General features: G+C 42.6%; 1 protein-coding gene across 2 annotated transcripts; it reads right to left on the reverse strand.

Annotated features, from left to right (window-relative positions):
- Nucleotides 1-28,410: 28,410 nt before the first annotated feature.
- On the reverse strand, nt 28,411-94,824 carry Mapk1 (mitogen-activated protein kinase 1). 2 transcript variants are annotated; one of them, XM_075970467.1, is made up of 9 exons: nt 94,484-94,824; nt 57,764-57,946; nt 56,146-56,335; nt 50,277-50,393; nt 47,401-47,515; nt 47,023-47,154; nt 37,556-37,665; nt 34,565-34,690; nt 28,411-29,973 (listed from the first exon to the last, which is right to left on the reverse strand). In XM_075970467.1, the coding sequence occupies exons 1-8, from the start codon at nt 94,591-94,593 to the stop codon at nt 34,574-34,576; spliced, it is 1,074 nt and encodes a 357-aa protein (XP_075826582.1). In that variant the 5' UTR covers nt 94,594-94,824; the 3' UTR covers nt 28,411-29,973; nt 34,565-34,573. The 2 variants fall into 2 exon arrangements, with proteins under 2 accessions (XP_075826582.1, XP_075826591.1); XM_075970476.1 differs by having other exon boundaries at nt 34,570-34,690; nt 94,484-94,737.
- Nucleotides 94,825-122,102: the final 27,278 nt, after the last annotated feature.

A 122,102-nucleotide genomic window follows, 5' to 3' on the forward strand; every position in this document is an offset into this window, starting at 1 on the left:
CATGTTCAGAAAGTGTGTTCCACAGATACTCCCCCTCCTCGGGCTGCCACATTCTCGTTGGCCTGTCTTCGCAGTGTTCCCAGGCTTTGGAGGTGCCAACACAGATGTCCTGTTTAGGGCTGAGCATTCAACTGTCTTGTTTCAAAACTTAAACCAGGGCTGGAGAGATGGCTCAGAGGTTAAGAGCTTCACCTGCTCTACCAAAGATCCTGAGTTCAATTCCCAGCAACCACATGGTGGCTCACAACTATCTGTAATCGGGTCTGGTGCCCTCTTGTGGCCTGCAGGCATAGACACAGACAGAATATTGTATACATAAATATTAAAAAAAAACTTAAACCAGTTATGACTGTTAGCCATTGGCCACTGTAAACGGAAGCGAGCAGCACCAACCCAGGGTGTAACATGAAATGTTGTAAACGTGAACATTTAGATGGCAGTCTGAGCACACAGCCATGGCAGGGCAGCAGGCTTCAGCACTGATGACCTCCTTAGAATGGGATTTCTTATTGGTTCTTTGTTTTTGTTCTGTTTTGGAGACAGCGATTCACTGTGTAGCCCTGGCTGTCCTAGAACTCACTTTGTAGACCAGGCTGGCATTGAACTCAGAGATCCGCCTGCCTCTGCCTCCTGAGGGCTGGGATCAAAGGAGGTACCATGCCTGCATCACCATGACTGGCTCTAGAATGTTGTAATTGGAGCGGCAGGGCTGCATCCCCAGCACCGCGGCCGCCTGGCTAGCTTATGCCCCGAAATAACAACACACAAACTGTATTCTTTTAAACGCTGCTTGGCCCATTAACTCTAGCCCTTACAGGCTAATTCTCATATCCTGATCAACCCATCTCTAATAATCTGTGTAGCCCACGAGGTAGCTTACCAGGGAAGATCTTAACCTACGTCCATCCTGGGTTGGAGCTTCATCGATAGCGTCGCCTCAGAGAGCAGAGCTATCGTGTCTGCCAGGGAGAGGGGAGCATGGCATCTCTCTGAGGCGTCTTACCTCACTTCCTCTTCCTCCCAGCATTCCGTTCTGTTTACTCCTCCTACCTATGTTTTAACCTATCAGGGCCAAGCAGTTTCTTTATTGCTTAACCAATGAAATCAACAGATTGATATATGACACTCCCACATCACTTCCCCTTTTTCTGTTTAAACAAAAAAAAAGAAGGCTTTAACTTTAACATAGCAAAATTACATATAACAAAACAGTTATCAAGTAAAAGTTACAATATTTACATTTATTTTATCTTTTTCATAACTAAGGAAAAGTATAGCTATCTATATATTCTTTAACTCCATCAAAGACTCCAGAAGGATATAATATTACCCAAGCCAACAAGAAATCCAAAACTCTAGAAATGACAGAGACATCTCGCTGCCTGGACAGTCACCCAAAGTTTCTCTGTACCATTGGGGCATCCATCTTCGGCCTACAGGGCCATAGTTTCCAGCAGATATTTCCATGAAGCAGGAAATTTTAAAGGCAGTTCAGTTACTATCTGTTGTGTCCTGCAGAATGTCTCGCAGACTCATGAATCAGGAACCCCGAAAGACCATCTCACCTTTAGGCAAGTTCAGCAGTCCTCTGCGGGTTCTTTGTGTCCAGTTTATGCATCAGTCCAGGCAAGAGCAGTTTCTTGCCCAAATGGCTATCAGATTCCATAAGGATCCTCTTTGATGCCCATCCTCCTCTTGAAGTAGATTGGTGCTGCCAGGAGCAGAGTGTCTCATTGTCATGAAAAGCCCTAAGTTATTAAAATATTTAAAATGCCATACTCTATAATCTTGAAAGATATAAAGAATGCCTATCTAAAATATATCTATGTACATCTAGAAATTCTTAACTAACATGACTACAAGCTTGACTATTGATTATCCATTAACAAACTATATACATTACATTTTAAGTGAACTACACAATCACAATACCTTAATCAAGATCAGAAATACATATACATATAACAAAATTGACCTTAAATCTCTATCAATAAAGCAAAATCTATACTAATGCAAATTATTCATACCTATATCATATCCTCCTTTAAATGTAAAAGAACGTTTATAAACCATATTTGGGAACATGGGCACAGTTTTTTCTCTCCAAACTGCTTCCTGCTGAATGGGGGCGCTGTTAATTAGGTCTTTCATGGTATAACCTGCATGCTAGTTTCATCTCAGTTGGCAGTTGAGAGAAGCAATTTTCTGAAGGTGTTCACAGCAACCCTTCAGGAGGGCATGGTCCATCATACCATATTGGAATAGAAGCAATCCACAGACTCTCACCCTCTGTGAAAACAAAATAAGAAACTCCTTTCCAAAGTATCATGTCCTTAGATCCACATTTCAAAGTCAAGGCATTTTCAAAATATCTATGTTGGATTAGTTCAGCAGCATTTATAAACAAATATCTTTTAGCAGCTGTTGCTCTTTCCTCAGCATTCAAACAATTCAAAGAGAGCATAATAGCATACAGTATCAAGATTCTCTGTGTACTTTCCATCTTTGTGCACTTTATTTTAAACTCTATTTTGTTTATTTTTATTTTTTGCTTTTTGAGACAGGTTTTCTGTATCTTTGACCTGGAATAACTCTGTAGACCAGGCTTTCCTTGAACTCTCAGAGAGCCACCTGTCTCTGCCTCCCAGGCATTGGGATTAAAGGTGTGTGCTACCACACCTAGAAGTCACAGAGGTCAATCTCCCTCTGCCTCCCAAGTGTTGGGATTCAAGGTGTGTACTACCACACCCAACAACTCTCTTCCTTTTTTAAAAAAATATTTATTTATTTATTTATTATGCATACAATATTCTGTCTGTGTGCAGGCCTGAAGAGGGCACCAGACCTCATTACAGATGGTTGTCAGCCACCATGTGGTTGCTGGGAATTGAACTCAGGACCTTTGGAAGAGCAGGCAATGCTCTTAACCGCTGAGCCATCTCTCCAGCCCTCTTCCTTTTTTTTTTTACTTTAAGAACGTCAACTTTTAGCCTGCATATATTTTTAACACACAGTAAACCATTTAGAAATTTTCTTTGTCTTTGAATCTCTCTTTACTGTATATCTCTCTTTTTCTGACCACACGAGCCTTTAAATTACTGAGCAATATGGGTGGGATTAAAGCCATGGCTTTGGCAGCTAGATCCAGCCCATTTCTTAGCTTTCCAGCCTCATGGCTGAGGTACTGGCTGTAGCCATGTTTACTGCCACAACTCTATGGCATTGCAAGCGAGCTTCAGCAGCCTGTGCTTGCAAACCGCACGAACCGCCTGCATAAAAGAGTCAGAGTTTATAAAAAATAAAAAAGAAAAAAAAAGAGTCAGAGTTTGCCCTGGCAGGACAGCCCAGAAAGCCGGCATTTTTAAACGGCACAGCTTTTTTCCTGCTATGGCTGAAAACCAAAAAGCATGCTTTCAGCTTTTCGTCAACACCATTTAAGTGTTTTGTGGCAGGACCTCTTAAGAGCAGCAGGGTTGCCAGGCGGTGGTGGCGCATGCCTTTAATCCCAGCACTCGGGAGGCAGAGGCAGGCGGATCTCTGTGAGTTCGAGACCAGCCTGGTCTACAAGAGCTAGTTCCAGGACAGGCTCCAAAACCACAGAGAAACCCTGTCTCGAAAAACCAAAAAAAAAAAAAAAAAAAAAAAGAGCAGCAGGGTTTTGCAGCTGAAGCTGAATCAGGAAACCTCTCTTAGATGAGAGCGCTTGCTTGCCTCTAGCAAGCAGAGCAGACCCGAGAAATTGTTGCTACCAAGAAAACATGCTTTACTCTTTCCCAAGCTTTCTCAGGCTTTCAGTGGATTCAGTTGCCCCACGTTGGGCACCATTCTGTTGTAATATGAGCAGCGGGGCTGTGTCCCCAGTACCCCAGCCGCCTGGCTAGCTCATGCCCCGAAATAACAACACACAAACTGTATTCTTTTAAACACTGCTTGGCCCATTAACTCTAGCCCTTACAGGCTAATTCTCATATCCTGATCAACCCATCTCTAATAATCTGTGTAGCCCACGAGGTGGCTTACCAGGGAAGATCTTAACCTACGTCCATCCTGGGTTGGAGCTTCATCGATAGCGTCTGCCTCAGAGAGCAGAGCTATCGTGTCTGCTAGGGAGAGGGGAGCATGGCATCTCTCTGAGGCGTCTTACCTCACTTCCTCTTCCTCCCAGCATTCCGTTCTGTTTACTCCTCCTACCTATGTTTTAACCTATCAGGGCCAAGCAGTTTCTTTATTGCTTAACCAATGAAATCAACAGATTGATATATGACACTCCCACATCACTAGAATTGACTTTTGACCATCCATGCAGGGTACCACTGATCAACTTTGAAAAAAAAGTTTTTAAATTAGCTTACAAAATAGTAGGTTTACAGATGGCATTTTCATATTTCCTTAACATTGGATAATCTTCCTCCAGCCCCCACCCCATGCCAGCTTAACTTTCCACCTCCAGCACCTACCAATTCACATAACAGAAATCCTACTGTGCTCCCTGCTGGAAGGTCTCTCCCCAACAGAGTGCCCTTTGTAGCTTCCTGGTTTCTAGAAGCACTCTGGATCAAAGACACAAATCTAAACATTTTAAGCAACTAGAATCCACATTGAGATAGAACTTGTCATTTGATGCTTCAGGAATTTTTGTGAGGCCCAGCAGTGGTGGCACACGACTCTAATCCCAGCACTCAGGAGGCAGAAGCAGGTGGATCTCTTTGAGTTCAAGGCTAGCCTGATGTATAGAGTGAGTGCCAGGACAGGCTCCAAAGCCACACAGAGAAACCCAATCTTGAAAAAAACAAAAAAACAAGCAACCCAATCAACTGAAGAAAAACAACAACAACAACAAAACAGCAAACATTTTTTGTATCTATCTAGTATAGTGGTGCATGCCTTTAATTGCAGTAATGGGGGTGGGTGGGAGAGCAGAGGAAAGTGGACCTGTGAGTTCAAGACCACCTGGTCTATAGGCTTGCTGTTAAAACAAACAAACATACAAAAACAATAAGGACCATCCTTTCAGAGTTTATGCAACTCTCCATATCCCTCCAGCTTTATTATATGTGCTGCTGACAGGAGCATATATAACCTTGAACTTCTAATTCTCCTGCCTGCTGGGAACACAGGTGTGTACCACCATGCTCAGCTGGTTTATCTGGTGCTGAGAGTGAACCTAGAGCCTCAAGCCTGCTGTGCCAGCGAGCGCTGTACCAGCCAGCGAGCGCTGTACCAGCCAGCGAGCGCTGTACCAGTGAGCTCCAGCCGGCTGTGATTACTCTGACTATTCAGCCAGGTTTTGCACTTCCTTATCAACTCTTCCAGACTTCAGGCTTGCTCTTTTCTTTATTATGATTTCCTTTTTTCTTCTGAATTTTCAAGTTTCTATTTTAAGTATCTGTTTTTGCTAAATTAAAAACACTGGAAAAAAAAACCCCAAACCCTAATTTTGATAAGATTCAGACATAAACTAAAATTCTGACTGCTACACAATAGTTCCCCAGTCCCCGGCAATCCTCGCTCTTTATGTATACATCAGGCTACTTTATGTACCTTGTATAGATGAGATCACAAAGTGTCTGTCCTTTTGTGACTTGTTTCACTTGGGTGTTGATATCCAAGGCTCATCCATGCACAATTTAGAATCTTCCTCCTCTCCAGGGAGGTTTAACATTCTGTTGCCAGTAGATCCACTTCCTGCTCTGGGGTATCTGCCGCTGCTTTCTCTGTCTGGCTGCTAGTAAATACAATGTATTTAAATCATACCCACCCCTAACCAGTGCTGGACCTCCCCAAAAATCCTCGCCTTCTTCAGCGCCACCCACTGGCACAGGGTCCACCTACTAATGGCCAAACTGCAGAATTTTGACTCTTCCTTTCTTCTGTGGGCAAAGGCTCCTTGGTTACGGGTGGGCCTGGAGCTCCTGTGCAATCCATGCAGGAATGCTGCCTGACTTGGTTATGTGCAGATGCCGCAGCTGTGAGTTCCTGAGTGCAATGCCGCTGCCAGGTTCAGCCATGTCCAGAAGACACTGAAGACACGGACATGGTTCTAGAGCGACCGAAGAATAAGGGTACTTTTTGTTTGTTTTTTAAATTATTTATTTATTTATTTCAAGACTGTAAACTGCCCTGGCTGTTCTGGAACTCACTCTGTAGACCAGGCTGGCCTCGAACTCACAGAGATCCGCCTGCATCTGCCTCCAGAGTGCTGGGACTAAAGGCGTGTATTTCCACCGCCCGGTCATTTGAAGGGCTTTTTTTTAAAACCGGGTTTCTCTGTGTAGCTTTGGTTGTTCTGGAACTCCTTCTGTAGACCAGTCTGGCCTGAAACTCACAGAAATCTGCCTGCCCGCCTGCCTCTACCTCCCAAGTGCTCCCAAGGTGTGGTACACCACTGCTTGGCATTTGAAGGGATCTTGATCATCATTTTCTTCCACAAAATATCACATTGGTTCCCTATATTGCTAGCATTATGCTGACTGGACCGAGTGAGCAAGAAGTAGCAAATATTACTTGGTAAGATATTTGCGCATAAGAGGTTGGGAAAGAAATCCAACCATAATTCAAGGACCTTCTTACCTTAGTGCGATTCTTAGGAGTCCAGCAGTGTGGGACATGCAGAGATATTCCTTCCAAGGTGAAGGGTAAGTTATTGTACCTGGTCCCATCACCAAGACAGAAGCACAAGTTTAGTGGGCGCATTAGGATTCTGGAGACAGCCCATTCCCCCACTTGGGTGTGTTAATCCGCCCCAAAATACCAAGTGACTTGGGAAGCTGCTGGCTTTGTGAGGGACCTGGAACAGGAGAAGGCTCTTCAACAGGTCCAGGCTGCTGGGTAGGCTGCTCTACAGCGTGGACCACATAATCCAGCAGACCCCATGGTGCTTGAGGTGTCAGTGGCTGACAGGGATGCTGTTTGGGGTCTTTGGTCAACCCTGGAGGTGAACCACAGAGGAGACGTTTGGGATTTGGGAGCAAGGCTCTATCATCTACAGACAGCTACTCTCCCTTTGAGTGACAGTTCTTGGCTGCGATTGGGCTTTATAGAAACTGAACATTTGACAATGGGCCACCAAGTTCCCATGAGACCTGACCTGCCCATCATGAGCTGGGTGTTACTGGACCCATCAGGTCATAAAGTAGGCTGTGCACAGCAGTGATCTGTTATCCAGTAGAAGTGGTATATATATATACCAGATCCAGCCTGAGCAGGTTCTGAAGGCACAAACAAGCTACACGAAGAATTGCCCAGATGCCTCTGGTTTCTATTCCCACTTACAATGCCATCTTCCAAGCATGCACCTGTAGCCTCATGGGGTGTGCCCTATGAGTAGCTGGCTGAGGAAGAGATGGCGAGGGTCTGGTCTACTGATGGTTCTGCACGCTCCGCAGCACTGGACAGCTGGAAGTGGACAGCTGCAGCATCACAACCCCTTTCTGGAACAACCTGAAAGACACTATCAAAGGGAACTCTTCACTGTGGGCAGAACTTCGGCTCTGCATTGTTTGGAAGGAGAAAGGATCAGATGTGTGATTGTTCACTGATTCATGGGCTATAGCCAATGCACTGACTTGGAAAGAGCGTGATTGGAAAGTTGGTGAGAAAGACATCTGGGGAAGAAGTATTTGGATAGTTCTTTACAAAGGAAGATGTGAAGAACCTGTGTTCCATGTAAATGCTCACCAAAGGTGACTGAAATGGCATTTCAATTGTATTTTAATAAATAAAGTTTGCCTGAAGATCTGAGAGTAAAACAGCCCCACTGGTCAGCCTTACAGACCAGGTAATGGACGCGCACACCTTTAATCCCGGTAGCCACACTAGTTTGTCATAGGAATCGGGTGGTGCATGCCCTTTATCCCAGTGATGCACACCTTTAATCCCAGCCCTAGAGAGGATTATAAAATGGGAAGAGAGAGATCTCAAATAGTCTCATTCTGAGATTCCTGGAGGCAGGATCGCCATTTTTAGGCTGAGGCTGAGATAAGAACCAGTGGCTGGCTATTTTGCCATTTGGGTCTTCAGGTTGAACCCCAATTTCTTTCCCTAAGCTTTTATTAATCATGCTTCAGGTGACTTCAGCCGAGGAGGAGTTCAATAATCAAGTAGGTAGGATGACCCATTCTGTGGACAGTCAGCCTCTCTCCCAGCCATCCCTGTCGCTGCCCAATGGGCCCATGAACAAAAAGCCATGGTGGCAGGGATGGGGGTCTACATGGGTTCAACAACATGGACTTCCACTCACCAAGGCTGACCTGGCTACATCTGATGCTGAGTGCCAGATCTGCCAACAGTGGAGACCAACACTGAGCCCTAGATACGGCCCCATTCCCTGGGGAGAGCAGCTAGCAACCTGGAGGCTGGTTCACTGCACTGGACGACTTCCTCTGTGGGAAGGACAATGCTTTGTCCTTCCTGGAGTAGATATTTATTCCGGTCATGGATTTACCTTTCCTACACTACTGCTTCTGCCAAAACCACCATGCATGGACTTCTCCACCATCATGGTATTCCACACAGTACTGATTCTGACAAAGGAACTCACTTTACAGCCAGAGACATGCAACAGTGGCCGACAATCATGGAATCCACAGGTCTTACCATGCTCCCCACCTTCCTGAAGCAGCTGGCTTGATAGAAAGATGGAATAACCTTTTAAAGGCACTGTTACAGCACCAACTAGCTGGCAGCGGCCAGGGGGCTGGGCAGGGCTCTCCAGAAGGTGGTATATACTTCTTAGCTAGGGTTACTATTGCTATGGTGAAACACACGACCAAAGCAACTTGGTGAGGAAAGTTTATCCGGCTTACACTTTGATATCACCATTCATCATCAAAGGAAGACAGGACAGGAACTTAAGCCGGGCAGGACCCTGGAGGCAGGAGCTGGTGCAGAGGCCATGGAGGGTGCTGCTTACTGGCTTGCTCCTCAGGGCTTGCTCGGTCTGCTTTCTTACAGAATCCAGAACCCAGGAATGGTACCACCCACAATGGGCTAGGCCCTCATCCATCGATCACTAATTAAGAAAATGCCCTATAGGGTTCAACGGGATCTTATGGAGGCATTTTCGGATGACTTTAGCATGTGTCAACTTGACATGAAACCATCCAGCACAGCTTTGAATCAGCATCCAACATATGGTGCGGTTTCTCCCATAGCCAAGATCCATAGCCCGGGAGTCAAGGAGAGAAAGAGGAAACGGTTCCACTCACTATCCCCAGGAACGTTTCTGCTTCCGTTCCTGCAACCTCAAGTTCTGCCGGCCTAGAAGTTTTGGTTCCAGATGGGGAAGAGCTCCTGCCAGGAGATACAACAAACATTCCCATTCGATTGGAAGCACAGACTTCCCCTGGCCACTGTGGGCTTCTGATACCCTTGAGCCAACAGGCTAAGAAAGACATAACAATGTTAAGAGGGGCAACTGACCCAGATTACCAAGGGGAAATTGGATTTCTTCTCCCCAGTGGAGGAAGACAGATTATGTCTGAAGTGTAGAAGATCCTCTAGGGTGTTTCTTAGTCCTACCGTGTCCTGTGATTCACACCAATAAGAAACTACAACAACCTGATCCAGGCAGGATGACAAAGGACACGGGCCCTTCAGGAATGAAGGTATGGGTTACTCTTCCAGGAAAAGCCAATACCTGCCGAGATGCTTGCTGAGGGTGGAGGAAACACGGAATGGAGAAAGGTAGTTAGAAATACCAGCTAGGGTCATGTGACCATGGCAGAGATGAGGATTGTAACTGCCGTGAGTGCTTCTGTCATATTTTGTTAAGGAGGTGTTTTTACAGATATCTGTAAAATATCTTCTTTCCTTGATTTCCTTATCATGTAACATAACATCAATTAAGAGAGCATCAATGGTAATCATGTTTGAGATAATAAAGAATGTCCCTCAGGGGACAGTGACACCTATTCTGAAATTTATATTGCATTTGCAGTTGTGTGTTATAAGATAGTAGGCATAGTTATGAACTGGTTATTGTTTTCATCTGTAAATTAATCATGATAGAGGAGATATGATTGTGTATCAAGTAGAGTGGACTTGTGATGACCGTTCTTGGTTATCAACTTTCTGGAATTAACTAAAGCCCAAATGATGGGTACACCTGCGAGGGATCTTTTTTTTATAACTAAATCTTTTTTTTCTTTTTCATTTTTTAATATTTATTTATTTATCTATTATGTGTACAGCATTCCTTCCATGTGTGCCCACAAGCCAGAAGGGGGCGCCAGGTCTCATTATAGATGGCTGTAAGCCACCATGTGGTTGCTGGGAATTGAACTCAGGACCTCTGGAAGAGCAGTCAGCGCTCTCAACCACTGAGCCATCTCTCCAGCTCCCTAAATATTTTTTAAAAATTATTTATTCTTAGTTTATGTGCATTGGTGTTATGGCTGCATGTATGTCTGTGTGAGGGTCTCAGATCCCTGTAACTGGAGATACAGACAGTTGTGAGCTGCTGTGTAGGTGCTGGGAATTGAACCGGGGTCCTCTGGAAGAGCAGCCAGTGCTCTTAACCTCTGAGCCATCTCTCCAGCCACATAATTAACTCTTTTGAGGTGGGAAACCCCACTTTTAATCGAGACATCCCTTTTGCTGGCAGCCTATATATAGGACACAGAAGAAAGAAGCATACTCTCATTCCTTCACCGGCATTAGAACCCAAGTCTTTAGGACTGCAACGTATACGGAAGACCAGCTGAGACAGCCAGGCTCATGAACAGAAAAACAGGATTCTTGGACCTTCCACTGGTAGACAGTCATCGTTGGACTAGCTGAACCATAGCCTGTATCATTCTAATAAGTCCCCTGTATATATCTTGTCAGTTCTCTCACTAGAGAACCCTGACGAAGAGACCTTGCTTTTGATTCTTTGAGCTATATCCCGAAGCAAAGCTGTTTATTCTAAAGTGGCGACAGCACCATTCTACAGGCCCGTCAGCACTGAACAAGGGGCGCTATCTTTGATGACAGTTTTTTCAAAGTGGGTCTCATAGATCTTCAACTTACTCCACATCTGGAAATGACCTTGCTATTCTGATCTTGCCTGAACCTATCAAGTGCTAGGATTGCAGACATGTGCCACCACACGTCACTTACGTCATGATGAGGATTGAACCCAGGGTTTCATGCATGCTGGGTAAACACTCAACCACTTGAGTTGCACCTCCAGCCCCCAACTCCCACTTTGTTTTGTTTGTGGATGTAAAACCACAGATCTGACGTCAAAGGGAGAAGGGATTAATCTGGAGCTAGCTACAGCAGCCAGGGAACAGGTTCAAGTTCAGGTTCCTACCTGAAAATAGCTTCATCAGCTTTTTACAGTAACAAGAGCCATAAGTCAAGCCATTTGGAGAGTGGCCAAGTAGGGAAATCTTGCTATCGGCTTAGAAGTCATCTGATAGCATCCTTAGGCAGTCCTTTGATTGGTGGAAAATACGGTTTTGGTAACATATTCCAAAAGGCTGGCTATCTGGAGATGAACTGCAATCAGTGTCTGGAGCAGCAACACTCCAGCCTCTCCACACCACTGAGGTTCTAATGGGTCAGCAGCTTTTGCAGGCAGAGCTTCTTTTCGGGAATCCCATTCAGTTGACATTTGCCACCCTAATGGGGGTGCGGGGAGACTTCACTGTGACTTTCATTTGGTATCCCAAATACTTAGTAACGTGTGCTTCTTTTGAACATGTCATTGGCCTGAAACGTTTTTAACCATGGCCCACATGACCCACACCCTTTATCTCTACAGAGCTGTTTGGGGATACACAATTGAAAGGAGTGGGCTGGTTGTACGACAGTGGCCCTAACACTACCACTAATTTAAAAACTGCTACAATTGCAGGCTCTACAGCCCTCATCTAAAAACCTACATGCTGGAAATGCTCCAAAATCTGAAAGGCTCGGAGCGTTTAGCATGATATCCTAAGTGGAAATTCATGGGACGGGCCTGGTCAGGCATGAGTACAGGGACTGGAGCTGAACGCAGTGGTGCTCAGCCCCATGTGAAGCCACACAGTAAAGTCGTCTCCAGCGAATGACTCTAGGTAAAGGAACTCTCCTGCCAGGACAGACATTCAGGGCCTTAGAGACCCCACTAGAGGCTGAGGAGAGGCCAGTGCTGTCACCTGTGGCTCCCACCTGTGCTCTGCAGCTGGCTGCTTTCAGGCGCCTTACCTGTCTTCCCTCACCTTCCGGGTTCTGCTCACTGGCGCCTTCCCACTGTCAGCACACAGAAAGCAATGCCTTTGCCCTCTCCCCTTTTCTTCCTCATTCTCCCCATTCCCTTGGGGAGATGTTTACTCCTGAAGGCAGGGACTCAGTGTGCTCCTCTGTTGCTCAGTGCTAAGGACTTGTGCTGAGTGAGGTGTGCTGAGGGCATGGGTAAAGCCCAAGATGGTAGCCAGAGTCACTGCTCAGGACGGTTAGTCCTCCAGATATTTCCTCTCAGGAGCCCCAGCAGGGCTTCCTAGTCAGCGGGAGAGCGCTCACTTAGCACATGCCCAGCTCCGAAGTCAATTCCACCAAAACCAAACAGCAGGGGCAGTCGCTCATGACAAATCCCGAGTGCCTGGCATGGTGGCGAGTGCTTGCAATCCCAATGCTAAGTAAGACAGGAGGCGCTCAGGGGCTAACCAGAGAGACCCTGCCTCAAAGAGTATGGTGGAGAGTGACGAGGGAGACACCTGACATATTCTGGCCTCCACAGGCCCCATGCGCACGTGAGCACACACACACTGGTAGGGGCAGGGGGCTGCAGAGATGGCTCAGTGGGCAAAGTGCTGGCTACACAAGCATGAGGTCTTGAGATGAACCCCCAGGATCCATGTAAGAGTTCTGTGCAGTGTGGCACACCTATAATCCCAGTGGTGTGTGTGTGTGTGTGTGTGTGTGTGTGTGTGTGAGAGAGAGAGAGAGAGAGAGAGAGAGAGAGAGAGAAAGGGGGGAGGGGGAGAGGGAGAGGTGGATCTCAGTGAGTTCAAGGCCAGCCTGGTCTACAGAGTGAGTTCCAGTACAGCCAGGGCTCTTACACAGACCCCATCTTGTAAAACCAAAACAGGGGGCTGCAGAGATGGCTCAGTGGTTAAGAGCATTGCCTGCTCTTCCAGAGGTCCTGAGTTTAATTTCTGGCAACCACATGGTGGCTCACAACCATCTGTAATGAGGTCTGATGCCCTCTTCTGGCCTGCAGACATACACACATAATAATATGCATATTATTGTATGCATAATAAATAAATATTTTAAAAAACCAAATAAACAAACAAAAAACACAAAACCAAAAAACTATCCGGTGGCAGGAGTGGGCTCCCTCTTTCGGAGTTGCCAACATTACAAGCTTAGCCATTGCTATTGGTTCCTCCAGAACTGGACACGAGTCACTGAGCTGATGCTCACCCTACCCGGCTGGCTCACACCGTGCAGGGAGGTGCTGTGTACACTGCAGAAAGTGAAGTGAATGTCTTCCTCCAACCAGGCTGGCCTTGAACTCACAGAGATCCTCCTGCCTCTGCCTCCTAAGTGCTAGGATTAAAGGTGTGTGCCACCACCATCCAGCAAAAGCAAATTATATACTTTTTGTTTGTTTGGTTTTGTTTTTTCAAAATAGGGTTTCTCTGTGTAGCTTTGGAGCCTGTCCTGGAACTCACGCTGTAGACCAGGCTGGCCTAAAACTCACTGGAAGGCCTGCGCCACCACCTCCCAGCTGGAACTGTAATGTTGCCACTGTTCTGAATTGTAATGTTAATAGCTGTGTTTTCTGATGGTCTTAGGCGACCCCTGTGAAAAAGCCATTTGAACTCCCAAAGGGGTCACCACCCACAGGTTGAGAACCAAAGGAAATGCATGCACTTAGAGATAGCTCTTACTGGATGTGCTGGTGCATGTCTTTAATCCTGGCACTCGGGAGGCAGAGGAAGGAGGATCTCAGTGATTCTGAGGCCAGCCTGGGCTACATACCAAGTTCCAGGACATCCAGGGCTACTGAGACCCTGTCTCAACAGAGATAGCACTAGGTGGACTCTGGGATTAAAAACAGTACACATGAAGATGGGAAGGAAAAGTGGGACCAGGAGAGAGGTTAACTGTAGTGAACGGGGAGGGGGGGAGGTAGACTTTGTCAAACATATTAAATACATGCATGAAATTCTCTAACAATAATAAAGGGGAAACACAGTGGCTAGTGATTGAGGCAGACAGCAGACATCTCTGCCCACCACGTACATTCATGCATGTGTGCACTTTTGCACAAATATCTACACATCTCTCTTTACTTTCCCCACTCCTAAGAAGGGCTGAGAGCTGTGAGGGAGCCAGGCCTTCAAACACACACAGCAAAGGCAAGGTGACCCCAGAGGGTCCAGGCTGGAGATGGACTGTTACCCCAAATGTGACTGCAGTTTTTAAGATTTTTATGTATGTGGTGTTTTTTCTGCCTGCATATCTAGGCACCGTATGCCTGGTGCCTGCAGAGGTCAGAAGAGGATGTCAGGTTCCCAGATGGAGTTACAGGTATCTGTGAGCCACCATGTGGGTGCCAGGAATTGTACCCAGTCTTCTGCAAGAGCAGCCAGTGCTCCTAACTGCTGTCATCTCTTCAGCTCGTTTGTGCCCTCTTAATATCAGACTGGCTTCAAACTTACAATCTTCCTCTGTCAGTCTCCCAAATATCAGAGAGAACAGCCACGAACTACCCGTGTGCAGCTTGCTGAAACTCAAGAAAATGGTAATTAGGAGCCTGGTGTGGTGGCGCACACCTTTAATTTCAGCACGCAGGAGGCAGAGGCAGGTGGCTGTCTGTGTGTTCAAGGCCAGCCTGGCCTACAAAGAGAGTTCCAGAACAACCAGGGCTATACAGGGAAACGCTGTCTGAAAAAAAATGAAACAAAACAAAACCAACAGATAATTAGGTTACAATGACGTCATTAGGGTGGACCTAAAATATTCTGGCCAGACACCTACCAGATGTGAAGCCACAGGCCAAAGAGAGGCATCCACAAGTTAAGAGGCCTCAGAGGAAACCAACCCCAGCAACACTTTGGCATCAACCCCCAGTACTACGGTGATTCGCCACTTCAGCCGCCAGTGCAGGGCGCTGTTCTGCGGCCCTAGCAGACAAACGCACTGTCTTGGCAAAGAGACCTACCTAAAGCAATCCCCTGAAGGGTCTGCCAGTCTGCTTCCACCCCACAGCTCTGTTCCAAACCCCAGAATCAGCCAGGTGGAAGCAATCCACACAGGTGTAACTTCCATGAAGACTGGACGGATCGCTGGGTGCCACGTGAAGAGCAGGGATGAGAGCTCATCACAGCTCCCTCGTGTCTAAACTTAGCTGGTTCTCTAATAGTTTTCTGTCTGACCTTTCTAGCCCATTATGGAAGCGTGCAGATGCCACTGACATAGCAACCACACATTATCGTATGTTCTTTCCAAATTAAAACGTTTCCAGCTTTAGGACCAAGAAGAGGAAAATCTGAGAGCAGAGATGAAAGTAAGCTATTGATGGAAGCCGTTGCCATGGCGCTGTGCTGTCCTTGGAGCTGCCAGCTGCCACTTGATTTCCTCATTTTTCCTGCAAATGAAGGAGTGCGCGGAGCTAAGGACTTGCCTCCCACTGTGAGGGAGAAAATAAACTCTGCATTTTAATTAGAAAGTTAACCAGTGATGGGAATAGGTCCCTACAGTTGCGATGCAACCAAGGCACAGTGCTGCTCTCTCACGAGACGATCCTGTTAAAAACGCACACACTGAACTGCTAAGTCCGGAGCCTACTGTAAAGTACAGGGGCTGGGTGGGGGAGTGCGGCAGAGATGAGCAGTTAAGAGCAATGGCTGTTCTTCTGGGGTTAGGATTTGAATCCTAGCACCCTCGGGCAGCTCGCAACCATCTGTAACTCCAGTCCCAGGCAGCCCCATCTGGCCTTAGTGGACAATGCATACATGTAGCATACAGACATACACACAGACAAAACACCTATACAAAAGTAACTAATCAAAATGTAAAACGAATCTTTTAGCCCTTTTATTCTCATTTACCCATCAAATTTGGTATGTAGCTAAGGATGACCTTGAACGTCGATCCTCCTGAATTTAGAGATTATGCCACCATGCTTGGTTTATTCTGTGCGGGGGACTGAACCCAGGGCTTCATGAATACTGGACATGCATTTTGCCTGAGCTTCATCTTCAGCTCCACCACACACACCTCCGTTGTTGTAGAGTCAGGATCTTGCCCAGATTGCATGACCCATTTTTATTTTTCTTTCTTTCTTCCTTTCTTCTCTCTTCCTTCTTTTTCCTCTCCTTCCTTCCCTTTCTCTTTTTAGTTTTTTTTAAAGATTTATTTATTATGCATACAACATTCTGCCTCGATGTATGCCCACACGCCAGAGGAGGGCTCCAGATCTCAATACAGATGGTTGTGAGCCATCATGTGGTTGCTGGGAATTGAACTCAGGACCTCTGGAAGAGCAGCCAGTGCTCTTAACCTCTGAGCCATCTCTCCAGCCCTCTTTTTAGTTTTTTGAGACAGGGTTTCTTTCTGTAATAGCTCTAGCTGTTCTGGAACTAGCTCTGTAGACCAGGTTGGCCTCAAACTCACAGAGATCCTCCTGCCTCTGCCTCTCGAGGGCTGGGGTTAAAGGTGTGCGCCACCACTGCATGGCTGGCTGCATGACCCACTTCTAAGTGCAGAGGAAGGTTGGGTATATTATGCACACACCACTGTTGATGGAACCTTCTCTTTTGTTCCCGGCTACCCAGACCTGAAAAAAATCACACAGAAACTATATTATAACACTGTTTGGCCTATTAGCTCAGGCTTCTTATTAACTAACTTTTACATCTTAAATTGACCAATTTCTATTACTCTATGTATCACCATGAGGCTGTGGCCTACTGGTAAGGTTCTGGTGTCCTCCTTCAGCAACTACATGGAGTCTCTGACTCTGCCTACTCCATATATCTCTTTCAGCCTGGCTATATTCTGCCTTGCCATAGGCCAAGGCAATTTCTTTATTAACCAATGGTAATAAAATGTACTCAGAGCATATAGAGGGAAATCCCACATCATACCACCTCCAAAAACTTCTTTTCCTCTTCAGTGCTAGGAACGTACCTGCTAGGCAAGTGTGCCACTATTGCTGAGCTGTGTTGCCAGCTCAGTTAAAATCCATCCTTCAACAAGGGCACTCTACTTCCATTCAGTCCTCCCACAGTGACTGGGTGTGGCTAGGTCGCAGGTGCTGGTCTCTAGGCCCGATATTTGAATGTGAAGCTTTTATTTAGAACCATTTTTGATACCTGAACCTGAGGAAGCCAGCAGCCAGTGTGACATGCACACACAACAATGTTTTTGTCGTAATTTCCTGGATGAGAGAACAGGCAACGTGACTTTGGGGTAGACAGCAAACCTACCTAGCTCAGAAACACAGCTAGAATCTGTACCATGTGGGGAGACACAGCTGCTAAATCTTGCTCTCGTTTGGAGATGGTCTGAGTGACCTTCCAGAACTTTACAGGCTGAGGTTCAATTCATACCGTCAGGCATGAGAAGAGCAGATGCTTAGTCTGATGTTTAGACGGGGGTGGGGTGGGGGCAGGTTGTTGTGGGAGCTGTGGGCCTCTTCCCACAGCCCGGCTCCTGGCCGCTTGGCTAGCTTATACCCCGAAATAACAACACACAAATTGTATTCTTTTAAACACTGCCTGGCCCATTAGTTTCAGCCTCTTAACCCATTTCTAATAATCTATGTAGTACCATGAGGTGCGCTTACCAGGAAAGATTCAGCATGTCTGACCTGGTGGCTGGCTGTATATCTTCTGCCCTGGAGAGAGCTGCATGGCGTCTGAGCTCACTTCCTCTTCCTCCCAGCATTCTGTTCTGTTTACTCTGCCTATCTAAATTTTAACCTATCAGGGCCAAGGCAGTTTCTTTACTTAACCAATGACCTTCCTCCATCAGCAGGTGACTAAGATCATACAGCCAACAGGCTGCAGCTGGGATGGCGTGCATCCTAAAGAGGAAAGAAGCACCCGGGAGGCAGAGGCAGGAGGATCTCTGTGAGTTTGAGGCCAGCCTGGTCTACAGAGTTCCAGAACAGTCAGGAATATACAGAGAAACCCTGTCTCAAAGCCCCTCCCCCTCAAAGGAAGCAAGATGGCCAAGGCAGTGTGTGTGCCGTTTCTTGCCATATGAAACGCTATGCTAAACAATTCTCACCAATTGCCACACTGCTGTGTTGACTTGCTGAGATTGCCAGCCTGGTGGGAAACTGACGTGACATGCTTTCTTTTTGCCATGCTGAAACACTAGCTGGTATCAACGTCTTTACCCATGCTGCCACTTTCTCTTTCATTATTGTCACGGGATATCCAATGGTGGCATCGCTAAGGTGAAACTCAGTTTCGCTGGGCCCAGGCATGCTGGCAGGCCAGATGCACTGCATTTATTTCTAGTATATCAATAGCGCCAAGGCGCACACTACTTTACAACCGTACAGCAGCTGGCCTTTATCATTCCCATTTGCTGAAAGCAAAACCACCACCAAGACAGGATTCTTCACTAAAAGACACCTAATTAGCTCGGTAATCGTTAGTGGTGACAGGTGAGGGCTCTTGGCTGAACGAGGCAGGGGTTTTCATTGTTGATTCTTAAGCTTTGTCTCCAGTTGCATCAGCTCTTTGCACTATTGTCTGTGGTGGCTTGTGTGACATCAGAAAAAAAAAACCCAAGACAACAACAACAAGATGACTGAGTGGTTGAAAGTGCTTGCTTGCCGTACAAGCATGACGACCCACGTCTCATCCTCAGATTCCATGGTAGATGCACAGTGGTCAGGACAACCTGTAGGAGTTGGTTTTCTCCTTCCATCCATCCCCTCCCCCAAACCCATCAGCAGGATCTTTCCTGTGTAGCCCTGGCTGTCCTGGAACTAACAGAGGTCTGCCTAGCTCGATTTCCTGCATGCTGAGATTAGAGCCTTGTTACTTTTTCCCAGACAGGTTCTCTGTAAGTAGCTCAAGCTGGAGCTTGTGATTCCCAGGCCTTAGCTTTGCGAGTGCTAGGATTACAGGCCAAGAACGTGCTTGACCCAAGGTCTACGTAAACACACTGTATCAATGGAGGGAAGGTGGTAAAATGAAAATTTTGAGATGGGCTCATCATAAAGTCCAGGCTAGCCTAGAACCTGTGTTCCTCCCACCTCAGCCTCCTTTTCTGCTCTTCAACGTGTCCTTAAGTTTCTTTCTAGGTTGAAAACTTCCCTTTCTCTTGTTGCCAGGGTCATACAAAGCACCAAGCCCTGTGGCTGGGCTGGGGTTGTAGCTTGGTGGTAGAGAACATGCTGAGCAAATACAAACCTCAGGCGTCTGTTGGGATGCTGGAGGATGTTGCCTTATACAAATTCCCTGGTTGTAGTAGGAGCAGTGGGCAGTGTTCCCAGGGCCCGGCTGCCCGCATGGTTAGTTTTACCCAAAATAATTACATGGAAACTGTAAACACTGCTTGGCCCATTAGTTTTAGCCTCTTACTGGCTAACTCTCACATCTTGCTTTAACCCGTTTCTAATAATGTGTGTAGCACCACGAGGTGGCTTACCAGGGAAGATCTTAACCTGCATCTGTGTCGGGTGGGAGAATCATGGCGACTGCCTGACTCAGCTTTCTTTCTCCTAGAATTCTGTCTACTCCACCCACCTAAGGGCTGGCCTATCAAAGGCCAAGCAGTTTCTTTATTAATTAACCAATGAAAGCAACAGATAGATGACACTCCCACATCACCTGGTGTATCAGGTAAGCTACTGGTGAAGCGGAGAATGTGGAACAATCATGATGAGACTATCCCAGAAGCAGAGCTCCCATGGGTGCAGGTTGGGGAGCTCTTGGTCTCCACTCTGGAAGACTTGCCTTTCTGTCCTGCCTTGAGGAGTGGTAGTTTGGTTCTTGAGTCAGACCTGGTGAGGATTCACCACTGGGAACGGGCAAGCTGCCCAGCTTAGCCCTGTGGTGAGCGGGCTCGGGTGACCTCAGAGACTTCTTAGGGCATGTGACCTGGTTCTTGCTGTGTGCTTGCTGCTGAGACTGGGATGGAGATGGGGATGTCCTGGGCTGGGCAGGTCGGTGCTCACTTCTGACATCAAACACCTGGCATGACCTGTACAATCAAGGAAAAACAAAACTCAAAGCAAGCAGGATATAGGAGAGGAGGGAAAGAGGATGTGTCGGCAGGCCTTTGGGGTAGGCATGGTGAGACAGAGCAACTTCAGGCTGAGACCAACTTGTTTGACGCTACTCAATCACAGCACAGCTGGGTCTATACAGGATGTATGGGGGGATAACTAAGGCATGCCAGCAATCAGCCGTGGCCTGGCTCTAGCTGCCAAGGTGGCCCAACAGTGGCTCCTGGTGACCAGGGTGGACTTGTTTTCTTCTAAGACATGTTTTTTGCTCTCTAGTGAGCATCATTCTATGACCACAACCCATCCTTAAGCGAAAACAGCAGAAAAGCAGCCATGCAATGCCAAGTAGACTCTGCGCCAGTTCTACATGGCTTCGAGTCAAGCTCTGGCTGCTCCCTACGTGGGCAGAACTGCAGCCTGTGTGCTAGCTGACTGCTTACAGTCTGCAAACCCCAGTGCCTCCAGAGTGCACAAAGGGGAGGGGCAGAAGCATGCTGTTCCTTTCCTGACATCTTCTACTTTTCAAAAACAAAAGATTAAAATGCCCTTTGTGTGGTTTACTCACTCCCAGCTGCAGCAAATACTTCAGGCAGGCCCAGGGTTCCCAGCTTTAAATGCTGTGCCTCAGCCTGTTTCCCGGGATTAATCCCTCTTATCCTTATATTAACTCCTTTAACCTTTCCTTGGGGTGGGGTAGTGCCACCACTAACAGCCTAGTTTCCTTTGTTAAATGTTTTGATATTGCATTTCCGTTACAACTGAACTGAGTTCAGCTAAGGCAGCTGCTTTGACATGTAGGGATTTAAAGTTAAAAAGCAAACAAACAATAACAAAAAAGAATTACTTCATGCGTCTGTGTGAGTGCAAGGGGTTCAAAGAATCAATCTCAGGATTAATGGCAAGTGCCCCTATCCTTGAAGCCATCCCAAGGGCCCAGAGATTTATTCTTAACGTGGCAGTGGCCAGTGCACCGTCTAACAAGGTAGGAGCAGGGTGCTACTCATTCCTGTAGGCAATGGAGCATAAAGCTCCATCTCAAGCCCCTCCTCCCCCCCCCCCCGGGAATTGCCTTGGGCTAGACTCCCACCTCTGGGAAAGCCTGCTAAGTGCTGACCCTCCCCAGGGAGGGTCAGGACCACCCCCACAGGCTATTTAGGCCAGAAAAACAAACACATAGTCTTTGGGTGTTGTATGTGTTCTCCCTGTATCCCCCCCCCCCATGCTCTGGATCACCCGAGAGGGCTGCAGTCATTAAACATGGGCATCTTTGATTTGGTCCAATCTGAGTTATTTTGCATCAGCGGAGAGGCCTATTTTAAGATTTCCTATTGGAGCTTTCCCACAGAAATGGTTTGTATTTTCCCTGAGGGACCAGGGCCACGTGCCAGAAAAAGCCCCTCATTCACTCTCCACCAGGCAAGATCGGGTTCAGGTGACTTCCCCTTTTAAAGTGCATGGCCAGTAGAGTTCCTGGGGTGACCCATTTGCTTTTCGGGCTTTCTGCTCAAGTTGTAGCCTGCACCGGAAGCCTGACCCACACTGACTTCACACTGAGGTGAAGATTGCATGCAGGGATGCCTGCCATTCAATTTTCACAGCCCCATTTTTGGCTCAGGGTCTGTCCCAGTGGATGCACGGTGACAGACTTGAGTCACACAGGCATGTGCTTCTAATGGGTTGCTTGTGATTCCAAGCTGATTGCTAAAACACCTTTTGATGGCCTTTTACAAAAATCCTTTAAAATTGGGTTTAACAATTAAGTAAACAAGACTCCCAAAGCCCGCTGTTTAGGCTACGCTCCCCTGCTCTCCCCTCTCCTGCTGTTTGCCTCATTCTGCTAAACTACACTAGGGGTTTTAAGTTGGTCAGCTGACACAGGTTCCCAAGAGCTTTGTCTGTCCATACGAATGATGTGGTCACAGTATGTCTCTGTGTGTAAATGTGTTTTCATGATGTAGATTTATGTTTCTGTGTGCTCATGTGCTCGTTTTAAGATAACTCCAGACTGTGACAGCTCTGGAAAAATCCAAACAAGTGGGTAGCTGCTATTTTGACCTCAGCACCATCTTTGGGCAAAAGTACATGTGCTATAATTCTTTGGCTCATTAAAATATTCCTTTTAATCTTCTTACATTACTACCATTGGTAAACTAACCTATTGGATAGAATACATGCCTAAATTTAGCTTGTATGTCCAACTTAAAATAACAGGAAATGGTACCTAATTCTCAAGTGCCTTTACAGATCTGAGAATACGGCATTTAACAAAAGAGCTTCTAAGACAGACATGCCAGCCTCTGCAGCACCCTTTAGCTCCTCCAAGACAGAAAACCTTCCACATCCTGGCCTTGCCTTTGGGTTTGGTAAACCCACCCACATAGCAAAAAGTGGCCTTTCACCTCTTCAGCTCCCCACATTGATCTTCTCATTCTGTCAAGACAGGTAGACTAAATCTTCCCCACATAGGAAAAATCTTTGGGCCTCTTGTATTCAGCAGCAAGCACTGCTTCTAAGACTGGTGTTCTCTAAGGACTAAGGGAAGGATTTGGGATTGCCTGCACAGCTAAAAAGCTGTCTCATTTTTGCTAATTTAGGTACTATTATTACTTCATCCGTGACATTTAATGAAGTTTCCTGCTAAAATACAGACAGGTGTGCCTCTTTAACAAGTCAGGATTAACAGGTTTCAGGTGTATCCTAAAAGCAATAGCCTCTTCCAGTTTTCTTACAAGTTCTGGGAAAAGTCTTGCCATGCTAACCCCAGCCAGTCTCAAATATATTTTACAGGTCACTCCTGCTGCCTGGGCCAAGAACAACTTATAAAGCACTCTCCAGACAACGCCAACAATCTACACCAGCTACTGGGACTTCACCATTGGTATCTGCTACTGTGTCCCATCCCAAGGCTAGCCCCATTTCACAGGGCCAATAGTCGCCTGCCTTCTCATCTCCCTCAAAAAGCAGCTGCCCAAGGACTCCAGGATGACAGTATACTGGATGCCATTCTACCCACACCTCTCGCGAGTGTGAGTGCACCAACTCCCAGGTCCCCCTCTCCCACGTTGCCCCATGCCTGCAGGAAGTAGCCAGACTTAAGCCAACACCCCTATATCCAAGGACTCTGGGATGTTTGATTGAAAGCGAGACCCCAGCCCCCTCACATCCCTATATCCAAGGAGATGATTGAAAGTGTCACCCTAGTCTGTGTCATCTATTCTAGGGGCACCAATGGAGCACAATGTTACATCTCAAATACTCTCCCCCGGGAGTTGCCTTTGGCTGGACCCTACCTCCCAGAAAGCCTGCCAAGCGCTGACCCCAAGGAGGGTTAGGACCACTCCCACAGGTTAGGCTGGAAAAAGAAAAACATAATCTTTGGGTTTGGCATGGTCTGTCTTTCCCCTGCCATGCTCCCCAGGAACTCTGCATTCATTAAATGTGGGAATCTTTGATTTGGTCTAATCTGTTCTAATTGATTTTGTGTCGGTGGAGAGGCTCATCTTAAGATTATACTTAACACCTTGTTTTTTAGTTTTTTGAGACAGGATTTATCTGTACTGTAGCCCTGGGTGGCCTCAAACTCAGAGATCCTATCTCTGCCTCCCAAGTAGTGGGATTAAAAGTGTGCCACCTGTCAGGCAATGCCTTTCTTTACAAGGTCTTGCTATGTAGCCGGTGCTGGCCTTGATTTCTACCATTTTTTTCTCAAGTCTTTGTCCCCTGTACATCACTGAGCCCAAACCCTGGGCAACCTTCCCGTCCTTGGCCTGGTCCAGCCTGGCACTATTGTAACAAGTCCTGTCAGTCAAGGAGATCACCTCCAAGCTCTTATGTGCCCGACAAGAACAACCCTCAGGCTGGAGGCAGGCTCAGTGACTGTGTCCTTGCTATTGTTCATGCTGCAAACATCAAAACCCCCAAAATAATCACTTCTCTCCATTCTCTCATAAACCCTCAAGTTTGTGAAGAGGAAATTAGGAAATTGTAAATGAAGGGAAAGCAGGAAACAAAGCAGTTTCTCCAGACACTGATGATTAAACATGTCCTGAATTTCAAAAACCACCCAAGTGCTTATGTGCCCACAACCAAAGTCAGCAAAGGGTACCTAGTGGGCCCTGCTGATGTTCTCAGAATGTTAAGAAAGCTGTTTTAGCAGTGACTACTTTTCACATTCTTGTCACAATTGTTGCTTTTAAGTGAATACTTCGTGAATCCCCACAGGAATACCCCCAAATCTACTACAGGAAAGTTTGTTGTTTTTCTTTTGGGAGAAAGGTCTTGCATGTTACAGTCAAGCGTTCTCTCCCTTCTCTGCAGAGGCATACAACTCTGGTGGTTTCATGAAGACACCGATGGTTCTTGAGGCTGGCTTTGCAGGTTCCCAGCAGGAATTTAGTGTTTTCTGGATTCACTTGAAATTAGTAAACCAAGGGAAAGACACACAGACAAGTTTCTTTCACTGATTTTTATTATATATATTTTTTTGAGACAAGGTCTCCTTAAGTATCTTCAGCTGGTCTGGAACGCCCTCTTTAAATAAAGACCAGGCTCTGTCTCCAGAGTGCTGGGATTCAATGTGTATGCTATCATGCCTAGCCGCAACTGGACGATTACTGAAATGGACAGTCTCTTCTGCTCCTCCGTCCTGGCTATGTAGTGTCACTATGTGCATGGGAGACACACCCAGACCGTGTAAATAGTTCTACTGACTTTTCTGCCCTCCTGTGGAGATAGGGGAATCTGCCTACACCACACTTACCTACACCATAGCCCTTTGCCCCTGGCCCTCTGCTGATTTTCTCACTGAGTCACTGCTCCACTGCCCTCTCTAGAGGATAGCCCTTTAATTTCTACTTCTCACAGAGGATCTTCCTCACCATTAGCCGTGATCTTTACTTCACCAAAACAAACAAATAAATAAATAAATTAATTAAAAAAAAAGACATATTGTGAGGCATGAGCCTGCTGTTTCTTCCCCACCTGAAAAATCACTGGTTTTAGCTATTCTTTATGGCTGAGTCAAAGAAGCTGGCATCTATCTACTGTTCTTTTTCACTGACTGTTTTCTCTTCCCTGTTGTCTCTTTCCTCTTAGACCTGGAGAAACACAAACCGCATGCCACAGAAAACCCATCACATTACTACTCCTATGGACACTCTCAGGCCGTACCCTGTTCACCTGGGTACTGGACCTCAAGGAGGACTTCTACATTTGTATCTACCTGCTGTGACTCCACTCCCAGTCTTAGTTCAGATTAAGTATGGCAATGAAGATGCTGGTCTGTCATGGCTGTTAAGGGCTGGCAAAGTAGGTCAACCATAACCATCAGGCTTCAGCACTGAACAAAGAAAATAGTCATTTCCATCGTTTTCTCCTGAAGATTTGAATGTGATATGCCAAGCAGCTCAAAACACCCTTCTGAACCATTCAGCTTAGGTCACACCATTTCTTGAGGAGTTTTCAAAGCAGAGATTTACTAGCACCATGCAACAACGTGCAGCATCTTAAGAAACATTTGGGAAGACTTGGTACTCACTCAGTATTTGCTGTGTGGTATGGTGATAAGTACTTGAAATATATTTTTATACCTTCTGTACACATGGCATATGATAAAGATTCCCTTTCACAGCTAACAGTCTGCTACAGAGACTGAGCACAAAGAGAGCCAGTTACAGCTAAGAACAGAGGGAAAGGTGGTCAACTGGCGTTTAGTGAATAAAGCCACCACAGCATTAAAAAAAAAAAAAACTTGCCCGTATCTCTAACTTGTAAATAAGTCACTGCCAACAACACTAAGAAGCCAATGCTCAAGACTTGTTAACAGTCATGAATTTCTGGCGTGAAAAGAGACTGCACCTGATGTCTGCCTGTACTGGGGCCACTGAAGGCCAGGGGTTGGGGCGGGGGATGGAGGGGCCTTCTCCTTCCCCATAACCAAGGTCTCAACAGAATACTCAGAGTTACCCAGAGCATCCATCTGTGACTACTACTAACAGCTACAGTAGAGTCCAAGTCAGCAGGCATGCTATGTGGAACAACTACACCGTACTGAACAGCACCGTTACCTGGTAACACAGTGACACAATTTAATGATTCTAAGAATTTTTTTTGTAATTCTTTTTACAAGTCAGGTGCCATAAACATTCAAATAATATCTCTTAAAAAGCACGTTTACAACATCAAAAGAATTAAGATGAAATATAAACTTCTCTTACAATTTTTATACACATTAACCAAATCACATAAATCACAGATAAATGCTCAAGTTTAACAATATAATGAAACAACATTTAGATTCTTAATAAAATCTTCCTTCAACATTTATTTTTTTTAAACTTACCATTATCCTAAATAATCTATGCATTTTGGGATACAATACCAAAAATGTACCAACAGTACAAAGCAGATACAAAGCAGTGTAAGAACTTCTGGAGTGTTCTGCAGGGATAAATGGCACAAAAGGGCAACAAGCTTTAGGTAAACCTGAAGCAACCCTAGAGACTCTGATCCTGCTGTTGTTGATCCACTATGTCAAGCTGGACACTGTATGAGAAGTCACACTGACTCCCCTCTTTCACATTTCTCTTCTGGGTCTTAGGTACCATATTTCACACAGTAGCACAACAATTTTAAAGCTCAAATGCTTTAAAAATGCATAAGCAAAAGAACTGCTCAGATTTTCAAAACCATTATTACATTTACAAAAATATTTCCCTTAAACTTGGGATTGTTCCAAAACACTGATTTACAAATATAAAAGAATTATGATGGACCCAAAGCATATGCATATATGAGTTTGTGTATTAACATACCATTACCATACTATGTAAGTCACCAAAAATTCAAATGTAACTATTAATATTAACATAAGTGTTATAAGCAGATGAAACTCCCCTAAGTGGTCTGAACACTATGTGGCATGCAGTGTGGATGGTCGACCTTTGTGATCCCTCAGAGACATCTGCTGTTAGTGCACAGCTTGTCAAAGCTAACGGTCACCTCCACCCCACTGTGCTATCCCACTCACAGGAGCAGGAATGAGGTGAGCGAGCACACATGCACACACACCATTCTTTACTGAGAGGCCTCAATGTAGGTCAGTGTTGGCTCAACACTGGGCAGAATGCTCATAATCTGTCTTGGATTGTTGGGCAGGTGTCTTCTTCAACTAACTAAAAGGAGCATAATTTTCTCACCAGTGTTCTGCTCAAATTTTCAGACATGGAAAACCCCACCACCTGATAGCTTATCTGTGTATATACATAATGGAGGCACTCAATGTCACCAGTGTATCTTGGAAATGTGAGAAGAACCAAAGTCATGAGTGTGACCATACGTGACAGCTGTCACAGTTACAGAGGCTACATGGCCTCGGGGGTGTCACATGCCATGCACACAATGAAAGCTATCCTAGTTGTGGTACAGCGAGTGGCTGTAAGATGCAGTGAGTGGTTTCAGGCTAATCTCACCCCACAGTACCAGGAATGGGAGTGCAGACAGCTCAGTCTAGAAGGTGAGGTTATGGTTTCCTTATTTAGAAGATTGCAAATTAAAGTAAAACCTCCCTTAGAAATATAAAGAAGAAATAAGTAGGAAAACTGTCAATGCTTTAAAAAAGAAAAAAGAACAATGAAAACTCACTACTAGTGTATTATTAGAGCTGAGTGACTTCATGTGTGGAAGTGAAAGGCAGGTACTTAGGGCAAGAATCGAGATCTGGTTTGTGAGGAGGAGTCAGCCATGCTGCAGGCAGGTGAGGTGTGTGTCACTTTGAACCTTGCAGCAGGTACCGTGGGCTCTGAGCAGCCCTTCTCATAGCTCTAGGGTCACACAGGCAGGAAGGCCCTTTTCAGAAGGAACCAGATTCCAGCCTGCTTTGTTTGGACTATGTCAGAATCATTTGCTGTCCAGACAATGAGGAGAGGACCTTTCTTTTACTTGCTTTTTAAGGCTGGGCCTATGTAGTCCTGAACTTTGCTATGTAAACCAGGCTGGCCTCCAATACAGACAGCCACCTGCCTCTGCCTTCTGAGTGCTGGGACTAAAGGTGTGCACCATCACGCTTGGGTAGAGGACCTAAGCCATCTTACATAAACAACTGTGTGGGGCAGTGCAGGGAGGAGGTGGGTGGAGGAGTGGAATGAGGCCCAGGAACATTTCTGTCTGAAGCACAAATTGATTATGACTATCCACTTAAGACACACCGATCCAGAGGAAATCAACACTGAATCGTATCATCGGTGTAAAGATAAAAAGATGTACATTTATTTCCATGAGTTACAAGTGCATTGCTGTTCATACTAGCAGGCAGTCTATATAGAATCCATTCTCCATTGCTGTCAAAAAACAAGGGAGAAAAACAAAAAAGACGGCTGAGAAATGAAAACCTAACACTAGAATTATCTTTCCTAAGTTATCTTCTGGGTAGCAGTCTCTCTGTGGAAAACAACTCAGAGGTCACAATAGATTTTGCTCAATCATAGGCTGTGACACTTAGACAGTGATCTCTGCACAGAAAGCCTTAACAGTCATGCAAGGGCACAGTAAGTATGGAACAAGGCAAACTTCTCACCAGAGAGCAGTGAGGGGGTCAGGAGGCACTGCACTGGGATAACACCATCAACTCCACAGCACACAGCGCAGGAACAGAATAGAGGCAATCAGTAAAGAGGAGAGAGCTCGAACAGTTACTGCTAGTTTTTTATGACATTAACTCAGCAGTACCAGAAACACCTCAACTTGGCAACAGAACAGAGCCTCATGATGAGAGCTCATGAAGGCTTTATTACAAGTCATTATACTGCTGGAAAGTGGGCTGGAGATGCTGACATGCTGTAAGAGAAGAACTGTACACTTTCTCATTTAAAGACGCAGCGTTCCTCTTAGCTAAATCCCAAGGCAGTGAATGTGGTTACGCAAACAGCCTTCTGTGTGAAACAGCTCAAGGTATATATGGAGCTCCTCCCTGAACATCTAGGTCAGCTTGCTCTCTACTTCACCAGAAACTTCTAGAGCTCAGTGCTTATTCATCTTGCAGCAAATGACAAGCACAGCTGTTACTTTAAATCTCTGGTTAAGGACAGCACCTAACATGTTGGCAAGTGTACCTCCATTACAGTACAAGAAAACCTGTAGAATAACATTGCCAGCGCAAGGCTTCCTTTCTAGAACAATGATCAATTTTTTAGAAGCTGGGTAAATAGCACATACCTTAAATATGGAACTAACATGATACATAGAAAAATGCCCCCAAAGGACTCCCATGACAGAAGCACATGCCCCTGCAGCCTGCAATACCATCCAGGGATGTCCACAAGCTCCTGCTCTGGGTAGACAGTTACTAGTCAACCGATGAAGTGCAAATTTTGAGCTGTCACTGACTTAAAGTGCCTTATGTAATAGCATTCTTTACTGTAAAGCGAGAGCCAGTGACTGGGGCCAGTTTGGAAAGACTCTCGCTCTGGTGAGGCTGCATGGTTCAGCAGGATGACATGTAAAGGATTCAGGAGAGGAGGAACCACTGCATCTTTCAAACCAGAAAGCAGTTAGTGACTAAGCAACAGTATGCAGTAAATGCACTCAACGTGCACACTGCTGCAGGGCACTGGTGCCACCAGGAAGCATCTCTGGACAAAGGGATTCTGTGAAAGTATAAAAGCCACTACTACCAGAAACTGCCCCTCCAAGCGGCTCAAAGGAGTCAGAGTGGGTAAGCTGAGACGGGCTGGAGACAGGACCAGGGGTCAAGAACTGGGAGGAACACCGACATCTGAGCACGTCCAGTCCTCTGAGCCCTTGTCCTGTAAAAAAAAGACAAACTCAGGAGTAAGGATTGAGCCATGTCACAATAACAGTAACAGTACAAAACAGCAAGGTAAAATGTAATGGGAATATAGAGCCTTAAAAAGGTCACATACATGACATCTCTAACATGCGGGTCCTGAAGGCTGGAACGTGGCCTCATTTCACAGCCATCTTTCTCAGACACTCCCCGCCCCCGCCAACCAGACACGGTTTCTAACTTTGGTGCCTATCCTGGAACTAGCTCTTTAGACAAGGCTGGCCTCAAACTCAGAGATCCACCTGCCTCTACCTCCTGAGTGCTGGGATTAAAGGCATGAGCCACCACTGGCCGATTTTTCAGACAATTTTTAAGAGTTGAATTAGTACAGTGTGTTGGTCTGAATGAAAATGCCCCTCCATATGGGGGTGGTGTTACCACAAAGTGTGGCCTTGTGGGAAAAAGTGTGTTACTTGAGGTGGGCTTTGAGGTCTCAGAAGCTCAAGCCAGGCCTAGTGGCTCAGTCTCTCTTCCTGCTGCCTGCCAATGTGGATGTAGAACTCAGCTACCGCTCCAGCACCATGTCTTCCTGTATACTGCCATGCTGATAACCGGCCCCAACTAAATGTTTTCCTTTATAAGCGTTGTCAATCATGGTATCTCTTCACAGCAATAGAAACGCTAAGACAAGAGGGACTAAGGGAAGACACATGCCCACATTTAATCATACTCACAGCATTGTTGGCTTCCCCAAATACCCTTCATTAACAATGTAGCACCCTCCACTCCAACAGCCAAACACCAGAGTTTAAAGGATCTTTTTAAAATATTGCCTCTCTACTGAAAAGACCTTCCTATCTTAGAAAGTTCCCTTTCTGCTAGATGAACAGGCAGGACAGTCACCTATGCTTGCAATGGGACGATGGGGTTGCTAGTGCCCAAGTTTTGTCTTCCTGATGGGCAGTGAGAGCAGTAGGCTGGGATACTGAAAGGTAAGAAGCTGTAGCTGGTCTCCATGCTAGAAGGTGAAATGAAGCACTCAGGTCAATGGCTTGTCATCTATCTTCTGGTCAACAAAACATTCATCTGTCTGTGCTCAGCAAGACACCTCTCCCTCCCCTCCAGCAGCCTGCATACGGCCGGTCATCTGTAATGTCACTATAGAAAAACACAAGTCATATCTCTTTACTTTTCTGAAGTATGTTTTTACTTGGGAGAGACCATACAACAATCTACTCTCACCATAATGCAGTCCAGTGACTGAGTCAGGGCCCCCAAAGCCCTGAGTATTAGGAGTTCTTGGAGGGCTTGTTCAAGTTCACACTACTGGGGTACACATGGCCGACACTCAGGCTGCCAGAGTACTCACTGCACAGAACAGGTCAGCCTCGTTAGTACCCATCATTTTCTACTACCTCTGAGAAGAGAAAGCGCTGCCATGTAAGTCCTATGTTGTATCCGATTCTGAAAAGGAAATCTAGTTGGGCTGGTATAGTGACCAAGTGCTTCTAATATTAGGAAGATATTCTCTTTGGAATTTTACTGACTTGATATACTAGCACAAAGATCTGGCAGTGTTGCTTTGATAGGTCGCAAGCAACTTCAGGGATATGGCTTTCACCTGCCACTCAAGAGACAGGGTGGAGGCCAGATGTGTGGTGGCACATGCCTTTAATCCCAGCACTCAGGAGGCAGGGCCAGTGTTTTTCTGAGTTTGATGCCAGTCTGATCTACAGAGTGATTTCAAGGTTAGCCAGGGACACACAGAGAAATCCTGCCCCCTCGCCCCCCTCACCCCCCAGTCAGGGTGGTAAGGATATGTGCCATAGGTCAACTAGGCTGACAGGTTAATGAGGCCCTAAAATGCTTTTATCTTCTAGGAAACAAAGGGAGCAGAGGGTAATGCTCTTAGTAATCCACCTGCAAAATGCAACTACCCTCCCCACCTTTCAGAACTGCGCAGGCCACAGAAGGACACCTGAAAGCTAGCCCCAGGCAGCAGGTGTTTGAGGGTACAACTTCCAGTTGTATGCCCCTCCCTCTAATGTCCCTTTATCTCTCAGCACTCCCTATCCTCAGCTTGGAGCTTGTCTGAGCTCAAAAACATTTCTTAATACTGTTGTCAAGTTCTTAGATCTATGACTAAGACTGAGGAGTATGATCACATGCAAAATGAACCTGAGAGGACCTGTCTGTCAGCATACACTTCAGTGCTACCTTCTGGATTTTTACTTTTTTTAATTTAAAAAATTATCATTTATTTTATGTGTATGGGTGTTTTATGTGTGTGTACAGTGACCATGGAGCCTGCAAGAGGGGGGAGGAGGATCCCCTGGAACTGGAGTTACAGGTGGTTGTGACCACCATGTGGATGCCATTCCTCTGGCCCCTTATTTTAATGTTAAAGGAATAAACTGTAAGTCACTATAGACGGCAATTTCTCGTTGAAATGTATGAAATAAATGAGATGGGTTCATAGGTAGACGGCGGAAGAGACAGACTGGTAAGAGGAGAAAATGAGCACAGTCAAACGTCCATGGCACCTGGTGGTGGGATATGAGTATTTACTTAATTTTTTTTTTAATTCTCCAGAATAGTTGAAAATTGTCGCTGAAAGCACTGGGAAAATACCAAGCTTTAAGCATATATGGCTCTCCAGCACTAAACTGCTGTAATAGTATTACTGGTTTCTTGTCAACACCACCTTGTCTGCAGTGGCCACGGACAGGACTGTTTGCTGAAGGCTACACCAGCTCCTTTCATGCTGCTTCTCTAGGTCTTTTCCCTTGTTAGTACTTCAGTCGCATCTAGAATGCTTTACCTCACTGTTTTACATTCTAGCACAAATTCTATTTTCTCTTATTTTACCATATTCTCCCTTACGTACCTAAGTTCATGAAGTTCAGTCTAGGAACATACAGATCCTTCTGAGAGATCAGTCTAGACTTTGCCTCAAGAAAGCTTTTCTCAGTTTCTCTAGCCCATACTCCATGTGTAAACCAGTAACAGTGGTATCTGGCACAGTGACATTTATGGATCAGGTCCATCAGGAGACTCTCTAGCTTAAGTACTTGGGCTATTTCTTTTGGATCTGTTTTATCTGGGGAAGACAATTGGAAAACTCAAACATTGTGGATTACTTCTTCTGCAGCTGTACTTTATTCAAGAGGGAATCTGCCCAAGAACACAGAACGAACAAGAACTGCAGGATGAACAGAGCTGCCAACAAGGTCCATTCATCCCCCTGAGTACAGACAAGAGGGACAAGTAATCCCTAATACAACTTGGTACTGTGGTGATGGTGTGATGGAGAGGATGGGAAGGAACATGACTCCTAAAGAGTAAATTAACTTTCAAATAATCTTTAGTTCTAATTTAAAGGATTATGGAAAAGAATACAAAGTGATGGACTACCTTGAGTTATAAGACAGAAGATGGAGGGACAGCCAGAGACCCGACTGCTACTATGGACACACAAAGCTTAACAAGAGACCCCTCCTCTCTAAAAGCAGTGACCACTCATGCTTTCCAGCCAGCACAAGAAGTACCACGTTCCGATCCCCAACTGAATCCTCCAAAACATGAAGCCACAGCATCACAGCATGAAATCCATTTCGTTCCTTTTTTTTTTTCCCAATTGAGACAGGGTTTCTCTGTGAAACATTTCTCGCTATCCTGGAACTCACTTCATAGACCAAAGTCACAGGGATCCACCTGCCTCTGCGTCTCAAGTGCTGGGATTAAAGTGCACCACCACTGCCCAGTTATAGGACTGTTTATTACTTTTTCTCTCTTCCCATGCTGTGCTCCTCTCTCCTTCCTTTCCTCGATGTCTTCTGCACAGTCTCCATGATCCTCCCCTCACACACTCACTGTTTTCCTAGTTTGCTTAATTCCTACATGTAATTCTCTTTATCAGTGTTTGTCATGAATGGCTTCCATTTAGTTACAGTGTTTAGTGAATAAAATTTTATCTTTTCAAATCTTTATTTTTAAATGTATTTTATTATATATTAATTATACATAATGGGTTTTACTGAAATTTTCATACATGATAATGTATTTTGAGCATATTCATCCATTATCCTTTAACCCCCTTTCCCTCTTCTCAAGTCTTAGAAGTGTAGCTCAGTAGTACACTTGCTTAGCATGCATGAGGCCTTGGATCCAATCCTTAACACCACAACCAACCAACCAACCAACCAACCAACCAACCAACCAACCAACCAACCAACCACACAGTCCCAAGGCCATGAAAGTTACACAATAGAATTTCTGAACATTTAAAATGTCATATAAAGTAAAATAAGGTTTTTCAGGAGTAAATGCCTCAAAGCTATTCCTTCCCGAGTAATGTTCTCACATATACCCCACCCCCACAATACACATCACTGTCATAGTGTCTAAGAGCTGCCACTTTATTTCATGTCCTCATATCTGTGAAAGATGAAGTCTAATTTCTTCATTTCACACCATGAAGCAATCAGAAGGAAAGCTCTATCAATCCAAGGGAGAAACAACTGAATTCCTTTTTCCTTCTAAAGATGTTTTTAACTTGTACCATCTCTCCCTTGCTAGGGGGTTAACTGTATAGTTAAAGTTCTAGATACCTGACCAATTTAAGATCTGTATCCTGGCTGGAATCTAGCAGTCTCTTCAAAAATGAGTTCTTTGAGCTTCTCCTTAGGTAAGTCATCCAATTCCATGTCAAACTTGAATGGTGCTTCAGCAATGGGCTTTAAGACAAAAACAATATTTACTAGTCACACATTGTCATGGTCAAGGCAGTGATTTACTGGCTTAAATTCTGAAATTTATACAATAGGATCAATGCCTCACAAAATCTGAAAAGTGTGTAGCTAAGTGGTAGCATGTGCGAAGTTCTGCACACAGAGAGGGGGCATAACCATGGTTATTTTGAGAATTTCTTGAACTTATCACATCCCCTAGAAGGATTTTCAAATGTTTTAAAGGTACTAAATATCTCAGTAACAAAAGTAGAGGTGGTTTTATATAAACAAAAACAAAACTAGCAAGAGGACTGTTGAATGTGAGGTCAGCCTGGAAAACTTAGCAAGAACTTGTCTTACAGCAAAAAGAGTTGGGGATGTAAGCTCAGGGTAGATCACTTGAGACCTGGGTTCAATGCCTAGTATCACAAAACAAAAAATGTTACACTAAGACAAATACATTTGAATTATATGAAGATTAGTATTGTGGAGAAATACCCATGTCTATATAAGTAAATGCATCCTACTTTACTCACCAATGTATATAAAATAAAAATAATTAAAAAATTAGATATAGAAAAATATAAAACTGGGCAGGAAATATTTTCTTTATCCTAACTTAAAGACTTTTTGACACAGTTTTACTTATGTCAAGTTTGGTTTTACATTTATAATTTTCTTGCCCTAGCCTCCTAAATACTTTGATTATAAGTGCTAGCCACCTGAGACAGGAACTCATGTATCCCAAATTGTCCTGAAATCCTCTATGAAGCCTTTCACTGTGATCTTCACATCTCCAGAGCACTGGGATTAGAGCAGACATGACCATCATGCTCTGTTATGCATGGCTGGGGACTGACACCAGAACTACATTCATGACAGGGAGAACAAGATCAAGTGAACAATACCCTCGCACCATATTTGATTTCTTGAAAAAACATTTTTCATTGGAGCTTGGAATAGATATTTAACTGCATTTACCCACTGAACCATCTTGCTGGCCCCAATTTTTTTTTTTTTTGAGACAGAGTTACTCTGTGTAGCCTGGCTGTTTTCAAACGCAGAACTCAAGTCCGTCTCTGACTCCCAAGTGCTGGGATTTTAAGTCATATGCCTCCACCACTTGACCCATATTTTTATTTTAAATGCCTACAACCAAAATCAAAATATTACAGGACTAAAATGACAGACAATGATGTCAGCTATCAATCAGTATTTACCTAGACCTCCAGATCTTCTGTAGTACTTAATCCTCATCCATGGTCATAAATACTATATATTTATGTGAAAAGAATTCCCATCCTCAAGAGAACATCTGTCCCTCAAGGACAGTGAGTGTGCAGGACCACACAAAGCATCCTATGCATGTCATGTACTGCCTCAGTTTGTTTGAGGATAACACTAGCACTTTAGGAAATAAATACCCAGTTCAAGGAAATGAGGAGAGTCTGAGCTCTCTGAGTTCCCACTGACTTCTTTGTCATCACACTGTAGGTATGTTGCAAGCTGCCTCAAGTGCTTGAAGGGTGGTCTTGGATGTGGAAGGGAACATCACTTAAAAAAGACATTTTGTGTTGTGTTGTGAATAGGAATGGCCTCCACAGACTCATGTGTTTGAATGCTCGGCACTATTATTAGAACACATGGCCTTTTTTGGAGGAAGTGTGTCACTGTGGAGGTGGGCTTTGAGGTCTCAGATGCTCAAGTATGGGACACAGTTCACTTCAGCTGCCTGCAGATCAAGAAGCAGACAGAATTCTCATCTCCTAGACACCATGTCTGTATGCCACCAAGTCCCACCATGATGGTAATAAACTGAACCTCTGAAACTGTACATCAGCCCAATTAAATGTTTTCCATTATATGAGTTGCTGACATCATGGTGTCTCTTCACAGCAATAAAACTCTAAGACATCTTTATTTCTACATTCTTCCATCTTATCACTTTTAGCTATGTTTGTCTTTTGCATCTTAATTTGAATGCTCTACTTGCTTTTTCCTACATTAAGAACAGGTTGTGTTTTCTATGCATAGAAGTCCCCAAGTAGAAAAACCTAAAATTTTAATTCACTTTGTATCTTCTTTGGTTATTCTTGAATGAACAAAGCTTAAACTGGAGCTGGCCAGGGGATCCAGAGAAGCAAGGCACTGGGTCTGCTCTGGAGAAAGCATGGTATAAAGTACATGGGTCTGTTCTCAGGAGCTATCACATCTACCTCTGGATTCATGGGAAGAGTCATGAGGTCAGTGTGAGTCACTGGCTACCTAACTCTACTTGCTGTCACAACAGAAGACTGCCTATCTCTTCACCCTCAACCCTCAGGACATAATTCATCTATGTCTTTCTGCCACAAGCCATTCCAATTTTAGCTGTGGGAAGCATAGGCTCATGCTTGAATACTTAGTCCTCAGTTGGTGGAACTATCTGGGAAAGACTAGAAGCTGTGGCCTTGGTGGAGGAGGTGTGTCAAGGGCTTTGAGGTTTCAGAAGGCTTTTGAGTTACCTCCCTCTGCTTTGTGCTTTTGTCTCAAGATGTGAGCACTCACCTACTACTCTAGTGTTGTGTCTGCCTGTTGCTGTGCCCCTGCCAAGATGATCACGGACTCTAACCTTTGGAACTATGAGCCCCAAATGAAACACTTTCATTTGTAAGCTGTCTTGGTCCCACCTTCCTTTTTCCATGTTCCACAGTGGTGCAGCCGCCCTCCTTTACATGCAATGCTTTTACCCGCTGTGCCTGACAGCCTCAGAGAGAAAAGGTGGGCATGGCATTGTGTTCCTCGGAAAATTTTGACAAGGGGACGGCTAAAGCTTCTGCTGACTACTAAACAAACATCTATGATGCATCAGCCAGGAGCATGGGCTCTTACCTCATCACTTGGATCATAATACTGCTCCAGGTATGGGTGAGCCAGAGCCTGTTCAACTTCAATCCTCTTGTGAGGGTTAAATGTCAACATTTTATCCAGTAAGTCCAGAGCTACAAAGAGAAAAAATTTTACAGTGGTGAGAAGCAGAGCTCATTAGCAAATGTTTTCCATCTTCTACTAAGCTGACCCTTAAGACAGTGGAGTATCACTGTTAAATCTCTCTTTAAAAAAACAGGTGTATGGGTGTTTTACATACATGCTGTACACCATCTGAGGGCAATGTACACTGAGGTCAGAAGAGGAAATTGGATTCTCCCTGGGACTGAAGTTACAGATGATTGTGAGCAGCCATGTGGGTACAGGAAGTTGAACCTGAGTTCTCTGGGAAGAGCAGCTGGTATTCTTAACTACTTAGGCATTTCTCCAGCCTTACTGTAAATCTTTTTTTTTTTTTTTTTTTTTGGTTTTTCGAGACAGGGTTTCTCTGTAGCCCTTTGTTCCTGTCCTGGAACTCCCTTTGTAGACCAGGCTGGCCTCGAACTCACAGAGATCCGCCTGCCTCTGCCTCCCGAGTGCTGGGATTAAAGGCGTGTGCCACCACCACCTGGCTCTTACTGTAAATCTTTTGTGACTATGTGAACATAAATGCTGACCACACAACAATCACAGATACTAATACTCAAATAAGAGGAATGGACAGCCAAAGGAGTAAAGTTATGCTTACTAAACTTTGACATTTCCTATGTTACTCAGCTTTGTAGATATCAAAAGTATAGAGCTGGGGATATGGCCTCTATAACCACAGGCCTTGAGTTTGGATCTCTCCAAAAAAAAAAAAAAAAAAAAAAAAAAAAAGCCAGGCTCAAGAGTGGGATTACCAGAGCAAGGAGGCAGAGTCAAAGGGACTCCAGAGGCTTGCTGGTCAGTCACTCACGCTGAATTGGTTAGCTACAGGTCCAGTAAAGTGAAAAGTAGTTCAGTAAGATACCCAACAAAGGCCTCTGGCCTCCACAAACATATAATTAAGCAACATCACCCACACAGCTATGCGTACAGACATCCATATACTATACTCACATATCCAAATAAGGTAGAAAGCAACTGGAGACACCAGATGCTAACCTCCAGGCAAACTCACACAAAAATGTGAGCATATATATTTGTGCACTCATGCACACACGGTTAGGACAAAGTGTTTCTCTTAGATTCACTCCAAAGCCAATTTTTTTTTTGTTACTGATATGCATGTGTGTGGGGCAAGCATGTAAGCATGGCCAACTTACCTGAAGAAAGCTGGCTCTCCCTAGGCAGCTGCCAACTAGGGGCTTTGAGAGCCCTAAACTGTTTTGCAGCATCTTCCCACACCAGAGATCTGTGGTTACTACTCAGCACAAATTATGGCTGCCTATGTTGTGTGTATGTAACAGGAGTGAAGGGGGCTTGCTAGCTTATACCCGAAATAATCACACAGAAACTATATTTATTTACAGTATATGAACACTGAACGATCAGTGAATACTCTCCTTTCCCTACCCTTTAAAACAATAACAATAACAACAACAAAAAAATACTGGTCCAGTATCTCTAGCCTCTTATTGGCTAACTCTTACATATTAACTTAACCCATCTCCATTAATGTGTATCGCCACGTGACTGTGGCTTACCGGCAAGATTTTAACCAGCGTCCATCTCAGACAGGAGAAACATGGTGTCTGCCACTCTGCTCTTCTTCCCAGCATTCAGTTCTGTCTTCTCCGCCTACCTAAGTTCTGCTCTATCAAAAGGCCAAGGCAGTTTCTTTATTCAACCAATGAAAGCAACACATAAACAGAAGGACCTCCTACACCATGTGTATGTTTTCTTCTACAGTTTATTTTCCATTAAAGACTGAATATCCCATTGGAAGCTGAGATTATATCTGACTAGGATCACTGATACCTTCTCACAATCCCACATTTTCCAGTACTTTCAAAGGTTATATATACATAGCCAGCCAATTCCTGTGGGACCAAGTGGGAAAGAAACTTCTGTCTACAACTGCGATTAAAGGTGTGTGCCATTGCTGCCTGACTTGTAAGGTTGGCCAGTGTAGCTGTTTTACTTTTCTCATCTCCATGAAAGCTTTATTTATTAAAATACAAATGCCACTACAGATTTCCATTCTTTTGCCCTGCCCAGCCTTATTCTTGCCACATCCTGGGCAAGCCAACTAGTTCTCCAGGTCTGTTTAAATTCTCATCTTGGATCAATACTGCAACTTCAACTTGAACAGGGCCAGAGAAAACCAACTAATTTTCAAAACTGCCATAGTAACAGTGCTCCTCACACCTTGAACCTCAGAACCCCTTTATAACTTTTAAAACTTATTGAAGACATGCTACTTTGAGAACTGATGCAAAAGAATCATGTTTAAAGACAGAAAGACTGCCTCAAAATCACCACGACAGATCCATTTTTAAAAGTGGCTAATTTAGATCACAGCTCCAATAAGTGCATGAATACTCTTCTTCAAGAAAGCTGATGCATTCCAAATAGGGCAGAAATGTTCTTAAATAGATGTCTTATTTCTTCACACAGAATAGCACAAAGACTTGTACTGAGTTTAGGAGTTAATAAAGGGTGAGGGAGACACTGGGGTCTAAGCAACACACTATTCAGCTACACTACAAAACTTCAGAATTTCTACCCCATCAAATCCTTCAACAGCCTCCTCCTGATTTAAGAGCCTACTCAACTGATGGACTATGGATCTCCTCCTCTGATTGTTCCCAGAAGTGATATCCCTGGACTTCTCCCTACTCAGTCAACCTTCCCCACTGAGCTCATATCACGAGTCATCCCCTCCAGTGGTCCAGTCATTTCTGTCTCCACTTTGTGTTACAGATGTCTGTTTCAATCACTCCCTCCTCCCAGGCTTGGTGTGAGTGCAAGTATACAATCTACTGTTAATGTCTCCACAGGTATACAACCTTGGGTGTCAGCCCTCCCCTTCTACCTGTTCATTTCTGTATGCACCAGGTTAACTGACCTGCCAGTTTCTGAAGATTCTCTTGTCTCTACCTCCAAATTTCATCATAGGAAAGCTAGGCACTTATTTGTTACAGATATGGACCAGTCTCCATTTTTTTTAAAAAAAAGTTTTTCAAAGGCCACGGATTAAGCAACATTCAAAGTAGTCTTTAGTTTGAGGTGATTGAGTTCCAGAATAAATGCAACTCTGTGGCACTAACATCACGCTAGCTTATGATTCCAATTATGACTCACATACACAGTATCAGAGTTTAAAAGATTCCCAAATATTTGATGTGAACCACACTGTATTTTAGTTCATTGACTGAGAGACAGGGTTCTTTCTAAAAGTAACCATTGCGGTGTACTCCCTTCCATATCACAGCTACTGTCGGACTGCTTTAAATGCTATTCAGTTTAGACGTATTCTCTGTATCTCCATAACTAATCAGTCTAATGTTTTAAACCTTAAACATACTTAAAGTTTTTGTTTGAATGTGTGTGCAAGCTCATACGCAAGGATGCCAAGGTATATGTGAGTGTCAAGAGGACAATGTGCATGAGTTATTTCCTACTATGTAGTCCAAGGGATCAAACTCAGGCTGTCAGACTTGACAGAAAAGTCATCTTGTTGGCTTTAAATTATTTTAAATGTTATGTAACCAAACTTATTTTTTTCATATTTGCTTTCTTATTTTTTAAAAAATATTTATCCATTTATGTGTATAGATATTTTGCCTGCAAGTGTATCTGTGTACCAACTGCATACTTGGTGCCCACAGAAGCCAGTAGGTGTCAGATCCCCCGAACTGGAGTTACAATTCTATGAGGGTGCTGAGAATCAAACCTGAGTCCTATGGAAGAATGACATCTGAATCATCTATATCCAGCCCTTCTTGGTTTGTGTTTAAAGCTTAGGAAAAAAGTACATGAAGAATTCAGAAAACCATGGAATACCCCGATATTGTTCTCAACAGTATGATTTAAAAAGCTGAACCGGAGCCAGGCGGTGGTGGCGCACGCCTTTAATCCCAGCACTCGGGAGGCAGAGACAGGCAGATCTCTGTGAGCTCGAGGCCAGCCTGGTCTACAAGAGCTAGTTCCAGGACAGGAACAAAAAGCTACAGAGAAACCCTGTCTCGAAAAATAAAAAAAAATAAAAAAAAAAACCAAACCAAACCAAAAAAACCACTGTTTTAAGATTTGTTATTTTATGTATGAATATTTTTCTTACATGCTTGTATGTGTACCACATGTGTGCCTGGTATTCTCAGAGGTCAAAAGAGGCATTGGATCCCCTTGAACTGGAGTTGTGGGTGGTTGTGAGCAGCAATGTGTGTGCTGGAAACTGAACCTGGGTCTTCTGCAAAAGCAGCTAATGCTCTAACTGTTGAGCCACCTCTCCAAACTCACAGCATCATTTAAAACTGCATTTGATCACTGATTCTTTAGGAATTCATTTTCATGAATGAGCAATAATTTAAACCAAATGTATTCCAAATAAAGTTCCAACTAGCTTGTACCATCTGCTATAATAATTGTTTCCCTCTCACTGAAGTCACCTTGAAGAGAATTCTAAACTACGACTCCTTTGAAGAAACTTGCAGCATTACTGGCTCAAAAGATTCAGCATTAAAAAACTTTCAACAACCATGTAAAACAATTCTCACTTCATCCCCCACCAAAGGGTTTTTCTGTGTAGGCCTGGCTGTCCTAGAACTCGTTCTGTACACCAAGTTGGTGAGAGATCTGCCTGCCTCTGCTTCCTGAGTACTGGGATTAAAGGCATGAGCCACCACCACCCGATGTTCAATTTCATTATTAATTAAAACTAAACAAATTAAATACACATCCACTCTCAATGTTGGCAGAACCAAAAGATGAGTACCTAGAATTGTTAGAACAAAAGATCCAAGCAAAACTGCCCAACTTCCCTCCACAGACTCAACCCACATATGTTCTGCTCTATTTCCCACAGCCTTAACCAGAAAATACGTTCAACTCGCAATATCTGCTATTTTGATACACTGTTTTTTTTTTTTTGTTGTTGTTTTAAAGGGTAGGGAAAGGAGAGTATTCACTGATCGTTCAGTGTTCATATACTGTAAAGATGAGTACTTTCTCTTATATTTAATAACACTTTTCTATGAATTATTATTATACTTAAAACCTCTACTATTTCAGCTTGAAAATTGAAATCTCAGGTTTCTTGATATCATTCATTTATTTTCTTATGTCATTTTTATATAAATCAGAGCTATTAGCTCCCTGCAGGTAGGTTCTTATTGTTGATTTTGTGTTCAGGGCTGCAGCAGCCAGGGTGATACAGAACAAACGAACAACTTCTCTGGGATTAAATATAACACAACCCTTTGCAATTGCTTCTATCAATTCTTGTTATCTTTTTTAAAGATATATTTATTATGTATATAATATTCTCAGTACTGTCTGCATGTATGCCTACAGGCCAGAAGAGGGTACCAGATCTCATTACAGATGGTTGTGAGCCACCATGTGGTTGCTGGGAATTGAACTCAGAACCTTTGGAAGAGCAGGCAGTGCTCTAAGCCTCTGAGCCATCTCTGCAGCCCTCTTCCTATCTTCTGTACTAGCTAACAGTATACTTTGACTTAATTCACTAAGTGTGACAGATCGTGGTTAGACCTAGTTTCTATTTATTTATTATGTATACAATGTTCTGTGTGCATATATGCCTGTATGCCAGAAGAGGGCACCAGATCTCATTCCAGATGGTTGTGAGCCACCATGTGGTTGCTGGGAATTGAACTCAGAACCTTTGGAAGAGCAGGCAGTGCTCTAAGCCTCTGAGCCATCTCTGCAGCCCTCTTCCTATCTTCTGTACTAGCTAACAGTATACTTTGACTTAATTCACTAAGTGTGACAGATCGTGGTTAGACCTAGTTTCTATTTATTTATTATGTATACAATGTTCTGTGTGCATATATGCCTGTATGCCAGAAGAGGGCACCAGATCTCATTCCAGATGGTTGTGAGCCACCATGTGGTTGCTGGGAATTGAACTCAGGACCTTTGGAAGAGCAGGCAATGCTCTTAACCTCTGAGCCATCTCTCCAGCCCTTAGACCTAGTTTCTAAAAAGATCTTGTAGCTTCTGATGTCTTCTTCTGCAGAAGCCTAGTCTAGTCTATCATAGTGAGGAGAAACAACAAGAGTGAGCACCAACAGCAAGGCCACCCTGGACCACTCTACGAGAGGGCACCAGGATCCTCCCTGTGTCGCTGAACCAGCCAAATCAACAAATACCTGGCTGTTATTCCAAGTCCCAAGTTTTGGAGTGGCTTGTTCAACAGTTAAATACAATAAATGTAACTCACGTGAGCTTCAACATCTATTATGAGGCTGAATAAGGCTGCTTAAAGGTATTCCCTACAAGAGAACACTATGCACATTTATAAAGCTACTGATATGTAAAGATCTTCAAAATACATAAACGAGAAAGTTTTACTTGTGGGATCTTAGAATCCACAGTTATAAACAACTAGTATTATTATGAATTTTCACATAATCCTATGACATAAATACTATTACCAATCCTATTTTATAGATAAGTAGTTTCAAGTTAGTGTCTGGGCTGCAGCTGTGCTCCAGCTGCACACTATTCTACTGTCCTCGGTGCTGTCAAGGCCCATTTCTCCACCTCCCACGCTTTAGAGTCACCTAACAGGTAAACTTCTAGGTTAACTTCCTGGGTTTTGCTGTTATTGTTAGACAGGTTTCCAGGCTTCCTTCAGACTTGTTATGTAGCTCAAACTGGCCTCAAAACTTACCCTCCTGCTCGAGCCTTCCATGTTCTGGTATTACAGCTGCATACTACACCACTCGTTTCATTTTCTGTTTTGTTCCTTTTTTAATTGTTGTTGCTGCTTTATTTTTGGAGATAGGGTTTCCCTGTGTAACCCTAGCTGTCCTGGAACTCACTTTGGAGATTAGACTGGTACCAAACTCATATAGATCTGCCTGCCTCTGCCTCATGAGTGCTGAGACTAAAGTGTGAACCACCATCACCTAGGTAATTTCCTGGGTTTTAATGGCATCAATTCTTATATGACTTTAAGTTAAGGAAAATAAGATGAAAAATTCAAGCAATCTGATAGAAACCAAAAGCTTGTAGAGAAAGAGTAAGGGAACAAAGGGTGAGTCTAGGAACAGGTCAACTTATATCTTAATCACCTATCTAAGAGAGTAATTCTGAAAATCCAGTCTAAACGTAATGTGTTAGGGTTAGCAACCGACCAAGCCTGACCACCTAAGTTTAATCCTGGAACCCATATGGTGGAAGAAGAGTACCAATTCTTGCAGGTTATCTGTCCTCAACACATAAAAAAAATAATAAATGTTTTTAAAAAAGGTAATATGTCATATGGGTTAAGTTCTAATTTTCAAAATTAACAAATAACAGTATGATTCTACATATATGATTTTGTTATACCCACAGCAAAACACTAAAAGCTATTTGGAACTAGGTCAGGTGGCCTATGAATGTAACCCCAGAAACTGAGAGTTGAGGAAAGAGGGTAACTTTTGAGTTCAAGGTCAGCCTGGGCTATACAGAAAGATCCTGTCATAAACACGCTCTCCCCACAAAGTTATTTTGAGGTTCTCATTATTCATTATCTACAATAACAAACTGTACTATATCAGAGATGAAAACAGAGAGTTTCTCCTTTAACCAAAGTAAATTATAAGCAATTATTTCTGAACCTTAACTTGGGCCCATCCATGTTGCGAGGGGCAGACAGCACAGAAGGTAGAATGTTTGAGGACCTGATCTCAACCCCAGAATGCACTAATGGCCGGGAGGATAAGCAGATCCTTGGGGCTTCCTAGCCAGCTAGAGACACTGTCAAAAAAAGGTAGACAGTATCTGAGAAACGATATCTAATGTTGTCCTCCTTATAAGACTAGAGTGCACGAATGCGAACTCACTCACCCCCGACCCCGTCCCCAGATCCAGCTGTAAATGGGGAGGGACAGAATAAGAACAAAACTTCAAGAAATCCTAAACTCCCAGCACATAAAATCATTAAAGATAAGTCAGATCTACATACTAACATGAAAAGAACAGACACAATACTATGAACAATGACATTTAAGAAAACAATGTTAGAAATAAAATAGTATCAGCTGATTATAGACTTTTTTATGGTTTGTCTTTTACACTTTAGACACTAAGCAGAACCTCTTAATCCAATTACTTTAAAAATTATGTTTCTTGTTTCCTTTTTTTTTAGCTTTTTAAATAAAGGTTTATTTTTACTTAAAAAAAGAAAACAATGTTAGGAAACAAATTTCACCTTTTAAAAATATTCCTGCAATTTAAAAAAACTATTACAAGAATTTATAAGAGTTTACAATTGTTTAAAAGCAGAAATTTTAGGTAAACTGTGTATGGATATTTTTTGGTCATAAGACAGAAGATGAGCAGTGCTATGCCGGTAAGCTGTGAGCTGCCTTCTCCTTGGCCTGTTCAGATCCTCTCTTCTACATTGTTCACTTACACCAACCAATTGTGTGTGTGTTTATGTGAGGGGGGGGGGGGGGGGGAAAAGGGAAGAAAGAGCACTCTAGTAGTTAGTTCTAACAATGTCAACACCATTTGGCATAGAGACTGATATAAAAAACTATCAGGTTCTTTACAAGAGTGGTCCACAATCTTACCCAAGGAAACATCTTTCCAGTCCATCTCTTTCTTTCTTTCTTTTTTTTTTTTTTTTTTTTTGGTTTTTCGAGACAGGGTTTCTCTGTGGCTTTGGAGCCTGTCCTGGAACTAGCTCTGTAGACCAAACTGGTCTCAAACTGACAGAGATCCGCCTGCCTCTGCCTCCCCGAGTGCTGGGATTAAAGGCGTGTGCCACCACTGCCCGGCAGTCCATCACTTTCTAAATAAAAAATTCTAAATAGTTACAAGTTAATTTGCTGAGATTTCAGGTTGGAACCTAATAAGCAAACCTAAAGCTAAGCTTAAGAAAAAAATTATCACAACAATGAGGACACTAAGAGAGAATTACATACATCTAATGTAAATGGGAAGTAGAAAAAGACAAGATCTCCTAAGTAAATTTGGAGCATGGGGACCTTGGGCGATGGCTAAGGGGGGGGGAGGCAGGGAGGGGAGCAGAGAAAAATGTAGAGCTCAATAAAAATCAATTTTAAAAAGGGATAAAAAAAATAAGTAAAAAAAAATAAAATAAAAGAACTTCCTGAGATAGCACAATCTCTTATTTCAAGCTCTAAACGGGATCAAATCAAAGACCCAGACTTAAATCCACACACCTATGGACATCTGATTTTTGAGAAAGAAGTCAGAATTATATACTGAAAAAACAAAACATCTTCAACAAATGGTGCTGACCAAACTAGATATCTACACATAGGAGAAAGTAAACAGAAAAACATTATCACTAAAGTCAGATTTACCTTTGGAGTCAGCGTTTGGGAACAGCCTGTTCCACGGCACCTTGTTTTTGTGCGGGAGAGAAAGCAAGTAGTTTCTAGCTTTTAAATTTATAATACAATTCAGATCTTCCTGTGATGGAGATCCAAGAATACCTATCAGACAGAATATTAACTGTTAATTGTCAAGGTAAGAACAAATTACTACTACACCAGCTACAGCACAGAAAAGACTCTGCACTTAATGTCTTCTTACCATGCCTGGTAATCACCCCTCATTACAAGTTTTCACAAAAAGATCTTAATATTTTTAAATTGGAGAAGAGTAAAACAAAACAAATCATCACCATCAACAACGCAACATCTATAGTGAGTCTTATGTAACCATGCTCAAGAACTTACCCAGGATGTGGTTCAGCTGGTCAAGGTAATGTTTTCCTGGGAAGATAGGCCTATTGGAGAGCATCTCTGCCAGGATGCAACCCACAGACCAAATATCAATGGACTTGGTATAACCCTGTAACAGAAAAGGAGAGAAGACAAAGTAATAGACTGTGGTGTCCATAAGAACACAATGAAATCTTCTTATCTGATAACCATGTGGTAGACCAGAGTCTGAACATCTTTGGGACTCTCATTTCAAAACACACAGACACAGAATAAAATACAATAATTTAGCTTTCAGAAATGCTGCTGGAGAGCGGTAGTGTACGCCCGGGAAGCAGCTGCAGGAGGATCTCTGTGAGTTCAAGGCCAGCCTGGTCTACAGAGTGAGCTCCGGGACAGTCAGGACTACACAGAGAAACACATAAAAAGTAAAAGCAAGGGCTGGAGAGATGGCTCAGAGGTTAAGAGCATTGCCTACTCTTCCAAAGGTCCTGAGTTCAATTCCCAGCAACCACATGGTGGCTCACAACCATCTGGAATGAGATCTGGTGCCCTCTTCTGGACTGCAGGCATACAAGCAGACAGAATACTGAGAATATTGTACACATAATAAATAAATATTAAAAAAAGTAAAAGCAAAAAACACCTCCAACCCCACTCCAAAGAAATTGGGGTAGGGGGTGGGGTAGTAATACTCAGTTTATGTCACTTAACTCGTCTTTATGACGTTATAAATAAACTTATAGGGACACTGCTATATTTTTAGAATAATTTTATCCATTTTATAAAGAATAAAAATATTAATATCAATCAGGCTGAGAAAAGCTCCATCTCTAGTGGTAGTGTTGGCACCAACATTCTCACCTTCTCTATTGTTTCTTAGGTATAAATTTTCTTTTTAAAGTTGTTAGAAATGATGTAATTGCTTTATTTTATTGTTAACAATAGTGCAAGATGATTCTATAAGGAAAACAAGCTGAATTTCATAGAAAATGTTAGGTACAGAAATAAATAGAAAGAGAAATATATACAACAAAGAAGGAAAAGGAGTCAACCAGTAAAACTGAAGAATGAGTTGATTTGGGAAACTAGAGAACCAGGGACTTGGTCCCTGAAGTAACAATACAACAGGTAGAATTCTAAGTAATTCTTTCTGAAACTCTTGTAGTTTAAAATACCCATTGCTCTGGGCCAAAGCTAAATAAAGGGAACAATGAAAATCCTAAATAATAACACATACAAATTAAGAGGAATCTGGGTTCCTGAGAGAAATGGCTGTTCCATGTCTGGGGCAGAGGGTGTATGTAAGACAGTCTAGTCTAGTGCAGCCGATGTCAGAGAACAGCAGGAAACTGTCCAAGGGTGCTGGGGAAAGGTCTACATACCAGACAGAATAGATTATAACTCAAGAGAATAAATAATAAATAACACCAACACAAAAGGGAAGACAGTTATGTTACCATCAAAAGAGAGTAAGAAAAGCATTTGAGAGTTTGATGAAAAGAAAACCTCACAAACAACTCTTTTCCCTCCAATTACTATTAACTGCAGTGTTCTAGAAATGACCCAGAAACTGCTCATGAGCATCACCTGTCATCAGTACAAATAGCTTTGCCTTCTAATATACTGAAGTTAGCATCGTTTCTGTGCATACACATTAAACGCATGACATAGAAGTCAAGTCCTGAGATGGTGCCACATCCTTCACCAATAGCATGGGTTAGAGCGGGTATTTGCTGTGCTAAGATGCAGTGACTGGTTCACAGCCATATTGGGTAGCTCATACCACTGCCTATAATTCAGCCTAAGGATCCAATGCCTTCTGGCATCTTTGGGCACTACACATGTGTACTCATAGACACATAACAACAAAACCAAAAAGCCTACCAGAAAAACCCAACAAACCCAAATGGAAGGAATCTCAACACCCTAAACAGCCCTCAAATTTGCCTACTAGCTTATATTTCTAAGAAAAAATGCATACATACTTCATTTTTTTCCCCAGTCATGTTTGTTTGTTATTTGTGACAAGGTCTTAATAGCCCAGGCTGGCCTTAAACTTGTGGCAATTCTACCTTTGCTCCTGAGAGCTGGGATTATGTCTGCCCACTTCTCCCTGCTCCACCCTCCCCATTCCTCCCTTTTCTGGTTTTTTGAGAGATCTCTATGTAGCCTAGGCTATCCTAAAACTTGCTATGCTGAATCATAGAGATCAGCCTACCCTGCCTCCTAAATGCCAGAAACAACGGTATGTGCTACCACATATTACCACAGTCCAGATTGCTGGATTTTTATTTCTTGAGACAGGGTTTCTCTGTGTAGCCCTGGCTATCCTGGAACTCGCGCTGGAGACCAGATTGAATTGAGACCATGAACTCAGAGGTTTGCCAGCTTCTGCCTCCTGAGTGTTGTGCTATATCGCCTGACTTCCAAGATCCAGGTTTTGTTAGCAGAGTTTGGAAGACCTGTATCTACTCTTAACAGCAACTCAGTGAAGAGGAGGAAGGGCTTCATTTTGAAATACAACTATCTACCCTGTAATTTCAAGAGTCCACAGTGGTTCCTACTTTTTCCACACCCAGTAATTTTGCTGAAGAGAAATTCTTCATTATCAGGCAAACTGAAGTTTGTAGGACAAACAGCTCTGGAACAAGAATTACTAGAACTGTAACAACATAAAAGCAGGTGTGGAAGCAGCTATAGGTAATGCCTCAGTACTGCAGATAAGGGAGGGCACAGACATTTATGGTTACGATGAATGAAGATGGTAAACCTAAGGCCCAAAAGTTAATTCTGAGAAAGACTAAGACAGCATTCTGGCTGTGGCAGACTGAAGGATAGCAGACTGAAGGATGAAGACCAAGGTTTATAGCTATAGTTTTTTTTCTTACCTTGGAATTCAACATAATTTCTGGAGCTCTGTACCAACGTGTGGCTACATACTCTGTCAAGAACCCTGTGTGATCATGATCCGGATCTGCAACACGGGCAAGGCCAAAGTCACAGATCTAAGGGAGAAAAAAATGGGATACCTTTTTAGAGACACCAAAGAGTTAATATCAAAACACTACGAAAATAAAAAGACAAGAGCAATGACATGAATAACAAACAAGTGTATGCTACCAATACTATGTTAGACACCTTTCTGGAAGGTACAAACTCATTATTCTCAAGTGATGACAAGACACATGCTAGAGGTGAGGAAACAGGCTAAATGATAATTTATTAGGTCATAATCTGACATGTTTGGATTTCATCACTGTCAGCTAGTGTGAGTGCATAGCACTCTCACTTAGGTGATCTGAGAAAAGCCACTTTAGGGGGACTAGAGAGATGTGTGTGTGTGTGTGTGTGTGTGTGTGTGTGTGTGTGTGTGTGTGTGTGTTTTTAAACCAAACAACTGATTTCCTCCTTTTTAAAAAGTATTTATTTATTTATTTATTTATTATGTATACAATATTCTGTCTGTGTGTGTGCCTGCAAGCCAGAAGAGGGCACCAGACCCCATTACAGATGGTTGTGGGCCATCATGTGGTTGCTGGGAATTGAACTCAGGACCTTTGGAAGAGCAGCCAATGCTCTTAACCTCTGAGCCATCTCTCCAGCCCCGAGATGTGTTTTTTGATAGTGAAAAAACCATAGATTACTCTTGCAGAGTAATATCCACACTAAGTGTCTCACAGTTGCCTATAAATTACAAGGGATCTGATCTGAGACTTTCTGGCCTCCTTGGGTATCCGCATATTACAATGTACAGAAATAAAATCACCAAATCCACCTCGAGTCCCTTTCCTCTCCATGCCATTGTAGCTTACAGAATCACTGATGATTTGCTCCTTAATCTGTCTGCCCTGCCCTACTTCTCAAACTCCTCTATTTCTGGTCTTAAAAAAAATATTTTTTTGCTTGTTTCATTTCCAAAAATTCTTCTCACTTCCTTACTTTTCACATAGTCAATCGTGACAGTTTTTCAGCTTTCATGTACTTAAGAAAAATCATTTGTTCTGATGTTCATTTATGTACTGTATTCATGTTTCATAGGTGGTGGTCAGAGGATGACTTTCACAAGTTGATTCACTCCTATCATGTGAGTCCAGATAGCAAACGCAGGTCATCTGGCTTTATCACTGGGCCATCCTGTTGTTCACCACTGCTCTGTACGTACGGCAACCAGCTTCTCACATGCTGACTCCCAGAAGCACCTCCCAAGGCTCTCATCATCCAGCTGTCTAAACACTGTGATGCTACTTAGGTGGGCTTCCTTACAGACCCCAAAGCATATAAAATGCAAGAATACTCTACTTAGGTCAATATAAATAAAAAGATCTTGTCCCCAGGAAACCAATGCAAGAAAGATACAAGTTAACAGATGGGACACAGTACAGTACAAGACTATTTGGAAAACAGATTAATATGGAGGCTTCATTGTATTAAGTCAGCTAAAAAACAAGGGCTGGCAACTTAAGTTCAACAGTAAAAGACTGGTTAATGATAACAAATACCTTGTAAAACCCCCACAAGAAAAGGTGAATGGTCTATGGCCCATAGCATTTTTAAATTATTCGTTTTCAAAACTGGTACTTTTTAATAAAAACAATTTGACCAAAATTTTGCCAGAGAAGGGCCAGAACTTTGGCTATAAAAGTAGGACAACAAAGGAAAAGCAAGTCTAAAAGATATAGGACATAGCAATTTGGACCTCCATCTCTGTTTAGACAGCCCAGAGAGTGTATCAGTAATTGAGAAAGATAAGCAAAGAGCCCCTACCCACTGCACAAATATCTTCCTCTAGATCACTGTGTAGGCCTTTGTTCTCAAAGAGCCTCTTGTTTACTTCAAGTACAACATCCAAGAAGCAGCACATTTATTTTACAGAATGTTATCAAAAGAAGTAGACAACTTGCTAACTCTCCTGCAGGCTACTTCTCATGTGGGTTCTCATGAAGGGCAGAGAGTGAGGAACTCCTGTGGGAATTGGGAATTCCACAGGGAATGCCCACTCCAGTCTCTCTACCCGGCATACAAAACCTCCTGTGCCTGAGCCTCCTTTAAAAGACAACTTGCTTGCCAATGATGAGATTATAACCCTGATGGTGACTGGTTCCCATACAGGCTATCAAAGCACTCTACCAATGAGTTACATTTCTAATCCAGCTGTTATTTTCACTATTATGTGTCTGTATGAAGATGTGTCTGTGCTATGGTGTGTATACAGAGGTCAGAAGATAACTTTTAGGAGTTGATTATCTCCTTTCACTGTTCAATACAGAGATCAAATTCAGGCTGTCAGGCTTGAGCAGCGCTTTTATCCACCTGAGCCATTTCACCAGCCCCCAGCTATCACTTTCAAGGAAGAATACAATTAAGTTCCAAATTCTGTCTGAATGATCTTGAGGCTTTCATTGTTTCCATTCTATGTGTTTCCTTAAGAGTCTTTTCTACCACTAGGTGTAGCAGAACATGAGTCCTAGCACTTAGGAGGCTCTGTGAGTTCAAGTCAGCCCCATTTACATAGTGAGTTCCAGGACAGCCAGAGCAACACAGTGAGATGCAGTCTCAAAAAAAAGTCCTATCAATCAATTCCTTACATGAAGGGTTTCCAGCACGAGGCACTGTGGTAGTTAAGACTCAAACAAACAAACAAAAAAAGCAATGAATAAATGATTTTTTCCATGTCTTAGCCACTTTCTATGGTAGACTACTACCAATACATTCATTTATGAGTGATTTAAACTTTTCAACATGTGTGACTCATAGTGTTTCTTTTTTGCAGAGCTAAATGCTTCATTTTATGATTCACCTTCAAGCAAAGCTCACCACTCAGTCCAGCCACAAACAACCCCTCCTCTTCCTTCCCCCTCTTTTCTTCCAGGACAGGGTTTCTCTGTGTAGCTAGAACTCACTCTGTAGATCAGGCTGGCCTTGAACTCATAAAGATCTGCCTGCCTCTGCCTCTTGAGTGCTGTGATTAAAGGTATGGAACACCATGCTTGGCCACGAAGTTTTCTTAATATCACACTACTGAAGACGAACCAAATCAGCAAAGTAATAAAATAACAACAACAAAATCCAAACAAATCTATCACAGCTACAGATAAAGCCCTAGTAATACTCAGAGTAACTCTATAAAAGAAGCCAGACAACTAGTGCAGCCCAAGAATCATAAAAGACCCTATAAATTTCAGCATTCCCATCTAACCACCTTTTGAACTATGTAAATGTTCATAAAAACATGTTTCATTTTGTATTTTTCTTTACAGGTATAACTACAATCAAACAGGCTATGGTAATGCTTACTGATAACTCTGTGAGTTCTGTTTTGCAAACAATGACCATATCTTCCATTTTTTGTCCCACAGAAAATGTGCCAACAGAAGCTGTAAATAGTTTTTAAACCCCTTATGTGTTTCTGTGGACCTGGGAAACAAAGGATCATCATGAAGTTCCACAATGCGGTACTACTTGACGTACTCTAGAGCTTGAGCAGGTGACTCACCTCTCCACTATTGTTAACTCATATGGCATATAAATATACTACCGGACAGCCTATTCGGCATGCATATGCTTGCTGTGGCAAATAAGAATCTCAGTAGAAAAACTACATTCGTTTTAGGAATGAAATGCTCTCCGTATGAATGATATACTCCAGATACACACCTTAAAAATATGAGTGAAGAGTCGGGCGGTGGTGGCGCACGCCTTTAATCCCAGCACTCGGAAGGCAGAGGCAGGCGGATATCTGTGAGTTTGAGGCCAGCCTGGTCTACAAGAGCTAGTTCCAGGACAGGAACCAAAAGCTACGGAGAAACCCTGTCTCGAAAATTAAAAAAAAAATAAAATAAAATAAAAAATGAGTGAAGCTAGCTAGCTATGGTGGAGCATGCCAATAATAAAAAGCTGAAGAGAATGAGGCAGGAGAATGGAGAGTTTGGGATCGTGCCCAACTATACCTTGCTGGGCGTGGCGGTATAAATCTAAAAGATTGTCCATATCTCATTTTCAGCCGATCTCTCTTGCTTATCAGTGACTGCCCAATCCCCAGTGCTGCCCCAAACGGAAAAGGATGTAGTACTTTTCTTAACTCATCCATTGCTTTTGACTTTTATTCCTCTGGTCTTCCTGCTTATGACACTCTATGTCCAACAGAGCCCCTCAATAATAAAAGCCAGTTCCATCTTGGAGGGCTAACATGGACATTACCATCTTCCTTTGCAAATGAATATTTTCTATGGCCAGATGCAGCGTATGCTGTTAATTATATACTGTCTGCTAGGTTTCCATCTCTCAGTTTTCCACTCTCAGGGGCAGATATTCAGCATCTTGGCTTGGCCTATCTAACAACATCTATTTACATAAGAATGTTCATTTAACTGAAAACTCAAGAAATTATTATTCCTACACATCTACATATATTTTTAAAATTTCTTTACTGGGATATTCTACACATAGTTAAAGTATACTATACTATAGTTTTTAATATTACAGCTACAGAGTTATGCAACCTCAAACAATTAACAACATAAAAAAACTTTAATGTGGGGCTGGAGAGATGGCTCAGTGGTTAAGAGCATTGCCTGCTCTTCCAAAGGTTCTGAGTTCAATTCCCGGCAACCACATGGTGGCTCACAACCATCTGTAATGAGGTCTGGTGCAGAGTATTGTATACATAATAAATAAATATTTGAAAAAAAACTTTAATGAATTAGTACGGTCTCCTCTAACGCTCTCAACTATAAACTCTATATAGATCTACCACATATTATTCACAATTACCTGGACATTTGGATTGTTTACATTTCTCAGTGACAATGATTACACTACCATGAATACCTATGCACAAGTTTTTGTGTGGACACATTATTTTAATTTTCTAAGGTACATATTCAAAAAAAACTTTTTGTGATGTGAGATGCCCTCCTGTATGCTGTTAATATGTTGCTTTTACTGATTGATGAATAAAGCTGCTTTGGCCTATGGCAAGGCAGAATATAGCTAGGTGGGAAAGCCAAACTGAATACAGGGGGGGAAAAAGGCTGAGTAGAGGGAGACACCAGCAGCTGCTGGAGAAACAAGATGTGAAGTAATAAGTCAAAACTCTAATGATAAAATATAAACTAATAGATGGGTTAATTTAAGTTGTAAGAGTTAGTTAATAATAAGCCTGAGCAAGCAGGCCAAACAGTATGTAATGAATATTACACCACTGAGAGATTATTTTAAAGCAGCTGTGGGACCAGGCAGGACGAGAAATCTCCAGTTACATCTTTGTCAATGTTCACTATCATATCTTTCTTCTTCTTTCCTTGCCAGCCTGGAACATGTCATATACACCAGGCGGACCTTAAACTTCCAAAGATCTGTTAGCTTCTGCCTCCTAGTGCTGGGATTTGAGGCATATGTGAACATTCCTGACATTATTGAACACTTAAGATTATATTCATCTCAGCAAGAAGCTGTATAATACCATGAACCTTGCTTTATTTTCTTGATACAAAGGATTAAAAAACAAAAACAATGCACATGACACTATATATAAAATATGTAAGCATACACACTCACGTAAGGGCTACTAACTTGCTACAGTGGCTACTATCTCTGGAAAAGAAGAGTGGGTTAAAGGAACAAGACTGATACTGTGTACTTGTGTTTTTGTTATACAATATTGTGTTTCTGGCAGTTTTGAATATAAATAACAATACCTCAAACACAAGTTGTTTTTAAAAGTATGTGTCATTCTTAAGAGTAATCGACTTGGCTGACCTTGAGATCACAAGTGGTGTTCAACAGGAGGTTGGAAGGCTTGAGGTCACGATGCAGAACGTTAGCTGAATGGATATATTTCAATCCTCTCAGGATCTGATAAAGAAAATAGCAGATATGGTCATTGCTGAGGTGTTGTGTCTTCAAGAGCTTGTAGAGATCTGTCTCCATGAGGTCCTGTACTATATATCTGTTTGACAGGTTAAGGTAAAACATCCAACAGTTGGTCATACTTAAGCAAAGCACCAAAAACAAATTCAATTTCTCTTAATCCTTTTCCCATACAGCAAGGTCATCAATGGGAAGGAGAAACTGAAGAGAACATGGGTACACTCTCATGGAAGAGAATATACATCATCTCTGCCCTATGTGGGCCTAAACTGAGACTTGAAACAGAATATTGGCCAATCTTGAAGTCTCAACTTCTCTCCTTTCCAAAATTGTCCATTATCAGCCAACTGCCTTCAAAGCTTAAAGAGCGTGGCGGTCAACAAACATCAACATTCATCTCTTTGGCCCAGAAGCAATGTGCAATGACACTTGTTTTCTTTACTTCCTGCACCATTATCTTCACAGACCTAGAAATGACATTGCCTCTGAGTCCAAGTCCAATCTCTGCCCTTCTTCCTTATTGACTAGCAGTGTGAAAAAGGGGATGATGCTGGATTTTTCTCTTCTTCCTTTGCTGCATAGCTACTACTTAAGCACCCAAAATTGCAACTAAGACATATCACTTCTTCTAAAAATTATACTGTGGTGTGCAGTGGTGCCACCCAGCTCTTGGTGGAGAAAGAGGCAGGCGAATCTCTAAGTTCAGAGCTCCAGGAAATGAGGCCACACAGAGAAACAGTCTTGAAAAACCCAAAACTTAAACCAAACCAAACTTGTCATCTACAAGAGGCTCCATGACAAAAGGTAAACCAAGACTAACAAGTGGTGGCAGCAGGAGGCATTTCACTTAAAATACCACACCACCTGCTAACAGGGCTGTTTAAAAGTGGAAAAATCTGACTGGAGACTTGGAGCTGCCATTCCCTAGTGGTGCAGACTACAAGGGGAACTTCTAGAGCAGTCTTGACCTCCAATGTAATACATGTAATGTAATGCAATTACGTGTGTCAGAGCTGATCCGGGCTTAAAAGACCAGGAGGCCCAGTTTACCCATTTTAAAGACAGGAAGTTGAGGCTGAAAGAGGAGCAGACTAGGACTGTCTGGAAGGCACTGATCCAGCAGGTGTACCCACTTCCTCATGTGAATGCTTGCTTGTTTCCCTTTTCACTATTATAACAAGTACAACAGGGCTGGAAATGACAACACCTAAGATTTTCCAAAACTAAAATTAAAGAAAATTGTTATAGACTGATACAGAAAACACTGAACTCACCTAAAACATAACTAAAATTAGTTACCAAAAACTGATAAAATGGAGAAAAGAGTAAAATGCTTTAAACACTAAAGTAAGTGCAAACAGATTACAATCTCTCCTCTTAGCATGCTATATGTGTATGGGCAGAGTGATTAAAACAATGCTTTTAATGTACTCTTCCTTGATTCCAGTTATTTAGTCCACAAAGTGATCAAGCAGCAGCAGCAGCGGCTAATGTTAGAAAAGGATACACATCTTTCATTTGCTCAATGGTTGGTGCCCGGATGATGTCATTGATGCCAATGATATTCTCGTGTCTGAAGCGCAGTAAGATTTTTATCTCTCTTAGGGTTCTCTGGCAGTACGTCTGGTGCTCAAAAGGACTGATTTTCTTGATAGCAACTCGAACTTTGTTGAGATTATCATAGGCAGAGCTAAAAATAAAAATTTAAAAAGGTGCTATGAGTGAGAAGACAGTATTAAAAACAGCTCACAGAATTTTTTGGCAGAAGGAATACAAACCTGTAAAGTATTAAAGTTTTAACATCTGTACTGGTACCTGAAGGTAAAGCAGGCAGCAGACGCTGACTGACACCTAAGAGCTACTACTCACAAGATGAATGCTCATTTCCATAAACAGGACACAAAACAAAACCCACAAGACAAACCAACAACAACAACAACAACAAAAATCAGCACATTTTCCCATTTTCTTAAATAGCAGATACATTTTGTTAGAACATTTCTGCCTCCAAAACAACTATTGACAGTTGCATTGAATTCCCTGACTCAGCAGAAACATCACATAAAATCAACCAACAGGCTTGCCACTAAAAACCAGATTTGGAAAGCTTAACTGTCTTTGATCAATCTCAACCTCATATTTTTTTTTAAAAAAAGGTTTGTTTATTTTTACTTTGTATATATGGATGCTTGTCTCCTTTATCAACCTCAACCTATTTTTTTCTTAAAATAATTTTTTTGCTTATTTTTATTTTGTGTATATAGATGCTTGTCTCCATATATGACGGTGCACAAGTATACAGTACCTGAGGAGGGATTAGACCTTTCTGAAATGGAGTTACAGACAGTTGAGAGCTGCCATCTGGCTACTGGGAATGGAACCTGGAAGTTCTGCAAGAACACCAAGTACTCTTAACCACCAAGGGATCTCTCTAGCCCAATTATTAACTTATGTGAACAAAACAGGACTATTTTTGTTGTTATTGCTTTCAAGAAACTAAATCATAATACTGAAGTAATTCTGAAACAAAACCTACAAAGTAATCTTCTAAAAAAAATACTTTCACGGATTCAACGCAATGCCCAGTAAAATCCCAGCAAAATTCTTCAAAGACCTCGAAAGAACCTTCATACATATGGAAAAGCAAAAAACCCAGGATAGCCAAAAAAACTTCTGGAGGCATCACAATCCCTGACTTCAAACTCTACTACAGAGCTACAGTATTGAAAACAGCCTGGTACTGGCATAAGAACAGACAGGAAGACCAATGGAACCGAATAGAAGACCCAAATATCAATCCACCCATCTTCGAACACCTGATCTTTGATAAAGAAGCAAAAAATAACAAATGAAAAAAAGAAAGCATATTTAACAAGTGGTGCTGGCATAACTGGATATCAACATATAGAAGAATGAAAATAGACCCATATCTATCACCATGCACAAAACTCAAGTCCAAATGGATCAAACACCTCAACATAAAGCCAGCCACACTGAACCTTATAGAAGAGAAAGTGGGAAGTATACTTTAACGCATTGGCACAGGGAACCACTTCCTAAATAGAACCCCAGCAGCACAGACACTGAGAGAAACAATTAATAAATGGGACCTCCTGAAACAGAAAAGCTTCTGTAAAGCAAAGACAGCCTACAGAATGGGAAAAGATCTTCACTAACCCCACATCAGACAGAGGTTTGATCATCAAAATATACAAAGAACTCAAAAAATTGGACACCAAAAGATCACATAATCCAAAAAAGATGGAGTACAGACCTAAACAGAGAACTTTCAACAGAAGAATCTAAAATGGCTGAAAGACACTTAAAGAAATGTTCAACATCCTTAGTCATCAGAGAAATGCAAATCAAAACAACTCTGAGATTCCATCTTACACCCGTAAAGAATGGCCAAGATCAAAAACACTGATGACAACTTATGCTAGAGAGCTTGTGGGGAAAAGGGAACACTTCTGCGTTGCTGGTGGGAATGCAAACTGGTACAGCTGTTTTAGGTATCAGTATGGCGATTTTTCAAAAATTAGGAAACAGCCTTCCTTAAGACCCACAATACCACGTTTGGGTATATACCCAAAGGAGGCTCAATCGTACCACAAAGACATGTGCTCAACTATGTTCATAGCAACTTTGTCATAGCCAGAGCCTGGAAACAACCTAAATGCCCCTCGATTGAAGAATGGATAAGAAAAATGTGGTACAGTTACACAATGGAGTACTACACAGCAGAAAAAATTAACGATAGCTTGAATTTTGCAGGAAAATGGAAGGAGCTAGATAACATTATTTTGAGTGAGGTAGCACAGACACAGAAAGACAATTATCACATGTACTCACTCATAGGTGGTTTTTAAACATAAAGCAAAGAAAACCAGCCTACAAATCACAATCCCAGAGACCCTAGACAAAAATGAGGACTCTAAGAGACATACACGGATCTAATCTATATGGGTAGTAGAAAAAGACAAGATCTCCTGAGTAAATTGGGAGCATGGGGATCTTGGGGGAGGGCTGAAGGGGGGTAGGGGAGAGGCAGGGAGGAGAGCAGAGAAAAATGTAGAGCTCAATAAATATCAATAAAAAAATGTCAAACAAAACAAAACAAAAATACTTTCACAGCCATGATAGGTCTTTAGTTTTTCCCAAGCTATCCTAAAGACACAACTAAATATTCTGAACAGAAACAATAAATATTTCACTTTCAATTTCAGGATGGTTCAAATTTTTCAATATTACTATTATCTTTTTTGGGGGCAGTCATTTACTTAAATATTTTCTACAAAGGCATTTTATATTAATAAATGTCAACATCTGGCCACTGACTATGGCAATGAAATATTTTGTTTCCTCATTAAGTACTAGAACCATAACACAGTAAAAGAGTTTATTATTCTAAAGTTCATGCTTCTAAAATGGTATTTATTTTTATTGATACCTCTGTTGAGTCCACCCGAAGATGATGCTTTAGGAGTAACCTTGGGGGTGGTTGCAATCATCTCACGATGCCATTAACACGCTGTATTGCCCCCAAATACTTTGAAATGAAATACAATTCTTAAACAGAATTAAGTATTTAAATGTTATTTTCCTTGGTTTGTACAGTAGGGCCCAAAGCAGTGGTTTTCAGGGAGGCAGGCAAAAGGATGTACAGTTTAGGCAAGTCTATCTACACTCGGGCCTACTTTAGGTTGTTGGTGGTGGTGCACACCTTACTGGGGGGGTATAGGCAGGTGGATCTCTTTGAGTTCAAGGCCATCCTGGTCTATACAGTTCCAGGACGACAAGAGAAACTCTGTCTCAAAAACAAACAAACAAAAATAAATAAAAGAAATAAATACTCTCTTTGGTAATCATAACAAAGAAAAAACACCATTAAAACAGTTAACAAGGGGGCTGGAGAGATAGCTCAGCGGTTAAGAGCACTGACTGCTCTTCCAGAGGACCTGGGTTCAGTTCCCAGCACCCATATGGCAGCTCACAACTGTCTGAAGATCCAGTTGCAAGGGATCTGACACCTTCACACCAATGCATATAAAATAAAGTTAAATAGACCATAAAAATATTTTTAAAAAACCCCACAGTTAACTAATGTTTGGGATTGTCAGCTCAGTGCCAGAAAGCTGCCTGGTAGCATCATAAAGCTGCGGTATTTGATCCTTCAGCACGGCAAAAATTAAATAAAAAAAAAAGTTGTAAAATACTGGTCAAAAACTCAACATTACAAATTCTTAGTTTTCACGGAACACCATAGTCAAATCTGGCCTGATTTACAGAATTATAATCTACCAGGATTGGCTTTTATGTTGTTGGTTCGCGTATTTATTTATATTTACTAATTTATTTAGTCTAGTTTGTTTGTTTTGAGGCGGGGTTTCTCTGTGTAGCCCTGACTGTTCTGGAACTCGCTCTGTAGACCACACTCAAACTCAAAGATCTGCTTCCTGAGTACTGGGATTAAAGGCATGTGCCACCACTGCCGAGCTATTTATTTACTTTTAAAGCAGGGTCTTTCTAGCCCTGGCTGTTCTAGAACTCAGATCTGCCTGCCCCTGCCTACCTGAGTGCTGGGATCAAAGGTGTGGCCAGCACAATGGGTTTGTTTAATGGGGCTGTTTAGGAGTCAAGCATCAGTGCAGCTTTCTACTATATCACCTGTCTTGGTGGTGAAATAAAACGATTTTTTTTTGTTTGAAGGTTTGACACCATCCTCTTCCAGCTTCACATGAAAGGAAGCCATGATCCTGTTCATATAGTGTGGCCTGCTCTTGTCTGCACAGATACACATGCAGGAAAAGGCTCATTTACATAAAGTAAAATTTTTAAAAGAAAGGGGAAAGTGAGCTACAGTATCTGTCCTGATGGCACATGCCTATAATCTCAGTACTAAGGAGGCAGAGGCAGGTGGATCTCTGAGTTCAAGACCAGCCTGGTCTATATAGGAAGTTCCAGATCAGCCAAAGTCATGTAGTAAATGACTCTGCCTGGGTCAGTGGATAAGAGTTCACACTGTTGTTCCAGGAGGCCCAAGTTCAGTACACAGCATCACTTCTGGATTGGATTTGAAGTCTGCTCTACAGGAGAGCTGTGTGTGTCTGGTACTAAAAGTCCACGGCCAGGGAAACCATGGGTCCTTGAGGAGAATCTACTAATGCTGTTTTGCTAACTGGACATGCTGTCAAATTGCCTTCTAAATATATCTATACCCGTAAGTTTCTTTTAAAGGGTCTTTAAAAAAAACTTTACTTAAATTTATTTTAATTTAAATTTAAATTCATGTGCATTCGTGTGAAGGTGTCAGATCCCCTGGAACTGGAGTTACAAACAACTGTGAGCTGTCATGTGGGTGCTGGGAATTGAACCAGGGTCCTCTAGAAGAACAACTAGTGCTCTGAGCCATTGAGCCATCTCTCCAGTCCCTAAACCCATTAATTTCAATGCATTCTCAATCTTGGTCAGAGAAACTTTCTGCAGTGGGCAGCAGTCAATGCAGAGACTTGAAAATGGTCAAAGTGCTGGGAACAAGTGACTGTTGAAATGTTCAGTCCTAAACTGCACATCTGTATCATGTCCCCATACCCTGGTCTCAGGAAATTTCATGGGAGATGCGGGGAAGAATGTAAGAGTTGGAGGATAGGGAGGAATGATGTGAAACTCTGCATATGATCACACCAGCATGAATGAGAGAAGCGTTCATGACATCCAATAATAGCTGAGGAGTAACTGGCAAGTGATGGTTGCTGGGAAAGAAGTAATTTTTCTTTGGAGGCACAGCTGCTGGTGGGTTGTCTATCTTCTGGTAGTGGCCCCATGTCCATGTAGGTACACTAACTGAACTCAAAGGTTATAAGAAAAATAAGAGAATAGGAATGTGGGAGGACTTTGGTGGAAGTGGAAAGAAAGATATGGGCTAGACATCACCCAGACACATTGCATATATGCACAAAATTATCAAGAATAAAAGAATTTAAGAGGGAGGGGGGAGACACAAGACTTTGGATATACGGTCTATCCCAGGGCTGAGATGAGTTGGAACAGGTTCCAGAAGCTGTTCTGGAAACGATAGACACAAAGGCCATAAAATTCTGGATATTATTTAACAGAAGCTTTGTGAACACTTAGGGAAGAAATGGGATTTAACATGAGTCAATTATGAATAGTCATGGTAAAGCAACTTCATTTCCTGTTTTGATAGGGTTACCACAGCAACAAGAAAATGCTGGTCACAGCTTCTGGGGAACTCAAGCTATTCGAAATGTACTTCCTTTTTGAAAGACTTCATCTTAAGGGTGGTGGAGGGAAAAAAAAAATTCTTGCTCTTGAGCTCTGAATTTAGTGAGGAATGGAGACGTCAATACACAACATTACCCTCACAGAAATACTAACACAAAGAGATTAATTCCAAATAAGGATATTAGAGAAAGAATGAAAAATTGGTTCTAAACTCCAGGTGCACATTTTAGGTTTTTCGAGACAGGGTTTCTTTGTATAGCCTTGGCTGTCCTGGAACTTGCTTTGTAGACCAGGCTGGTCTTGAACCCACAGAGATCTACCTGCCAAGGATTACATCACCATCGATGACCCAGATGGCCCAAGGTTATTTCAGATGCAGTTCTGAAACTGTCCCAAAGCTTGAGGACAAAATGAAAAAAGTTACTTTACACAGGAAAAACCAAGCAGCTATTAGCCACTACCAAGAGGTCGCAAGGAAACGCATACCTTCCAATATGACAGAATACAGGCTCCGCCTCTAATATTCTTGTGTAAGGTTTTTTTTTCAAGTCTACAATCCCAACCATAATGAGAAAAATTCAAAATGGGGCCCTTAGGATGGGACCTGAGAATTTCCTCTGCCTAAAGAGCAACTCAACTATAAAGCAAAGTTTATGCAGATACAATTCAAGAAGAGGGCCAGAGCCGGGCGATGGTGGCGCACGCCTTTAATCCCAGCACTCGGGAGGCAGAGGCAGGCGGATCTCTGTGAGTTCGAGACCAGCCTGGTCTACAGAGCTAGTTCCAGGACAGGCTCCAAAGCCACAGAGAAACCCTGTCTCGAAAAACCAAAAAAAAAAAAAAAAAAAAAAAAAGGAAGAGGGCCAGTTCTATCTCAAGGCAGAATTGAACAAACACATGGTTCTAGACAGAGTCAGGAACAGAATCTTCCACAGCTATTGAGGAATGCTGTTGAAGTCAAGGGTGTCCCTGTATGGAGGCCTGGAGAGCCACTGCATGAAGCTGTGAAAGTTAAGCCTGGATTCTGATGGAGGCCACAAGATGTTGGAGATGACAGGACAGTGCCATGGGATATCTGCTGAGGACAACTACCGAAAGAGAATGGAACCAGTCCAAAGAGAGAGAAGTATGTTGCAGTCTACAAAGCTGGAAGGAGTTAAAGATCTGAAGAGCTATTCAAGCTTTTTTGACATGAGATGTAGAGCTACAGGATTTGGAGTTTGCCCTGCAGGGTTTAGGTCTTGTTTTGGCTCAGAAAGCAGAGGCAGGTGGATCTTGTTTTGGCTCAGAATTTCCTCAATAATCACTCTTTCATCCCTTTGGAAAGGCAAATTCTATGCCATTTGTTGGAAGTATGCAATTTGCCTTTTGCTTTTATAGGGCTTTATGGTTAAAAGATTGCCTTAAGTCTCAGAAGAGACTTCGGATTTTTGAAACTGTGTTGAAACCGTGAAAGACTATGGGGACTTTCAAAGTTGGACTGAATACATTTTGTATTATGATATGGTCATGAGCCTCTGCCTTTAGGGGTCAGGGAATGGAATGTGGTGGTTGGAATAAGAATGATCCCCACAGGCCCATATATTTGAATGTTGGTTCCCAGTTGGAACTGTTTAGAAAGAATTAGGTGTGTCACTGGAAGGTGGGCTTTGATGTTTCAAAAGCCCATACCAGGCCCAGCCTCTTTGCCTCTAACTTTTGGATAAAATGAAAGTTTTTGCCGGGTAGTAGTGGAGTATGCCCAGTGTCACAGTTCACTTCCTAGTGCCTTCTGATCAAGATGCAGCCAGCACCATGTCTACCTGCACACTACCATGCTCCCTACCATGATGATAATGGACTAAATAAATCTCTGAAACTATAAGCTATCACCTCAATTAAATGTTTTCCTTGTAAGAGCTGCTGAGATCATGGTATCTCTTCACAGTAATAGAAACCTTAACTAAGACAGTTGGTAAAGTACACACCATACAAGCATGGAAACCTGATTCCTAGCACACACATGTGAAGCAAGGCTCGGTGGTGTGTGCTCATAATCTCAATCCTGGGAACGTGGAGATAGACAGATTCCTAGGAATGGCAGGCCAGCTATTTTAATCCAACAGCAGAGCCCCACGCTTCAGGAAGAAATCCTATGAGAGAGAGGAGAGAGAGGGGGGAGGGGGAGGAGAGAGATAGAGATAGATAGAGGGGGGGAGAGAGGGGGGAGGGGGGGAAGAGATAGAGGGGAGAGAGACAGAGATAGAGAGATAGAGATAGAGAGGGAGAGGGAGAGGGAGGAAGAGAAGAAAACGAGGCCGGAGAGATGCATGCTGGCTTCTCTTTCAGAGAACTTGAGCATCTACGCCAGTTGGGTCACAACCACCTTTAACTCTAGTCCCAAGGAACCAAATAACCACCTTTGACTTCCAAGTGCAGCTATACACCTGTGACATTTAACTCATATAGACACAAGACATAAAAAACAATAATTATAACAATTTAATTATAACATTTTTTTTGCTGGACTTTTGAGAGGCAGAGGCAGGCAGATCTCTGATCTCAAGACCAGCCTAGTCTACAGAGTGAGTTCTGGAAAGCCATGGCTACACAGAGAAACCCCGTCTTAAAAAACAAAACAAACACAACCAAATCTCTTAAAAGAATACAAGGTAGCCGGGCGATGGTGGCGCACGCCTTTAATCCCAGCACTCGGGAGGCAGAGGCAGAAGGATCTCTGTGAGTTCGAGACCAGCCTGGTCTACAGAGCTAGTTCCAGGACAGGCTCCAAAGCCACAGAGAAACCCTGTCTCGAAAAACCCAAAAAAAAAAAAAAAGTAGAGGCACTTATGAGAAACCACACCCATTCATGCACATTCACACCCACCTTATAAGAACATGCACCCTTACACACACTGAGCTATGATACAAAATTAAGGGGCTGGTTTCTTTCATGGTTTGTGGTTGATACTGAAGGCAACTCCAAGGGAAATGTTCTGAACAGGTTTTGATTAATGACAATACCTTTGGAACAAATGCCTAGCCTTCCACAATCTCCCTATGCTTTGCTATGAAATTTCTGAGTATGTTTAGCTTTTCTCTCTATCCTCTCTAGCTACCTGTCATGCAGTCATATCGCATGGCAAAAGCTCAATAGTATTTGTCTAAATAAAGTGGTTATGTAAAACTATCACACACTGTACACAATGTTAAGCAACCAAAATGCTACCTATCAACTGTGAATGGATTATTTTTAGAGGAAGCCATTAAGCTGTTCTCTAAGCCTCCCATTTTGGAGAACTTTAATTATCTAAACACAAAACTACAGTACTTCATTTCACAGATAAAAATTAACTCGTCTTCAGATGCTAAGCAAGTTAGACTGATCCAAATTATTGTTCCAAAAATAAGCAGGTAGATGATAATGATTGCTTTAAAAGTATTCCTTACTTTAACTTAGCTCTCTCATAGTGCACCAAGCCACTGCAACTGGGTTTTTGTCCTTTTCTTTTTCTTTTTTTAAAAGCGAGTTCAAGTCATTAAATGAGGATATAAAAGAACAGAAGCTAGCCTAAAGCCATTTTGGCTCTGAAACCAACAGTAATAAGTGCTTTGGAGCCACTCAAATGATTAGTGTGTAGGCTTCAATACCTTACAGGTACTGTAAAATCTGATGCCGTAAGTAACCTCTAGGTGCTCTGGGCTAATGCTGATGGCTGTGAATGCATTGTTTGTTCAACATGTTCTGGCCTTAAAACTATTTTAAGTTTTCTTTCTTTCTGATCTATACAAAGAGTTCTAGAACAGCCAAAAATGCATAGTAAGACTGTCTCAAACAAAAACACCCCCACCTGCCAAAAACCAAACAGATTTATTTAATTACTTATTACTTTTATGTGCAATGAGCATATCTTCATGAACTCATGTGCATAAGCATGAAGAAACTCAGATACCAGAAGGAGAAATTAGATACCCTAAGTTACCATATATGGGTGTTGAGAACTGATGCTGGGTCCTCTTCTAGAACAGCCAGTGCTCTTGACACTAAGCCCCCCAAAATCTTACTGTTTATTACATTTTCCAGTATGCTACTCTAAAAAAGAACTAATTTGTCAGAAGTATTCAAATCAAGAGATCTGAGTTTTTGTCCTGACCTAGATATGCCTTACATGTGCTGCAATACTGCTAAATTACAAAATAAGAAAGCCCTGCCCACGCACTAATACAGAGAAGAGCAGCCCGGCACCTGCACAAGGATGATGTACAAGTTCATGAAGAGCCATATTTTAAAAGAGAAGAAAACCAACCTGTAATAGCTACTCTTGTCAATCCGATCACATCTGGAACCAACTAAAAACCAAGTGTATGGCCAGGCAGTGGCAGCACAGATCTTTAATCTCAACAGAGGCAGGCAGAACTCTGGGAGTTCAAGGCCAGCCTGGTCTACAAGAGCTAGTTCCAGGACAGCCTCCAAAGCTACAGAGAAACCCTGTCTCAAAAAAACAAAACAAAACAAAAACAAACAAACCAAACCAAGTATCTGGACACACCTGGGAGGTTTTTTTCCTGATCAAATCATCTGATGTGGGAATAAATGAATTCCCCTTTGATCGGGACCACATCTTCTGCTGGCAGCGAATTTAAGTACATGGAGAAAGGAAGCTTGCTCTCTGCCTACTTGTCCTCATTTTCACTGGCAAGTCCTCTCTCCGCTTTCTAGTCTGGTAATCCAGTTATACTGAGGAACCATCTGAGACATCCAGCCCTGTGAACGAGAACAACTACTGGATTCTTGTACTTTCCACTGGGAGCCAGCTACTGTTAGAAGAGTCAGATCATAACTATAAGCCATTGTAATAAATCGTGTGTGTGTATGAGAGACAGAGAGAGAGACTGATTTTCATTCCATCAGTTTTCTTTCTCTGGAGAACCCTAAGTAATACACTACCTACCACATATTGGACAGAAGCTGAATACATTAATGTGAATTCATGTGTAGTATATCCTGCAGAAGCAAATGAATGAGGAAGACAGGTGTGGAGGTCCATGTTTCTAATCCTAGCACCTAATAGAGGTACTTTAAGAGCATTTCACAGAATAATAGAATGGTAGTTGTTATCCCAAATGGAATAAATACGTAACAAATCAACTTAATTGTAACACAAATGAATTGCAGAACCACACTAAGAACAGTAGGGAAAATTCTGTCAGACAGTACTTTAGTGGGATACTTTAAAGCTAAAGGCATAAAGAAATAAACTACACACAGATGCTAGAACTTTTATTTGAGTTACGGGCTCACAACTGTAGTCCTGGCTAGCCTCAAATTCACAGAAATCTGCTTGCCTCTGTCTTTTGACTGGTAAGATTAAAGGTATTGAGTGACACCTAGGCAAGCAGTCAGTTAACACATACAGAAAAAGACGCAATCCGTAAGTCAGTATGCATACATTTTCCTAGCTCTTCCTACTGAGACCTATAAGCATCAGAACCCCAGGAGCAATAAACATACAACTATACTCAAGAAAAAGATGGGGTTTGTTGAAGGAATTTAGGCTAAAGAAGCAAACAACCCTAAAGTTGAAGATTTTGAATTGGATTATTGTCTGTAGAATAAAACAGGGACAGACAAAGCAAACATAAGATAATGAGCCACACTGATGAACAGATTACAAACAAGGAGAAAGCTAAAACTGTGCAGTGCTAGGACCTGGGTGCTGGATCAAAGGTGTGTACCACCATACCTAGTTATAATAATTCTAAATGAAGCTTATTCTACTGTCTATCTTCTCATAATAAACTAAAGATTTAATTAATACCCAATTTCTAATGGATAAACAGCCTAATTATTTAAATATAATTCAAATACTTGATAGAAGCGCAAAACTGAGTAAAAGATTTAGCTTTACAAAAAAACCCCAATAGAATAAGGCAATTCTAACTACCCGATGCTCTAAAAAACAACAAAAAGGCACGCACACACACCCTAGGCTGTTCTCAACTTTTACATAGCCAAGGATGACCTGAACTTCTTCTAATCCTCCTGCCTTGACATCCTGAGTGTAGGAATTACAGGTGTGCAGCATGCTATCCAGTTTATACAATGTAAGATCGAACCCAGTGCTTTATACATGCAAGGCAGGCACTCTACCAACCCAGCTCTGCCCTCACACATCTATTTAAAAGTAAAAGAAAATCACATCAAGGGGGACTAAGGAGGCACAAAGATATTGCTAACAAGTTTAATGGTATCATAAATGCAAACCTGTTTCTGCACACAGAGCAATCTGGTCATGAACTACAAACACTTTTTTATTTGATCTGGACATTCCATTTCAGATAGAGTCTGGGAGCACTGTTGTACTAAGAAAAAGCTTAGAATTGTTTCATTTAAAAATAGTGTCTTACACTTTTAATCTTAGCACTGAAGGCAGAGGCAGGTGGATCTGAGTTGGAGGTCAGTCTGGTCTACAAAGTTGAGTTCCAGGACAGCCAAAGATCCACAGAAAAACCCTGTCTCAGAAAACCAGAACAAAAAAATGGTGAAGCAAAAGAAAGTCAAACAAATGAGGGACAATTTATTTTAAATAAAATTTAACTTTAGGTTGCTAGTACACGTCGTAAGTAACTCACAGATATGTGAAAGAGATAGTAACACACAATCATATAGTGTAAGAAGTACACAGGGTAAAAAACACCAGAAACAAAACACACACAGAAAAACCAAGGGGCTAGTTAAGATGGCTCAGTAGTCAAAGGTGCTTACTGGCAAACCAAACCTGAAAACCTGAGTTCAATCCCAGGGGATCCAATAAAAGAAGAGGAACAGGGTAAGAGAGTAAATAAAACTCAACAATGCCAGGCAGTGGGTGGCACACGCCTTTAATCCCAGCACTCGGGAGGCAGAGGCAGGAGGATCTCTGTGAGTTCGAGGCCAGCCTGGTCTACAAGAGCTAGTCCCAGGACAGGCTCTAAAGCTACAGAGAAAGCCTGTCTCGAAAAATCAAAAAAAGAAAGAAAGAAAGAAAGAAAGAAAGAAAGAAAGAAAGAAAGAAAGAAACTAAACAACAACTAAATAAAGCAAAGTAAAAACTAAATAAACTAATTAAAGTAAAAACAAGTAAATCAAGAAACTCAATAGAGTAATGAGAACTTGAGCCTCAAGTGAGGAGAAGGAAAAACAATAAATAGGAACCTAAAGGAGAGACAAGCTGAAGCAAGAACTGCCTTTACTTTTAGAATGCAGAGCTATGAGCACTTTATGCAACACAACGGCACAAGAGTTACCGAAGCTGGGTATGGTAACCCAGGCCTTTAATCCCATCAGTCTAGGAGGCAGAGACAGGTGGTTCTCTATTGAGTTCAAGACCAGCATGGTCTACCTGGTGAAGTGCGTGCGAGGCCAGCCAAGACTAAACTCGTGAGACCAAACCTTTTTTTTTTTTTTTAAAAAAGGGGGGGGGGGCTGGAGAGATGGCTCAGAGGTCAAGAGCAGTGGCTACTCTTCCAGAGATCATGAGTTCAATTTCCAGCAACCACATGGTGGCTCACAACCATGTATAATGAAATCTGGTGTCTTCTTCTGTAATGCAGACAGAACACTATATACATAATAAACAAATCTTTAAAAAATAAAGAAGAAAAGAAAGCATAACAATCAGCTGAGCTGGTGGCTGTTGTGAGCAGTATTATAACCAGGGCACATCTTCATTCCATTCTTGCTGACAATCTCCACTCTTCCTATGGCTAACCCCGCGCATAGGGCCAGTGTTAATAATTTATTTTTTTTTCCCATTAACTTACCTTCTTAGCTCCCTCAGGGAACAGATGCCTGAGGTCTCCTGGATGGCAGCTAACTTCTTCACCCATACCTCCCATTGGGCGTGAGCCCACTGACTCCTCAACTTCCCATTCCAACATTGTCTTATGCCTACAAAAGTAGCCAGATATAAACCCAGGGCCCAAATACCTGAAGAGTCTGGGATGTTTGGGGGGAGCTCCATTTCTCCCACCCCCACTCCATACCCTGCCCAGTCTCAGAAAGCCCTCTCTAAACAGCGGCTCCTCCCCTCAAAGATGACAGGGACCATGCTAACAGGCAATTTAAGATGCAGTCCACCGACTTGCCACATGATTCTCCCTCAAGATTTTCTCTTTATCACTGAGACTACCCAGCTGTTGTCTTACTCATTAAACCTGGACTTTTAATTCTTAATTCAGTTTGGTTTGTCAATGGAGAGGCTTAATATCGGGGTACAGAAATCTTGCAGTCCTGTCAACACAACCCTTACCCTTCCAACCAACCAAAACTACCTATAACGAGTCAAAGACTTTGAAAAGACTAGAGATATCTCGTGGAAAGATGTGGAGGAAACTTTTTTATAAAGGAAATGGCTTTTAGCATGAAATACTTGAGAAAAAAAATGTATCTGCCTTAGATAGATGAAAAAGAAGTTAAGAAAAAAAATACCCATTTCAAAAAAGACCAACAGGGAGACAGACTAAATATTGGGGAGTGTACATGTTTCGACCGAGAAAGAGTGGTAGTAGTGGAGACATGTGGCTACAGCAAGAAGCAAGTTCAGGAGGAACAGTACAGATCATCCCTGAGACAATCTGTGAAGTGGACAATGACAAAAGGCAAGACCTGGGAAAGCTCAAGACTAGATCAAAAGGCTGGAATGATAGTTCAGTATCAAAGCATAGACTGCTCTTCCAGAGAGGGATCAGGTTGGACTCCCAGCACCCACAACTCTCTGTAACTCTAGTCCCAGAGGATCTGACACCCTCTTATCACTTCCATGGGCACTACACACAACTATATGGTATATAGACACATATGCAAATAAAACACTCATACATATAAAAGTCAAATAAAAAAATAAAGAACCTATTCAACCGTACATGGTAATGTGCAATATAAGGTCATTCTCATACAAGTGTATGTCATACAATGTTAAGTAAATCCCTTGCTCCATAGCCCTACCTACCCTCTGCCTTCTTTCCCCTTCCCACTGGTCTTGTTTCTCTTCTCCAGACAGTTCTGCTTTGCTTCTACTTTCACGTCAATATACAATGCATGACTTTATAGCCTGCAGGAAAATTAAGAACCACAAATGATTTTTAAAAACTCATCTGTGGGGGCTGGAGAGGTGGGTCAGAGGTTAAAAGCACTGCACTTGGCTGCTTTTCCAGAGATCCTGAGTTCAATTCCCAGGTGTACATGCAGGTAGAACACAAAAGTAAAACAAACCAAACCAAAACCACCTCATCTTTGAATGGCTTAATTTGCTTAATGATTATCTTCAGTTGCATTTAAAAGGGACTTCTGACACAGGCTATAGCATGGATAAATAAATCTTGAGGACATTAAGACCAAGATAAATGAAGTAAGTCAGTCACAAAATGCCAAATTCAAAAAAAAAAGCCAAATTCATATAAGGCAGAATGGGAATAATTGCCAGGGAATAAAGAGAGGGAGGAATGGAGAGTAGTTATTTAATGGGTATATGTTTTCAGCTTTGCAAAAAGAAGAGAATTCTGGAGCTTGATTATATAATGTAAATATACTCAAATACTGAATGTATTTATTAAAATAGTTAAGATGCCAAGGCATCATCATTTTTTAAAAAGATTTATTATTTTATGGGTATAGGTGTTTTGCCTACGTATATATCCGTGCACCATGTGCCAGAAGAGGACACCAGATCCCCTAAAACTGGAGTTCCAGATGATTGTGAACCACTACATAGGTGCCAAGAATTGAACCTAGGTTCTCTGAAAGAGTGATTTTAACCACTGAGCCATCTCTCTAGCCCTGACAGACTTGGCACTGTCAACTGTAATCCCAACACCTGAGAGGCTGAAGGACAGTTGTGAGTCCAAGGTCACAAAAATCGAACCTTGTTCCACAAGAGTAGGAATAAGATTTTTTGTTTTGTTTGTTTGTTCAAGGCAGGATTTCTCTGTGTAGCCCTGCCTGTTCTGGAACTCTTATCTATAGATCAGGCTGGCCTCAAATGCAGGAGATTTGTGTGCCTCTGCCTCAAGTACTGGGATAAAAGTGTGTAACCACAACTGCCCAGCCAAAATGGTAAATTTAAGTGTCTTTTACACAGTTTTTTTCAAAGCCTTCATGAAGTTACCTATGTTCAGAAACATTAATTAGGCTACACACCCATCATTTGCTTCAGGGCTTTCATTTCCAGCCCTAGTCTCAAGACATAGTTATTTAGCTGATGCAATCATTTCTATACTTCAAAGGTATAAATATGTCTCACCCAGGAGAAAGGAGGCTAAGGTTACAGCAGTAAATGTTAGCATTCCCATCATTCAGGAGATCACCATGAGATCCAGGACATCTTGGGTATACAGTGAGTTTCAGACCCATCTGGGCTACTGTGTAAGAAAGATACTGTCTCAAAAACGCAGTGTCTAAGTAACCCAGTGTTGAAGGCCAGAGCTGAGATTTTAAAAGTGGTGTTATAAAACAATACATGAGATATTTCCTGCTTGAAGAAGGTTGCAAGAAAGTAAACAGGAATATCAAGACACCCCAAGGCACTATCACTAATATTGTTATACATCCTTAAGTACTGTATATTGTGCATGTATTAGCTGTTGGAGATGAAACAAGAACAAGTAATTAAGTAACTTAGATCCCTCATGCAATTGTGACAGACACTCAACTGATAATTCTCTTACATATACTTAGTTTGACCAGATTTTAAGGTAAACCAAAGCCCAAGGAAAAGACTCACCTCTTACATATACTTGGATCGACCAGATTTTAGGGTAAACTGAAGCCCAGGGAAAAGACTCACACCCATGTTTAAAGATTACAAGGCTGGTTAGAACTTTGTGATCCTAGAGATGTTTGGGCATGGCCCAAACACATTGATAAAGCACTTGTTGCTTGCTATGCAAGCATGAGGACCTTGGCTCAATCAACCCTGAGTACTCACACCCATGTAAAAAGGGCAGGGGTAGCAGTGAACACCTGTTATCCCAGCAACAGAGACAAGGAACCCTGAGGTTCCCTGGCCAGCCAGTCTAACTGGATCAGTGAGCTATGGGCTTAGTGAGAGACCCTGTCTCAGAAACTAAGATGGAGAGCCATAGAGGAGGACACCCAATGTTGACTTCTGGTCTCCACAGGCACACACAAACTCCAAAGCTAGGAATGTCACTAGAGAGCTTCTGAAACTGAAAACAGAGATCTTTCTGTGGGGCCCAGGGCAGCACAAGGTTCCAGGAAAAGCCATAAGTTGGCAGCCCCCAGGAACAGACCATCCAAAGGAAATTCCTAACATTCCAACCATTGTAGATCACCTGTCAGCACACACCCATTGCTTTTCACCAGGACACCCCCTAGACAAATGCCAGCCCATCAGGGGTCCTGAACCTTTGCTGCTATAAAAACCCAACCTCAACTGAGCTGGGGTGGGGGGCTCTCCGATCACTTCAATATATTGGATACACGGAGAGTCGAGTTTGTACACTTGTTCAAGAATAAAGGCTCTTTGTTTTTACATCCAGAACGTGGTCTCCTAGTTGGTTTTGGAGGGACTCTGTGATCTGGGCATAACACTTTCCATTTTGCTGAAACCCACCTATCTGATGTTCCGGGCCAGTGAGGTGGCTATGCTAGTAAGCATACTTGCTCCCTAACCCAATGACATATGTAAAAGGAAAGAACCAACTCCCACAATTATCTTCTGACCTCTACACACACACCATTGTATGCATGCACCCACACACGTACACACATAAGATTTAAAGTGCAGAGTTATGATTTCCTTTTGTTCTGTAACTATAAAAACTATGAAATGTTTCCACATTGGAACATGGTATTTGGGGTAACCTGAATCTATCTGTGTTCCTGGTCCAAGGATATTCACATTTAACCCAAGAATAAATTGCTACTTCCTGTGAAGTGAGAGCTGTGCTTATGTCCACAGCAGTAATATATCTGCCTCACAGAACTTTCTTTTCTGTATTTGACAGGGAAAGAGCTCATCTGCATTTCCCACCATCTTGTAGTGTACAAGTGTGTGTGCATGAAACTAGGGAGGCTCAGTATATGCCTGGTTCCTGCCTTCCTAACAAACCCTTTCCCCCCATCTATTTCCACAGAGTTGCTCAATTCCAGTCCCCAGCGGGGAAGTCTCGTCTTACCCGGGACCCAACTCTGGCTGCCCTTAGCCCGCTCAGGCGACTCCTGCTTTCCTCCAGTCTGTCCTGAAGGCAAGGCAGTTTCCCTACCCCTGCTCCCGCCATCCGGCCAGGCTTTCCCTCTTCCTACCCATCTACTCTCTCGAATGCTACTCAGTCCCTTCCTTAAGGTCTAACCTCAGCGAACCCCACTCCTGAACACCTCCTTTTTTTATTGTCCTACTCTCTCAGTCCCTAATCATCCTTTTTCTCTAATATTGTCAATGTATCCAACAAAAAATTAGATATTTCTCCATTTGGTACAAACAGCTTATAAATGTTTTATCTCTCACTTATAAACTAGACTGTTAAGTTTTTTTTCCCTTTTTTTGGGGGGGGGTGCTTTGGAGCCTATCCTGGAACTTGCTCTCTACATTAGTCTGGTCTCGAACTCAGAGACCCACCTGTCTCTGCCTCCTGAGTGCTGGGATTAAAGGAGTGCCCAAGAGAAAAACAAGAGACTTACATTAGCTCAGTTTGAACTCCAATACAGAGGACTGAGGGGAGGCAGAGAAGCACTGGCAGGCGAGGGAGGGAGCAAAGAAGTGATCATTGCCTTGTGGTAGGGTGCACCACAGCCCCCCTGTAGATTCTTTACTCTATCCATGTTCCTAACCCATTGGATGGTGCTATACACATTCAGATGTGGATCTACTCCAGTTAATTCTCCTTGAAATGGCACTCAAAAAACTCACAAAAACATCTAGGGATGTGTTTTAATCATTTCCTAGGTGTTTCTCAATTCAATCAAGGTGATGATGATGAGGATTAACTGTCACAAATGCTGATTGTGAAGCCTGCATGCACGTACTTTCCCTACATCCATTTCAATCTCTACAACTGTATAACAGAAATAATCGTCTTCCCTACATATAAGGAGGTTTGAGGCAACAGCAGTGAAGGAGATATAAAAAGGACAAAGTTTTATGTAAGAGACATTTTCACAATTACTATACTTTCATATGACATCTTTTATTATGTCAAAGTACACGTTCAAGTCTTGTTTTGTGCATAAAAGCAAATACCAAGTCTGGCACTTGCCACAGAAACTCTCACACACACACACTCTTTCTCTTTCTATTCCCTATTTAATGTTCACCTGGAAAGTGGTGTTTTTCAGTGTAACTGTGGCATTTGTAGCCAATCTTAGTATTATATTAAGGCCATAACAACAAAGAAGCCAGATAAACTTGGGTTTTCAAGAAATCTACTACAGCAGACAGGGAAACACACACACACATACACACACTTTTTCCTAAGCTACTGAAGAGTGTTTCTGGGCAGGTGAGAGGGGGGCTCAGAGGGTAAAAATATTTGTTGCAAGCCGGGCGGTGGTGGCGCATGCCTTTAATCCCAGCACTTGGGAGGCAGAGGCAGGCGGATCTCTGTGAGTTCGAGACCAGCCTGGTCTACAAGAGCTAGTTCCAGGACAGGAACAAAAAGCTACAGAGAAAGCCTGTCTCGAAAAACCAAAAAAAAAAAAAAAAAAAAAAAATTTGTTGCACAGGCATAACAGCTTAAGTTCGCTTGCTGAACTCTACTTGAACTTCCAAGGATTGTCCTCTGACCCCTACACACAGAACTAATTAAAAAAAATAAATTGGTGCAGGACAATTCTGTATTCTGTCAATGATGTTTTAAACAAATGCTGATTGGCCAGTAGCCAAACAGGAAGTATAGGTGGGACAACCAGACAGGATGTAGAGGCGGGGTAAGGAAAACAGGAGAATTCTGGGAAGAAGGAAGCCCATTCCTCCGCAGTCCTGTCCAGACACTTAAGAAGGAAGATGTGACCTGCCCTGCCAAAAAAGGTACCAGAGCCACATGGCTAACGCAGATAATAATAATGGGTTATATAAGTTATAAGAGTTAACCAATAAGAAACCTGAGCTAATGGGCCAAACAAGCCGGGCGGTCAGGATGACAAGCAGGCCCTCGTGTTACAATAAATAAATAAAAAGATTATTTCTTGTGGTCTCACAGTGTTAAGGTGACAGAAATAGTCCGGGTCTGAGAATTTTCATAAATACCCGACTTGCAGATGTATAGATGGCTATACCCTTAGGAGTGATGGTAAAAACCGGAGGTAGGCAAAGCTGTACAAAAACTGCAGCCAATCTTTAAATCACAGTTTAAAATCACCTAACTGGACTCAGGTGATGTTATCACATTCTATCTGCCTGTTAGAGGCTCAGTGAACCTCTCTGGAGAAGAGAATGTCACCTAGGGTCTTCATAAACTTCACACACAATATCTAGCATTCACTTGATTATTACTACACAAGAGACAGAAACAAGGCAAGAAGGATGGTAGAGATATCTACAGATGCTTTATTACAGGTGAACTTTTTTTTTTCTCCAGTTTTTTGAGATAGGGTTTCTCTGTAGCTTGGAGCCTCTCTGGACCAAGCTGGCTTCAAACTCAAGGATCCACCTGTCTCTACCTCCCGAGTGCTGGGATAAAAGGCGTGCGCCACCACCACCCAGCTACAGGTCAACTTTTAAATAGCCGTGACTCATATGCTTAACAGACAAAAGGATCAATTCCACCTGAGAACTAAAATCTGTAATTACAACAAAAAAGATTCCATTAAGAGTAAGGAAAAGTAACTCAATCTAAATGTTCTCCTCCACTTGGCCTACTGCTTAGCCATGCCCTGCTCACAGGGAAAACTTAGCCATTGTCTGTTCTAGTAAGTAGGCTCCGCCTGCAAGGGAGATCAGCCACTTTGTGTGGTTATAAGACCACTACACAGACTTATACCAAAGAGTCCTTATGAGCTGTTGGCTACAGGATACAATTTGTACAGTGTGCCCGGCTACCCAGAGAAAATAGACATTTAGAGAGTTGTCCCTTCTGGTATGTAGATAGTAACAAAGATAAAGATTACTGGAGAAATGTCGTGTTCTGTATGTCGTTTAATTTTGGGAAAGAGAAGTCTGAAGTAAAAATGGGTGATTGAATAGTCATTTGTACACAGATTTATTTTTTTAAATCTGGAAACAGAAGTCGAAGTTCAGGATGACACTGAAAGTCAGGGTTCACAAGATTTAGATTCTAATAGTATTAGAAAATTTATCTACAACAGAAAATGAAAAGATTTATTAATAATAACAAGGACTGAAACATTTTGCTGTTTCAATACTGTAAACATACACCTAAGCTTCTAGAAAGTACTCATAAAGCTACCTGTTAGGATCTGTTTTAGTTAAGGCTTCTACTGCAGTGAGAATGACCACAACACTCTTTTTCCCCCCACAGCAACACTTATATGGCGGCTTACATTTTCAGGGGTTCAGTCCATTATCATCGGAGCAAGCAGCATGACAGCATGCAGGCAGACATGGTCCCGGAGAAGTAGCTCAGGGTCCTACATCTTGCAGCCAACAGGAAGTCAACTGAGTGTCACAATCAGTGAAGCTGGAGCAAACAAGACCCCAAAGTCCACCCCTACTGCAACAAGGCTACACCTTCTAATAGTGACACCACTCCCTATGAGATTATATGGTCAACTACTTTCAAATCACAGGATCAAAAGTCATTTTACAATGTTTTATGCAACTGATGGCTACACGTAGAATTGTGCTATACAACTGTTTTGTTTTTTTTTTAAATATTTATTTATTGTGTATACAATATTCTGTCTGTGTGCATGTCTGCAGGCAAGAGGGCACCAGACCTCTTTAAAGATGGTTGTGAGCCACCATGTGGTTGCTGGGAATTGAACTCAGGACCTTCGGAAGAGCAGGCAATGCTCTTAACCACTGAGCCATCTCTCCAGCCCTATACAACCGTTTTTATGTTACATTTATTGGATGATGTGCTGACTGACACACACCTTTAATCTCAGCACTCCGTGAGTTTCAGGCCAACCAGAACTACAAAGTAAGACCATGTCTCAAAAAAAGCAAAATAAAAACCTCAAAACAAAAAAGCATTTATCTTGGGAGAGGGGCACATATGGAGGTCAGGGGTCAGTTTGCAAGAACAAGTTCTTCCTTTCCACTACGTGGGTCTGAGGGATCGAACTCTGAGGTCATTAGGCTTGGTGGCAAGTACTTTAAAAAGCTGAGTATCTTGTTGGCCTAAAGCAAATTTTTTTTTGTTGTTGTTGTTGTTGTTTTTCGAGACAGGGTTTCTCTGTGGCTTTGGAGCCTGTCCTGGAACTAGCTCTGTAGACCAGGCTGGTCTCGAACTCACAGAGATCCGCCTGCCTCTGCCTCCCGAGTGCTGGGATTAAAGGCATGCGCCACCATTGCCCGGCCTAATGCAAATTTTTTAATCAAATCTACAATTACAAATATAAAAATTTATTTTAGAGCATAATATCCTCTTAAGCAACAGAAAAAGGGAAAAAAAGGGAACTCAAAATGGAGGAAATACTTGCAATACATAACAGTAGAAGGGACAGAATCTCAGTAAAGTGATGGCTGTATAAACATAAGTGATGTGGGAGTGTCATATATCAATCTGTTGATTTCATTGGTTAAGCAATAAAGAAACTGCTTGGCCCTGATAGGTTAAAACATAGGTGGGAGGAGTAAACAGAACAGAATGCTGGGAGGAAGAGGAAGTGAGCTGCCATGCTCCCCTCTCCCGGGCAGACACGATAGCTCTGCTCTCTGAGGCGGACGCCGATCCGACCCAGGATGGACGTAGGCTAGAATCTTTCCCGGTAAAACTGATGCTACACAGATTATTAGAGATGGGTTGATCGGGATATGAGAATTAGCCTGTAAGGGCTAGAGTTAATAGGCCAAGCAGTGTTTAAAAGAATACAGTGTCCGTGTAATTATTTCGAGGCATAAGCTAGCCATGTGGGCGGCTGGGTGCCAGGGACACAGCCCCGCTCCTACTACTACACATAAGGACCTGAGTTTGATCATCAGAACCCACAGAAAAAGCAAGGCATGGTGGCATGTGTTTGTAAACTCAGAAGCAGAAACAGGAGGATCCATGATGCTCATTGGCCAGCTAGCCTAGCCAATCAGTGACAGCCCAGGTATCAGTGACAGAATATCAAAAAAAAGAAGGTGGGCAGCTCCTGAAGATTAACCTCTGGACTCCAAACATGTGTGCACCACACACACACACAGACACACACACACAGAGACACAGACAGACAGACAGACACACACACACCCCACACAACTTCACAGCAAAAAGTGGCAAAACCAAAGGTGGCTGAATAGAACTGCACCACTAGTGTGGGTACTGTAAAATCTAATCACTTTAGAGACATCTGAAACTACGCACTGTTGGTGACACAACCATTCTGCTCCTATGGTACATATACACCTAAGAGAAACATGTATAAATTCACTAAACACATTTAAGATAACCACGGAAGCACTGTTAATTACAAACCGAGAGCAAGCTGGCTGTGGTGGCACATGCCTTTAATTCCAGCACCTGGAAAGCAGAGGCAGGCAGATCTTTGTGAATTTGGGGCCAGCCTGGTCTACACAGTATGTTCCAGGACAGCCAGAGCTACATAATGAAAACCCACTTAAAATAACAACAACACACAAACAAACAAAAAAAATGAAATGGAGAATACGGATTGGGAATGTAATTTAGTGTGGTACTTGCCTAGCATACATGAAACCCTAAATTAATCCTCAGCACTACTGCACAAACTAGACATGGTGACCCATGTCTTTTATCCCAACAGTTAAAGGTAGAGGCAGGATGATCCAAAGATCAAACTCATTCTAGGCTACAAGTAAGTCTGAGACCAAGCTGGGTTACATAAGACCTTGTCTCAATACATTAGCAAGAAAATAAACAGAGCTAAAAGCTGGCAACAGACCAAAGGCCTATTCTCAGACTGAAAAAAATAATTTTTATCATATACTATTAATACTGTGGCAAAGATGAATCCTCAAACAGGAGCACAATGTTAATTAAAAAAATAGACATAAAAGAGAACATGTTACCTGATTCTATTTATAAAAGAACAAAACCAAATGAATCTGCTGTTAGATGCCAGTAAAGAGGTTTCTTTATGAGAGTAATGACTGAAAGGGAATTAAAAAGAACTTCTTTGATGCTGGGGTTCAAACTTCATTTGGTTGGAACTAAGTTATAATGGGTACATTTGATTTGTGAAACTATATCACACTGCAATCTTTTTTTTGAGATTTTATTTTTTATGTGTGAGTGTTTGCTGATGTGTATCTACATATCACATTTGTGACACAGAGTGCCTGCAGAGGTCAGAAAATGGTGTCAGTTTTGTAATTTAAAAAAAAAATTCGGCTTGTAGAAGACACCATGTGACAGAGCTCAGGTGAAGAGTTTTTTTTTTAATTGGGGAAAAGTGATTGGAAAAGGAGGGGAGGGGAGAGTGGCTTCTGGGGACAGGAACAGCAGAGGAGACAGAGAGACAGAGACAGAGACAGAGACAGACACACAGAGAGACAGAGAGAGAGAGAGAGAGAGAGAGAGAGAGAGAGAGAGAGAGAGAGAGAGAGAGAGAGAGACTGACTAGAGGAGGGCAAGGACTGACTAGAGGAGGGCAAGGCCCTTTTGAAATGGAAGAAGGTCCTGTCAGGACCACAAAGGCAGGCCAGTGCAAAAGCCTGAATACTGACAGTCAGATCCCCTGGGACCAGAGTTCTAGACTGCTGTGAGCCACCACATGGGTTTGTGGAATTGAACTGAGTCCTCTGAAGAGCAGTCAGTACTGTTAGCACTGAGCCATTTCCCCAGCTCCTCAAGTTGCAATCTTTAACTGGAGCTCTTCTGGCCTCTGCACTCACTGCACCTGTAACGCGGCACACATGTGGAGGTCACATAGGAGAACTTTGGGTAGTCAGTTCTCTCCCTTTATCTCTACATGGTTCAGGTCATCAGGCTTGTAAGACAAGCACGTTACCTTGCCAAGTAGACCTGTTAGCTCCAAATCCATTTTTCTATATGTGTATCATGATTCAGTAAAAGCAAAAACTATGAGACAAGACTGAAAAGAAAATTGAGAATCACAAAAAACTGAAGACAGTAACCAACTTCTGAGGGGGACTGGTTAAGGGTGCTTGTGCACATGGAGGCCAGAAGACAGGCTTAGGTTGAACAATCTCGCCAGACCTCTAAAGTACCTATTTTATAATCTGCACAATGATAATCTATGTATTTAATTTATTCTTTAAACAATGTTTAGATACATTTGAGTAAATGTTCCAAGGTCAAATTAAAATAACTTCAATAAATACAAGAATAAATTTATAGAAAAACAATATAGTAAAAAGAACCAGAAAGGGGCTGGAGAGAGGGCTCAGGTTTGGTTCCCAGTACCCCCATATGGTGCCTCATAACCATCAACCCCAGTTTGAAATCTGATCCTTCTTCTGACCTCAGAAGGCACAGGGCATGCATATGGTGCACATACATACATGCAGGCAAAACACACACACACAACTCATTAGTTAAAAACACTGGCTGCTTTCCAGAGGACCTACCTGGCACCTACATGGCAGCTCACAACTGTCTGTAACTCCAGGATCCAACTTCCCCACACCAATACAAATAAAAATAAATTTAAAAAAAAACCTTCAAAAAAGAAACAAAGTGAAGACATTCATATAATCATCTAGAAATAATTTTAATAGAAGTATTTTCACACCAAAATCAAACTACCCAGAAAAACAAAAAGTTAAGTCCAACCTGTTTTATAAGCAAATTCTATCAAGTTTTGGTAATCAAGCCATTCTAACTTTCAAAAATAGGAGAACAGGAGAAGGAACATGCTCTACTCTCTGTAAAAATGCTCTAATTTTGACACCAAAAACAAACGAGAAAAAACAGTAACTAGCTGGCGATGCTACTCAGTAGAAGAGAACTTGTTAACAGGTACAAGGCCCTGGGACACACACACACACACAAATTATTTACTAGCAAACCTAAACCAGCTCTGTAAAATAATGCATTGTACATTTCTATAGCTGCAATTAAAAATAGTCAAAGGTGGAAATGCCATCATTCAGAATTTTCTAAAAGCTAAAAGAAAAAAAATGTGCCAGGGGTGGTGACTCATGCCTTTTAATCCCTCCCTACACTCAGGAGACAGAGGCAGGCAGATCTCTGTTGAGTTCAAGGCCAGCCTGGTCTACAGAGAAAGTTCCTGGACAGCCAGGGCTATAAAAAGAAAATTTATTTTGAAAAATGAATCCACTCCAGCTAAATGGTCAGTTTCCTGAAACCAGGCAATTAGTATTTCTGACTTGTTCTCCTAGATTCCCAGTATTGCCCACTGCAGACCCTGCTATTGGCAGATCATAAGAGATTTTTATCAAGGCAGGCCCTAGTGGGGCACACCTTTAATCTCAGCACCTGGGAAGCATAGATAGACAGTGTTACATTCAGTCTGGTCTCTGAGTCCAGCCTGATCTATACAAGTTGAGTTCCAGGACACCCAGAAATGAGCTACATAATGACATCCTGCCTCAAGCCTTCACTGTGACATTCTTTTACTCATGTCTTACCATTCTTGTCACTCCTGGCAAAGGCCAAACTCAAGTGTCCTCCCCACAGATTTTTCAACCTCCTCCCTCCATCCTCTCTCCCTGCCCGACAACTACCTCAGCTTGTAAAGAGACAGCCAGGATACTCTAATTCTTTTCTTTCTTTCTTTCTTTCTTTCTTTCTTTTTTTTTTTTTTTTTTTTTTTTTTGCTTTTCGAGACAGGGTTTCTCTGTGGTTTTGTAGCCTGTCCTGGAACTAGCTCTTGTAGACCAGGCTGGTCTCGAACTCACAGAGATCCGCCCGTCTCTGCCTCCCAAGTGCTGGGATTAAAGGCGTGCGCCTCCACCGCCTGGCGATACTCTAATTCTTATAGATTCTTACAGATTCCCCCTGTGCAGGAAAGGCCCACACTGTCTTCAGTCATTTGTCTAACCTTGTTGATCTTTCAAAATCCAGCCAGCATCTTTAAACAATGGGTTTCCTTTAACAGAGCAAGTAGGAATGCCCTCTACCAACACTGTGCTTCCATTTCAGTTCTGTTATGGACGGTCTGGTAATTAAGACAGGATAAAAGACATCTAAATTGTCGGTGGTGCTTTAATCCCAGCACTCAGGAGGCAAAGGCAAACGAATCTCTTGAGTTTGAGGCCAGCCTGGTCTACAGAGAAGTTTCAGGGCAACCGGAGCTACACAAAGAAACCATCTCAAAAACAAAGAAAACAAAAAGAAACCTAAGTAATGAAGAGACAAAGCAGAGACGATAGACAACCACAAGTTTACTTTCTCTCCATATTTCTTTGTATTGAAGAAAATTTCTAATATTCTTTGAAAATATTTTTTATTGTCAATGAATGATGTATGACTAGGAATGTCCCAAAAGATTACTCGAAAATATAATCAAAAGGGATGGGAGCTGGGCATGATAGCACATGTATTTAAATCCCAGTACTCAGGAGACAGAGTAGATCTGAGTTTAAGGCTAGTCTAGTCTACAAAGTGGGACCCTGGTGCAAAAAGATGACTCCACAGTTAAGAACACCAACTGGGTTCCCAGCAACCAAGTCTGGCAGCTCATAACTGTTTTTAACTCCAGTTCCAGGAGATCCAACACCTCTGGCCTTTGCATCTGCACGCAGAGGCAACATTAAAAATATTAAAAACAAAACAAAAACCCCAAATACTAGCAAAATGTTATCACAGACAGAATGTCAAGTCATGTTGGCGACTTGTTTTTTTTTAAAAAAAAAAAAAAGTACGGCAATGATTCTCAACCTATGGGGGAGTCAAACGACCCTTTCAATGCCTAAAACCATTGAAAAACATATTTACATTATGATTCACAACAGCAGCAAAATTACAGTTATGAGGTAGCAATGAAAGTAATTTTATGGTTGGGGGTCACCAAACACAAGTAGCTGTATTAATATTAAAAGGTCGAAAACCACTGGGGAAGGGAATCATACACACAAGGCAAAAATGTCCTACCACTGAGCTAAATCCTCAATTGTTCCCACAACAGTTTTAATATAACAATTAGCTGTTTTGTCACTGACATAAGTATCAATCTTCTTTTTGTCTTTTGAGATATGATCTTGCTCTGCAGCCCAGGCTGGTCTCCTTCCACTTCCCAACAACTGGCTGTGTGACTGTAGCCATTTGCCATAATGGTCTACCATCATATATTCTGACTCGTGGGAAAGGTCTAAACTTGTATGTATGTATTTCTTTTTTAAAATCAACTGATTCAAACAATGAAACAGAAACAAAGATTATCTAACGGGAAAAATATAAATTTTAGGATGGGTTTTAGCATTGCTGGACTGAAAAGTGAGCAAACATTTTCGTATATGTTTAAGCAGAGAACCTAGATTGGTTCTGCTGATTTCCAGACCAAAGTTCTTCAGTTGCTGTCTTCAAGGCTCCTCTCAAGTTTTGGCAAATAATTTATAAAAACATCTTCTTCAGAATAACTAACAACTTTTAACTGAAGAGAAACAAAATACAGTTCTTCAAAGTAAGTCTGCCAATGATATCTGATCTACTATTTTATTATACATCTTATCACATAACTCATTAACATTTGATACATTACCAGCAACCTAATGCTTAGATTCCAATCTATTCTTGCCAATTCAGAATAGAGTACTATCTATAACCATCATGGCTTTAGACTCCTTCAGTGTGAAACTATTCTGCGGCCTTTTCTAAAACAAAATAAAAAAGCCTGAGTTATTTTGTTGTTGCTTTTGAATGGGCATTGGCATGTGCTCACCATAGCTTCTATGTGGAGTTCAGAGGACAGTTTTTAGGAGTTGGCTCTCTCCCACCACACAGATCTCAGGGATCAAATTCAGGTAGTCAGAATTATGCCTGCTGAGCCATCTTACAGACCCAAATTGCTGCTTAGGTTATTTTGTCACAGTAATGAGAAAAGAGACAAAGGCACCAGGTACTCAGCACCAACTCCTCACTACATACAAGTGCTGGTAATTTCCCACAGCCGCATATAAGTGGACAAAACCCATGCTATTCCTTGCTGCACTGCAGAGACACCATAAGCAAGATAAAATGCTGGAGTAAGCTATAGCCAGGCACTAGGAACACTAACCTTAGAAAAGTACAGTCCAGAATGTCTCAGCTGGGTAGTGGTGGCTCCACACAAGCCTTTAATCCCAGGATTTGGAAGGCAAAGAAAGAAGGATCTCTGAGTTTGAGGCCATCCTGGTTTATAGAGCAAGTTCCAGGAAAGCTCCAAAGCTACTGAGAAGCCCTGTCTCAAAAAACCAAACAAAACAAAACAAAAAACCAAACAAATGAACATCTCTTCATTTTTGTCTGTTGCTATACTGGGCCTTATTTCCCCAGCCCCAAGAACGTCTCTTGAGGACCTTGGGGATACGACTCACAGGCAGAGTGCTGGCTGAACCAAACATGAGGACCTGAATTCGGAACCTCAGAACCCACATAAAAAGCCAGGCACGACTGTGCATACCTATAACCCCAGCTTGGGGAGTAGACTCAAGGGAATTTCTAGGTATCCAATTTCTGTAAGACCTTGTCTCAAAAGAAAGAGAAAAGTTAAGACAGATAGGTGGCTCTCTAGTAACTGCTTAGCCTGCTGCCTCTTGCAGTATGATCAGTAAGTCAAACTGCCTTCTCAAAGGTGAGAACAACAGAGGAAAACTGATAGCAACATCTGACCATCACAGGGTGGCTCTTGAGCTGGGTGTAGTCATTTGTGCCTGTAATCCTTACTGTATAATAGGCAGAGGCACGATTCCTCCGAGTTTGAGGCTAGCCAGGTCTACATACAGTAAGGCTATTGAGTTCATTATTTATAAATTTTAAAAAGGAAAGAGCATGAATGTGAACTAGGCGAATTAAGACAGGTTTACAACCACAGTCTATCAGTTGGCTGTGGCAGATTCCATGACATTTCACGTTTTAGTTTTGACTATAGGTTCCTGACTAAGAGCATGTCCTAAGACTTCTCTGTTGCTGTGATAAAACACCATGACCAAGACAGCTTAAGGAATAGTTTATTTTGGTTGATGGATTCAGAAGGGTAAATAGAAGTCCAAGATGGCAGTGACAGCATGGCTGCAGGCAGCAGGCATGTCGTCTGTTAACAGCAAGCTAAGATTTCACAGCTTGAAGCACAAGCAGGAAACAGAGGGCACATGGGACCAAACCATGCTTTGAATTCTCACAGACCTCCAGAGACATACTTCTTACAAGGCCACACCTTCTATCCTTTTCAAACAATGCCACCAACTGGAAACCAAGTATTCATACAAGCCTATGGAGGACATTTTCATTCAATCCACCACAGGGACCCTGGAGAATAATCTATTCCATTGACTTTCCCCCCTAAATAAACAGTTTCACCCCTCCTCTCCTCCTACTCCCTCCCTACCATATCCCCTTTGTTCCCACCCCCCAATTCCACTCCTCCATTTCTGTTCAAGGAAGGGCAGGTATTTCATGAGTATCCACAAAACATGGCACATCAAGTTGCAGTAAGACTAAGCACCATGTATTAAGGCTGGAGAAGGTGAGCCAGTATAAGGAGCAGGGCCCCAAAGGCCTGTAAAAGAGTTGGAAACAGCTCCTGTTCCTGCTGTTAGGAGTCCCACAGGAGGAAAAAGCTGCACAATTGTAACATGTATCAAGAATGCCTAGGCTATCCTGGTGACTTTTTAATGCTTTTAAAGCAAGTGAATCCTTGCCTTATGCTGCTGGTCCTAATAATCATGTGTGAAGGTTAATAGATGAATGAAAGGAAAACAGAAAAGCGGAAGAGGAGAAGGGAAGGGAGAAGACAGAATAAAGACAGGCCAAAGTAGTGTTGCTTCAGTAGGGAAGAATATGTTGCACTAGCGGTAAAGCTGTGACGGCCCTAGAAAAGGCAGCAATTTGAAAACCCCAAAGAGAACACAATTGATTTGTCTTTTTTATCAATGAAACAGGAACCTCTAACTCTGTTGTTTGTAGCTTTCTCCTTTAGAGGTTCTGCTCACAGTCTACTAAAGCTACTGTAGTCAAAATCCTCCTAGCATCTTTCTCCTTGCAGAGTAGGCCATTTCAAAGCTCAGCCAGCCAGCCTTCACTAGTGGAAACAGAAGCAATGAAGCTATTGGATGTATTTTTAGGCATCTCTCAGTGTGGGAACCCAAAGTGAAAAGGAATAAAAGCAAAGGAGGATTCAGGGAAAACATTAAAAAAAATGTTTCCAAAGATTTATTTTTGTGTAGTTGTGTGAGAGAACACACACACATGTGGAGGTCGGCAGACCTAAAGGTCCTCCTTGAAGCAGGGCTTTTTACTTGCACTGTGTTGCATGCTCCAGGTTAGCTGGCCCATGAGCTTCTAAGGTAATCTTTTGTCTCCACCTCCCATTTCACGTTCAGGAATGCTCTAATTACAAACATATGCCACCGTGTCTGGCTTTTACATGGGTTCCAAAGATCCAAATACAGGTCCCTCAGGCTTGCAAAAACTTTTACCCACTGAGACATCTTCCCCGCCTTCAACTGTTTTTTTTTCCTCTTATTTTTCTTTTCTCAATTGTTTTTGTTTTCTGAGACAAGGCTGACATTGAACTCAGAGACTTGCCTGCCTCTGCCTCCCAGCGCTGGATTAAAGGTGTGAGCTACCATGTACAGCTTCAACGTTTTTTTAACTAGTAAGTACATACAGTTGCCGGGGAAACTAGGATGCTTTTCATAAGAACCTTCAAAATACCTAAGAATTGAAAGCAATCCAAGTAAATTCGTATTAATAGCATTAACAGTTACAACTCTTAATCCCAAGATGGATCTGGTGGCACACCCTATAAACCTAGCATTTGTGCCAGAGACCAGAAGCCCAAGATCATCCTCAGTTACAGAGTAAGTCAGTGGCCAGCCAGGTCAAGCTACTAGACCCTTTCACAAAACACACACAAAACAGAAATAAAAGTAAGAGTGGATACAAACTGCAGAAAAGGCCATCCTTTGATAAGTCCCAATCATCTACAACACCAAGTTCAAACTCCCAGCTGTTATAGCCACACCTTTCTCCCTAAGGTGTCCTTTACTCTAGCTGTGGCACTTTGTGGTTTTCCTGACCACATATGCTATTTTCATGCTCTTGTGCCTTTGCATGTATTATTTCTCTCTGCCTAGAAAGCATTTTTAAAAGTAAACCACTCATAACATTAACACTAAGTTCAACATCTAAAAGGCCTTCCATTACCTAGCACGTTATGCATCCCTCCTGTACAGCACTGGCAGTCTGTTACTGCCCAAGTATATCCTATTCAAAGTTACCACCATGCAGGAACCAAGTGAAATCAATCCTGTGTTTGATAAGCTCCTCCCGAGCAAACCACCTTATATCAACAGTTTTAAGGAAGGCTATAATGAGATGCAAGGAAAAGTAACATTTTTGTTACTGAAGTCATTATTTTCTCAACTTCATCTTCCCTCCCTGTTTGTTTTCAACACTGAAGATGAAATCCAGAGAATGCTCAGCAAGCACCACCACTGACTCCCAGCGCCCCACCCCTAATCTATAATCCTCTGAATGTCACTCAGGAGCCAGCAGAATGGGTTGCCGCACATGTATCAGGCCCAAGTCCTCTACCATGGAGCCATACTCCCAGTGTTGTCGTATTTCTAGCTATGTCCTAGAGCAAGTCACCCAAATGCTCTCAAATCACCTCACGGAAAAGTACAAAAGAAAAGCTAATCCCTTTTACAGTTGCTTGATTTGATATACACCTTCTAAAACACACATACAAAACAAAGTACAGAATAAGTGATACGTAAGTGAATATTTTAATCAAACCCTGTCTCAAAAAAACTTAAAAGAATGCAGCTGAAACAAGCTATCATTATTTTTCACTCTTTTGGGGAGTTATTTGTTTGTTTGTTTGTTTGTTTATATTTTTGGTTTTTCGAGACAGGGTTTCTCTGTAGCTTTGGAGCCTGTCCTGGAACTAGGTCTTGTAGACCAGGCTGGCCTCGAACTCAGAGAGATCCGCCTGCCTCTGCCTCCCGAGTGCTGGGACTGAAGACGTGCCCCACCACCACCCGGCTTTCAGCGGCATTCTTTTGCTCCCTGGAGTAACTCTTTGACGACTACTATGTCCTTCCTTGGGTTCCTGTAACAATATCAATCCTGGCCCCTTTCACCACAATTCCTGTCCTCTTTGTGTGACTTGCCTTTCATTGACACCTAGAGGTAGATATTCCTGTCTCAGTTCTCAGATAGTTTCTCACCACTTCCATTAGCCTGACCTTAAATTAAGAATCCCCCAGCCCGTCACACACTGAAACATACTTCAAAATTAAAATTATCCAGGGATGGGGAGACAGCTCAGGGTTTAAGGGTGCTAGCTGTTCTCATAGAGAACCCCAGTTCAGTTTTCAGAACCCACATCAGGTGGCTCACAAAGCCTTCTTACTCCCTCTCTTTTGGCCTCCAAGGAAACACACCCACATACCCATATAAACTGATTTTTTTTTTTTAAATTGAACTCAGTCATCTTAGTAGACAATCAAGTACACAGCTTCCATTTCTTCCTTTCATCTCTGCCACTCTGTAGCTTTGGATCCCGTACTGGAACTTGCTTTTGCAGACCAGGCTGGCCTCGAACTCACAGAGATCTGCCTGCCTCTGCCTCCCAAGTGCTGGGATTAAGGCGTGCGCCACCACTGCTCAGCTTTGTTAAGTCTCATCACTTCCGCAAGAGCTCCTGACTGATTCTGTCGGCTCAAGATTCCTCATCTCCACTGACAATTACTGCACCGAGAGATGGCTACAATGGACTCAATTCTCTATCACCACCAAAAATTAAAATTTGATCATGACTGACTGTAAAAAAAATGCTTTCTTTCCCATTCAACGAATAAAATCATTTACTTTTGCTGTTATGGAGTCCTTTACAGTTTTCACCCAAAGACTTTTCTAAGATTAGATTTAACAGCTCAGGCTGTTACTAGTCCCTATTATCTGACTATCAAAATCACACCCACTCTTAAACGCCCAACTCAAAACCCAGTCTTACTTTCTTTTAATAAACATTTTAAATTATGTATACTCCATATGCATGCATATTTGTGCACACACACAGATACCCACAAGAATTCAGAGGCACTGATTACTTGGAGCTGGAGTTACTGGCTGTTAGGAACTGAATTCTAATAAGAACTCTTAGCTGCTGAGCACCCACCACCCAATCTTATCTTTTAGTCTTCACATAGTAATTAGGAAAGAGAACCTAAATAAAATAGGCACAATTTCCAGTGAACTGCTTTAGGGAAAACCCTGCTAAAGAATAGCTAAAAATACCTGAAATAATTTTTTTTTTTTTTTTTTTTTTTTTTTTTTTTGGTTTTTCGAGACAGGGTTTCTCTGCGGCTTTTGGAGCCTGTCCTGGAACTAGCTCTGTAGACCAGGCTGGTCTCGAACTCACAGAGATCCGCCTGCCTCTGCCTCCCGAGTGCTGGGATTAAAGGCGTGCGCCACCAACGCCCGGCCTGAAATAATTTTTAACGATTTTCAAAATTATTCTTTAGTATGCATGTGTACCCAATGAGTTTTCTATGTACACGTGTGCAGATGCCCTTGGAAGCCAGAGGGTCACCTAATGTAGATGCCAGGATCTAAAGGAGCTCTTAACCATAAAGTCATTTCTCCAGCTTTTTAAAAATCACAACGATTCAAGAAGACATTTAATCCAAGATGCCCTTCATAAGTCCAGCACAGATAAAATGCTAATTACCTTTAATTAAGAATATTCTATAAATATTAAAATGTTTTCAACCTGGAGATAGAAGTTTGCACCCAAAATTTAAATTCCAATTGTATCTTCAATTTTCTTAAAACTAAAATTTGTATCTTTAAACTTATTTCATGCATATGAGTGTTTTGCTCAAAAGCATGTCTAAAGGGGACATCTGGTCCTCCGTAACTGGAGTTACAGACAGTTGTGAGCTGCCCATGTGGGTGCTAGGAATCGAACCCAGAGCAGCAAGTGCTCTTAACTGCAGAATCCTCTCTCCAGCCTCTAAAATTTGAATTTTAAAGAGAACTTTGCACAGCAGCTGGGAACTTCAAAGGTCAAGTAACTCCACAGCAGCAATAGCACCAGGATCTAAACAATCCGTTTTATCAGACAGGTGGGGGAAGAGTCCAAATGACATAGCCTAAATTTATCATTCCTACTTAAAATAAGCCAATTTTTAAAATAAATGAGACTATGACAGGCAATCTTGAGTATCTGTAATAAGAGAGTTACTGGGATGTTTACCTGCAGGTGCAAGAGCAGTAACAATAGATGCAAGATAGATGTGATGTGGAGAGTACTTTTCCTCTATTCCTTTATAAAGGTCTTTTTTTAATTGTGACTAATTTAATCTCCCTTTTGACTCCCAGGACTAGTTCTCTTCTATCTTCATAGTTGTACACTACGAAATATTTTGCTTATCAAGAAAATAAAATTATAGTCTTTTTAAAAAGAATATTAGTTATTCTATCTAGTTAAGGCACTTGGTAAAAAAAAATACATCTTTCCTAGCATTTCTAAAATGGCCATTCAAATTAGATGCACTTCTGAAAATAGACTTGCTCATCAGAAAAATACGCTAAAGTCCCGAGATTATTAATAACATCAAGGAAAGGCGGTGTAATGACTGAAGAGTTGCAGCATTTGAAACAGGATCTGTCTATAACCAAAGCCTGATTCTAGTTCTGCACCCTTGGGAAAGGACTTCTTACAATACCTTATCTGAAAAAGAAAGGTATCTTTTCTTTCCTCAAAACGGCTATCCTGGTAAAATTAAACTATGAGGATAGCAGAGTATCTAACTTAGAGATCTTCAATAAATTTGTTTACTTCATGTAGCACAAAAAACAAATTTAAAAGAAAATCTACTTCCCCGAGTTTTCAACGTACAAAATACCAGCAGCCCGTTTTAATAAATACACTTCATCATTTCACAATCTGGTGAGAAATCTTGCAAGTGACCACGCAAAAACTATCAGGGCTGTACGTATACCTAACACTTAAATGCGAAGGAGAAACGGCCACAGTAAACTGGGCTAAAACGTATGGATACATTTACAATGGTAAGGAAGGAGTAATTTAAAATCAAATTGGGCCCAATTCCAAATACATCTTAATAACTCTCAGATTGATGCTGGTTTATCTTTCCTAAAACGCAACCGCTACGATATTTAAAGCCATTTCGAAACTCTTCAAGATTTAAATATCCTCACAACCAACCCTGGTGTCATTAATGCTTTTTAGAAAGCCTGAGCAGGAACGCATCATTAGCTCCACTGAAGATATTTAGTGAAAGCTGTTCGTGTGCACAGAAAGAAGGGAAGAGAGATATTCTGGTGTTCAGCACATAAACTGAGGATTCTGGCTTGCAAAACCACGGCCGCCTCCACCACCACCACGGACAAGTATGTGATGGAATTCCTGGTTTTACAATCTAATGTCAAAAGAAGACGATTATAAAGCTATAAATTAGGGGGCACGGTGCACTTCCGTTCCCGTCCCGAGGGAAAAGACACGAAAGTACGAGCCCTCGGGTCCTGGCTTCATTCTGGGGGTGCCCTTCCAACCGCAAACGGGGGTCAGCCCAGGAAGCACACAACACCACCTAAGCTTCGACGGGCTTCGTGAGTGTGGACCAAAGAGAAGTCAGGCGTCCAGGGCGCCGCAGAACGCGAGGCCAAGGCGCGGGAAGGGCCGCGGCTGCGCCCAGAGCCACGGGCAGAGGCATGAGGTGAGCGGGTGAGGCCGGGCTTGCACACCAGCGCAGACACTCACCAAACCATGCCGTAGGCGCCCTCTCCGATGTACGAGAGGTTGGTGTAGCGCGGCCCCACGTCGAACACCTGCCCGCGGACCATCTCCGGGCCCGCCGCCGCCGCCGCCATGTTGGCTGCCTAGCCGCCGCTTTGGGCTCGACGCTTCGCGGCCGCCGCTCGGCTTGTGCAGCGCCTCCCGCAGGGACCGCGCCGCCACCCGTGCAGCCGCCGCCGCCGGCGACCGGGAACAAAAAATGGAAACAACACAGAGGGGAAGAAGTGACCGCCAGTCGAGCCACTGCCTGCCTTCCTGCCTGACGGGCGGGCAGCAGCGAGCGGGAGGAGGGAGGGGCTGGCGTCGAGGGGCGCTGGGGCGGAGCCAAGGGCGTGCTCTCTTATTGGCTCCTCGCGGCGCTGGGGCGGAGTCTCGAGAGCCGGCGGAAGCAGCGAGCGCAGGCAGGAGCACTGCGGCTGCGGGGGAGGCCCGTCACGTGCGTTTGGAGAACCCGGCGCTAGGTGGCTCTTGAAAGCCAAGTTGGAACCTGGGCGTAACGACCCCATAGAGTGTCCCTCTGTGCCCGGTCCAGAACGAACTCGTGTGGGACCAGGAACTTGGTGAGACCGGAGGACTCACCATACACCAGCCACTGGACCCCTGAGACTGGCCTCTGGGAATCCGTGGCCCACCACTCTCTGATGAACTTAGACTACCAAACTGAGACAGAAACCAAAAACCATGACCCAGACCCAGATAGATATTTTCATACATAAAAGTGTGAGACAGAAGTGAAAACCAAAACACAAGGCATTGAATCCCTTAATTAGAGGTTTGTTCAAGAAGATTTGCTGCATACTTAAAAGAGTGTTGGAGCCAGCAGCCTTGCTAGAGAGAAGAGATAGACAAAATGCAATACTTTTAACTGCAAGTACTGTTTAGAGGGTTGTGGGTGGGGACACTGGGAAAAGACTTTCAGAGACTGAGACCCCGGTGTTGTGTAGGAAAGAGTTTCCTGAGATTGAAACATTTTATCCTGAGGTTCTCCTTAAACAGGAAGGTAAACAGCAAAGGAACTATGGGAAGTCCTTGAAACTGACCAGATTCACCCGGCTACTTCTTGCTAGAGTAAGCAATAAAACCTGAGAGTCCCCTCTCGGATGAACTCGGGAGCAGCAAAGACTCTCAGCCAAACTGTCTGAGAAGCAGAAACCAGCGCCCCCTCCCCGGAAGAGGTTTAGAGCAACTTAAATATCTGGAAGGACACTCTTCAACTTTGGTGGTAGCCGTACTTTGGTCTGTCCTGAGCGCCCTATCAGTAGTGAGTAGCTGCGTGTTGTGTCTCTCCAGGAATCCTTTTGTTACACAACACCCGTTTGGTACAGATGAGCAGAAACGTAGAAATACAGCACGTTTAGAATTGCTGAAACATCTGAACAAGATTTAGGAAAGAACCACGATGTCACAAACACCACTAAACTGAAGAATAAAATTGGAATCCTATAGTAGTAGGTGCCAAGGAAAGCAATGGTGAGATAGTGACACAGTTTGTGTCCCTGGGAGCAGACTCCTCTATGGCCAACAGTGCCGTCTAACCCAGAGACACCAACCCTGCCCTTTTAGACATCAATAAGGATCAACTGGGCAATCCCAAAGATAAAAAAGTAAATCTTTAAAGGGAAGAACTGGGGGTGTCCCTGGGTGGTAGAGTGCATGCTTATCCTATGGCAGGCCTTGGATTCATTTCGCAACACTAAAGAAACAACATCCCGAAAGGGAAAAAACAAAACTCTGAGTGTTAAAATTAGTCCTTCGAAATGTATTGGGCCACTCAGCAGAATCCTTTTTAGAAGACAATACCATGGTTCGATTAAGATGTATTTTCTTCTAAAGATCAGGATAAATGGATAGTACCATGAAATTAAACCCACATTCACCAACACAAAAGCAGCGGTTGAAACAGTAAAACAGACCTGCTGACGCAGCAGATGACGCAGCACGTCGGCAGTGTAAACGGTGGACGTGGGAAGAGTTTATGAAGTCGTAGAGTTCCTGAAGGAAAAAAATGATCAGGGATAGTGCTGTATGCTTTTAATCACAGCATTTCCCTGCCAGGGCTATGTACATAGTAAGACCTTGTCTTTAAAGAGAGACAAAATAATTGAGATAATCGTAGGGGTTCAAACGATACAGATTCCAAGAATAAAACTGAGGGAACCAATTAGAAGTATAAGTCTAAGTGGAAGAAGGTTTTCCTCAGTAGAAGAGAAAATTCAGTGGGTTTGCTAGGTTCCAGAAAATTAATAAGCAGAAGCCAACCTCTTCGATTGCTGTGTCAGAATGTGCTGACAAAAGCAACGTACGGGAGACAGGGTCTATTTCGACTCCCCGTTTGAGAAAACGTAGCTAAAAGTCCTGGTGGCAGGCGCCTGAGGCAGCTGTTCACATTGCAGAAGCCGGAAGCAGAGAATGATGTTAATACTTAGCTCCCCTACCCCCACTTTTAAATATAGTCCTGGACTTCAGCACTGAGAAAGGTGCTCTTCGTAGTTAAGGTGGGTCTTCCACCTTCCATTAACACGAACTAAATGTTCTCTCACAGGCATGCCCAAATCCTGTCTCCTAGAAGATTTATCAGCCGGATGGTGGTGGCGCGCGCCTTTAATCCCAGCACTCGGGAGGCGCAGAGGCAGGCGGATCTCTGTGAGTTCGAGACCAGCCTGGTCTACAAGAGCTAGTTCCAGGACAGGCTCCAAAACCACAGAGAAACCCTGTCTCGAAAAACCAAAAAAAAAAAAAAAAAAAAAAGGAAGAAGATTCTATCAGATTGACAGTATTGACAATCATGCATCTTTAAGAGGAAATCTGGGTGAGTGCACACGTTTAAAAATGACATATATATTCTATGTGTATAACTGGCCTGGTGTGGGTAGAGTCAGAAGAGGGTGTTGGATCCTGGAGTTACAAACAGTTGGGAGCAGCCATGTGGATGCTGAGAACTGAACCTGGGTCCTCTGCAGGTGCAGCCAGTGTCCTTAACTGCTGAGCCATCTCTCCAGCAGCTAAAAGCTGATGCATTTCAGGGATAAAGAACACACTAGTAGCATCCTATCAGAGGATAAAATTACTTATTTGAAAAGCTAGAAACTAGCTCCAGAGTGATGATAGATACCCATAATCCTGCATGTGGAGGCCAAGGATCATAAGTGTAAGGTCATTCTTGGCTGCAAAGCAAGTTGGAGGACAGTCTGAGCTACAGGAGACCTAGTTTCAAGAAAAAAAAAAAAAAACCCAGTACCTAAATACTGACCTTCAACTATCTTCTCTGTAATAATAAAATGCTAAAGGAAAATGAAGCAAAACTGGCAGCTGTTGGAAGGGTTCATTGTGATTCTCCTTGGATCATTTCATTCACTCTGAAGTCTTGGTTGCTCTGAATAATTCTCTTAATTTTGCCTTTGCACTGGCTTACTGGGTGGGCAGCGCATGTCGCAAACAGCGTGTCTATGGAAGTCGGTGACAGCTCGTAGGAGTTCTGTCCTTTCTACCATGTGCGCTCTGGGAACCAAACTCAGGTCATCAGGTTTTGTGGCAGGCACCTTTATTTTCTGAGCCATCTCACTGGCCCAAGAATAACTCTTCTTGAGCGCCAGGTCAGTATATCTCCTACACACGGGACAGTGCCATGTGACCTCCCACATTTACGTGAACTCTACATGGCCAAATTACCAGCAGTTAATTGATAAAACCTTAGCTTCGATTTCCCCAGACTTAGAGGGGTTTGCAATAATACCCACCTGAGATACGTATTGCACAGAGTAAATAAGATAACACACAAAGAATCCAGTACATAATACTATGTACCCAATAAAGGTTATCTGTTACTGTTATCTACCCCACCCAGCCCTGTTCCTCATCTTGTATCTAGTGGACAGTGATACCTTTACATAGATACAAACTGTAAATAAGGCTGTAATTGTAATGCCTCATAGGCTGGCGGTGTAGCTTTGTGGTAGAATATTTATCCAATATGTATTTTGCCCCACTCCTGAATGTAACACCACCTACCCAGTCACAAATTCCCATAAAGTTTAATGTATATGAATCTATTTAAGATTTCTTTTGGTAACTTTTTATGTGTAAGGTGTGTCCGTATGTATGTGCATGTATGCGTGTGTGAGTGTACTTACGTGTATGTGTCCAGGTGGAGGCTAGAGGTTGACCCTGGGTGTTTTCCTCCATCACTCTCTACTTTAGGTATTTCTTGAGACTGCATTGCCCACTGAAACTAGAATTCTCATTTCTGCTAGACTGACTGGCTTGCCTTTCGGCCCTCTGCCCAAAACTGGGGGTACACATGCATACTGCTAGACCAGGCTTGTATGTGGGTGCTGGGGCTCTGAACTCAGTTTATCATGCTTTTGTAGCAAGCACCCTACGTTCTGAGCCCTCTCCCCAGTCCTAATACCTCTTTAATATATTTTTGCTACTCGAAAGTATGGTCCCCAGACCCAGCAGCATTTCTGAGAGTTTGTTGTAGCATCTCGGGCCCCACCCCTAACCTCCTGAATCCAGATCTGCATTTTAACAAGAGCCCCTGGTCATTAGTTTCCATCTAAAGTTTGAGAAGCAAGCTTTGCATATAACCACTTGTTGGTTAAAGCCTGTTGTATCATCTTACTGAGACTGCGCAATGTCTTGACTCCTCCCAGTGGTGTCATCTCCAGTTGTTTCTTCTTGTACTGGGATTGGTCTTTCTATAACAAACTTAATCATAGTCATGTCCTAACTCCCGTCTTCCTTCTCCTTTTTGTTGCTGGGGCTTGAACCCTGTGCCCTAGTATCCTTCCATACTTCCCAGATAATCAGGAGTTTTGGCTGGACCTTAGAGCACATATCAAGATTGTGAGGAGCCAGGCGAAACCCAGTAACTATGGCACTGAAACAGATATGATACCACGTAAATGAGTTAAAAGCTCTGGAGGAGCCCTGAAAGTTAAGTGTGAACACCAACACACAAATGCTTCAGTTAGCGGCTGAGAGATGGCTCAGTGATTAAGAGCACTTGCTGCTCTTCAGAGGACCCAGGTTCAATTCCCAGCTGGCAGCTCACAATAATGATTCCAGTTCCAGGGGATCTGTCACCCTCTTCTGGTCTCTGAAGGCACCACACACATACGGAATGCGAACAAAACATCCATACACATAAAATTATTGATTCTAAAAACAAAACCAAACAAGAGTTCTAGCTCTGAAAAAAAATTATGCTTCAGAATGGCAGAAATGGAAACCTATCTTAAATTTCTAGATATTTTTTGAGCATTAAATGGGCTGGTATGTGGCTTTGAACATGCTATTCAATAGTTACTGCTTTTTTTGAACCATGTGTATTCCTCAAAAATCTTGCTTAAGATTCTGATTTCTACCCTATTAGTCTTCATTAATATCAAGTTGTTTCCTGGTCTAAATATTTTTCTTATTTTTGTTTTTTATGTGTATGGATGTTTTGTCTGCTTGTATGTCCGTGTACTACATTTGTGCCTGCTGCCCTTTGGAGGCCGGAAAAGAGCACTGGATTCTCGGTACTGGACTTAGAGATGGTTGTTAAATGGAAATCAGCCCTGGGTCCTTTGGAAGAGTGGCCAGTGCTCTAAAGAATTATGTAGTATTGACACTTGACATATATGCTTGTAAATTAGAAATCAGTGTTTATGTGGCATATGGTTGATTCAACCTGTAGAAGATTTCCATGTATGTACATTTGATTTTTCAGCTGTTGATATCAGAATTATAAGAACACATTTTAAAACTCCTGACCTAGGGCTGGAGAGACAGCTCAGCAGTTAAGAGCACTGACTGCTCTTCTAGAGGACACAGGTTCAACTCCCAGCACTCACATGGCAGCTTACGACTGTCTGTAACTCCAGTCCTGAGGACCTGACACCTTCACACCAATGCACATAAAATTAAAAAAAAAAAAGAACCTTCCAGATCCACACACAATATTAGTAAGGGGATAGTTCAGAAAGGGGAAATTTCTTTTTAAGATACCATTTGTCTAAAAATAAAGTATTATTTGGCCATTGATATATTTTGTGTTTATTTTCCATTTGTTCTAATCCCATGCCCCAAAACAAGATTAACATATATGTATTGCTTACTAATATTTTATCGACATGCTTATTATTGCAATACTTTAAGCTGTAGCTATAAAGCTTGAATTTGATCAATTCATTGAGAGAAAAAGAAGTTCAAGAACTAGGTACTATTTCTTGAGGCAGCAGATGTCTCAGTGGGTAAAGGAACTTGTCATCAAGCCTAATGACCTGCGTTTGATCTTCAGATGCTGCAAGGTGGAACGAGAGAACTGACTCTTGCAAACTGTCTTTTGAATTCCACTGGTTAAGGTGTTGGAACCAGGAGGCTCAGAAATCCAAGGCCAACCTTAATTTCATCAGGGTTTGAGGTTGGCCTGGGTTAGAGACTCCATCTAAAAGAAAAAAAAAAGTTCAAGAAACAAAAAGTTGATTCTTGTGACCAGTTTACGTCATCATAAAAATGTAATTGGTAATGAAAGTCTGAAGTGTAAAACATCTTTCCTGGGGCTGGGGAATGAACTCAAACCAGTAGAGCTCTTGGCACGTAAGCATCCAGGAAGCCTTGGACTCAATACCCACAAAACATGAACTGGGAGTGGAGGTGTAGGTATGGAATTCCAGCACTTAGGAGCTGGGAGCAGGAACATCAGACATTTAATGTTAGCCTTACCTGCATAGGCAGTTCAAGAACAGCCTGGGTTACCTGAACCTTTGTTTAAAAAATAAAACAGCTATACAAAGTCCTTTCTTCAGAATTTCAATGGAAGAGGCTGTTTTTATTTGCACGGATGTTCACTGAGATGGTGGCAGAACTTGAGGCTGGGCAAAGGTTTGTGGCCTTAAAGAAATTGCTGTAGCAGGGTGGTGGTCACACACGCCTTTAATCCCAGCACTCGGGAGGCAGAGGCAGTCAGATCTCTGTGAGTTCGAGGCCAGCCTGGTCTAGAAAGAGCTAGTTGCAGGACAGGAACCAAAAGCTACGGAGAAACCCTGTCTCGAAAAATAAAAAAAAATAAAAAATAAAAAAAAAAAAGAAATTGCTCTAATAGCATTGTTTGTGTCCTAATTAAAGGACTTTTTTTCTTTCAGAAGAAAAAGAACTAATGCTGGGGCTGGAGAGATGGCTCAGTGGTTAAGAGTACTGACTGCTCTTCCAGGGGACCCGGGTTCAATTCCCAGCACCCACATGGCAGCTCACAACTGTCTGAAGATCCAGTTGCAGGGGATCTGACACCTTCACACCAATGCACATAAAATAAAATTAAATAAACCATAAAAAATATTAAAAAAAAAGAAAAAAGAAAAAGAACTAATGCATGTACACGGAAGTCTTCCTGTCCCAGCAGCCACTTTCCACGTAATCTCTCAGAGGCTTGCATTAACTATAATGCTGGCTGGTAACTCAGGCTTGTTAACCACCAACTCTTACATTTAAAGTAACCCTTGTTTCTATTTATGCTCATGGCTTGTTACCTCATTTCCTACATGTCCCGCTTGCTTGGTAGTTGGCCGGCATCTCTCAACTCTATGCTTCTCCTTCCCAGCATTCTCCATTTGGCTTTCCCACCTAACTTTATCCTGCTCAGCTGTTGGCCAGTCAGCTTCTTTATTTAACCAATCACAGCAACGACTCTTCAGAGTGTACAAAAAATTATTCCACAGCAAATACATTATATTTGACCACTATGTTTTTCCTAAAGAATTTTCCTTACTTGGTTCCATGGACATTACAAAACTGTATGAGTTTGGCTGCGCTTGAAGTTCTCTAACAGGCCAAGTGCCCTACCAGCAGACAGCTCCATTCAGGTCTTGTGCGGATTACTATTCATGCTAGGATGGGGTTTAATCTCATCAGTCTGTGCTGAGTCAGACCCAGAGGGAAGCATAATCCGGTCACTCCACAGGATACTGTGAGACATACTAAGCTGTCATCTAGGGATAGGGCTGTGCCTGGTTGGTCAGGTGACCACCTGAGTGTTTCTACAGAAGGGTAACTATTCACAGTAGCAATCTTAGGCTGAGTGTTTCCACAGAAGGGTAACTATTCACAGTAGCAATCTTAGGCAACAGTGGGAGCTGTTCCATTTACCTGTCCATCAGGAATGTCTCCCTTTCCTAGCAGTAACAACTCAGTTTTCCTTGGGTAAACTGTATTGTCTACACACTCCTGTAGTTTGAAGGGCTAACCCCTCCCCCACTCCCACCCTCTAGCACCGGACCCTGTTTCTCCAACCAGAATCACCAGTGTTGGCTGGAAGCTTGGGCATGTGACCTTGTGCAGGTTAATGACACTCAGCTGAGACTCTTTCAGAAACTATTGGAAAAACAATGTTGCTCTCTGCAAGGATGTCAGGGTAATGAATGCAAATCACTGCTTTCTGAGTATGAAGGCAAGGCAGGAAACATAGACTTCAGAGCTACAGATACAATTTCCTGCGGCCAGAATTTGCTCTTGTATTTCAGTTGCTCCTGGACTTCAAAGGATGATGAGCCAGCATAGTTTGAGCTTGTTTTCTGTCACTTAAAACCAGAGTTACAACATATGATTCAGCTCCAGTTTTTTCAAATATTGCTTAGGAGTGTTCCATAAATCAGGGGACATCAATCAGAAACTCATGAATGATGAAACGAGAGGGAAGAACTGGCGTCAGTCTCAGAACCGAAGATAGTTGAGGTCGCTGTATAAAATCGCTACTCAAAGGAACGTGGGGTACTGAGAAATCTAAATATTGGTAATAAGCACAATGCAAAAGAAAACTGAGAAAGATGATGATAATGCTTTTAAGACAGTGTCTTATAGTGCAGTCCTGGCTGGCTGGGAATTTGTGATGTAGACCAGGCTAGCCTCTAAATCAAAGAGATCCACCTACCTCTGCCCCCTGAGTTCTGGGATTAAAGGGATTAACATTAGTTGACAAATGAGTAATGAAACAAATTTTAAAAATCAATGAACAGTGAACATCCTGCTAGATACTTCAGAATTAGGACATTATACTAAGCCAGCAGTGGTGGCGCACGTCTTTCATTCCAGCATTTAGGAGACAGAGGCAGGCGTATCTCTGAGCTTGAGGCCAGTCTAGTCAACAAAGAGAGTTCTAGGACAGCCAGGGCTATACAGGAAAACCCTGTCTAACTTCCCCTCAAAGACATTATACTAAAGAATATTTTTGGTCAAGATGGAATACAACTAGCACACTAATACACTTCAGGAAACCATGAAATAAGATGGCTTATTTTGGGTTTTATTGCTGTGAAGAAACACCATGACCACAGGAATTCTTATATTTTGGTTGTGAGCCTAGCCTTTAACGGCGGAGCCATCCCTCCAGGCCACCACAGGAATTCTTATAAAGGAAATATTTAATTGGGACAGGCTTATAGTTTCAGAGGTTTAATCCATTATCGTTACAGAGGGAAGCATGGTGGTATGCAGGCAGACATGGTGCTGGAGAAGAAGCTGAGAGTTCTACATCTGGATCTACAGGCAGCAGCAAGAGAATGCCTCACTGGGCCTGGCTTAAGCTTCTGAGACTTCAATGCCCACTCCCTACTGATACACTTTCTCCAGCAAGGCCACACCTCCTAATAATGCCACTCCCTTATGAGCCTGTGGGTCCCGTTTTCTTTTAGACCACCACATATGCCAAGTACTATTGCCCAAACTTAGAGGATAATCCTTTTACTACCAGGCACATGATCGCCAGGCTCACTCACAGAGAAACTGCTTATTTATTCCTTTGCAGGGTCCTCTGAGTTATCTGTCCGTTTCTTAAGTTCTGCTGCCCTCTGTCTTACTAGTCCAGAAATCCTTGGACCATACATGGCTTGAACCAGGGTGAAGCAAGCAAGCAAGTGGTGGAGCGCTTAAGGAGCCCTGCTCTCTGTGGTGCTGACAGGAGCACTGAGAGGAGACCTTTCAATATGCTATCCAGGGGCCTCACATCTCTCTCTGGGCTTGTCTTTGTCAAGCAAAATTGACACCAACAGTAAGGACTTCCTCATCAAACACAGGGGAGGTGCTCTGCCCCTCTGCTGTTGGTAAGTGTCTCACGCCTCTGAAACATGAAATCAATTTTTTATTAAGGAGCCAGAAATTCACACTGAAAAAAACAAGACAGTATCTTCAACAAATAGTGTTGGTCAAACTATGTGGTTGCATAAAGAAGAATGCATATAGATTCACACTTATCACACTGCACAAAACTCAGCACCAAATGAATCAAGGACCTTCGTAAGGCCAATGTCCTAGTCATAACTATTGCTATGACAAAACACCGTAATCAAAACACAAGTTGGGGAGGGAAGGGTTTATTTGACTTACACTTCCATATTACTGTTAGAAGGAAGTCAGAACAGGGAAGGAACCTGAAGGCAGGAGCTAATGCAGAGGCCATGGAGGGATGCTGCTTATTAGCTTGCTTCCAATGGTTTTCTCTGCTTGCTTTCTTAAAGAACCCAGGACCCAGCCCAGGGATGGCATCACCCAGCATTGGCTGGGTCTTCCCCTTCAATTACTAAATAAGAAAATGTGCTACAAGTTTGCCATATTATGGGAGCATTTCCTTCCTTCCTTCCTTCCTTCCTTCCTTCCTTCCTTCCTTCCTTCTTTTCTTCCTTCCTTCCTTCTTTTCTTCCTTCCTTCCTTCCTCCTTCCTTCCTTCTTTTCTTCCTTTCTTCCTTCCTTCCTTCCTTCCTTCTTTTCTTCCTTCCTTCCTTCTTTTTTTTGTTTGATTTTTTTTTCCAAACAGGGTTTCTTTATATAACCCTGGAGCTAGCTCTGTCAGGTTGGGCTTGAACTCACAAAGGTCCACCTGCCTCTGCCTCCCGAGTGCTGGGATTAAAGCATGCACCATTACCACCCAGCATGGAGGTGTTTTCTTAACTGAGGTTCCCACTTCTCAGATGACTTTTGCTCGTGTCAAGTTGGCATTAAACTATCCAGCACAGACAGATACACTGAATCTGCTGGAAGGGAAAGTGGGGGAGTAGTCTTGAACTCATTGGCACAGGAGAAGACTTTCTTAGCAGAACATTGATAGCATAGGCACTAAGATCAACAATTAATAAACAAGATCTTATTAAACTGAAAAGTTTCTGTATGGCAAAGGACAGCATCATTCAGAGAAAGCAGCAGCCTACAGGATGAGGAAAGATCTTATTTTACTAACTATGCATCTAATAAAGGGCTAAAATCTAAAATAAATAAAGAAAAATAAAGCAAAAACCAAACAATAACAACAATAAAAGCCCCAAACAACAACTGTGCTTCAAGAATACAAATTATAGCAGGGCATGGCAGTGTACACCTTTAATTCCAGCACTCAGGAGCCAGGCAGAGGAAGGCAGATCTCTGAATTTAAGGCCAACCTGGTCTACAGAGCAAATTCCAGGACAGCCAAGACTACACAGAGAAACCCTGTCTTGAAAAACCAAAATGAAGAAGGGAGAAGAGGAAGAAGAGAAGGAGGAAGAGGAATCCAATTTAAAAATAGGGTACACAACTATATCTAAACAACAAGTTCTCTAGAGATGAAATACAAACGGTTGAGGAGCATTTAAATGCTCAACATCCTAAGCCGGGCGGTGGTGGCGCACGCCTTTAATCCCAGCACTCGGGAGGCAGAGGCAGGCGGATCTCTGTGAGTTTGAGACCAGCCCGGTCTACAAGAGCTAGTTCCAGGACAGGCTCCAAAACCACAGAGAAACCCTGTCTCGAAAAACCAAAAAAAAAAAAATGTTCAACATCCTTAGTCATCCAGGAAATATAAATCAAAATAAAGCAAATGACAGTTCATGCTGTCAAGGATATGGGGAAAGGAAAAGGCTCATCCATTGTTGATGGGAGTGAAAACTTGTATAGCTATTATGGAAAGCAGAGGTGCAATTATTCCTCAGGAAGCTAGGAATATATCTACCTCAAGATCCAGCTATACTACTCTTGGGCATTGCCTTATAGAGTTTCTATTGCTGTGAAGAGTCACCGTGACCATGCCAACTCTTATAAAGGAAACATTTCACAGGGGTGGCTTGCTTACAGTTTCAGAAGTTCAGCCCATTATTATCATGGTGAGGAGCATGGTGGTATGCAGGCAGACATGGTGCTGGCTATATCTTGATCAGAAGGCAACAGGAAATGGACTAAAACACTGGGTGGTATCCTGAGCATAGATGAGACCTCAAAGCCCACCTCCACAGTAACACTTCATCCAACAAGACCACACCTCCTAATAATGCCACTCCCTTTGAGAGCCATTTCTTTCAAACTACCATAGGCACATACCCAAAGGATTCTATATCTTACTATGCAGAGACACTTGGTCAATCATGTTAACTGCTCTGTTCATAATAGCCCAAAATTGAAAGCAGCCTATATCTCTGCCAGTAGATAAATGGATAAAAAATGTGGTACATTTACACAATTGAATGTTACTTAGCTGTTTACAAAAAAAGCTCACATCATGAATTTCACAAGTAAGTGGATACAGCTAGAAAAATATCCTGAGTGAGATAACCCAGACCCCAAAAGACAAATATGACATGTGTGCTGGCCAGTTCTCTGTCAATTTGACACAAGCTAGAGTCATCAGACATTAAGGGGCTTAGTTGAGAAACTTCCTCCAGAAGATTGGGCTGTAGATAAGCCTGTAAGGTATTTTCCTATTCATGATTGATGGGGGAGGGCCCATCCCATTGTGAGTGATGCTATGTCTGGGCTGATAGTCCCGGGTTCTATAAGAAAGCAGGCTGAGCAAGCCATGAAGAGCAAGCCAGTAAGCAGCACCCCTCTGTGGCCTACACGTCAACTCCTGTCTCCAGATTCCTGCCCTATTGAGTTTCTGTCCTGACTTCCTTCAGTGATGGACTATAATATCTATAAGTCAAACAAGTCCTTTCTTCCCCAAGTTGGTTGTGATGTTCCATTGCAGCAATAGCAACCCTAACTAAGACAGTAACATGTTTGTTCTTATATGGATGTTAGCTGTTAAGCCTTTGATAAACAGGCTAAAAGCTGTACAACCATGGATGCTAGGTATTAGAGTAAGGAACTATGGGGCAGGGAAGGATCTTCCTAGGCAGGGAAATAGAATGGATAGTTGGGTGGGAGGCTGGAATGGGAGGATCACATGGAGAGTGGGCACAAAGAGGGAGGTAAGGGAGTGAATTAAGGGAGGGCCAGTTAAAACTAAGAGGCATTTGAGAAGTTGTATGGAACATTGCTATAGTAGAGGCTTACTTAAAACATATACATTTATAAAATAAATCTAAATAGAATCACCAAAAACATATACATACATGAAAGAAATATAAATAGAATCACCAAATAATAGGGAAGACAAAGCCCTGACTAGACATCTCTTGCCACCAAATGAAACATCAAACCCCAAGAACAGATTACATCTAATCAAGTTGTTGGCCAAAGGGGCTCCAAGGAAAACGCTAAACACCCCAGGCTATTGACAAGGCAATTGTTGCTCTCCACAAACTGATAAGGCTCTGCTGAGGAAGATAGCACCTATGTGTAGTGAGCAAGAAGTCAAGCTGTGCCTATCTAGAGCTTTTACCCCTACTGACTAGTGTTCACAGGACTGGAAGGTGCTCTGCATGCTATCACAGGGAAAGGTAAACATTAACTCAGCCAGAAACCCTGAAATCCACCATGGTGACCTGCCTGAAAGTTATACTGGTGCAATAGTGGCACAAAGTTGTAGGAGTAACCAACTACTATTTGATTGGACTTAAGGTCCACCCTATGAGATGGAACCCATGCCCAACACTGCCTGGTGGCCAAGAACCTGAGAATAGATTGGTCATGGACCTAGGGGAAATCCAAATACTATTGTTCTGCTAAAGGAATGTAAGCAATACAATAACTCCTAATGCCGTTCTGCTATGCCTGTAGATCAGTGTCTTGCTCATCCATCCTCAGAAACACTTCCTTCTGGAACAAATACAGAGACCCACAACTAGACAATGTGCAAAGAGTGAGAGACACAGGACACTCAGTCCTAAATGGGATGCCAATATCAAATTCCTCCACTCAGGACTCAGGGAACCCTGTGGAAGAGGAGGCAGGAAGACTGTAAGAACCAATAACAGAAGATCTTCTAGACGCAGCAGGATGGATGCACATATGAACTCCCAGAGACTTTGTGTGGCGGATGCACAGATCTAAGCCAGATGGGATCCATGATGGCTATTCTGGGTTGCCAATTTGAATTAACTAAAAACCATGTTTCTGAGCACACCCATGAGTGATTTTTAGTTAGTTGGATCATTTGAGGTAGACAGAACCACCTTCAGTCTAGATTACTTAAATCAGAATCATTTGAGATCAGAAGAACCACTCTAAATCTGGCCACACCCTCTCAGGGCAGGCTGTATAAAGAACAAGGAAGAAGGAAGCGTTGCTCTTTGCCGGCAGGCCTTCGCTCACTTCACTGGCATTAGAGCCACTTCCTCAGGTCTCTAACGTGTACTGAAGACCAGCTGAGACATCAGCTGGGTTCTTGGACTTTCCATTGGTAGACAGCCATTGAGGGGTTATCATGACCACAGCCGGTAAAGCCACTCTAACAAATCCCCTTTTTACATATCTATATGTCTACATAATTTTATAATATAAATATAAAATTCTATCATTTCTATTATTCTATCAGTTCTGTTCCTCTAGAGAACCCCAAGACAAGGGTCCTAGTATTGAGAGGGGAAGTAGACACAAACCTCCAGGCCTAACTCAGAACTATCCACAAAGGAAAATATAGTTTTCTCCAACAGAGTCTCTCAGGATATACAAACCACACTTAAGGGCAGGCCACATATGCAGAAGTAGATGAACAACAAAAAGTGAACTCGATGGCGTTTTTGGTTTTTCTTTGGGGTGGGGGGGCGGTCCATAATGCTTTGTCTAGTCTGGTCTGTGGTTTTTTGTTTTTGTTTTATCTGTCTCTCTTACAGATTGTAATGATATATGGCACAAGATGGGACTGCGGACGAGCACACCATCAGACAGAGCTTACATGGGAAGGAAGCTTCTTAGAAGGAGGAGTAGAGACAGAGACAGAGACAGAGAGACAGTGACCTCCCTTCTCAGAGAAACAGCAGAAAAAGAGAGAGTGAGAGAGGGCAGAGCTTGTCTCTTAAAGGGACCTTTGCACCTGCAGCCCTCTGCCAGGTCCCCAAAGGGGTGGGGTCAGGTTTGCATTTGCCTGGATATTTGCCTGGATGATAACACAGATCTTATGCTTATGTGTTAAGGTTTCCAATTTTGTTTTTATGGGTCTCCCTGTGTTCAAATGTGTGTGTTTAAATGTCTGTGTTTCTTGTGCTTTTTCTTTGGCTCTTTTCCCCTGTTTGTTTTGTCTTATTTTGGTTTATTTTTATCTTATTATTATTGCCTGTTTTTTTATTTTGGTCTTTTTAAGATAAGGCCTTTCTATTATGCATCTCTGGCTGTCCTGGAACTTGTTCTATAGACTAGGCTGCCCTTGAACTCACTGAGATCTGATTGCCTCTACCTCCTGAGTGCTAGGGTCAAAGGGGTATACCCCCACAACCAGCCTATTATTTTTTTAGTTGCCTGTTTGTATTCTAATGAAAGAAAGAAAGAATTTAGATTTGGATAGGTGAGGCTGTGGAGAGGAACTGGGAGGAGCTGGGGGATGGGAAACTATAATCAGAATATATTGTATAAAAAAATTGTTCAATTTAAAAAAGCAACTTAAAGAAGGGAAGGATTCGTCTGGCCAACATTTCCAGGTCACAGTTCCTCTTTGAGGGAATTCATGGCTCTCAGGAGCTCAAGGCAGAAGGAACCTGGGGCAGAAATCATAGAGGAACTGCTCGCTGGCTCATCTAGAGGTGCACGCTTAGCTAGTTTTCATACATGGGGCAAGGCCGCCTGCCTAGGGATGGTGGCGCCCACCATGGGCTGGGCCTCTCCCATCAACAAATAATCAAGTCTATAGAGACACTCCCATGGGTCACTCTGCTCTCGACAAGTTCTCAGCTGAGTCTCTCCTCTCAGATAACTCCAGGCTGTGTCAAGTCAGCGATTAAAACTAACCAGGGCAATAGATCATAAGCATCCATAAGGCCATCCATCCATTTCCTTTAGATTCTCTAAACTGGTAGAATGTAGGTGTTAAAGCATGATTTTCTTTCTTTTTTTCCTTCCTTTCTTTTTTTATTTTTATTTTTGTTTTTTGTTTGTTTGCTTGTTTTGAGATGGAGATGTGGTGATTGGGGTCTGTAAGCAGGAGGGAGTTGAGACACAAAGCAGTTTTGGCTACCCAGTAAGATCCAGACCAGCCTCAAAATTAAATTATTTTGCACTTGGTTATGTTAATCAGAATTCCGAAGGTTATCACCAAGAATATACTAAGGAATATATGGAAAGGAAAAGAAAAAAGGGATTAAAAAATACAGTAGATAAGTAATAAACTTAAGTAACAGTGATGGAGGAATTCAGGAACCAATAGCATACAGGATACGCAGAAAATCGACAGGCAAGATTAAATCTTTCCCCATCAATTGCTTTGCTTTAAATACATTAAACTCTCTTATGAAGCAGAGGTTGTGCAAGTGAATTAAACATTAGCTGTATTTATTGTCTTAGTAAATTCCACTTGGCTTGTTTTGATAAAAGTACCTTAGTCTGGGGGAACTCGTAAGCAACAGAAATCTGAGGCGCTAGTGATCAAGTCACTGCTCGGTTTGCACCAGATAAAGGCTTGACTTTGCCTCACAGATGACTCCTTGTTGCCAGGTGTGTGGTGCATACCTATGACCCCTGTACTCGGGGGCTGAAGCAGAAAGATCATACCTGGACCGGGTAGTAAGACTATGTCTCAAAAATGGGAGCAAGATCGTGGAGGAGACGACTTAGTGGTGAAAGCATTTACCATGCAAGTGTGAAGATGGGAGTTTGGATTCTCAGACCCCACTAAAAGCCCAGTGGGTTTAGCAGCCCACCTGTAATTCCACACCCAGGAGGTAAGAGACAGGGGAGTCTCCAGAGCAAGGGGCTAGCAATACTCATCATATTGCTGGGCTCTGGGTTTGACAGAGAGACCCTACCTAAATTAATAAGATGGAAAAGAATCACTTATTAAAGTGATTCTTAATATCAACTTTGGGCCTCCGCAGGCACATGCACACACACCCAGACACAAGTGCTCACACACATGCAAAATGTGCACACACACACAAATGGAAGGAAAAAAACAAGAATGAGTCAATAAAAGGGTAAAAGGAGATGAAGAAAGAGAGATGGATGGAGGAGGAGGGGCTGGGGAGATGGCTCAGAAAACACACAGCTAAAATTAAAGTCAAATCTTTCACAGTTAATTGCTGTATTTTTATATAGTTTATGACTTTTTTTTTATTAAAAAAAAACCTATCTTTTTTCATTTTACATACCAATCCCAGTTCCCACTCCCTCCCCTCCTCCCCTTCCTTCCTCCTTTACCTTCACTCCACCCCCATCCACTCCTCAGAGAGGGTAAGACACGTGGCTTTGAGGAAGAACAAAGTCCCCCCACACTATATCTAGGCTGAGTAAGGTATCCCTTCAAAGAGAATGGGTTCTAAAAAGCCAGTAAAAGCAGTAGGGATAAATCCTGGTCCCATTGCCAGTGGCCCGGCGGTCAGCCCCAGACATACAACTGTCACCCACATTCCGAGGGCCTAGTTTGGTCCTTGGCTGGCTCCTTCCCTGTCCAGCCAGAGTTGGTGAGCTCCCAGTAGCTCAGGTTAATTGCTATGTTTTAAATCATTAAAGTTTCTTATTGTAAAACAGAGGTTGCTAGAATAATTTAAAAAATAAGATCTATTTGTTGTCATAGTAAATTGCATTTGGCTTGTTATAATAAAAATGTGTTGGGCTGAGTGCTTGTCATGAAAACATGAGAGTCTGAGTTCTATCCCTAGAACTCACATAAATGATCAACCAACTAACCAATCAACCAAATAAACAAACAAAAGGACATGATGGTACACAGCTATAATCCTGGAACTTTGGAGGTAAAGGCATCAGATCTCCTGGGACTGGAGTTATAGATGGTTGTGAACTATGTAGGTCCTGGGAATTGAACTTAGGACCTTTGGAAGAGCAGCCAGTGCTTTTAACCACTGAGTTACCTCTCCAGACTTATAAAATAAAAATGTAAAAAGAAGGTATAACCATTGTAAATATTTGTGCATTAAATATTGGAGCCTATAGTTTCATAAAATAAACAGTAAATGCATAAAGGCCATGATTGTCCTGACACAATAATAGTGGGGGCTTTGGTACCCCACACATAATTAGATATGTCTTTCAAACTAAAATTAAGTAAAGCAACTTCAGAGCTAAAATATAGTGTGGATCAATTGAACTTAATAGATGTACACAGAATACTCCACCCAACAGAGTCTCCTTTTTCTTGGCAGCACATGGAACTTTCACCAAAATTGATCACATCATAGACTACAGATGAAGCATTAACAAACACAAAACTATCGCAGGAATTTCTTGTATCCTATCATACCACAGTGTAATAAAAGTACAATGCAACAAGAAAAACTACAGAAAGACTGAACAATTAACCCATCTCTTTGAATGATTGTCAGTTATTCTAGAAACCAGAGGAGATATTTAAAAAAAACATTCCTAAGTCAAATGAATACAGTTACAATCAGAACAATACCAGAGCCTCTGGGATGCAGCCAAGGCAGCCCTAAGAGGAAAGTGTGTAGCTGCGAGTGCTCATATTTAAAGCGTCTCAAATACCCCAATCATGTACCATAAGGCTCTAGAAAACAACGGACCCAGTAGATGGCAAGAAATCATACAAGTTAGGGAGGACATTAATAAGACAGAGGCCAAAAACAATACACAAAGTCAACCAAAGAACTGATTCTTTGAAAAGCTTAGCAAGGCTGACAACCTCCCAGGCAAAATGACAAAGAAAGAGAAGACCCAAATTAACAAAATTGGAGATGTAGGGTGTGGTACAACAGACTCCAGAGAAATCAAAAACATGATTAGAGGAAAAGAGCCTGTCTATCTCGTCAGCATGCAAATTTGCTGTGGTCTATAACCAATGGTAACATATGTATACTGAGAATTAATTTATTCTCCTTTTATCATTTGTGGTGCGCTTTTTCTCATGGTGCTGGGGATCAAACCCATACGCTTGCACTAATGTTAGGCAAGCTCTCTACCATTGAGCTATAGCCACAAGTGCTTTAACAAGGAGTTAAAGCACTTTCCAAAAGTCATTGGAGGTATTGTATTTCATTAGATTCCTTTTCTGCATCAATTGAGATGATTGTGCAAATTTTTCTTCCTATTCCTTTCTCCGAGTGGGATATGACATTTTTTTGTGTCAAGCCACAATCCTGGGATAGATCCCATTAATTTTATTAATACTTATTTTATTTTCAGCTTACTGACTAACTCATTTATTTATTTATTTGTGTGTGCATGTGTATGTGCATGCATGCCTGGGCCACAGAGTGCATGTGGAGATCAGAGAGCAGCTTGCTCTCCTTGTAGTCCATGGGACCTGGAGATTAAGCTCAGGTATCAGACTTACATTCACCTGACAATATTTTGCTGAGGACTTTCATGGTTATGTTTTTAGGGATATATACGTACACTTGGTGGTTTTGTTTTTTTGAGAGAGGGTCTCATGTAGCCCAGGCTGCCTTTGTTTCACGACACTGGGATTATAGGTATGTACAGTCTAGGAATTGAATGCAGAGTTTCTTGTGTACTAAACAAGTACTCCACCAGTTGAGTTATATATCCACTCTTTGTAAGGGATATTGATATATAATTATTTTTCTTATGATTTTTAAAAATAGAACTTCAGTATCAGAATAATGCTGATCTCAGTTGAGGGCTTTTTTTTAAAAAACTTTTTCCACTTATGATCCCCTTTCACCAGAGAAAATTTTTATACATGTCCAACCATATAAATATATAGAATAGGTATACAAGTCAAACATTAACCAATAATAAACAAATCATAAGAAAATTTGTTCTAAACAGTTCTAAACCAGGTGTGGTGGTTTATGCCTGTAACTCTAGCACTCGGAAAAGGGAAGGCAGACTCACTCCTGGTTACACTGTGAGTTTAAGGCCAGCCTGGCTTATATGAGAGCTAGTCTCAGAAGGAGGAGGAGGAGGAGGAGGAGGAGGAGGAGGAGGAGGAGGAGGAAAAGAAAAATTATTTTTCTCTGAATATTAGGGCATTTTTAGCAGTGGGTGTTATGACAACATTGTCAGTTAATTCTGGTTTCTCTGATGTGCCAATAGACTTTTCACCTTTTTCTGATCAAGCTGACATTTTTCTAGCATGTTTTTCCTTCCAGTGTTGAAGACTGAATCCAGGACCGAAGGCCTCATGCATATGAGGCAAGTGCTCTATCATGCAGCCGCAGCTGTAGCCAAGGCGTCGCTCAGTAGGCCTCCTGATCCTCCTGCCTCTGCCTCTTCAGCACACCCTCCTGGAGTGCATCACCATAACTGGCTCCATGATTTGTTGTTGTTGTTGTTGTTGTTGTTGTTGTTGTTTTGGGACAGAGTTTCTCTAGGTAGCTTTGGAGCCTGGTACTCACTCTGTAGCCCAGACTGGCTTCGAGCTCACAGAGATCCTCCTGCCTCTGCCTTCTGAGTGCTGGGATTAAAGGTGTGTGCCACCACCGCCTGGCTCCCATGATTTTTTTTTTGCATGCTGTGTAATTCATTATCATTGTTATAAATGTTTTGGATTATGTCTCAGTTAGTCTGGAATGCTGTACCACAGCACTGGCAGGTTTACAAACAACAGAGACTTACTTTTCAGTATTTTGGAGGTTGGAAATTTTAAACTAAAAGTGCTGGCAGATCTGGTCTCCGATGTGTGCTTGTTTTCTGGCACACAGATAGCTGTTTTCTGTGTCCCACGTGACTGAAGGGGAGAATCTCTGGGATGCCATCTTTATAAGGATACCATTAGTGAAAGACTTATTCCCGCCCAGCTGAGGAAATATTGGCAGTAAATTTTGATGAAAGGGGTCACTTTGTTTCAGAGGTCCACTCACTGATAGTTGCCCATGGTCCAGGAACTAATTCCACATTCTTATTGATGCCGGCAACCCCGATTAAACCCCATGGGTTTAAGACAAAAGCAAAAGCATGAAAACAAGATGGAGGAAAGATGTGCTTCAGAAAGATTAGCAGGGCATATGAGAAGGAAATAGGGGAGAGAATATGACCATAATACGCTATTTATATGTAAGAAATTGTCAAAGAATAACATGAGTTCCCTCTGGGCTGCTGCTAGTCAGGTCTGTATTTGTCTGATGTTTAAATTACAGTATTCATTGCGTTACAAGCATACGTAGAAGGGACCACACTATTTGGAGGAAGGAAAACTCTGTAGTAGTTGCAAGGAAAATTGTAAGGTTCAATCAGATGGGACACTCACATCAATGACTAGGTTGTCTCATCAAGTAGACATCTGTGCAGGGCTCATGTCTAAATGATTAGGTGATGTCTCAGTATTTTGCTGAGACTGAGTTTCACAGTGTGTGTTGTTCCTTAACGGGACTGGTTATGTCGAATGTCGTAGGTATGAGTCCACGATAAAGTATGGAATTCTCTATAGCAATGTCTTGGTGCCCTAAGACAGATGGAACTTGTCTGTTATGGTCAATTCCTGATGACATGCAGTTCCTGCTCAGAAGTAACAATGGCCTTGTTTCTACTCTACCCAACAATAGCATCCTTGTTCTGAGGCTACAATAGCTCAACACAGCCACCATCCTAGAATGGCAACCAAAGTGTTTAGTTTAAGCTTTATATATGCTATAAAGAGGAATAATATATATTTGAGGCTATCAACATGTATGGCCTATTATAAACTAGATATACAGCTGATAACTCAGAACAATAACTTCTTCCTCCTCCTCCTTCTACTTCGTCGATAATCTCTTTCTATGTGGTCCCAGCTGGCCTGGAACTTATGATGTAGATCAAACTGGCCTGGAACTCAAAGAGATCTGCCTACCTTTGCCTCCCAAGTGCTGGAATTAAACATATGCACCTCTATGCCTGGCACTCTTCTTGGGTCTTAGATATAAATTAGGGCTTCTAGAGTTTTAAAATTCACTTGATAATTTCATAAACTTTAAAAACTATAAAATACAAAATAGAGGACTTGGGATGTATATAGCTGAGCCAATAGTGCTTGCCTAGCAGGTAAAAACCTGTTAAGTCAAGGGCACTGCATGAACCAGGTGCATGTTGACACACCTTCCTATATTTCTGGCACTTGAGAAGTAGGGGAAGCTGACGTAGCCAGACCCCGTCTTAAACATATGAGAGGGGACTCAGTGGTGAGAGCACGCCCGGGTCTTGCCATGGCCTTGAGAGCTCACAATCGCCTCCGACTCCAGCTCCAGGGAATCCAAAGCCTTGAACATCTCCACAGGCACCTGCAGCCACGTGTGCACACACACACGGTCAAAGTAAAATAGTTAATGTCTAAAAAAATAAGCCGGAGCAGGTTAGTTTATCAAAGGTGGTGCACACCTTTAATCCCAGCATTCTGGCAGCAGAGGCAGGCGGATCTCAATGAGTTCTAGGCCAGCCTGGTCTATATAGTAGGTTCCAGGTCAGCTGGAGCTACATAGTGAGATCCTGTCTCAAAACAAAACAAAAGATGGCAAGCTGTTAGGAAAGATGTTCAGTACTGATGCCTGGACGTGTACACCATGCACTTATACACAGACACACAAGAAATGAAAGGATAGAAAAGGAATTATATTTATATGGAAAAATATAAAATGTTCTAAATATATGAATATATTTGATAGTTATTTTTAAAAACTTTTGTATAAATTTATTTATTATTATTATCATTATCATGTGTGTATGTGATGTCTGTGTGTGGGCATCTCTATGCAGCAGCATATGTGTAGAGATCACAAGATAACTTTGAAGAGTCAGTTCTCTCCTTCCACCTTGATATGGTTCCAGGGATCACACTGACGTCATCAGGCCTGAGCGGTAATGCTTTTATCCATTCTACCACCTCACCAGCCCCCATATGAAATTATCTATATGATACAATAAGATCATAAATAAAGATAAGGCAGGGGCCTGGAGAGAATGCACCTTGCAGAAAACCCAGGTTCGATTCCCAGAATCCACATGGCAGTTCATAACCATCAATCACTCTGGTTCTAGGAGGTCTGATGCCAAAAATAATAAACTCTTCGAAATTGGCTGTGGATTCAGAGACTAACTTTTCTCAGTTGAAGAGCTTGCCTTTAAGGATTTCAACAGCGATGTCAGTGTTGTTAACAGTCCTGATGAAGAGGAAGGTGAAGAAACAAGCTGCTCTGCTCATAGTCACTCTCTGGTCGTCTTCGGGTAGCACAAAAGAAGCCATTCTGGTTGAGTGTCCCTGGCTCCCAGGATAGGATCTCTCAGCCGTCAGTAAAGTCAGGCCAAGTCAGTGTGCCTTCTGCTAGACAAAGAGGAGCTTTGCCCAGACCGGTCTCTGAAAGGGAGGCTATCAGGAGCATACTGATGAGAAGCAAGTTTTCCGGGCTATCTAGTACTATGTTTTATTAATCATTTTCACTCACTTAAGCCTATAGTTTTGCCCTATCTTTAACTATCTCAAATGTATTTACTTTATGTGTAGGAATATTTGCCTGCATATGTGTATGTACCACGTGCCTGCCTTGTGCTAGCGGAGGTCAGAAAGCTCCACTGTTGTGTTTGCAGCGTGTTGGCTCTGTGCTCTCCTCTCCCCATTGGGGCTGGCAGCACCACCATCAGTGGCAGCATGCCTCCTGTGACGTGACGTGACAGGGCAAGGTGGAACCAGAGGCGGCCCGAACCTCCTGGCCTCCCCAGGATCGGTTCTACTTAGCAACAACATGCTTCTTCATTCGCTTTGGGGAGCCCCCATACCTGACGCTGCCCTCGGACTGCAAAGACTGTGGTTGAGGGCAGGACAGTGTACAGCACACTGTTTGGAACTCTCGAAGGTCCTGTCCCGACACACCGTGCCCAACCACAGATCACCCTGACTCTGAGCACCAAGAGCATATCTAAGATGAAATGGTGCATTTTCTGGGCTGAGTCTCCTCAAAGGCTTTCAAGATCTGTGCTGCCACTGGAAACCACATTGATGTCTGTGATTTGTGCTGCTATAGGCAGGGAGGTATCGTTTGCAGTGATCTCAATGACTACAGATTCATAACTGGGAATGAGAGACATGGAAGGCTTCTGTGACAACCTCCCTGCTCCCCCCACCCTAAGAAACAGTCCAGACATGAAGCTATTGAAGAGAGTCCTCCAAAGTTATGATAAAGAAGCTGAAGTGTAGCTGTTCACAGTTGATGGCTTCTGGAGGGGGTGGGGAAGGACTCAGTTATCTTTAAGTGGCTGGCCACTGGGAGTTTGACCATGCCTCAGTGAGTATATGAGCAACACAAATTGGACTTGGTCAGTTTTTTCGAGGGTGGGTGGGCACAGGGGTGGGAGGGACAACCTAGGAGAAATGGGAAGCAAGTATGATTGGAGTGCACTGAATGAAATTCCCAAATAATTAATAAAAGCATTATGTTGGGGAAGAATAAATATTTCTCAGATAACAACCTCCCCCAAAACACTTGCACATATTGCTCTGACCTGTGTAGTAGATGCCCCAAACAGAATATAAGCTCAGTCTACTCCACAAAATGTCTTTCTAGGAAAAACTAGCTCTAAGGTACACCCTGATGGCAAAATTAAGGTGACATTAAACATAATCAGCTGGCCAGGACTTGTTGCTCCATTGGTAGAGAGTTTGCCTGGTATGCACGTAGCCCTACACTTAGCCTCTAAAACTACATCAACTGGGCAGGACGATACGCACCCGCAATTCCCCTCTCAGGATCCGGAGTTCAAGGTCATCTCCAGCTGCACACCAAGTCAAGGTTAGCCTGGGGTGCACAAATCTCATCTCCAAAACAAACCAAACAAATAGGCAGGCAGACAGCACACAACCTAGGACTTAACTTCCACACACTAGATGGTTAGAAATATTAAAAAATTAGAAGTCAGGGTTCCTTTAAGATTGGTCCAACCTGTTTTGGACAGGTCCTTATTTAATCTTATTTTCCTAACTCCAGAAAGCATCTCTCTTAGATAACTTGTGACTCCTTTGAATAATCAATAAATCAAGAGTAAGAGGGTACAAGAACAGTCAAGCGAGCCTCCAGGTGCTGGCTCTGTGGACCAGAACCAGGACCCATGGTAAAGCAAGAAGTCAAAAAATAGACAAACTCAATCAGTAAGTGAACCTTTTTGTCCCACCATCTTAGCTGATCTGTTTGTTTAGCCTTAATTGTATAAATGTGTAGGTTCTTTTACATTTCATCATATTCAATGCAACTGTAGTATAAGATATGATAGTAATTATCCCTTTTATTTTTTCAGCTGGTCTGCTTATTTATGTTTTAACTTGAATTCTCTGGGACATTAAGTCCTAGGGAATATTTTGGGCCACCTAAATTACCAATGTAAAAGGTTAATGATTTTATTTATGACTGATGCCATATTTAGATGAGCCTTAAAATGTTTTGACAGAACAGTATATAAAAACCTTAAGAAGACATTATAAGATTACCTCAGGCCTTAACGTAAGGGGAGGACCTCAGTCCTGCCTCAACTTGAGGTGCCATGCTTTGTGCAAGCCTGCCGCTTTCTGACTGGAGACAGAGGAGGAGCTGATGGGGAGAGTGGGTAGATGGGAAAGGGGAGGGGACAAGAAAGGGAGGGAGGAGAGGAGAAGAGGGAGGGAAATTAGTTGGTATGTAAAATAAGTGGAAAAATTTTATTTAAATAAAAAAGTAAATCTCAAAAAAGAAAAAAAGAAAGAAGAAGAAAAAAAAGATTGCCCAGGCTGTCCTAAGACCTATTCTATTCTAGCTATAGCAGCCCTGTCTGGAACGAAGTAGATTCAGAATATAACTCCAAAGAATGGCAGCCTGCAGGGAGCGCCAGCTCTTTCTGGTCCCTCTCCCTCCCTTTGTGACTTTCAATATCCAAGACCCCTCCCAATCAGGGTCCCTTTGGCCTGCCCATGTGGTGTGGAGACACAGACCACCCGAGCTCCCTTTCAGGGCACCAGGAGCTGCCACCCCCTCCCAACCCTTCTCTTTTCTTTGGGTTCTCAACCTTCTCTCCACAAGGGACTCCCTAGCCAGTACCTGCAGCACCTAGGCCCTTCCTTCAAGACTCAGGGGGCCCTGCCAGCTGCCTGACAGGGACCCTTCAGGCAGAGACAGAAGTGGAATTTGTTAGCAGCTAAGGAAGGTGGTCACTTGTGGAAACTTGCATGCTAATATGTCTTCAAATAGCACTTTCTTTATTTTCACCGAAATCTTTTTTTTTTTTTTTTTTTTTAAAAAGCAGATAAAAACCCCTTATTTGTGTGTGTGGGTACACATGTGCCATGGCGCATGCGTGGAGGTCAGAGGTGCCATGGCGCATGCGTGGAGGTCAGAGGTGCCATGGCGCATGCGTGGAGGTCAGAGGTGCCATGGCGCATGCGTGGAGGGCAGAGGACAGTTTGGGGTTGGTTCTATTCTTCCACTGTGTGAGTTTAGGGGGTCGAGCCTAGGTTGTCAAGTTTGGTGGTAAGAACTTTTTCCACTGAATCATTTTGATGACCCTATTTTCAGGGTCATGGTGCAAATAAGCATGTCTAGAACAGTCTCTGCCTATCATTTTCCTCTCTTATATATGTGAGCTAAGAATGTCCCCAAATGCATTGACTAGCTTTTGTTTTAAATGATGACCTTAAAGTGAGTATGACTAAGAATATTCTCCTTAACTGATCATGCTTAGGAGTGGACCAACCATATATGAATGTCTAAGCTTCTGAATAAACCCTTCCTGTGTCATCTATTCTGAAAGCGCATGGATTTGGAGTGCTGCTACAGTAATACATCTCACTCTTCTCTTTTGGATTTTAGCTGTGCTTGTTTGGCTTTGTGCTCACCATGATATAAGCCCGCTGTGTCCAGTTGCAGTGATATTTAAAATTCAGTAGCTTTGTCTAAGATGCCAATGTCTACAGCTGGATGCCCAAGATCTGGCCCAATCTTACAGCGGCATTCAATGGGTGAAACAGGATATGAATGTGTGTATGTATGTGGATCGAGATGCACCGACTCCATCTTCTCTGGAATATTCCTTTTGTAGGCTGTCTTCCACCGGGATGCATGGCGGCACTTCAGGCTCTATGTAGTCTTGCTCTTTTTTAAATTTTTGTTTGTTTGAGTCAGAGTCTCACTATGTAGCCTGGCTATCCTGGAACTCACTCTGTAGACCAGGCTGGGCTCCAACTCACAAAGATCCACCTGCCTCTGCCTTTGGGCTGCTGGGATTAAAGGTTGCGCTGCCAGTCTGGCACCAGTTCTTTCAGTGACAGAGGAGAGAGAAGGGAGGAGAGAGAGAGAGAGAGAGGTAGTATGAAGCGGCAGGGCTGTGTCCTGCCACCCGGCTAGCTTTA

Source organism: Microtus pennsylvanicus, chromosome 1 (genome assembly GCF_037038515.1).
Source record: "Microtus pennsylvanicus isolate mMicPen1 chromosome 1, mMicPen1.hap1, whole genome shotgun sequence".
Lineage (NCBI taxonomy): Eukaryota > Metazoa > Chordata > Mammalia > Rodentia > Cricetidae > Microtus > Microtus pennsylvanicus.

Bases quoted from the DNA above. Each gene is read 5' to 3' on its own strand.
- Mapk1 (XM_075970467.1), bottom strand. From the start codon at position 94,593: ATGGCGGCGGCGGCGGCGGGCCCGGAGATGGTCCGCGGGCAGGTGTTC. The intron at 56,336-57,763 runs GTATCCTTTTCT...CCTGTCAAACAG, and splicing joins ATTGAGCAAATGAAAGATGT to ATATATAGTACAGGACCTCA. The intron at 47,155-47,400 runs GTAAGTTCTTGA...TCTGTCTGATAG, and splicing joins CCAGCTGAACCACATCCTGG to GTATTCTTGGATCTCCATCA.